This window comes from Lonchura striata, chromosome 11, assembly GCF_046129695.1.
Source record: "Lonchura striata isolate bLonStr1 chromosome 11, bLonStr1.mat, whole genome shotgun sequence".
Classification (NCBI taxonomy): domain Eukaryota; kingdom Metazoa; phylum Chordata; class Aves; order Passeriformes; family Estrildidae; genus Lonchura; species Lonchura striata.
Window position 1 is genome coordinate 14,357,599 of NC_134613.1, and position 139,870 is coordinate 14,497,468.

Below are 139,870 nucleotides of genomic sequence, written 5' to 3' on the forward strand. Positions count from 1 at the left end.
TCAACCTCTATTTCAAGTTGAATATGCTGGCTTGTTAATGAGTTTTTGAATCAATATCCCCAGGAGAAGCACTTGCACCAAAGCTGTTGGATGCCAAAGACATGGGTACCCCATTGCTGTGAAGCTGTTCAAATACAGTGCTATCTGTTCCTTTACAACAAAGCTTTGTCTGATCATTGGGGCTCCTAAATGAAAAAGACAACAAGAATTTAAAACAAAAACCCCTGTTTGCTAGCTGTTGTTACTGGTTCTTTAAAGATTGTTTGATCTTCCAGTTCTAATTACATTTTTACTGTACATACCAACTTTAAACACAACTATTACACAGAAATAGCCCAAGTGTATTTTTTAACTCCACCGACTTTGGGGCTTCCTAGCTCAGTTTTAAATTATTACATCAGGTGCCAAATTGGACTCCTGTGAGTACCTCCTAGGCTCCTTGCATTGGTTGGCTCAGAGAAGACAGTCCTAGGCATCACAAAAAGAACTCTAATTAAATGCACAGACAACTATTAATAAACAGAAAATTTTAATGAATGTTACACATAGCAAAGAATAAATCTCATTCTTTAGAGTTCAGTTTCCAGATTCACCTGATGATGGTTTAGCCCCTAGAGAAACATCACTGTTCATCTTTCACAATAAATAACCTGCTGCTCTATACAATAACTAAAAACCTGCTGTTTAAACTGCTTTTGGATTAAATGGACAGCATTGAGACTGAAATTATACTACCAGTCCTTTGAGATATCTACCTAACAAGCACTTACCTAAAACCTTTTCAGAGTGAAATATTTTCAAGAAAATAGGAGGAAATTTTTTAAAAACTTCACATTTCTAGTATTCTCCTTGTGATCAAGCTCCAAATTCTGCTGTCTTACAAAGCCAGGCTGCATTTTCAGAGCCTTTATAGTAGAACACTTCTTATTTCTCTAAACGTTTTGGCAAAAATAGATATGATCCCCTAGATAAATGCTGTACACTGCAGACTGAAAACAGGCTCAAAACAACTACAGTGCATGAAACAGCTTGTGTTTATTTAAAGAGTATTGGAATGCCAGTGATTCTTTTCAGCTGTCCCATTTTTCCCCCCTCAACTTTTGCTTAATTTTTTCCATGGTCCTAATTAGTTAACACTCAAATTTGGAAAAACCAGCAAATGTATGGTTCTGTGCAAGATATTCCAAAGACATGCCACTAACAGTAAATTGGACATCTTTTGATGCAAGACAAAAGCAAACACTTGTAGCAGCCAACTGGAATCGATTCTTTACAGTGACAGAGGTGGCTTCCTACAGCTTGTAGGAGGAACAGAGAATTGAGTGTGAAATCACTGGCCACCCACATATATAGAGGTGACATAAATTAAGTACCTCAAGCTTGGTCACTAGTTCCAAATTAACAAAATATTTGTCCTTAATTCACATAACCTAAATTTTCAGAGTGTAAGGCAATATAAATTATCCAAAGTCAACTGTACTGGTTAACACCAGTTAAGCAGTTGCTAAAGTTCATAGCTCAATTCTATGTGCAACAATTGCCTGATACACAATCTGAAGCACATTTGGTTTCACACATCCCTCAAAGTATGTGTTTAATTTTGATAGATATAAATTTTTTCATATTAAAAATCACTGGCAGGTTTTGCTTTCATTTTGCACATTTTCCAGAGTCAAAAATCCTCTATCATGAACTATGCATTTTGTGTTATAGGTACATCACTGCTTACTTATTTTCCTTACTACTACTGTCAGTGTTTTAAAGCTGATACTTAGATTAATAAACACATAATTCACATAACTGTTTAATAAATATGAGTTAAATTTTAAAATATCAATCAGATCATCCTGCTAAAAGTCCTAACTCTATGTATATCACACTTATCACACTCAAATCTGAATATAAAACACAAGCTTTAGAATTTTATTTTCAGACTCTATCCAACAACATTCAGTTTTAGACATCTGCATTATCTGGTTAAATCAGATTTTAAAGATAGGGGAGTTACAGGCTTTCTCTTCATAACCAATGTCATTCCCCTGGAGAACTACATTCAGAGATGGTGTTTAAGCTGTGTGCACTGAATAGCTTTTTGGAAAAGTCTTCATTTTTTTAACCAGAAAAATAATCTATGGAGACAAAGAGAAGTCTAGAAAACATGAATATACTGCTTTGACTATCATTTCCCTATTTGCCTCTACTAAGTAAACCTGCTAATATATGGCTATTTCTCTCACCTATTTAAATTTACACTGGCTAATTACTATACAGCCCAAAGGCTGTAAAAGTTTCACTGAGCTATTGCTGGATAAGACTGAGTAGCTGACTCCTCACAGCAAGGTTAATTTCAGTAGTTATACTAAAATTTCAGTTTGGTCCCAGTAAAAAAAGAACCTTAAGTAAATGTTTAATATAAAAAAGTCTCGGCTATTCAGTGGTTCTTTTTACACCAGCATTATGTGAAAATGAGGTTTCAATTCTAGAACACTGTACAGTATAGCAGAATAAATGTAATGGGGTCTGTTCAAAGCTACATTGGGCTGACCGCAAGCTAGAATTTCTGGATTTCATCCTTGTTCCTTTGAAGTCTTACACAACTAACTTACCGTACCTTTTTTCACTCTATATTATTCACTTACAAAATTGGGTTCTTTTAGATCTTGTGCAAAAGACATTGCACATAAGTTAAGTACTTTCACCATAGGAAAGCAAATAATTAACTATGAACTTTGCAGGTTAGGGAATGTGACGTTAACAAAGTATAACTTATCCAATCTCATCCATGTTATTTAAAAGAGCACAAAACTCCCCAGTGACTGGTGATAATAGGCAGGGATCATGACACAATAGTGGGATTTACAAGTATTATCTTGCTAAAGTCCCACTTGACTTTATGGTCCCTATGGTTTCTTTTTTAAAAATGAGGATTTGAGTCTGAAGGTTTTCATGTCAGTTCTTCATTTTGTGTTTTAAATGAAGAAAAACATAAATACGCTTCCAGCCATGTATTGTATCAGGAGAATTAAGTACTAAACCATGGATATTTCCCTAGGCAGATCACAGAATCGCAATGTGCTCAGTTGGAAGGGACCCACAAGGATCATCAAGTCCATCTCCTGGCCCTGCACAGCACCATCCTCAAGAGTCACACCAGGTGCCCAAGGGTATTGTTCAAACACTTTTTGAACTCGGTCAGCCTTGGTGCTGTTTATTTTTCTCCTTCTCCATTTCATAAATTGTCAAAATTACCACATGGTATTGGATGTTTCCTGGTAAATGACTCCTAAACCTTTTGCTAGTATAGAATTTAGTATTAACAGTCATGAAAATATGTAAACTTGCCATAAGTTACATAAAACAGATCACAACAACAGTCAAAAATCAGACTGCTAGACAAGACTGTATTAAATGCACAATGGTATATACTGTACTCTCATACAGAAATAATACCCAAGTATGTGAAGCTTCTGATATTTTTAGATTTCCCTTACTGGGTAAATTGTAATGCCTATAAAATTCTAATAAGAGACTAAAGAAATGAACTCCTGTTCAGTATAAATATTTATTCCAGTGTTAAAAGTATCTGCACAAGCTTAACAATTTTATGTTATGTCATAAAAACTACACTTTTTTTTTCTAGATCAAGTGAGAGTTATTCAAGATAGCAATCTCATATCTTCATTATTATTAAAAGGTTGTAAATATATCATTACAAAAAACCCTTTGTGCAGCATTGACTTAGATCAGTAAATCCTAAAAACAAATCTTACAGGTGTGGGGACTAATAATTTAATATTCTTCCCACAAAATGTGTTTGTGAAGTCATTCATGAGTTTTTAAATAAGTGTCATTTAATGTATAAACAGGACCTTAAGGAATCCTTTTCTATATTCCAATATAGATTTTCAGTGGAAAAAACTTTTTCCAATGAAAGTCCATATTTGCTACCATATATTCATAATAACATAAAAACTAACTCCTCTAGATTAACCAAGTCCTTATATTTATAATAAGCATATCATCCTTCAAAGGAAATTGATAACTCCCTTATGCCAAACTGTTCTGTCACTGCATTCTCCTTGACTGCTTATTAAATGACTGTACCAGCCCCCCTGTTTATTGAATACACAAGGGAGTGGAAATAAACAGATTAGTCAGAATCCGACTAATTAAATGTAAATTTAAATCTGCTAAATGCAACATTTAAAGGTATCTAGCTGCTCAAACGTGCCATAACTATAGAGACTGTTTTAAACCTAAACAGATTCCATTTATTCATTTGAATTGACTTGATAGAAATCCTCCTCCTCTCCTAAAGGAAGAAGGGTTCCAGACACATTTCTGAAGACTTACAATATCTTCTCCCCTTGGTACAACTTCTGTTGGAGAAAGATTTCACTTCTGTTCTAGATAGATCCCATCCCTTTTTTATGTGCATCAGGCATTAAGTTGCTTCTACCAACAGCACAGCCCTTCTGCCCATATGAAATGGGGGCAGAACTGGGGGGGAACCACACAGAAGTCCAAGTTTAGTCTGTGCAGGAAGATCTCCTGACCTTCCCTCCACAACTTAGTGTCTTAAAAGAGGAAAATCTATATTCTACAAGCAGCAAGGAGGAGAGAGCCTGATTAAAATGAGAAAAACTTCTAAAGAGAGCTGGGCAGAATTTTACAGTATAAGATACCAATAAATTCCTATGTCCAAGCTCTGTAGAAATTATCTGCAAGAAAATCAACCCTCTATCATATTCCCTAATGGGTGCCTTGACTTTCCCCACCCTTCAGGGCAAGAACTTTGGTTTTCTAGACAGGACCTCCACTTTGGTAACTTTCTGATACTTTCACACTCCTAGACATCAACTACCTTAATCTGTCCAGCCAATGTTCACATTGATCTTTCTACCACAACTGAGAGTCAATCCAAAAGTCAAGAACTTATTTCACTGGCATCCTTATCTACCTAGCCAAAAAATACACTTGCAACTTCCTGACCCTTTCCTTAGAAAATTCCAGGATACTTTTCATTTGCCAGCAACTAATAAGAAGCAATATTTAAGAGGGTGACAGAAAAATGACATTTCTGAGTGAATCTTACAATAAACAGTTGTACTAGGATTCCAGTCTTTGTCTCTTTAAAGTGTATATTTCACAAGTTAAATAAATTTCAGTGCAGCCAAAGTGTAAATAAACAGGAAATTCAACAAGAAAACCAGAAAGGGACTCGTAGAAAATTGCCAGCCCATAAAAACTATCACTAAAGTCTACCTTTTGCATTTCACAGTTATAAGCAGACATGTTCTTGAGAACAATTGCAGGAGGGCCTAGCACATAATTTCCATGGTAAGAGCAGTGATGAAAAGGCTGTAAACAGAACTAGGAACATATTACAGTTAAAATTGAACAACTGAGTTATTCCTTTTTCTGGCCATGGAGAGTAAAATTTCAAGCTATTGAAAGTTTAGAAGACATCAATGTCATGCAGAGCACTGCATTATAGAACATTGTAAGTCTGAATATCAAACCAGCCATTCTCTACTCAAGTATAACAACCTTGTTTTTAATTACAGCTAAGTACAGGAGGTAAAATATTATCAGCATGGCTAGATGGTATGGGCTTAATATGCCATGGGTCTAGTGAGGCTATATGTTCACAGCCTATTTGTACATATAATGTATAAACCATATCAGCATGAGTTTGTAACAAACCAGCATGAGAACACAATTCTTTCAATCAAAATACAATCTCCTGGCCAAGAGTTTTGACCTAATTTCCCTACAGGAAAAAAAACCCTCACCATATTTTTTGCAGACAAGATATATAAAATATTTATTGTGGAAGACAAAGGATATGCATTTACACTATAGAAGGGTGAGGTATAACTGTACTCCAGTATAAATTATACAAACAGCGATAACTTTAAATTTGTACTGTGGAGTCTGGAAATTACTATGCCATTTTTGTGGGAAAGAAAGCCCCACAAAACCAACAACAACATGTAAGTTTGCCCAATGACAAAACTGATGACTGCTACTCTGACCTAATAAACTAGTTCTCTTTAGAGTTAAAAACACTCAAAATTTGAGTAATAAATACAACTTGTATTAAATATTGTCATAGTAAAAGGTCACCAAGTACACCAGAAAGTTTCAAGAAGACATATAACAAATATAGGACTATCACTTAGACTTCTGAGACGTTCCAGAAGTTTAAACTTCACTAAAAATTAAATATATCTTGTTTGCATTGTTTCTCTATAAAATATTAAGAGCCAATATGAGTGAGAAAATAAGATAAAAGATTAATAAAAATATTGCTTTCACATTTGAAATTATAATTTAAAAATCCTATTTGCTGACAGAGCAGTAAGCCATATTTCAAACTGCACTTGTGCTGCTTTTTTGTGGACTCTTTAGAAGAGTGAAAGCTGAACAGTTTGCTTCCTATTTCTTGTCAGAGCCAGAGAGTTAAACTCAAGATTGTTTTGAGTCAGGGAAAGGTTGCTTTAGATCATTAATGAAAAACAAATGGGGGGATTAAGACAGAAGACAATAGAAAGGAATAAAATGCATAAAAACTCTTAATTTTTATTCTCCAGTGTTAACGTTGAAAATAATCCCTTCTTTGGGTGAACCTAGTTAAAAGTATTGCCCAAAAGGTATTGCATTTTAAAAACATTTATTTTGTAAATATTTCATGTTAAACAATCAAACTAAAATAAAACACAATACCCTAGGATGCAAGTTCTTAAGAATTATTGCTTGAGAAGACTGGTTAAGTTTCACATTAAGCAAAAAAAAAAAAAAAATGCTTTTAATACTCTAAATAATTTATCAATAATTTATCCCTTCACTCAGACCTATAAAAAAACAACACAGAAGAAAAACCAAAATGAAAGCAAAGAAAAACAAGGTGAAAGTGCTTTCAGTAAACAAATACTTGCCTAGAGTAAAGATGCAGCCAAAACCTGGCATCATTGATGGCAATTTATCAAGACACCCTGATTTTGTGACAAATATAACTGCTATGTTTGTGAGCAGACCTGCAGTCTTTCTAACCTGTTTGTAGTAGATCTGCACAAAATAGGAAGTTCTCTACACATTTCTACACATCCATGTAGCATTTTCAATACTTTAAATTATCTAGATCATATTGGTGTTTGAGCAAATTTTTTTGTGACAAGCACTACTGCATATATAGATGTTTAATGATGTCACCCTTACTTTCCTCCTTTTACATTCTGTAATATATTTAAAAGAAAGCCCTTACAATTATGAATGTCTTGTCACAGGCAGTCATTTAAAGTTACAGTAGTACAGAAATCTAGTGCCATAGTACAAAATGGGTGCTTAAGATCCTCTATGCACATCAACACTGTGCTCATTTATTAACAGCCTTCTTTTAAAAAACTTATGAAATTTCATGTTCTTTTATTGGTGACAAAAGTGTTTAACTTCTTCCACAAGATTCTTCAGTGATTCATACAGATTAAAACAGTCTTTGACAAACCACTGCATGCATGACCACAGAGCAAAAATAGTGGTTGACAGAGAAAGGAAATTAAAACAAGCACAGCGAAAGACGTAGATAAATGAAATGAAAGCAGAAATAAGACAAGTCTTTTTCACTTCCTTGAAAAATATTTCCTGTTGCCAGTATTCGCAATGATCTTGTTATTGGTATTTGTTATAATGGAGGAAAGACCTGCTCATTGCTAAATATGACTTTAAGAACTGAAATAAAGTGGAAGTCTATTGACATTTTTACCCAAAGGCACAGTGAGTGTAACAATGCAGCTTTGAGGGGCTCTTTAATGTCAAATAGAGGAGCACACCACATATCTTGTTTCCTGGAATCATTAAGTTAGTAGCATGTTTCCCTCTAACAATAATATGGCAGCTACTGGAGTCAATTTCAGAACAAAAATACTTAAGGTAGACAGTTTTCCTTTACTTTTAGCTTAAATTCTAATTTACTTGTTTTATAGACTGAAAAAAAAACCAGTTTAGGTATTTATAGAACTGTGAAATATGCTCTGCACTATCAATGCACTAGGTCATTTGGCTTAGACATGCACAATACTTCCCTTTAATACTGATCCAAGTACATGTTGTTCTGGAAACAGTTCAATAGCAGCATTTTCATCAAGAGCCAGAATGCACTCGTTTTCCATTTCTATTGTCTTCTGCACTTTATCTTAAGTGGGGAAATGTATATTAGTTGCAGCATATTTAACTTAATTTTATTTAGTTTTACAGGTGCTCTAATGCATTTGGATAATCTTTAAAGAAACAGCTGTAGGAACTGTAATTATCTTCAGAATTATTTTTTCAGATAATTTATGGAACAAAGCCTAGTCAAGATAGAAGTTTCAAGAAGGAAGTTTAAATCTTTACTAGCAATCTAAATGGGATCTCAGATCCACAGTCTTCAGTTTTATATCCCAAACAAATGCCATATATCTTAGCTCACTCAGATTTAGATGACACTGCCTTGACAATCTACTGTTCATCCATTAAGTATGAAATCAACAATTAAAGCAAGTATTTGGCTACCAAACTGTTCTCAATATAGAAATGAAGCGCAATCCTACTGCAGTCCTGTATAGAGACACTGAAATGTGGACTGCCTGCCTTTGAAGAAATGTCACCATGAAACCTGACAGACAACATTCAGAATAAGCACAATTAAAACCCCAGCACTTTGCTAGCAACAGGTATTCATGAGATCCTGTAAAACAGAGCCAGGTAACTCAAAGTCACAGATCCCTATTTGGTACTGAAATTATTTCCTTACAGATGGAAAAGGAGAGAGCTCTTAAGCAGCGAAACAGTGCCTGGCTTTACAAGAATATGACTTGTAAACAGTAACACATCACTGTGGTTTATAAAGCCTTGCATTTAGTATCTAAAGACTCTAGCTTGAGGAACACTAAAAAAAAATTAATGTACTAACAAACCAGACTCTTCTGCAAATAAACACAATCCTAAAACATCTTACTGTGACTTGCCACTTGTGAAAGAGGTTTTTCCTTCAAGGTCTTTTACCTAACAACAGTGGAAGGAATCAAGACAAAGGCTTTTACACGCACAGGTTCAGTTTAACAACTGTAAGAGGCAAATGTTCATGCTCACTCAAAAATCAAGAAAGCTCCTCTCATGATGTTGAAATTATGCCCTTTGAAGCCACAAGTTTCAAAACATAAAACTCACTTCCATAAAACAACCATCTTTATATGGGCAATACGAAAAACATTTCATAACATCTTATTTGCCCTTTTTAACATAAAATTCCACAGGAGAGTCAGGCTGGAAAGCACTACATCACTGAAACACTCACATTGACTGAGAACAGTTAGACACAACAGCTTATCCGAAGCTTATCAGTAAGCAGAAAAATCAGTATTCTGACATATGAAATACCAAATATTTTGAGTTTTTCCACACAGGAAATTATTAGGCTCCTGAATAAGGTATTCATAGCTCAACACAAGCCATCCATTCCTTTTTGTGAGAGGCAGAACAACACAGTGCGAAGTAGAGCTATCTTAATGAACTGCTTCTGTACTGATCCATATTTAGAAGCAGTAAAGTTTAATTACTGGAATAGCCTGCACAGGCTTCTTAGCCTATCCACAGTGCTGTACACAGTTACCCCTGATCACAGCACCTGAAGATTCATTTTCCTCATCTGGTATGATTTTCAAGGCTTCAAAAGCTTCTTTACAACCCCCACCCCCAGAAACACTTTCTAAGCAAGTTGGTTTTCAGTAAGCATTTTTTTAGACCTTGTCCCTTTAAACCATTAAGAAATAGTTTATATATGCTGGACATCTACAGATAACCTTTAGAAATTTACCTTAACAGTGACACCTCTAACTTTGAAAGCCTTTTATTCATAGTAAAACTACCAGTCTTCCCTAGGTTAGTTTTGCGAACTCATTGATAACCTTGTGCAACACAATATTTGGACTGTTTTGCATTTGTGATCCTGGGGCACTAACTATATCCAAAAGACTTGTTATTCTGCTCCATTCCTAAATGGAATGGATTCAAAACTGACTAAAAGAACTTCCTCATCTACAGAACTTACAGTATATGCTCAACTAAGTTCTATAAATCCTAATTCATTCCAATAGTTTTATGGCTTTTAACTAGCTGTATACCTATTAAATATATGCAGCAGACCAGTTCTTAAATCTTTGATCTGTTTATAGCCCAGATGACACTACTGTTTATTCCAGCCAAACTTCTACCAGAGAGTAACAATAAGCAAAATACAGCTTCATGAATGCTCATAAAATTATAATGTTCCAGCACATAAAAGAAAATTAAAAGTATGCAAAAACATCTTTCATTCCTTTTCTGGTAAAAATTATAAAAAGGCTTCATGCACTTTAAATCAGTCTATTTTAATTTATGTTAAAAATGCAATTTCTCCTATAGCTCTGAGCAAACCTACTTTAGTACAGCAAGAAAGGATTCAAATTTACAAGAGAAGGCATCCCTTTCATATAATAAAACAGCTTTCTCCTAAGTTTCCAAGACAGGCTATATTTTCTGTGTTTTATTATTAATTCCCCAAAGATATCTGGGGCCCATCAACCTCCTACAAACCATTGAAATAGGTCCTCCATTCCAAAAGAAACAGGAAAAGCAGTAGGAGACAGCACCAGTGATATTCTGTCCATGATAAAGATGTTATTTTCATTCCTCCTATAGCATAACCAGACAGTCTAAAGCTGTCAAGGACTTGGAGTGAAAACATAACAGTTGATGTGAAAATGAAAAATAAGTGTTGATGTCTCATGAGCTAAGAATTTGGATCAAAGAAAACCCAAAAGTACCAGCAAAGCTGTCTGTATATCATCAAGATTCCAATGAGCAAATCCTCAGCTGGAGATCTGCCCCCTACACTTCATCCTGTGTACCAAGCACATTTGGACAAGGATTCTGTCTCTCCCCAAATCAGTCTTCCCTACAGTCACAGAGGAGAAAAAAGGCAGTGAACTGACCTATGCAAACCCAACCAAACTTTGGTCAAGTTAAATGCCTCACTATGTAAATGCCAGACAAAACAGCAGTGGTGCTATCAGGCATCCCAGCCCTGCTAACACAAGAACAAGGAACTGAATGTTTTTGCAGAATGGGAATACTTAAGGGCAACTGAACAACTTGGAGCTTTTAGCGTGAAACAGGACAAGTCAGAAAGGTATTGGCATCTGGTATTATGAGAGAGGTATTGGCATCTCTATGAGAGAACCTGTTCTGGGCACACTAAGTCCCAGAGTCCAGCACTCTAGAGGTCTGCAACCAGTCATGTTTGAGACATGAAAAAATCTACAACAATTACAAAATAGCAGTGGACCAAAATACTTCCGTTTTAAACACAATTAAAGTTTTACCAGTTCAGTATCCAATTACAGACTGAATCTTCTCACCTTTGCTCATTTCTCTTCGATGTCAGGCACCCTTTAACAGGCACTGTACAAAGTTTCCAGCTTTGAGACATCAAGAGGCGAGTACTTCAGCTTTCCTTTTTTGAGCATACTTTAAGAGTTGGAAGAGTGAGCTATAAGTTGCAAATATTTGTGGTTTAATTCAAAATAACTCTAAAATAAAATTATGAATAGCCTATCAGATGAGCTATGGAAGATGATTACAGAAATATACTTCAAACAGTCACTATTACTTACCTTTGGAGAAAAACTGACAATTTGCAGTTATGTTGTGTTTGTAAAAGAATCTATCTCTTAAAGAACGAAAATTAAATTTGATGCTAGAGAAAGTATTCAAAAATTGCAACATAACCAAACCCTTTAATATTTTAGTGTTCTTATTTGAGAGAAAGCCACGACCAAAAATAGTCTTAAAGGTATTTAAATTCTTTTTTGTGTTTTAATTCATTATTTTTAAAAAGCCAAAAACAAACAAGCAAAAAACCCCACATTTGAGGAAACTAATATGAATAAACCTTCATTCAACCCTCAGTATGAGGATTTTTAGGCAAGTCCAAAGGAAGCTTTGCCCAGTTACTTGAGTGAATTCTTTCCCCATGTTGAGCATATTAGGGTGAAGTGAACCAGGCACCACCTCAGGTCACTCTCCAAAGAAAATTTTGGAAACAAAAAGATCTGAGGAAAATTCTGAAAGACTCTCAAGTGAAGCACACATATGTACAAGATCTCGTAGTGAGACTAGTGAGTTTAATTTTTAAACAAGTGAGTTTTAATTTTTGTGTTTAAGTGGTTGTACACCACTGACAGCCAAGAAATAAATCTCACATAGTCAAAATTATTTTAGGTGGTATCAAGTCCTCCATGTGAACAGAAACTGCTGAACCACTTTTCCAAGTACAAAACTCTTTCTGTGCATCTCTTACATTATGATACCTTATAAAAATGTGCATGACCTCCAACAGGCTCTTCTCCAGATGCAAAGAATACATAATATTTAGTATTGCCAGTGATGCAGTTTTATTTACTTGATTGCTTTCTGATTACAGAGGAGCTCAGTCTTATGACAAATATTGATGCAATCATTGAATGAGACAGTACTGTACATACAGTACTGCAGCAGAAGGAGTTTCATGTGAAATCTAATGCCCAAGTGAACTGAACAGAGGACCCTGGGTTCACAAAAAAAGTATTTTGTTCTGGCACTGTTTCTAGGTCATTGTAAAATTAACCTTTCTAAGATACTTTGATGAAAAACTCAAGATGACCTAAAACCAGTAACACCAAATATCAGAAATCATAATCTTAAATCCATTCCCATTCTATAAAGAAAAAAAATTGTACTTCAAACTTTAATTGTGCAAACTGAAGTACTATTTCTGTAAGCCCATGATCAGTCACCTTGTTGGCATTACACAAAATATTGTTAGACATCAGCAATTTTGATTTGGTTCTACCTTTCTGAATCCCAGAGACTCCTTCACCAGTAAAGAACTAAAAACACATTGCCACGTATAACATTGTTCAAACCCCATGGAAGAACACAGAGGGCCAGGACAATACAAAGAGAAATCTACTCATTGTAACAGCCAAGCATCAGTTCAGCTTTCACAGAGATAGCTCCTCACTAATTGAGAACCACTCACCAGAAAGGGAGCCAGTCTCAGATTATCACACATCTGTCATAATACTGAGATGGACACCAAAATGATGAGAAGAGTTAAAATAAATAAAATGAGAAACTATAATCATCTTTGTGCACTGACTAAAAGGAGAGTTAGACAGAAAAAATTCTGTCTTGACTGGGCAGATGCACTTACACCACAAATGCATGTGGACAGATGTTCAAATACATACACATACAAAACTGCTTTTGAAGATTGAGAACTACCCTCATCATTTGCTATATAAGGACAATGGATCTAAGCTCTGTATTATTCAATTTTCAAACTATTTAATAAGAGAATCTGTTGCTAATGAAAAAGTGAATGTGTTGCTATTTCTGTCAAATCCATTAGACAATATGAGGAATGCTCAAAAAGAAAGAAAAGTACAGGAATAGAAACTGTCTATAATATTCATCCCAGTAAGGATTCTCTCTATTCCAATTTCACTTGTAGGATGCAAAGAATGTAATTGCAATTATGACAGCATGCAAAACTCAAAATTGATTGGATTGTTTTTTATTACTGCTCAGTGTGTGAATTGCATGTGTCAATAACAGCAGCATGATTTTAATACAGTATGCTGGAAAAAAATGTTTTAAGAGAAGATTTGAACAAGAACCACCAACATCTGTTTATAAGCAAAAGTTTTGCAAATAAAGCAGAGCTGAAGTCAGGAATTTTGATCTCACTTATCTGGTTATGGCTAGCTGCATTGATGGATGCTTTGTCTGCTGCATGTGGTGCACAAGTGGTGAAAGACTGAGGGCAAGACATCAGAGAGACAAGAAAAATTGTTGTGCATCAAGCAGTCCATCTGCTTTGGCCATACAACAGTTACTATCAAGTGACTTAGAGGCCAAATATTAGTCTGCTGCTGAAACTGGGCCATCTAAAAAACACATTCAAATTCTACTCACTAATACACATTTAAGACTTCTGTCAATTCTCTGTGGATACATTGTTTCACATAAATCACTGCCAGACAAAAGCAGTAATTTTGGTTTATGTTTAAACTCAGGCTTCTTAAATATCACTTAAGATGGAGTATGTTGTTTCATTTTTTTATCTGACTTAAAGAATAAAAATAAAGACTTCAATGACTACAAATTTAATACCATGGACTGTAATGCTATGAGTGTTAACCTCCTCTATTTAAAAAAAAAAACTATACACAAAATCCACACAAATATGATGCACTATTACAAGCCACAAAAAATCAAGGACAGCCGAAAAAGACGGGTGAGAACTCTCTCAAGAAGTTTGCTGTACAGCTTTTAGAAGTTCCCCCTGTTTAAAGCACACTGAAATATTCAGGTTTAGTTTAAAAAATTCCCAGATGCACATATAAAATGTTTGGTAGGATGAGGACTGTCACAAGAGCAGCAAGATGTGCTCCCAAACTGCAATCTCATTTCTTTTTTACCATTGCATTGCTCTTGATAAGGTGGGCATGGTACCTCACACATCTGTCTTTGTGACTCATTTTTGTAGGAATTCATTAACTTCCTTATAAATTTATATAAATAGAGAATTAAACATGGAAAGCCAATCACTATCAGCTACATTACTGTATATATTAAAACTAAATCTGGATGGTTTTATCTTTTGGAAGAGAATAAGGTAGGGTTATACACAACACAGAAAAATACAGTAGCTCCACAGGACCACATCAATACACAATGAAAATGAGAGGTGCCTTAAGCACTCTGTTCAAGAGTGGCTGAATAAACTAAAACATCTTGGATTTTAATCACCTAAAGTTAGTTCTCAGCACAGTTGTTTTCTACTCTTGTTTAAAATTAAAACTGAGAAAACATCACTTGAAATTTCAAATTTATAACTCAACAGTATAAAATGCAAATAAACAGCTATTAGACTTGTAAAATAAACTTAAGAGTTTAAAATTAAGTCATTATTTGCAATCTTGTCACCAATGAACACTTCAGATTTTTAGCTGTTCACCTGGTTATCAATTTATGGCAAATTGCAACACTAACCATAAAGATAAGTGAGAACTAGCATAAGAAAAATATTTCAGGAAGATGTAGCACTTCCATTAAAGACAAAAAAAAACATCCTTTGAAATGAAAAGAGTTCATTCTGAATGTAAACCTAAGAACATGAAGTATTCTGTAAAATTACTTAATATTTTCTAGATCATCAAAAAGCACTTCTCATTTAATTAACCTACAGCCAGGTGTTTGGAACACAACTTGGTTTTGCTATGAAAAACATACCAAATACCACATATTTTCCAACCTAGTTTACTACTATTATTTTTAAAAAACTTGACATTTTTCACTAGAGGTTTTCCACTTAATGTGCAACCCAGTTACAAGTTAAAGGACTAAATCCTGTAACTACTTAGGCTATAAGCCTATTTTTGAATAAATATACTGTTGCTTCTAAGTTTGAAGAACCTTGTCCATTCTTTGAACTCTGGCTACAGTAGGCTTTTTCCATTTCTAACATGCATGTTGTCAATGATTTTTTTATTGAAAAATAATAATTCTCACTCCAACATCCAATAGCCATTACATTTTTATTACTTGTTTGAAGCTGGCACACACAAAATAACTTTTGTTTTAAACCCTTTTGCTAAAACAAGTTTTTGCTCCCAAAGTAACCTCTTAACATCAGTGTCTCTACATTACCATTACACATTAACAAAATGGAAAGCAACCCAGCTTTTCAAATCAGTTGTCTTCCTTTAAGAAAACTGTAAGGAAAGTGGCTTCATGTAATTTTTTGAGGTTTTTTCCAATTAAATATCTCAAAACTAATGGTTTAAATTCCCCTCAAATGCTTTAAATGTGATGTGTCAGAAAACTTGGTTTTGACCAAAGTTGATTTATACCATAACTTTACTTTACAGTTCTCAGGTGAAACATTTTACTGTGACTTTAAAAAAAAGCCTTGACCTGGAAGCTTACCAGCTGCAGTATTTCTCTCAGGACACAGCATTCAGAAGGATGCTCTGTGGTGGGATTGTCTTTTGTGGTGCTTTGCAACACTAACACAGCATCTTCATAGACAGCAGAGACAGAACCAACTTCAGTATTTCCATGTGTGTATTTTTCCTCCCTCCTGCACAAGAAACAATGCTACTGTTTCCACCTATCCAGGCATCCCAGCATGTACATTAAAAGGTCCTAAGGGAAGCCTGCATTATAAATTCAATTCAATATTTAAGTTTTGCACTGAAATCATCATGCTAGATATATTAAACTCTATGATGGTGAGCTACATAACGCAAGATAAGTACACTAATAACTGATCCCACAGCAACTGCTGCTGTAACAAAGGGAGCTTGTTTGAGTTTCCTGTCAAATTAAATGTTCTAAGCCAACAAATTTTATTTATTAGGCACTGTTAGTGTAAAGCTCTGTTAATGTAGCTGTGGGAGACAAATTCCTAAAATGAACAATAAACTTCCTAAAAGAAGTTGTGACTGTGGAGACTACGTGGCTTCTCATGAAATTCATGTGCACCTATACTGCCTCTATAACAGCACAGAGAAGCGTTTCTGGCTTTCATTTCATGCTTAGGGCTCTATCCTGCCACAGCAAACCTGATACTTTTACATATTTTGTCTACAATTAAAACTCATTTGTGTTGCTCACACTATGCCTTTGAGACCCCGACTCCTAACTACCTGTCTTGCTGCCAAAAGCAATTTCTTTGTCTCTCACCATGGACACAACAGATTTTCCCACGCTGAAGAGGAACCACAAATTCCCTATAAACAGGGAAGAATGGACAGAAGACTTTTCTTCCCTCTAGTATCATAAGTATCTGATTTTTCTTACATCTTGCTGGGTTTTGTTACATGTTTTATTGGTTTTCAGAGGCATTCAAGAGAAAACATGGGGAAAATCAATCTCAGTTGTTAAAAATCTCAAGCACTTCTAAAAATTGGAGCAAGTTAGAGCTATCTGTTTATATAAAGTCCAGAAAACTCCTTATGATCACATAATGTAGGCATGGCCAATTTGTGGTTCTTGAGCCACATGTAACCTTCAGGCAGTTCAAGTGAAGCTCTAACAGGGCTAAATCACGCAACAAACACATGTCTGTCCTGAGCTGCTGAATAATCCAGACCTGCAGTTCTGGGCTATCAGTCATGGTCATGCTCCTCATCTCTTTCATCAGACAGAAATACCTGCAAAGCTCCAAAATCAGCAGATAAAAGCAGGCACATTCAAAGTATTTTCATGTTACCTCATAGCATTCATAACCATCATCTTCTGCAGCACTTCTCCCTTTAAAGTATCCATTTCCACTATTTAAAATACCATCGTAATTTCATCAGGTTATTGAGGACAGAGACCACTCAAATTCTTGTCTCCACCACAACTGCCTGACTACCAAACATGGCATTTTTCACTTTTTCACTTCTGAAATGCCCTTAGAAAAAGAGTTCTCCTCTACATCACTTAGATTTTTCTCCTAATTCTCAAATCTTAAAGACAAAGTGTCCATTCAGTCATCTATACACTACCTTCGAAAACCCACTTATCCCTGAACACAGGAGATTTTTTGTTTAAAGCACTGTGTTAAGCTATGAAGATATAAAACATATCAAAATTTGTTAATTAAGAAATATCAAAATATTTTAGAAAAAAATGTGGTTGTATCAACTGTCAGTTTGGGGGGAAGCATTTCTTTGAGACATACATCAGTATGGCAATTAAGATATTTTAAGTCATAAGATTAGTTTTATGGGTATTTTAAAATTATTCTTTATATGTCAATAAATACATATGGCTGTATACAAGAAAAAAGCTGCCATTGTAACTGATTTGAGTTTTATTTAAAATTTAATACTGGAATTTTTCATATTACTTACATCTCTTCATTATATCAGATTCTTGCATAGGGAAATAGACACATGCTTGGAAAAATTATACTTACATTTTACTTCAGATTAATTTTCTTTCCAGACTGTTGTAATTACAATAATGGCTTCCTGCTTTTCCCAGCAGATGTCACTGCAAGGCAGATGCAGAGAAGGCACATATGTTGAAAGAATTGTGAAGTGCAGCATAAACTGCACAGGTTCACACACAAAAAGGCATTTTATGAATAATTTAAATTAATTCTAAATTTTTTGCAAGATAACTTGAACTTCTACAACAGCTATAAATGCCAATTTTAAAGTTTCATTTTCAGCTGTCTTGTCCTTTCTATTTCTTTTTAGGACATTTGATTTATTTTACCATTTTCCTATGCATTATCCTCTAAATTTAGACTACTGTAAATCAATTTTTTTCAAGTGCCCTATCAGATATTCAACAGGAATCTGAAGGTGAGAGGCTATTAATGCATTCACTTTATCAAACCTGGGGTAAACAAAAACATGGGCATATATCTGGGTAGGCAGTCTTGCAAAAGCTTTGTACCAAGAAGCTACTTACCCTCACTCCTATATTCAGTGTCATTCTAGTGAGATGTCACATGACTGAGCAGGTCCTCACATCCTCTTTACAAACAAGTACATGAAAATCTTTAATCATTTCAATCTCCCTGTTTGCACTTTTTTCAAGATTTTGTTTTGTAAAGGCAAAGGAAATATTTCAGAAAAAAATAAAGCAAAAGAACACATTTACAGAATTTGAAAAGGAAAATTGTGCTTGCTAGCAACTTCACAAGCTGGAAACATTCTAGCTTTCACATCTCAGACTAGAGCAGAGCCTTTAGCAAGGCAAATAATTAAAAATGCATTCTTAAAGTGTAAAATAATTTGATCAGCAGATATTTGACAAACAATTGCATATAATAATTTTTACACAGATTCTTCCACAGCAGAAGTCCAAAAGCTTCACACAAATATACTTTAAACAGTTACATTCTGTTCTGTGCAAAGTACAGCTTTTCCTAAATTGGCTGTCAGGGCTCCATCCAACTCCCACAGTACTTAGTGGTTTTTTTTGAAATTAATTCCCTGGGAGATAAGTGATCCCCTGTTGAGCTTCTTCTAAGAAAAAAAGTTGCCTACATACAATGGAGCAAACAATCCTACAAATTTAGACTTCAACTCTCAACCTCTTTCTAGCAGTGGTAAAAGTAATACAGCTAATGGCTGGTTCCAATCCACAAGCAAGCTATTACTGAGCCTCTTATTTTCATTAAATTTGTAAGAAACAACTATGACTTATGGCTTATGTAGTTTTGCCTTCAATTAAGTGAATTTAGAGCTTTGAAGAGATCCACCCTGGTCTCTAGCTTTCTTAAGTGAAAATGAAAATCTTAAAACTGGCACAATCTCTAACAGCTTTGAAAAAAGGCTGACAAAATAAAAAAGGCTAAGAGTCAAAGCACTGTGGGTAAAACAAACTACAAGACTTGAGGAAAAGTGTTTCTACTGAGAAGTTGAATTTCATAACAGATTGGAAAAACCAAAATAGAATCTTTAGTTTTATGAAAGCATTTTTCAAGAAGCAGATCTACACAGAACATTCAGAGGGAAAGAATTAGTCTTCAGAAAGTGCTCCTTTTTAAATATATTTAATCATTATTCACTTTCAGTCTTGTAGATCTATGGGAGAGAAGTGTCACATGTGTCTCATGAGTTTAATTTCCTAGTCACAATTCATATGACTTAATGTGCTTTAAGGATACTTCCTGGACATCTGCACTAGAAATCATGAACAGTGTACTCAGCTATAAGTGGTTATACCATCTTGCTTCATCAGATCATTCCTCTGGTCTCTAAAATGTGATTCACATAAAAGCTAAGTTTAATTCCTAATTTATTTCAAAAGTTCTGATTTCTTAGAATTCCCAAAATGGAAAAAAAGTTAAGTTTCCTTAACAAATAATTGAGCTATTGTCAATTTCTTTCTTCAAATTGCAGACCAACAAAAATTTCGTAACTAAAGAATCCAGCTTATTGAAGAAAGATAGCAAAGATGGTTTAATTGATCCATTAGCAATTTCAATAGTCCTGTTTTACAGGCTACACCATTATGAAAAATGAACTAAACTTTATCCAGCTACTTTATCCATTTTAGAAAGGAAAATATTCTTACTCTGCTAATGACCAACTACAAAGACATTCGAAGTCATAATTCAATTTGCTGTGACTGGATGCACCTTCACCAACCTCAACAGGTTAATTATTTCACTGATATCACTTCACAAACCTACATTCACCACAATAACAAACAGCTGTTTACCATTAACAAGACTCATTTTGACAAGTGGCTTTATTATTTTTTAATTATTTGCTTTAATCTTTCACAAATGTTAATCATCATTTTCAATTACAACAAAGTTATACTTGACAAGAATCTCCTTTGGGAAAAGATTCTGGAAAAACAACTTTTCCTTCAGGCTGCTGATGTTCATGGTGTTTTTCAAGCCCCATCAGTTTGGGTGATGTAACAAACTATGCCTATGGTTGTTGGCTTGAAAGGTTGAAATACAAAAATCAGTCTCTATTTCTGTTTGCACAAGCAGTGCAAATTTTCACTGTCAATGATCTATGTAACATGAATTTGGAAGATCATTCTTAAGCTTCTGACATGATACTTCAACAGGTCTACTCATTGCACAGTTGAAAAGGTTTAAACCTTTGCAGAGTAAGGTATTTCTATTGCAAATACTTCTAGCCTTCCCCTTTTTCAGGTGTGCTAAGTCTGTGCCTACCTGAACACATAGTTAGGTTGAAATTTTAAAACAGTAAGTAACTGAATGAAATTATCTTTTACACAGTTTTAGCCAGCCAGTTCCCTAAAGCACAAGGCAAGATCCCCAGTACAACACTCTCAGTACAACGTTGCTTAGTTACTTCAATTAAAAAAGCTACATGAGTTAAGATCAAAGTCTAATTACAACATCTGCATCACAGCACTAAGTTGATCTCATTATAAACAGGATGAGTTTGTAATTCTTACACCAGGAAAAACTGAAAAAAAGAATACTCTCTTATTAGGAAAAATAAGTCCTCATTGCAGTTTTTCAAAGTAATACAGTGCTACAGTTCTTACAAAAGAACGGGGTAGCCCTTGGTAACACTTGAACACTAATATAAACTCGAAGTAATTGCAAACTTCATGCCTTAAAATCATCAATGCCTTCAAGTTATTCATGCAGGCAGTAGTCTGTTTGTTCTTGAGAACATCCTCCTTCAGAGTCAGCTCTGCCCTCTTGAAGGCCAGGAAAAAAAAACCACAGAGAATTCATGTTATTCCCAATGCCTTAAATATATTTTCTATATCCGGTGACAAACTTTATTTACAAACCTAAACGTTTGTTTCCATTTCTTCAGTAGCTAAGAAATTCAATTTCCACAATAGCTACAGTAACAGGGAATTAATTTTAAGCAATATAACCCAAGCACTGAGGAACTTTGAAAGACAAGAAATGGGAAAAAAGACCTTAAAGAAGAAGTAACATGAGCAATAATTGAACCCTTTTCTATTCAGGCCCACTCTAAGGAATTTTATATCACACCTAGGAATCTAGAAATATGACTTAGTCATTTCTGCATGAATCTTCAATCTCTTCTCGTTAGAAGAAAAAAAGGAAACATCTTCCAACTTGCAAAGTTAGAAGCTAAGGAAATCAGTCACTGAAAATTCTTGCTATGGTTTTCTTCCATTTTTGTTAAAGACAACATTTGGATAACATTACTTAACCACCAGCACCTGAAAGTCAGTATATTACCAGAGAAGATAAAGTTCTTTGAAATACATTACATTGTAAAGTTTTCTGAGGTATGGAACTCTTCTGACAACATAGAAATCATTCCTATTCCCTTTAAGTTGTAACAGTCTCACATCAGTAAGATCAAAGATTGGAGTGGAAAGTACACAGAGCAACTCAGCCTAGTAGCCTTAAATATCTTAAAACCTTAGTAGGCAAGACATCTTAAAAATAGAAATGCAAAAATCCAGACAGTGAAGTGAAAGTTCATACAAGTGTAGAATAATTAATCTAATTAAGGGATGATGACAAGGGAAGACATGTCAATATTTGGGCATGACTATGTTCCAAGATATTTGTTTAGGAAAGAGGAATGCTGAAGGCATAGGACCCCTCCCAAAGGCAGAGACTAAAATTATTATACTCCTCACAGACAACTCCTCTTACCAACAATTAGATTGACTGTCTCTCCAAAGTTTCAAAAATACCTCTCCAGCTAAAGCATGAGAGATGTGCATAAATATGGATAAACCACACAGCTATTCTGGTATATAACAGCTCAAAAATATCTGTGGAATTATTTCATGTTCCCTTAAGGAATACATGCATCCCTGTAAGGACAAAGAAACTGCATGTTTCCATTCTAAGAATGCTTGCTTTTCCCTTCATACTGTCTTTCCTACTTTTTACTACCCTTATGGAGCCTAGTCCAAAGTCCCTGACGTTTGTTTTGCTGTCTTAGTCCCTTCTACCCTGTTATTTTGCTCCTCTCAAAGAGCACAGATGACTTCTGTAAATACTGTAGCATATCTGATATTTGAAAGACAATTTCTTTAGCAGAAAAAACAAATACATTGCACTTAGTTAAGAAGACAATGGTTTAGCTAACAGAATTCAAGACTTACCACTGCATGGGTTTAACTGTATGAAATTACTGGCGCTAAGGTGAAGTCAGATTTTGCCAACTTAATCAGCATTTCTCAGATAATACCAAGACCTCAGATGTCTCAGAAAATTGAAGGTACTCACGTACCTATCCACAGAAAGAGAGCTGACTAATAGGTAAAGAATAGTTCCATCCAGTTTAATCAAAATTATGATCTAGGTGCAACTGCTAATTTTGACCTTCACATAACAAAGTACCTTCCCAGTGAAGAAATATTATATTAATGCTTTCTTGTATTTTCCCTCATCCTTTGTATAAAAGCATAAATAAAAGACTAGAGAATTGCTATGACAAGTATTAACATGCTTTGTAAGGACTCTACACTAGGGAAATGACACAAGTTTCAGGGATCTCCAAAAATAGTAATAATAACATTTAATCACAAGTAATTTTTAGAATGCATTTGTTTCCTTATTTTTCTTAATGGAATAAAATATTCTACAGTCCACTTGATTATTAAACTGTGAATAAAAGTAGGCAAACAGGACTCCACAACAATAAGTTACAGGAGATGACAATATGTGGTAACTACTCAAATAGTTTCAGAAACCCACACCAACTGACAGTGGTTTACTGAGAACTTTGATAGCATGTTCCTTAAAAAAAACCTTACAAGGAAACAGTTCCCAAACAAGAAAGGCCATATACGTAAAGAAAAATTCTAATGTACACATACTATCAATATCAGCAACACTACAAAACAGACCTGGAGAATAACAAGGAGCAGCAGTTCTGGAAGAGTTCAGAAACCAGCAACCAACTTCAATAAGAAGGAGGCAAGGCACATCCAAAGAAGCCTAAGCCCAAGCAATACAGGCCTAGGAAGAATGCCCAAAAGCCCAGGCCATCAAACAAAACTGTACCAACAGGAGCCGGTCCATAAACAAATCAGACACTGCAGAGATAGCTGCGAAAATACAAATAACCCAAAATAAAGCCCAAGGTCGGAGCTTAAATAGAGTTTGGGGTTCATGGGCAGAGATGTGGGTGGGGAACCCAAGTAAATGTGGTCAGGGTAATTAAGACCCATCAGTGCACTCTGAGTCCTGGGAGGGTTTGGGAATATAAAGCAGTGAAACAGAAGGAAGCAGAAACAAGTGCATCAAAGGCTTTCTAATGTAATTAAGCACTGAGCTCCTGTTCTAAATGCTGATTGTTTCCCATGATAACACAAATGGATTAATTGCTAATGCATTTACCTAATTTTACAGTCTCCAAAGGGAAGGGAGTTCAAATTTCAAAAATTACGTTAAATAAGGGCATTGAACCTAACCATAAAAATAATTATTAGGAACCAAAGCTAAGTGGAGTGAGCAAAAGAAGTACTTGAAAAAAAATAACCTGAATGCAGGTGATGCTGGCCAGGGTAATACAGATGTTTAATATACATCTTAATTACTCTAATTAGCTGCTGATTTAGTGTTTAGTCTTTGTGCTACCTCTATATTAAAATATCTGTTTGTAGGTCAATGTATTTCATTTACTCCTGTTAATAAAAATTGTAAATTACCTGACCTTGCTGGAGTTTTTAAGTTAAGATTCAATGACATACACATTCCTGCTCTAAAAACCAGTATAAAAGATAGTCTAACATAAATGCACTGTGGCTGTGCAAGGAAGTGATAATAGCTGAAGAAAACAATATGGCCTATGACAAAACCTGAAAAAGATAAAAAAAAGAAAACCTACCTATGTGAACTGGAGGAAAGGAGATAAAAAAGTACAGCAGATAGCTGTGGAGTGGAGGAAGGGAAGTGTAAAAAAATTGTTAAACATTTTTCAACCAAAATTCTAGGTGGGAAAACAGATTTACTGAACAACCAGCTTCCAACCTAAAGCCTTTAAGTTCTGCTCCTTCTCAAAAAAGTAGACACTGCAAAGATTCATAGAGTGCCTGGGTAGAATCCTTAGAAAGTTCTGGATAGATTCCTGGAATGTAGGTATGTTCCTACAAAGTAGAGAGAATTCCTAGAATTCTTCTAGAAAGTCTTTCTAGAAAGCATAGAGGGGATTCCTGGAGGCACCTGGAAATTCCTAGAAAACATGGGGCAAACATTAGACAAGCTCCTAGGATACACCCAGAAAATACCTAGAGAGCAGAAGAGAAAATAGAACATTTCTAGAAACCATAGGCAGAAATTCCTACAAAGCAAGGAAGGAAAATTTTCAGAAAGCACCATGAAAATTTATATCAAGCCTAAGAAGAAATTGTGAAAATTACTTAATAAAACAACGGAAATTCCTAGACACTACAGTGGGAATTCCTTGAAAGCATTTGGGAAAATTCTTAGGAAGTATTGATAAAAGGCCTAGAAAGCTGCAAGGCCATTCTACATAACCAATACACTAATCTGTGTAACTGCTATGTGGGATTTTCTAAGAGGGAAAATGTGAATATAAAACACATCCTTAACATTTGTGTGCCTGAAAACAATTCTTGTATAGATTTATTTGCATAATTTAAGAAACAAGTATGTGATGCTTTAAGAATGTCCATTAAAAAGTGAAATCTTAGAGCAGTGCTAAGAAATGAACAGAAAGAGTGAGCATGTGTGACACTTCCACTCTCAAACACTCCTGGTTTCCAGTGAGTGCAGCTTGCAGAAGTTTCTGACACCAGCAGGAGTCAGGCTCTTCAGCAATCCCCCATGAGCTCTCTTCTCACAAAGACCTCCTCAATGCAGAGAACTCTCAAGAACAGCATCCTTTGATAAGTACTCTCCAGTCTCCTCTTGCACCAACAAACAATTTTGAATTCATAGCATTCTTCCACGAAGTTCTACAGATCTGCTACCTACCATGTTATGGATTACCTCCTTTTCTTTGTTTTGAACAGAGGTCTGAGTAGTATCAGTTGTTCTAGCATTGGAAGACACCTTTAAAACAGGTGTTTCCAATCCAATTTACAAGTTTGCAAACCTCTTACACATCCACCTCAAAGTTTTTCTCCTGTCTGGAGGAGACATAACCTACTTTTAGTCTTTCTTGGACCAAAAGAATTCCGTACCTTTGATAATTCTTGCTGCCTTCTCTGAAGCTTTCCCAGTTCTGATATGTATTTTTGAGGACAGGAGATCTGAAGTACACACAATATCTGAAGTACAGGAATACCGCAAACACAATGGAACTGAGACAGTTTTTGTTATATTCTTGGTCCCTTTTTAAATTAAGGCTAACAATTTATTTTCTTTTGGCACATCAAGCACTGAGCTGACATTTCCATGGAATCATTTATCCTGATGCTATAAAAATGACCCTTCCCTTTGACTGCTCTTTCCTTTGTTCCCCTTTGTTCTCATAGCTGTATACTGAATTTAACATGCCACTTTGCTGCTATGTCCCTCAGGTTTGTATGGCCCTTCTCTAATTCTCAACCAATCTACTTTCATTCCTATACTGAACACCACACAAGGATCTCACTATTACATATCCAAAAGAAGTGAACCACTGGATTATATATTTTGCTGAAACAGATAACCAAGCATCCCTAAGTAGTAATCAAAAGGTGTTATAGACAAATACTGAAAAATTGAAAAATGTATCCTGTTAAATTATCTGCAGTTGTCCATTCTCCCTTCTTTGAAAAGCTTTCACCCCAAAGTTTCAAGCGAAGGGAAGGTGCAGTTGGGACTCCAGTCACTCCCAAAGAAATGTAGAGCCTGAGCATAAAACCCTTTCCTTGGCAACTTAAGACAAGTGAGCTTCTTAAGCTGGCAGGCTCCAGGTGCAGGCACACATTTTTCCATACATCTGCCATGATGGCAATGACTTCTGGTAGAGATGCAGCATCAATGGTATCCACCTAAGGTACAGGGATTTCTCTGAAACGTCTGTCAGCAGGCAGAGATTTTCCACACTGTAAGGCCTGAGCCTAACCCATCCCCTGGACCCTGCCAATCCAAAATTCCTAACTGCAATGGAACTTTTTCCATGTAAAGATACAAGACTGGATGATCACTAGAAAATTAAGTAAACACATTGAGGGTGGCCCTCCCAGAAAGACATGCAGACATACAAAAGGTCTTTCCATTCCATTTTTAAGCATGTCTTTACTATTTATTTATGAGCTTTTGTTATAACAAAGCCTAGTGTTTGAAATGTGCAATATCTGGCCTAAGTGTAATAGAGCATTTATACTCAAAGAACCTCCACAAATACTAAAATCTTGCCCTAAAGCATACACATGCCAGCTACTCACTTTGAACTATCCTTATTTGATTAATAAACAATCAGACCACATCTTCAAATCCATCTACCTTGAAACAAGACTATGTTAAAAACAGTTAACTTGTCAATTTAAAATGAAGATTTTCATTAGAGTAATAGATAGTGTAAAACCTACTTAAAAAAATAATCAGTTTAATATTTTATTGACTTTGTATGCAGGGAATTATTGTAACAAGACGATTATTTTATTTCTTGAGTTACAATAATTGGGAATTTTGAACATTAGTCCACCAAAACCCACTACACATAAAAAAAAAAGAATAATGAAATATTGTTCTTTCTTTTTAGAACCTTTGATAATTGTATGTTCTCCTTTAAAAGAAGTTAGTCTGGCACAGTAAATATGAAAGGGGGAAAAAAAGAGTAACATGCTTCCCTAGAAATAGAGAGCAACAAGCCCAACAAAAAAAAGCAATGAAGCTGAAAATTATCTGAACATTCACAGTGCTGGTTTTTCAGCTTCATATTAGAAATGGAGTTAAGACAATGCTGGATAATATTTGATTTCTCCAAGAACTGATGACTACTCCCTCCAAATTATCAGATCTCAAAAGAGAAATACAGCCATTCTTGAAGATCAGCTGCCATCTAGTGAACAGTGAGAATACTGTTTAAAACATTACTTTCAGTTTTTTGCCAATTTAAACAAGATTCTTGGAGGAATATTGTTTGCCACTTCATCTCTGTAAATTTTGGGGTCTGTAAATTATTCAGAAGCATGGCTACTAAAAAGTATGCATTTGACATAAGAGTAATGTCACTCAGCTAAGTTTTCTACGAAAATATATCAATAACATACATGTGATTCCACAATTTGTTAAAAATAAGCCAATCCTCTGGCCTTTCAATAGGACATATTAGTTTTTTGGGGGCTTCACTATACTAAAAAGAACTGAACTATCAGTGTCTTAAAGTAAAATAATCAGTATTACAGCAATAAAATACAGAAAAACTTTAAAGAAGTTTAAGTAAAAATTTACTTAAATGCAGTCATCAAACAATAATAGCAGAGTTTTTATATTGAATACTAACTTTTGTTACTTTGTTACTTAAGGTTAGATTTGCAGGTGTTTTCCTTCTCATAAGAAATCAGATTTTCCAGATGTTACAATAAGTCTGTTAGAGGGAACCACTATATATGAAAATAAACCACAGAGCTCATTGCAAATATTCAATTTCCCATACTTTCCTTTCCTAAACACAACTTTCTAAAACCAAGCAGAGGATGTACCACTTACAGTTTGAAACTCTGAAACACAAATCTGCCATTTTACACAGAGTATGCTTTGAGTACATACTTGAGGGCACTCATGTTTATGAAAACCTTTGCTGGAAAGAAATAAAACAAGAGAATATGTTTATAAGACATTGGCTTGAAAATACACTTGCCGTCTTGGAATGAAAGTTCCTTATAATCTTTTGTCTGTACATTCTCTGGTATGTCCTCCAACAAATACCTGCTAAGTCTACATATTCCATATGAGCATATTCCATATAAACATTTGCATATGTATGCAGTAAATAACCTTGCTATGAAAAGAAAGATTAAGTAGATATTCAGAAGTAGAGGAATATAAAATAAATACTGAAATTAGAAAATTTGGTAATGAATTGAAAGGAAAGCTATTTACAGGCCCCTTTGCACATAATTAGGCTTAAGGAGAAGGCTTGCTGTTTTTCACACTATGCAGCCCTACAAAATTTTGTGAGTTACTATTCAGCATTTAGAACTATTGTGAACTGGTTCTCTTAACACTGCCTGCTTTTATTCACATGACTTACTGAAATACTTTGTGTACAGCCTTGGTTCAGTATGCAATGTGATTAAACCACAAAGGTTTTCTTACACTGTCCTTCCTGAGGCCTTCAGAATACAATGCAGGACAGATTGTAGTTATGCTGTAAACCACCTTCTCTGGGTTTTCTGTGAATTTGACTGTGTCTGACTAGCACTGAGCATTTGACATCCCAATTTTTGTATGTCTGTGGTCTCAAAGTCTGTGTGTATTCAGCACGTGTGACTTTATTTAAAATGAAGCTACTTTCAAGAATAAAACTATGCACATACTAAATTTTATCTTGTAGCCTACAACACTGGCAGACCTCCTGGAAAGTTTTTTATAAAAGCACCACACAATTCATGGCATAATCTAAGAAGGTGGTGGACCAAAACTTTCCTTAAATGCTAAGTATTTGTCAGAGCAGCACACTAGAACAGGTTTACCAAATGTTGAATGAGTGTCTTAATTACTTGTATCAGCAGCTTCTCAAGCCAATCGTGTGGCTCCCCACATCTTTTAACCAGCACCCACAGCTGAGTGACGGTGACTGGTGACCACGGAGCAGAGGGAAGCACTGGCAGGGGCACAGGAATGGGGAAGCCACACATTTGGGAAGATGTTTCAGAAGCACCAACCAAACGGGCAGTGCTGAGGGCTCAAAAAGAGGGCAAAGAAATGAGGGTGGCAAACAAGTCCTGTTGTGACCAGCTCTGTGGATAACAAGCCAGATGACAATTAGAAAAGGGGGGGTAGGGGGGGCCAATGTATTTCATCTGTGGAATGAGGGTATAAGAGATCTCCAGGACACAGCACTCACCTCACAGGCATTGCTTTGACAGCCCTTCCAAAGGAAGGCCCAGGGCAGTGGCTGAGGCAGGGCATGAGGGAGGTGGCAGACATCGAGTACTGTGGCCAGTTTTGGGCCACTCAGTTGAGGAAGGCCATTGAGGGACTGGAACAGGTCCACAGAATGGCAACAAAGATGTTGAAAGGCCTGGATCACAAATCCTATCAGGAATGGCTGAGGGAGCAGGAAAAAGAGGCTCAGGCAGGACCTCATTGCTCTCCACAACTCCCTGAAAGAAGGCTGTAGCCAGGTGGGGCTTGGCCTCTTCTCCCAGACAGGACAAAAGGCCACAGTCTCAAGCTGCACCAGCGGAGGTTTAAGTTGAACATTAGGAAAAAATCCTTCACAGGAAGGGCGACTGGATATCGAATGAACTGCCCAGGGATCACTGTCCCTGGCTGTGTTTAAGGACAGACTGGACGTGGCACTGTGAGACACGGTGATGCTGGCACACAGGCTGTACTCGATGACCTCGGAGCCCCACTCCCACCGAACTCCTCCCGCGACCCGCGCGGGCCGAGGCGGGGCGCAGTGCGCGTGCTCCGCTGTGGCGCATGCGCGGGGCCGCCTGTCAGCGCGCGAGCGGCCGGGCTGCGCTCCGGCCCGGGGGTCCCGTCCCGCCCGCCGCCGGGCGCTGGCGGAGCGGGAGCCCCGCGGGAAGGCGAGGCGCGGTGAGTAAGGGGCCGACGGGCCCGCGCAGAGCAGAGGGGTTGCTGCCCTCACTCGCGGAGGCAGCGATGGAGGCGGCAGTCTTAAAGCTGCTCCCGCCCGACCCAGGAGATGAGGGCACGCAGCGGTGCCGCTTGGGACCTGCCGCGCTCTCCTTCCTGGGAGCCAGGATCGGCGCCCCGCTGAGGATCTCCTTGCCCGGCGGCTGCTGCCTGTGCACGGCGTGGCCCCGGCACGACCTAGCGGACGGGTACCTGCAGGCCGACCTCAGCTGCAGCAGCGCGGGGCTGAGGGCGCGGCGGCTGCGCGGCCTCTCGCTGAGCGCGGGCCGGCTGCGGCTGCTGCCGCACCGACAGCTGCGGGCGGCGGCCGTGAGAGTGGTCCTCAAGAGCGCCGCGCTGAAAAAGTCGACTCCCAGAGCGGTGTTGCAGGAGACCATCAGAGAACTGCTAAGAAACGTGTACGTTGCGCCTCGTTATGTTGTTACTGTTGCCCCGAGTCCCGAAAATCCCGCGGTGTATATTGAAATACTGTCTGCGTCTCCTTTGGTGGAGGAGGAGGGAGCTGGATTGATAACTCCCCAAACAAGCATAAAAATTAAGGAGGTGATCACTTTAGAATGGTACAGACATCTGTCCGAAGACACTGCAAAAACTCCAATTGCAGGACTGGATGATGTAGCGAAGTCTTTGAAAGAAATTATTGATCTGCCTTTCCGCTTTCCAAAAACTTTCAAGAAGCTGGGTCTTTCTGTCCCTAATGGAGTGCTGTTAATTGGGCCCCCAGGTGTGGGGAAAACTCTAATGGTAAAGGCAGTAGCCAAAGAGCTGGGTGCATATCTGTTTGGTATCAGTGGCCCGGCCCTCCATGGTTCAAGACCAGGAGAAGGTGAAGAGAATTTGCGAAGAGTCTTTGAAAAGGGCAGAGAGATGTCAAACGAGGGCCCAACCATTCTCTTTTTTGATGAGATTGATTCATTATGCCCAAAGCGAGGAAATTCAAACAATGCTCCTGAAGATCGTATTGTTGCTCAGTTGCTGACGCTGCTGGATGGTGTAGGGAGTGAGGGTAAGATGGTCATTGTGGCAGCAACAAACCGGCCTGATGCCATAGACCCTGCACTGAGAAGACCTGGCAGATTTGACAGAGAGGTAAATAAACCCTGTTATTCATACATTCACATTTTTCTTTCTTCATTGAGGTGGAAGGGGGCTATTAATAGGTTTTTTTTAATGTCTTCTAGTCATTTCATAGTGGGATTCTACAGGTTTGACACAGGTGTCTTGTTTCTGTCTTTAGTTTGCTGCAACTTGGGTATGGTTGTTTTGGTGTTTTTTACTCAGATCACTGAGAGCTCCATGTACATGGAAATGGATGGGAGGAATCCTTTTACTTCTTTATCATAAAGACATTGACCTGATCTTCAGGGGCTTTGTTTGCTTACAGATGCTTAGCTTTACAGGATTGGATTTTTTCCATATAAATCCTAGATTGCAGATTTGTGCATTTCTCCTTAAACATTTATTGTTATAGAGAACTAGTAACCTGCTGTGTCAAAACTTCTATTCAGGTTTCAGTAACAGAGGTTGGGTCTACTTTGGAAAACTTCCTTTAGCCTTTTAGTCCAAAGAAGAAGAACACATGCAGTTATACAATACACAATGCTTGTGCTTGTATTGTTTCTTTTCCTGGATAAACCCACTCTAGATCACCAGTTCAATCAAGTTCTTTAATGATTATAAATTTCATTATTTTCTGGGCTTTATAATAATTAATTATTAATTATTATTTCATTATTATCTGAGATGTATTTTTATTATGATGTTTTACCAGGTTTTCAATAATGTATGAATGTTTATCTATTTTATTTTTTCCTAACATATTAGTCTAATTTAGTGCTTGTGATGTAAGGAAATTATTATTATTTCAATGTCTTATCAACAAATCTTCATGCAAACACTGTTCACTTGGAAAGTAAATGGTATTTTAAATACTTGTCATTTGTATAGAGCTGGCAATAGCTTTCCTGTAAAACTCTTTTGTTGGGATATAAGTATATATAAATTTTTAGTAGCCAATATAAAGCAGAGACAAAGTTGCTTGCTTAGGTGTGTAAAATAAATGAGAATGGCAAATTATCTACTTAAAATTTTTGTTTATTGTGTTTGGTTTAGGTTATTATCGGGACCCCAACAGTTACACAGAGAGGATGCATCCTGCAGTTGCTTACATCGGACATGCCCATTTCTGCAGAGGTTGATTTGGCTAAGCTGGCAGAAATGACCACTGGGTATGTTGGAGCTGACCTTACAGCACTCTGCAGAGAAGCTGCCATGCAGGCTGTGTCCCACAGCTCTTTGGTATGGTTGCAGATCAGTCAAGAACAATGTCAGTAATATTTGTACTACCCTTTCCTCATTAATACTTGAAAAGCTCAACATGTTGAAGACTCACACCAATCATATTATAAATATGTTATTTTTGCTCCTTTCAGTTTTCTCCTTAGTCCTGTTACTGCATCTGTGCTTTAATAGTGGCATTTTATAACCTGTTTCAGATAAAATGTGTTACATTCTTCAGTGTGTGGTGAAAATGGATTTTGCAACTTTTTTCTTTCTATTTGTAAGATTGTGGGATGTGATGTATGTTAACCCTGAAAACAACTATTTGATTTAGCAGATCACTGCCTAATGGAGCTATAGTTTAGGGACTAGTAGTTTTCTCTGAAACATTAATTTCTGTTATTTTTTTTTATTAAAACTTGTTATTTCTGATAAACTTTTTTTGTAAAAACTTGTTATTTACTTTATGTTGCGCTTTTGTTTGTGCAGTGTTTAAGCTCATTAGGTCAGGTATTGACTTCCTTATTAGTTGTATTTAGCGCTATGTGATGTGGTTTGCATATTAATGAAGCATTTAAGTATTGCATTAAAATGGTGTTAATATGCTCTATCTGGGCTTACTTTTTCAGGATTCAACTGAAACTGAAACCATGATCAACATGGGAGATTTCCAAGAAGCTTTTAAAAAAATTCAACCATCCTCTTTTCGAAGTGCAGTTGGACTAACAGAGTGCAAACCTGTAACTTGGGAGCAAATTGGTGGTCTTGATGATGTGAAATTAAAGTTAAAACAGGTAATGGATTAAACTAATTAAAATAAACAGCTAATTTCTAATATGTTCTCCAAGGTATTCTGTATGCTGCATTATGAAAATTATTTCTTTTGCAAATTACTTGATTATAAATTGTATTTTTAACACTATTACAGTGTTATCACAATGTTTGAATTAGGAATCTTGCAGTTACAATCACCGAGCATAGTAATACCATAGGAAAATAGGCATGTTTTTCGTTGCTGAAAAATGCTTAATTTGTATCCAGATAATTTTTCCATTCCTGAATGTTTATCCAGGGATGGCTTTTGGCTGTTATCTCTTCAGGAATGCTTTTAGTTCTGTTTCAAATAGAAAATTTAAGCAGGGGGCATTTTATGATGAAAGACTATATCACTATTCTCTGATTTCCAATTAATGTTTGTATCAAGGAGAGGAAATTATGTACTTGGCAGTTTTATTGTTACTAGGAATTTCATCCCTTTTTTATGTATTGCCAGAGTATTGAGTGGCCTATGAAATTTCCTGAGGCGTTTGCCAGGATGGGCCTGTCTCATCCCAAGGGTATTCTTCTCTATGGGCCACCTGGGTGTGCCAAAACCACGCTGGTGAAGGCTGTGGCCACAAGTTGTCACTGTTCCTTTCTGTCTGTAAGTGGTGCTGACCTGTTCTCACCTTACGTTGGAGATTCAGAGAAGATTTTGTCTCAGGTACAGTTTTTAATTTGTGTTAAGATTCTGTAGTCTATTTTTGCTTGATTTTTGTAAAGTATTCGTTAGACCTAAATTCTGTTGTTGAAAAGATGATAGAGCTGATTATACAATAGAAATGGCTTACAGATTGACTTGTAGATAAAGTGAGAGTCTATCCCTAAAATTATCCCAGTGTTAAACTTTAGATTTCTAGCCTTTTGTTTTCAGTTCATTTAGGAATATAAAAAAGAAGCAGAATTTGTCAATAATAAGTGTAATCCAGAACAGCTCTTAAGAATTATTATGAATGTACCTTTAAAGTTAAGCAAAATACAGAGTACATGTGGGATTCTTTTTTCACCTTAACTAATAGATTGCAGGCATTAATGCTTTATTTTATTAACATTTGTTGAAAAGGTTTTTCGCCAAGCAAGAGCAAATACTCCAGCAATAATATTCCTAGATGAGATTGATTCTATCCTGGGATCTCGGTCACTCTGCAGAACTGGCCATGGTGTCTCAGAGCGGGTTCTTTCTGTTCTTCTCAATGAACTGGACGGGGTTGGGCTGAAAGTTACAGAAAGAAGAGGAGGCAAGCTACAGCTTGAGGCTCAGTGCCAAGAACAAAGTGATGAGGAAAGAAAGGTATTTTTGCTCCCTGTTCTGTATAGGAGGAAGGAGAAGTGTTGTCTAGTTGTTTCAAAAATTTTAGTTGTTGACATTCCCATTTTAAACTTAAAATCCTCAAACTTAAAAACATACAAGGAGCTGTTTTACTCTATCATAATTACTTGTTTTTAGAAGATACTGTATATAGGCTGCTGATTGTTTTTACGTACCCTGTTTCTCAGTGAGGCTTTGTTTGAACAAAATACCCACACAGGCTAATGAGTATTACTAGTTGGGTGTTCATCTTCTGTCACAAAAATCCTTTCCTTGAAACTAAAGAAATTTTTTAGATTGATTGCATGATTTTTAGTCTTAAATAAATTCTTCCCTGAGCTTACTTTTTATAAATATTTCCCCTACTTCATTTGCAGTTCTTTCTCACACATAATGCATACAAAAGCAGCACAGTTATGATCAGTTAGTTATTTAAACAAAAACTTATACCTTCACTTGTCAATGAATTGTTCACAACATTTAATATTTAGCTTTTTTGTATATATTTTTTTCTTATGTTGATACTTTCAGAGGGAATAATAAAGAAAACAGTTCCAGAATTGTAGGATACTGATTTTTTTGCATATAAAAAGTTGTTTGTTACAATCTGGTCAAAGAAAAGTCTTCATTGCCAAGGCAGATACTAACTGTATTTCTTCTTTGTCATGTAATCTGCACTGCACCAAGGCAATTTTTAACTTCAAGAAAGATAAAATACTAATATTGAAGGGAAGATAATTACTTGTAATATTACATTATCTTTTTGCCCTTCCCCTCTTCTCATTAGTAGTTAACTAATAGCTTTTGATAATATCTATCCTAGCCATGTGCACTGATTTGTTTACATGATCTCTTATGCAGCTAGAGTTTCAGGAAACTTTGAGCAAAGATTTCATGGTAGTTGCTGCAACAAATAGACCAGATATGTTGGATGATGCCTTACTCCGTCCTGGAAGGCTGGACAAGATGATCTATATTCCACCACCAGATCTGGAGGTATTACACATCCATATGTGGCTTTAAAGAGAGAGATATTCATTGCCAGCATACTTTAAGAGCAAAGGGGGCATATTCCTGTAACATATTTGACAAATGGTGGGTGTTTCACTGGAGATCAGTCACCAAATTCAAGGTACAATGAAAAAATTTAAAAAGTAATAAAGATATTTGTATTTTAAACACCAATTACAATTTCACTGGTGTAGGTAGTTACAGTATTGCATATGGAAAATAGAGAAAATGTGTATTACAAAATCAAGCTACAATTCAGGACATACCAAAATAAATTGTCTGTCCTTGCTTCAAATAATTTTTGTGTTCCGAAGGCTAGTGTAGCTATTTGTCCTGAGCTTCACAAAAGAAAAGGTGTCCCAAAGCATGCCAAATCAGGCCTGTTCAGCCTAAAATACTGTGTTTTCTTGAAGCAAGGAGTGACTGTGCATAATAGACCTTAAATATATGAGACAACCAGAAGTGCATTATCTTCATTAATAGCATTTTATTCTTCCACCAAAACCAGGTAGTTTTGCTACTTTTCTGGAATTTCCTTGGCTCTAATTTCAAGTTTGATACTGCTTTGGAAAAAGATTAATTTTTAGTTTATTTGGTTTTGTTTTCTTGCATAATATGCACCAATTTACAGGGAAGACTTTGCATTTTGAAAATCTGCACCGAAAAAATTCCATTGGATACCAATGTGTCATTACAAGATGTGGCAGTCCTAACAGACCTCTTCTCTGGAGCTGATATTGAAAATCTGTGCAAGGAGGTAAGAAACACTTCTGGCTCACCTGTGAAATAAACTCTAAATAGCAACTTTGAATTAAAAAAGAGAGCTAACTCATAGATGTGACTAAGCCATCTGTAGTACAGGTACTTTCCCAGTTTGCATTGAAAATCCAAAGGAAATGCTTAAAACAGAAGAACTGAACAAGGGTTCATTCTTTAAATAAAATACGAAATAAGAATAAAGTCTATGATAATCTACCAGAAGTCAAGGAACTGTACTGCCCTTTATTTCATGTGGCCCTCTCTAATCCATGCTCACATCTAGGTGAATTGCATTCTTTGTACTGCAAGCTGAAATTAGCAGGTACTGTCAAGTCTAGGAAGAGAAAAATAAGATAGAATAAGAGAAGAGAGATCCAGAATTTGAGTTGAGTTTTATAAAAGACAGAAGACTAGTAAGAAAATCCAAATGCATAAGTCACAATGGATGTATTGCCTAATCCAGATAGAAATAGTGAATGAAATCATTTTGGTAACCTTACTTGGATCTTTATCAGTTGTTAAATAACCGTAAGTTATACAATGCTGTTTTCAGATGCTTTAACCAATGCTCTGTTCCTTGTAAAATATCTTAGAATACTTACAGTATTCTTTACAATTTAAAACATGATAAGGACTAAGTTGGTTTTCTTTTTTTTTTTTTTTAAAGGCTGCTTTGTTGGCATTGCAAGAGAATGGACTAGAAGCAACTGCTGTAAAACAGGAACATTTTGTGAAATCATTGCAGACTGTAAAACCATCTTTAAACATAAAAGAATTGGAATTTTATGAAAAATTTTCTAATCAATAATTAGCCTCTTGAATCTATAAAGGAGTGGCATAAGTATTTTTAAATATATTACAAAGATTTTGAAAAGGTTCGCATCTTTCCTTTTTATATGTTTTTTAATACTGTACTTACTGTAGTTTTCAGGGAGTGTGAAATACAGTAAAGTGTCACTTTCAGAAAGTTCTGTAATTTAAGTAATGAATAATAAATTAAAATCTTGTTTGCTTTGGGTAGGTTTATGTCTGATGAAACAAGTAATTGAAATGCTTAGGTAAAACACCATGGAACAGCTTAGTGTTACTGTAGGTTTCCTACTTTTAAGTACAAAAATGGCATAAGAAAATTTAGAATGTGTTGTGAAGTCTCCAAAAGACAGCAATAATGTAAGAAATAGAAAAGCTTTCAGAAAATTAAATAGGAAGAAGTCCCACTCTATATAAAATGTAAGGTGTTTTATATGTGCCTATATACAGGCTTACTTTCTTGAAAGCAGATTCCAAAATACAGTGGCAGTGAAAGGGCTGTCAGTGCTTAACTCCTTGGTGTAGGTTTGGAAGTCAGGGGTTTTGGGATTAATTTTAGATTAGTTACTGCTCACTGTACAAACATTTGGATTGAGTAAGCAGATACCAAGTATGTTATCAATTCAAACTATAATTTCTTCTTGAGAAAAGGGAGTTTGCGTAATGACAATTCTGCAGAATTGTTTTCCCCACCCAGCCATTCCTTATCAATACATTTTTGTAGGTTGCTTTATAAAATACACAGACGCTTCTAAGGAAATTGGTATTACATGTATGTAAGTGTGCATTTTAACTTACTAGAGTAGGGAGGGTTTTTTGTTGTTGTTATCTTTTCTTTTTCCCAGTGAAAATGCTTGGGAACAAAATACACCACTCTCAAAGACAGTTCCTTATTTTAGCCAAGGTTCAGAAGTTATAAGCCCATTAACAAATATTTCTCTCTCATAACAGGCACACTAGGAACTGCACTGAGTGTGGTTTATACTGAGATGGATCAGAAAAGGAAGTTCCAAGGCAGTTGGTGACTGAGGAAGGCAAAAGGCAGTAGTGGAAGCTGTTGAAACCTAGAAAAGAGTTCAGATACAAACAACTGCCCTACAGCTTTGGTGGCTTTCATCACCAACTTATAGAAAGGACAGTCCTGTAGCTTTATTGGTAGCAGTGCTCATGATCTTCCCAAATACACAAAGGTTTCTCAGCAGCAGTGCTGAGAAAACATATGAAAACTGTTTTGTTTCCTAGTGAGAGTTTGCATTGGAATTGCTGGACTTCAAAGTTGTTACAGTCACAACTTCTTGTTACAGTAACATGCTGCCAGCTCCTCTGCCCCAAAGATGCTGCTGCTGAATTTCCACACTTGCTCTCTAGAAGGAGCAGCTGAGCTGATTGTGCCTGTAGTGTCTGTTCTTTGCTGCAGGGAGCGAGCAGAACATGCGGGAAAGGCAGCCTCTCCTTCCTCTCACTGCTTTCCAGTGGGCAAGAGAGAAAGGGAGAAACAAATGTACAGGAGTCACCTGTTCTCACCTCCAGCCTGCCCTGGTAGTTTTTCTCAGAGAGGGATACTGGGACGTGATAGGAGCTGTGGAACACAAGAGAGTGATGAGAACGTGAGCCTGGGCTGAGCTTTTCCTGCAGCACAAGGGGACACGGTGACACTGGGCTCGTCTTGGTCACCTCTCCGAGCTCTGAAGAGGCAGGCTCTGTCATCACCTGGTCGTTTGCCCTGATACCCTGTTCTCTGGGCAGCTGCCTGGAGAAGGGGACAGACAAGACGAAGGAGAGGTGGAGAAGCCGGGTGTGAGTGCTGCCGTCACGGAGAGGGAAGGATTGGCGCACCCCGGGCTGCTCTGCCCGGCCGCTCCCTGCGGCGCCTGCAGGGGCCGTTCGGCGCCGCCGCTGGGGGGCGCCGTCCTGCCTCAGGGCGCGGGGCTCAAAGAGCGCGGGGCGGGCCCGGCCGGCGCCGCCGCCTCAGCCGGGAGCGCCTCAGCCGCGAGCGCCTCAGCCGGGAGCGCCTCAGCCGCCGGGAGCGCCTCAGCCGGGAGCGCCTCAGCCGGGAGCGCCTCAGCCGGGAGCGCCTCAGCCACCGGGAGCGCCTCAGCCGCCGGGAGCGCCTCAGCCGCCGGGAGCGCCTCAGCCGGGAGCGCCTCAGCCGCCGGGAGCGCCTCAGCCGGGAGCGCCTCAGCCACCGGGAGCGCCTCAGCCGCCGGGAGCGCGGAGCCGCCGGGAGCGCGGAGCCGCCGCCAGCATGAACAAGGGCATCCTGCACACGCTGAGAACGCGAAAGGAGGTGAGCTGGCCTCAGGGGTCGGGGCCGTGGTTACCCGCCCGCGGGGAGGGATGCGGGGGGCTCGGGCGGCTGCACCGGGGTTGCCACTTGATTTCCCGAGGAAATGGGAGCTCGTAAAGTTCGTGCTAAAAGTGAGGTGTGGAGGGTGTAGAAGAGGGTAATATAGAGGTAAACGTGAAATTTGCGTATTAAAAGTGAAGTGGTGTAAAGAGTAATATGGAGGTAATGTACAGGAACAGGTGATCCCTCCCTAGTTCTGTGTAACCCTTGCTCCCCCTACTCGTGGGTCTGTAGCTGGCACGGAAGATCACCTCTTTTCTCTATTTTATCTTTCAGCTCATTCCCCTGGCCGGAATATTGTCCTTGGCAGCAGTTGGGGCGTTCTCTTTTTGTGTCTATTCCCTATTCAGCAAATCTGATGTGATGTAAGCAAAAACTTACTGCTTGGAGTTTACCCTAACTTGTTTTATTCAACCGAGTATTTGACTATCATGTCTTAAACACATAAAAAAGCAAAAACAGAAAGGATGCAGGCACATGTTCCACAGTACTGGAAGTAGTAGTAATGACTAAAGTATCTGCAGGTTGTAAATAGTGAGGAAATCAATTAATGTGGAGTGTAGTTCAAGTTATTTTCTAACTTTTGATTTAATACTTATGTTTTTCTTTTCTTTAGGTATAAGAAGTATTAAATGTTCTAATTAAGAATTTCATACAATCACATAGGTAGAAGAGATGCACATAGATGAGATTGCACCCAGGCTATTGACTTTTATATAAAAGAACAGTGTTTGATAGTATTAACTTAAGATAGTATTCTAGTGGCTTGGCTGGTAATTTGAGCCAAGTCTTATACTCTTAAAGCTTTTGGGAATTTATTTATGTATTTTAAAGTGACTGGAGTAGGCATTTTAACTGTCAGGGGGAAAGTCCTCTTACTTCGTGTCTTTATTCAGTTTTGATTTTTCAGCTTGCTTCCCTCACAAAGATATGTGAGCAGTGCTGGCTTGCTTGTTGCTTTGGAAGCTGCAAATAAAGCAACCCATCATTGTCTCCTATCCAGATTTAACATACAGTGCCCAAACCTGTAAATTTGTGGTTTAGGTAGCTCTTTACTAAAGTGAATAGCTCTATGATAATAGGCTGCTCATATGAAAATGTGCTTAAGGACACACCTTGAAACATAATACCTGTTTTATCTTCTTTTAAAGCATTCACAAGATTGGCAGTTCAGAACCATGGGAAACTATTGATCCTGCCAAGCCTCAGAAGGTAATTTGTACATATAATATATGTATAAATAGTATAAGTTTCCAGCACAATGGATCACTTCTTTCAATATGTAAGAACTAGAAAAATATGAACAAGAGAACAACTGTAAAGTTGATATGTATCTAGTTAAATGTGGAAACAAATGCTTCATTCATTACTTTGTCTTCATTCTATTTCTTAATGATAGGGATCTCTTACACTGTAGGTCTGATCTTAAATTCATACTGTACTTCTGGTTGTCCTGTGTCCATTCCCACCCCAAACATCCATTTACTCAATTCCATTGATAACAATGGAAACTTGGAGTATAGAGGAAGTGCTGTTTACCTTTACCTTGTTCCTGAATTACAGAATTGAGTAAGAATATTTGAATAATGTAGCCTGGAGGAAAAACATCTTCATTTATTAGGGCACTTAGGATAAGGAAAAGTAAAATTATTTGGCATGATTACTTAACTAATATCCAAGTGATTTTGTTCAACAAATTACTATGTCATCTGTTGCATATTTCTGAAAAGAAAATGTAAAGCCACTAGAACTTCTTCGTCAATAAGATGATGTTTGATATGGGAGTGGTTTGATATGCTCACTGGATTTTACTAACTTTCATATTTTCCATTTCTTCCAGCTGGTAACAATCAATCAGCAGTGGCAGCCTATAGAAGAGCTGGAAAAGGTCAAAAAGCTTACGAAGTGAGAAGTTTCTGTTGCCTGAAAAAGGTACCCTATGAATCTAGTGGAATCATTTCTGCACAAACTTGACTACTGAAATCAGTGTGCGGAAATGCTTCTGCTACATTTTTAGGGTCTCCCTACATTTTTTTGGACTCTGGATGAGGAGTTTCATGTTGCTTTAGAAGCTGACATACAGCATCCACATAGTCCAAAAATCTGAATCAAAATATTAATTTTCAATAAGCATTTGATGTAAATTTTTGAATATTCAGATGGTAATTATGCCTTCATAGTTTTTGTAGAATTTCAGGATTTGTTTCAAAATACATTAGTTTTGCCATTTTATTCATTTTTAATAAAAAAAATCAAAATTTATACATTTACTGTAAATTCAAAAACCTTTCTAAATTGGGATTCCTGGTCTCCTTCCTTTCTGTTCTGTATTTCAATGTTATATAGACACCGAAGTCATAGCCAGAGAATGTTTTTGTATGGCAACATATGTGGTCATACAGTACACTTGCATTCCTTGTCTGTGTTAGATGTGGGGACAGATTAAGTCAAAACTAATGTTGTGCTGCAAATACTGAAACTTAGCCACTGAGGAGTCCAATAGGCTATTTAAGACAGCATATTTAGAACCTCAAAACCTAAGAGTTAAGCATGACTAGAAGGGAAATGAAAATCAGGTAATTTCTTCTGTATTTAAATATTGCTCATGATTGAATTTTTTTTAAGTTACTTGAATTAGAAATTCTGCATTATCCAAAACTACGCACTGTTAATTTCTTCTTTTTGTGCAACATAGTTCAAGTGCAAGCTGCAATTTACTGCATAATTAACAATATTTTTAAAGATTTCTACATGCTATTAGGAATATATCTCTTATCAAATAGAAACTAACAGATTAAAATTAGGAATGATTATATGAAGAGACAATTCCTCTTTAAGCTTCTGTGTGTTTGCTTATGGGTTGGCCAGGGAAAGAATTTAATGGGCAGGTTCCCAGTAAAATCATGAGACAATAAGTGCATCCAATGGCAGAACAGTCCTCTTTTAGATATTTTCTGAATGTGCCCTCTCCAAGCAGTTTCTCAATCTTTTCCACAGATTCTCTTATAATGGATGGTCAGAATTCATAATACTTTCTGTGAGGAAGAAAACAAAAGTGAAACAACTGCTAGTTGGGAAAAGTCCCCTTAAATGAGTAATAGTCAAGTGCTTTAGGTAATTCTGCTGCAACAAAGACAGACTTTATTTAGAAAAGCTGTCTCCTGAATTCCAAGTAGCTTGGCTTCAGAAGCTTTATGTTTTCTTCAGCTGAGAAAAAAATAATCTAAATGTTGCATAAATGTTTGTTTATCTAGTAAAGATGACTCAGCAGCATTTATGTTTTAGAGTGAGAGGAACTACTAATCTTCAGAATAAGTCCTTAGCTTGCGTTTAAGAAATAACAAGAAGATTGAAATACAAGTTTTAAGTATTTTAAAACAGAAAATATTCTAAAATCTTTCTCTATATTTCCATATTTCTACTGGACTGTACCAAAAACAAAGTGCCATGCTCTGAATAGATGCATTAATTGTTCTTCAGTTAGTCACTTTTATTGGCTGCAAATACTATGACCTAAGTATCTGTCAACATTGGGAAAATAAGTGTAAGTAAATTTTAGTTAATTTTTGTATTTAGCCACATTTCAATGATGTTTCCAGTAGCACATTAAGCAGTGTGACTGCTGTCAGTCACAGGTTGTTGATTCTTTTATCATGTCCTGAAGCATAACAGCTCTGGTAATAAAACTGTTTTGCTTTGTAAGCTATTCTGTTTTTCTTTCTTAATACAGATTTTTGGGGAGGGTTTTCACACAATATAAGAAATAAAAAAAAAATTTTGGCAGTTCAAAAAGATTATAAATATTGTTAAAACTCTTAGGGTTTTGTGTCTTCTCTGACTGTCCCTAAAAATCTGTTTCTTGCATAGAGGGTTTTTTCTTAAAAGTAGCATACACACAATTACTGTATATCTCCTCAGTCAGCTACTCAACATAAATGTATAAAGCAATATACAAGTTATTTCTTTGTTCTACAAAAAGTAGCAATTCAAGTGGTTGAATTTTATGGGCTGATGTTTATGAGAACTGTAAGGCTTCCCTGATCTGTGTCATGCAAACCCATGAGTAGTCAAAATCCTAAAACATTAAATCATGCCAGTCCCAAGGCAGAGCTGCCTGCATGCTACTTTGCGGTTCCAGTTCTGTAGAACTCCTTGGTTTTCAAGCCATTTTCTATAATTTTACTCATTTTACAGTATTTGGCATGAGACCAGTCAGGTCTGGTACTCCAAAGGTAGACTGTGAGCACAAGGGCTGCATCAGCCTTTTGCACAGAATTGTATTTTATCTTCAGAAAGCGCTGGTGCATGGTGTGAGTTGTAAATGAGGAACTCCCACGTCCCCACTAGATTACAACAGAGATTGTCAACAGCATAATATTAGTGAAAAGCTGGAGTTCTTTCCCTTCATGGTTCAGTATTGGACACTATGAATTTTTCATTGCAGAGTTCTGTATTATCTGAGAGGTCAGAAAGCCACACTGAAAAATTTTCACTGAGTCTGAAAAACTTATTGCATGTAAATAAATACATTTAAGCTTTCAACTTTAGCAAAACTATCACATTCTTCATTTCCTGTTGGTTGTCACTTCTTTAATTTAATGTATTTCCAATAGGCAGGTAACTAATAAACATCATGTTTTATCTAATGCTGTTGCTGCACAAACAAGGAAGTAGATGCACAAAGTCCTGATCCCTGGTAGTAACAGAAAAATCTTATCAGTTTGCCAAAGAAAAGCAGTCATCTACTGCTAATAAATCACCAATTCACTACATTAAAAGAAAAGGAAATATGTTTCTTAATTAAGCTGTTAAAACTGTTTCATTTAATAATGCATCTTTCCCTTCTGCTGTGACTTCTTTTATAATTCAGTAAAGCCTAAATATTTTTGAAGGCTGTTAGCAGTTCATTGCCCATGCTGTTAGCATTATGCTGCCATTACTGTGTTTAATTTTTCTCTTGGAAAATACTTTGAATGAAATGTCCTATGGTCAGAAAAAATTAATTCATCTTCAAGACTTCAGTATCCACTTTACTCCCTAAAGCAGAAATCCACAGCACAATCCTAGTCACAAAGACTTGCAGTTGTAGCCATTGCCTCATTGCCAAACTCTTGGCCATAATTTCCATGTTACACTAGTATGTTTTACAAAGTAGATGAAAAAACATTAGTTTGAAGTTAGGTGAATGTTTTATAGTGACTTGAGGGAGGCATGGAATTAATACAGTAAAGTTTGCAGTGGTTGTGTATATGTACATGTTTTTTGAAAATTCTCTCTCTTCTTAAGAAAAAAGGTTTAAGAACTGGGCATGTCTGTGCTCAAGTTCCTGTATTTTTATTAGTTCACAGAAGAGGTGTTTCCACTTCACAAAACAGGGTGTTACAGGGAAGTTTGTGTTTGAGGATATACTGCTGAGGGTGTCACTTCTCAATAGGTGTCAAGGGCACAGGTGTACACCCTCTACTGTAAACAGAATCACCACCAAAGTCATAGATGGATTCCCTCAATAGAGAACCAAAGTGTTTGACCTTTCTATCTGCTTTTAGAAAACTTCACAGTTGTCTGGCTGGCAGTGCCACAGGTATAACCTGCATTCCTTAAGGAATAGTACAGCACAGGGTATTGCTGTAGCTACAATTCATTTATTGAAACTAAGTGTAATCAGTTTCAAAAAGCAGAAGCTAAGTGAAGTTCTTTGTCTACTGGACTTTTTTCTTCTTCACTAAACAGATAAAAGAAAGTATGGCAACACAAGAAGGAAGGGAGATGGGGGCAACACTCCAATATTCCTTTTTTCATACAGTAATAGAAGTTTTTGGTGTGGGCTAGACAGGTAAAACATACCTTGTTTCAGAGAAAAGTGACTGTAAAACCATCAGATGTCTTAGCTGAACTGCACAACACATCAATTTATCAATTTATCCCTTGTCTGTAAAGGAAATAGATACTGATTTCATTTCTGACCACCACAATTTGCTCCAGGTACAGTAGTATGTTCCATACTTGGTTGCATGGTAGTGTAATGGAGTCTAATGTTTCCCAGTTGCTATCTGCACTACCCACATGACCGGACTTTATGTTTTCTTCCCTCTTTCCTTTTTTTTGTACACAAACGCACCTTGTCTCAGAAACAAAATATGAACTCGTAAAAAATAAAAAGATTTTTTTTAAAAGCCAAGCAAACAACCCTGCAGTATTAATACCCCTACTTAGCTATAGCAGGTGGTGGGCTGATTAATAGGGTTTAATTTTGTTATTACTCCAACTCCGTGAGCAGCCTCCTTCTAGCTCTGACAGCCAAAATTAGGAACTAGTTCTTCTCTTGATCCTCTCCTCAGAGCAATTTCAGATGTAGTAAGTCTGTGGAAGAAAAATATTCTGCTTTCAGTGCTGCTTTACAAAGACAGTTAATAGAGTTAATGTAACGATATATCCTGCATAACTATTAACAAGTGAGTGTATCTAAAATATATCTTCGTTTATAGCTAACTGCCCATGAACCTTTAACATTTGATAAGCAGAGAGTTACTGTCCTTTGAATTTTCTATTATATGACTTGAACTTTGCTCTGTGGCAAGTTGAGGAAGCTAAGTTGCATGAAAACCATCCTCATTTATTCCATCTAGGTTCTGTTTCAAGCAAATAAAAAGAAACCAGTGTGTAACTGGTTGGGCAATTTCTGTTTCCAGTTTAAGGTGTGTCTCCTCTGCAATAGTTTAGAAAATACAGAATTGCTTAATAGCGTGAAGAAATGAAAGAAGACTTTACTGGAAGGATGTTGTGGTCTGAGTTCATCAGCCTCCCTCAGCTGTATTTTCTCTCTGAAGTCTGTTCCACTAAATCCAAAACCACCTCTGTACTAGCAATTGCAGAATGTAAACACAACAATATTTGTCATTTATAATTGTACCTGCCTAGTTTGAAACAAAATTGTTTCCCCTCAGTTTATATTTTTGATTGAAAGTGTCCTCTGATTCTTCAGAAAAAAATCACAGTCAGGAATGTTTCAGATGGAAGCCTCTGTTGTCCTGGAAACATGAATTCAGCATCCCAAAAAAGGAATTCTTATTTTCATAGAAAAAAAAGGGCTTGTATGATAATTTACCTTGTTTACATTAATGAATGTAATCTAATTACATTTCAGATATCTGTAGCCTCAACTAATTTCTACTCATATGATTTTTTTTTCTTAGACGTTTGTAACTGGAGGAAAGCACTGGAGCATGCATTCCATGGTATTTACCCATATAAGCCTTCAAGAAGCGTCCAAACTCCTTCCCAGTAATTGATTGGGCAGTCTGTGCTAGGTTTGTGCTTTTCATTATTGCATCCATGAAAAAGTTAAATCCCCCGTGGGTTTTTTTTAGGAAAAAATAAGAGGATTTGGTGGGGGTTTACTTGGGGGTGTGGGGGGGTGTTTTGGAGTTGTGTTGCTGTTTCTTTACTTACTAATAAGACATTTCTGGAGTGTTTAATAGCGCGTGTTCCCTTTGCAGCGGGAAGCCTCCGCGGCTCTCAGCACACAACTCCTGCCAAGGCTGGGAGCGGTGCGCCATCGTCTGGAGCAGCTGCGAATGCCTGCAAGGCTCCAGGTGAGAAGGGTCTGTCCATACAGGTGTGTCAGACTTGTTCTCACAGGGGAAACAGGAACACGAGAAATCTGTAAAAAAATGCAGAATAATTGTATGCTACGTTGAACTATAGAGCACCATCTTAACTATGAAAAGTGCTTTTCTCAAAAATTCTGTTTTACACTTAAAAGGTCAGCTACTAGACTTAGGTAACTGCTTTTATAAGTTCACGTTTCATCAGTTTATTTAGGGATTTATTAATTAATTTCTTTGTGTGTGCTTTGGGAAAAGAAATAGAAAGATTGCAGGGACTTGGGTGCTCTTAATGCAGCTGGGATGAAAGCAAATTTTTAGTTTGCTTGCCATCTGGGTCCTTTTGTTTGTTCATCAGCTGAACTAAAAATCCCTGTGTGTATCAGTACTTAGTTTACTATGTAAAGCGATGCAAAACACACTATACAGAGAGCACTGATGATTTATGTACCCTCATGTACTGCTGATAATGGTCCTGGAGAAACAACTTATCTTTTTACCATGTATAATAATAAGGCAATCATTAAACAGTCATCTTAAGAATAAAATTATACTTTTGTCTATGAAATGGCACTTTTTTTTACCCCTACATAAATTGATGCCATAAAAGATGTAAATGCTTCATAGCTGTAATAAATGCAGTTATTTTATCCTGCATATTTAGCACCAATTGCTTTCAAACTGTCCAATACTGAGAAAAGACAATACTGAGAAAATAGAGGTAAAAGAGCAAAAATACTCAAAAGAGCAAATATAATAAGGATATAATCATTTTACAGCTTTACACACAGAAGACAGCTACACGTGTATTTTAAGAGCAGATTGCTGTGGTGGCTGCAAAACAGTAAAATGGAAAGGATCCATATTTATTCTAGTAGCTTCCATAGTCGTGTCGGGTATTTCAGAGAATGAAAGAGCATGTAGGGTCCTTCCTAGAGCATTCAGCTGTGGAAAATGGAATAAGAGTAGACCCAGTAGGAGATTTTCCAGCTCCAGAGCACAGAGACTGTCAGTGCCCAGCATGATTTGGTATAGAGGGGAGAAGGAGGTGAAACTGGAAAGGTAATTAAGGGTGGGGAATGTGGAGGATGTTTGGTTTTTTTTGTTGTTTTTTTTTTTAATGGCAGAAAGGGAAATCTAGAAACTTTCAAATTAGGTCTTTCCTCTGAATTAGCAACATGGTTAGAAGGTTTTGTTTTTCGGTGTTTTTTTTTGTAATTGATCAAAGAGGAAATGACCTTTGGGCAAAGGCAGGCCAGTATTTGAACAGCACTGTTCTTGGGGTGTGTTCCACACCTGGTGCAGTGAGAGAAGATCCTGGTGACCCTGTAAGCAACAGGTGCCCAGAGTGTGAGCTGGACATTATTCATGAAACTGTGGAGAGGACAGAATATGGCAAGAAAACGGAGAGGGAAGCTGAGAGCAGAGGCATAATCCAAAGAGCTGGTAAAACATGACATTTGAGCTATGTGTACTCACTCCTGAAAAAAACTGAATGTGTTTGAAGCAGCCAGCAAGAAAAAAAGACCTTGGCAATGTTCTTTTGGATAGAGGGAAATAAGCTGGATATTTTTCCCTTCCCTTGAAATCCCAAGGGAACTTCTCTGGGAATGGATTCATTTATTGGACGAGGAAGCTGCTGCAGTGTGTACCATGTCTTTTACCCAACTACCCATCTTTGTATACTATACTTACAGTTATTTGTAGAGAGAAATAATGCTTTAACAGCCCTGCCCTGAGCATCAGTGCAGTGTCCTCATGAGATCTCACCAAAATACCTGAACAGAATCCTTGTCACTCATTAGTTGATGAGTGACTTTCAGGGGTTTTGCTTCTATGTCAGAAAATTACTTTTAAATGCCAGCCTTCTGCTTTTCTGAGTCACTCTGCCACTTGGGAGTGATTCTACAAGAAATAGCAGATATGTACAGTAGTGAGATAATTGAAGACCAGATTCAAGTATGACATTTTAAATGGTAATTCTGCTGGTGAAGAAAGAAATGCTGCTGGTATTGAAAAGACAAAATGTCAACACAATTAAAAACAAAAACCAAACCATGTAATTAAGCAAGGAAAACATTCAGAAACAAAATATGTTTCTGATAATTTTCTTCTTAGGATAAGAACACTTGAGAAGGGAAGAGTAGGATGTGAGGGTTTGCAGTCTACTCATATGAAAATGTTTTATTGACTCATATGAGTAGGTTGTCATCAAAACTGTATCTGTGCTTCAGAAAAGGATGACTGACAATCACAGATTTAGAAAGGAAAAACCTTCTCCCAGTGTGGACTTTCAGCAGTGGCAGAATTTTCTCAGAATTTCATCTGTTCAGTCAGGAAGAGCATTCCAGCACAGCTCTGGAAGCCAGGGACACTGGTTGTGGAAACCTGCTTGAATCTTGGAAGTTTTTTGTTTAGAATTAAGTTCTGTCAAGTATATGCATTTTCATTTCAGGCAGAGGATTAGTTAGAAGGAAAAGAATAGTGTAAATGTGTAAACTATCTTAGGCACATTAAATAATCTGGCTTGGAAAAAACATGAGATCTTATTTATAATAATGCCCATTTTCTCTAAGCTGATACTGAAAACAATCTTGGAGTATCTATAAAAACTTACTGATTCTTTTATTCATTATTCTCATTTCATCTTCTGTTGCCTTTTCTCTGAACTTCCAGTCTACAGACCTTGGTAACAAGGGCCCCTGAAGGGTGAATGTAGGGTTTCAGGAATGTTTTGCCAGTTGCTTTATGATGATCCTTCACCATACTTTGTCAGCTTACACTTTCTGAAGTGAAACCACAAGTCTTAAATTGTTGACTAAAGACAGGGACTTATATATATTCCAGAAATATATTCCAGTTTCCAGATGCTATGTATAACATCTGGAAACTGAATTAAAGCTGAGTGTTCAGACATTTCAAAACACAGCTGCCCTAAGAATCAGACTGGTGTAAGAATTTGAAGATGATGAGAGAAAGAAATACAAATAAATATAAGACAACGTGAACTTTAATAATCAATTTAATAAAACCCACAATAAAACAACACACCTTTTTTCTTCAATTAAACAAATGTAGTAAATTATTAAAAAACTGCAAATACAACACATCTACTGTACTTCAACATCTAATTACATAAACTGTAAACCCCAACTTAATTAAAACCCATTTGAGCATTAGTATGTGCAAAATACCTGTTGTTTGTGGTTTTTGCCAGTAAGGATGGGATGCACATTTTTCATGAACTGTGATATGGCTTAATTAATGATAGTGTTGGTATTGCAGCATTACCTTCCCAAGCACAGTGCTGCATTTGAGCTGCACACCAGTGTTCTCGTTTCTTGCCCAAACAGACACAAACACAATCCACTTTGTCCAGATTCACAATGTGCTGTCAGCTTTCATCAATAAAAATTCACCATGTGATCCCTACCTCCAAAAAGGGAAGAAAAGAAGCCAAAATTGTTACCACCAAATGCAAATACAAATAAGCCTTATGAAAATGTGAAACCCTAGCGAGTTTCAAAACAGAAAATTGCTGAAGTATTCACAGCTGAATATCACAATAACCATAGCTGGGCTAAAGTTTTCCTTTCTGATCCTCACAGAGAACTACTTTTCATGTCAGTGAAAGTTCTGTATAAGGTGAAAGTACAGAATAAACAAAAAATATTTTAAGCCAAGTTCTTGCCATCTTCTGAACTTTGTAGGTCATGTTCTTGCTGCCCTTAGCTTCTTGAATGCCAGTGACGTCAGAAGCAGGTTAAATCTGGGCTTGTAAGTGTATGATAGCTTAGTGTGAAGATTTATTATCTTGTGTACTTAAAAAATACAGGGTTCCACAATGAGGCCAAACAGTTCCACTTTGTGGACTCTGAGCTGTCCAGATGAATACACAGTGTTTTCAGGTTGCCTCCTCTCTGTAAATACAAAAAGGCCTTTCTGCCACTGTAGGTTGTTATGATGTTGTTGTCCAACACCTTTAAGTTACGGAGCTTGCTTGGCTTTTGCTTTATCCATCAGTTAAACAGTGGGAACTGCTGTCACAGTGGCATTCCTGTCAGGATGCTGCCACACTTGCTTAAAGCAAAGATGAAAAGGTCAGATTGTGATGGATGGAATTGTGCATGTCTAAAACTTCTGCTCCCCACTTTCCTGTTAGATGCACACAACTGTAGATTGCATTTGAGAATATTTCCAAGTCAAATATCACTTCTATCATTTTACTTTTCTTTTAAAACAAAACAATCATGGAAAAAATTATCAATTATAGGACATTTATTAATTACAATTAAAACGCATGCTAATCAACTGGCCTTTTAATGTGAATCAAATTATGGTTTAGACATTCAAGATTATTAATAATAAATTCATCTTACAAGTCAAAACTTTGTAAAATAAATAACCTGTTTCTAATGTATAAATCCTATTCTAAAACACATTAAAGATAACTGGTCACTTAAAACACTTTGGGTCCAGTGTTGGGTCTCTAGATAAATACCAGAAGTCTGGGCAAGGATCTTCCTGTCTGGATCTCTGAATGCCCAGATTAAAGCTAACTTTCTTGTTTGGGTACAGTAAATTCTGTATTTTGCAGTGTTTCCAAAGAGAGAGTTTCCACAAGAATCCAACTTAATGTATGTGTTAATAGTTTGAGATACTGTCTGAAAATTACTATTAAAAATACTGAATAATGAATTTGGGGATCATGATATATTGTGCAACCCTGGTATGATGAGCTTTGACTTTTGACTGAAATACTGAATACCTGATGCTCTGTTTGAAGTGCAGGTACTTTGTGGTACGTAATGTTTAAAGGACAATATTGGACTGTAATTTGTGAGGTATCTGCAGAGCCATGTTCCAGTTTGTAAACAATAATCCAAAACCAGCTTTGTCTAAAAATCATAATAAATTGAATAAACTAGTACAACAGAGAGAGTGAAATACATGTTCTGTAGGGCAACCACTGCACTTTTTGCAGCACCAGTTCTCCCTGCTGCATGTCCCATGGTACAAATCCACATATTAATGGTAACTATTGGATAATTTTCATTTTGCATTTATTGCTCTCAGTCTTTGACTCCACAAGGAAAAGAATAAGGCAGCAGTTCCCAAAACATATGAAATTAGGCACTGGAGCTCTGACAACTCGCACAGGTTTTGCTCATTTCCTGTTTGTAACTCTGAAGCTGGACAGAGCACTTGTACATTCCAAAAGTGTTCAGCAGCAGTTGCCGGGCCTTGGACTGAACGTCCTCCCACTTAGATGAACTACCAGGAACTGCAAAATTAAGAAAATAATAAATTCACTCCTTAAGAAACTTGAGCAATGCAAATGTTCTCAAACTTATCACAGTATCACCAATGAGAATAATTTTTGTTCACACTCTTTATTAATTTAATATTATTGTTGTGGTCACTGTCTACTCTCTATCATTTTACACCTCTCTTGATAGAACTCTGTGTGTGTCTGGCACTTACCTCCCAAAAACCTCAACTTTCTTACTAAGAACTGATATTCATAGTATAGTTAGATGTCTGAATCAGCACATGTTTTGGCAAAACATTTATTTTTCATATGTAGATCAGTCCACATTAGAACATTGCCCTTTCTTTCCCTAAACATGTAAGAAAATTTCTGAGGAGAAATTTTGTGTTGGTTTTTTTTCCCTACCCAAAGAATCTGGTATGAATGTATTTTATTTGCACAGTTTTCATTTACACATGTCTTTCTTGGCCAAGGTGTTCTATCCCTTGTTGTACAAAACCTGAGTTAGTAGATTTTCCTTCCCCAGAATACTTCTTGGTTCAAATTAAATAACAATATAGAGAGGAAGTGGTGGGGTTTTTCCCAAACTTGGATTTAATTCAGAATTATGATATCCAGCAACTTACCTAGTTGCAAGTGGACAATGGCAATTGTTTTTCCTGCAGTGAGAGACCAAATATTTAAATCTTCTATACAATAAACATCCTCAATTTTCATCAAGTCTTCCTTGATGCGATCCACATTTAAGTGCCTCGGAACTCCTGTGATACCAAACATGAGATAAAATTAATTCTGTCTTCTGCAAAGTCTCAGTAGCCTTTAAAATGTCACAACAGATCTCAATGTCAAAGAAATTAGAATTTGTGCTGTTGGAAGTGATTAGTAACTTCCATGTTATCAACAGGACAATATGGAAATGGGCCTGTTAAGGTATGGATACAGAAGTTGTACAGGAACTGCAGAGCTTTTCTCAGCTGGAATCTGTCCTGTCCAGAATCCACACTCTGACAACAGCCAGCATTAGATCCTTTGCAATGATGTACTTTTGTTGACAACTTCACTGCAGCTTCTAACCCTTAGTAACTGCTTAGGGCAGACTCTAGGGTCAAAATCTGTCAAAAAACCCACTAGGGCCTGTCTCCTGAAACTGCTTTTCAGGTACCTGGGATCATGTTCACAGGCTACAGTAATCCACGTGCAGTGGCCAACACAGAGGACTGTGTTTTGCAGGGTGTCATCTCTGCAAATCAGAGATCAAGTCCTTTTGGCATTTTCAGCAGCACACCTCTAACTTACCACCACCATCCTTTTTCTGTACAAAGGGCAAAATCAAAATTTTAGATTATCAATAAACTCTTTCTGAGTAGTTTTTATGCTACAGTAGCTTTTCTTGCTTATCTTCTAGTTTTGTGGAGTTTCTTTATGTATACTATGAGGAGTTCAGCCACTTGCGTCTCAAATTTCTTCAGACTTTTTGCATGACTTCTTTGAACCTGGTACCTTACTGTCTCTTAAATTATGTTATTTTCACTACTATCTCTTTTAAAAGTTCAGCATCTGGGGCTTTCTCACATGAAACAAAATTTTCCATCTAGTGGAGACCATAAAAATTTATTTAGCTGATAAATAACTAGCTGTCTGGTATTTGTACAGCTTTCTTTTTCCTAGGAAAAATGGACTTTAAATCTCCTATCTACATCATACTTGTGATGGGCTTCCATTCTGCCTTATAAATCTATATTAAAAGCTAGAATCTCATTGCTTGTGTTGGATAGCTATTTAATTTTTTAATTTAGCATTCATAGGATAATGAAGAAACTGAAGTTAATACCAAAAGTTGATACAACTTCAAGGGCCTTGATGTTGTAGAAGCAGTTTCCAGTATAACCACGAGGCCATTCTCTGGAGAAACTGAATCTGAGTTGGAAAAGTACCCTAGTATGCATAAAGCCCACATATCATCACTTCTAATGACATCATGAATACGGAGATTTTTTTATGACAACTGGGATACCTATGCAAACAGCTACAACACAAAATATCTGCAATCTGATTAGTTTGTCTTATCTGTTTTCTTCAGCTAAATCTATTACATTGGAACTAATTGTGGAGTCGGCAAATTTCATCATTTTTGCCTTCTCAGTGAACTTCTACTTTGTTGGATTTTTTTTAATCTTGAGTGATAGCAAAAGCACTTGACTGAAGATTCTGAGGTTTCTGATTTAACTTCATAACACAATAAAAGTAAAGTCAATGGTAATTCAAATGAGACAGTTAGAAATGTGCAGTTAAAACCTAGCATTTTCCCCCAGCCCTAACATCTTCACTTAATAAAGTAATAGTACTAGATCAAGCAGTAATAGTTGGCATGTGATCTGTGATAAAGCAAAGGATGTTGCTGACCGTGTTTCAATCTATGTCACACAAGATAAGATCCTTCAGCCCACGTTCAGCTTTTTCTTCCCTTTTTTTTCCTGCATTTTACAGCACTCTTAACTTGCAGCTTCCCTTATGGGAACAGTGGATACACACAATACAAGGCACTTGTGGGAAAGGGGAAGACAGGAGTGGTGTGAACCACATGTCCAGCCATTTGACTGTGCTTGGTGCCTCCTTTTACCTGCATTCACTTTAACTGTACACTCACATTCACTTTAATTGTACAAGTAATAAAAGTGAGAGTGTAGAACTAAGTCTGGGCAAATGTTCACTTGATTCAGCTGAGTCACTGCAGACACACAAAAAAGTTCTGTACATTTCACATCTATATCTCCTGATGGTAAAGAGGGTGCAGATACAGGACTTGTGTTGTTCTGGCCACAGTCAAAGAGATGTAAAAACTGCTGCAATTTAGAGGAGCCATAAAGAACTGGCAGACTAAAGCAGCCCCAAGACAGACAGGTCTCTAGGTACAATCCACGTAGAGATAGGGATCATAATGTCGAGTAAACTGGTATTTTCCATGTAAAGTACTGCAGATTGGGCACAGATCTTACCTTCCAGAATAATAACTCCCGTGTCACAAAGAATTCGAACTGTTGTAAAAACCACCAGTATGGAAAATACATATGTACATATAGGATCAGCAATCTTGTATTCTGGCTGCAGAAGGGAAATTTCACAATGTCAAAGGATGTATGAAAACAAGATTACTTACAAAAATGTGACACAGAAAACACGTTTACTTCTAGTTCCAAGTTTCACTAATTTTTTTTTTTTTTGTTTAAATAGTTACAATATATGTAGTAGAAACAGTTTTGCTTATTTTGCATGATATATGAAGCTTATCATAAAATATCATTAAGAAGATATTTTTAATAACTTATAAAAACATGCCCCTTTTGACTTTCATCACCAGAACTGAAATGCCAAGAATTCCTTGTACCTCTGGGAGAGGCCCTTCCTTACCTTAAAGCGGATGATGTAAGCAGCTACGAGCACCCCGATGCTCTGTACCAGGTCCCCCAGGGCGTGGACAAACGCTGCTCTCACAGCCAGGCTGCTGTGCCCGTGGCTGCTGTGCCCGTGGCTGCTGTGCCCGTGGCTGCTGCCCTGGGCTGCATTTGGAGAGCTCGGCTGAGGTATGTGAGACTGAGGGTGGGAATGGGAGTGGGAGTGAAGGTGGCCAGATTGATTCAGCAAAAACCCCATTCTGAAAGTGAAAGAAGAGAAAATGCTTCAAGAAACAGGCTTTAGGGTTTGTTGGGTAGGGAAAATTTGTTAGGGTTTTTTCATTTTAAACCAAATAATTGAAAAATAATACTCAATGTAACTTCTTGTCTTATTTGGGAAAATTAAGAGGTCCAGCAAAATGAAAAGTTACAGGCTGTAAATGAATTAGCAGCTTATTGAGAAATACATTTCTGAGTGTCAATGGAGTGAGGTATCTTACATTAAGTTAACTGCAACACCAACAGCTGCTGTGATGAGCATGATATCACCATTTATTTCATAGTCCATATGGATAGTTCTCTGAACAGCCTCATACAGGAGGAATGCCATAAGGATATAGACCAGCAGTACACTAATGATGGCTGATAGTACTTCTGCAAACAGAAAGGAAAAAACATTATAAAAATGCATGTCAGATCCACTTCTATTTCCAAATTAGAATGTAGACAGGGCCTTGTTTTAACTACTTTATCCATATCATACCTAATATAAACTAACAAGTTGTGTGGCAAATAAAACTTGTAAAATAGGACTAACCAAGGGAGTTTGTTCTAATAAACTCCTTCACATGTCTCTATCATCCGTATATAACTCAAATTATGTTTTCTCTGAAAACTTCTGCACAGTTGATGATCCTGACTTCTTCAGATAACCGGAACATTTGCCTGAAAAGTCACAGGTAAAGGCCCTGTCTAGGGATGACGAGGACAGGTGATCTCAACCATTACCAGCCTACCCACAAATAAGGGAAACACTGATTTTAATTGTCCAGAATATTAAGCTGGGTTTATAAATTATTTTTATAGATCCTTTTGTATTTAGGATGGAGAAAAACATCACAAAAAGGTAAAGAAATCAAACAGTACAAACTTGTCACACATTATACTCTTAAGCTTCTTGACATATGTGTTCATAAATGTTATTTGAGGCAGATTTCAGCTACAAAGGCTTGATTAATGTAAGTTTCTGTATTGCTGTGTATTCTGTAGTGCTGTGTAATGCTGTTCTAACATTATCTAATATTTACCAAATATTATTTCACAAAAGTAAGAACATTATGACCATTATTTTGGCATAGAAATTGTATCTGATCAGCAGGGACTTTCAAAAGGAAACATATTAAATAAATATAAAAATTAGAAAACTAATAAAAACTAGTACTTCATTGTCCTATACTTTCTGCTGCCATATACATCTGTGGAAAGTGGTTACAGTTCTCTATGAAGTTCCTGCTGTTCAGATGGGAGGTAAACAGGGCTGAGTGTTTTATAGGTCAGGACTTTTGTGCTGCCTCAGTACCCAAGTCATGAAATTGTGCTGGTATAGCACACAAGCTTGAGCAGGATGAGTCCACACTACAGTTTTAAGGTCCTACTATAAAGAAAAAAGGTTATTTCCAAATGTGTTGCTGCAGGCCCCCAGCCGGGTAATAATCAGGATTGACTTTGTGATTGTAGAAGGTTGATCAATCGCTTTATTATATCATCTTATACTATATGGTACTATACTTACTAAGAAACTTAGTAACTCTTCTAGCTAGTCTGATACAGCTTTGACCTAATTGGTCAATCAATCTAAATACTATCTAGTGTCCAATTAAGAAATCACCCTTTGGTAAACAGATCTCTGTGACACATTCCACATGTGCACAACAGCAGGTGCAACAAGTGGAGATAAGAACTGTTTCTCATTCTTTCTCTGATCTTCTCACAGCCTTCCCCAGGAAATGCCTGGGAAAGTCTGTGTCTGCTCTATGTGGCCAGAGAGCTGCTGCCACACAAATAGGACACTAGATGGCTTTTATCATAAATGTACTTTTATCCTCTAGCTTCATATTCTGAAAACTATTGCCTGCAGCAGCTGAAACTTAAAAAAAAAAAAAAAAAGGCAACACAGGTGGCAGAGAAAACATTAGCCCAGTTAAAGACTGTCTCAGTTATAATCAAGTTAATACAGGGCTTTACAAAAAGCTCTGGGAAAACCTTAATGCTTGCTCCATTGTATTGCATATAAATCTGCAGCCATGCCTGAGTAATCTGTAATCATTATGCATAATGCTCATTACTGTCACTTGCCAGATGGATCACTGGGATCTCAGCCTTCCTCTGTGAACTCAAAGATCAGAGGTGGAATTAATTTACTTGGAATCGTAATGGTTGTTCTTCCCCCTAGTTCCACATGTTGCCCTGATTTATTCCCCAGTAAGGGCAAAATTCTGCCCTTGGCTATCCCATAGCTCTAATACTCATCTGAGAATTGCCTCCCTTCAATCTGTCAGCCTGCAGGTACAACTTGGGTTACTGCAGATGCCTTCTCTAACACAGAAGTGTTTTAATTTTATTTATTGAGTATTACAGAAAAAAACCCATGCAGCTATATCAGCATTTTAATGTCACCAAAATCAGTTGATCCATGCACTGAATTATTAACATTATGGGAGATGAAATTCACACAGCTGCTGAGTAGTGTGTCAATGCCTGGATGAGGAACAGCATTACCAGGCAGTAACAAGGCTCTGAAAGTCAACTGTCATAATCTGAGATGATTTCAGAGCAACTTGAAAATCCTGGAAATATCAACAGAAATGGAAATTATCTTTACAAAGCTGGCAGATTATTGAGGGCAACAGTCCTAAAAATACACAATACATTGCTTAGAAGGTTTTCCAGAATGCTTTTTATAAACTTGTGAAGCCATAGCACATTAGCATTTACCAGGGAAATAATATAGTATGCTTTTACAATCTAAACCCACGTTTTCTGCAATGGAAACCAGTGTTTTTCTTGCAGTTTCTTCCAGAGTCACTGTCATGTCAGCATTGTAGATTTGTGCTGAGATCTTTCACTTCTTGTGAAATGAACTGTGCACCGTCTCAGTGGACTGGCTGATCCTGTCATTACTAACATTGTCTCTGCAGCAATGGACAAGTGCCAGGTTGCATATCTATGCTTAAATCTGCTCAGTGTCTTGCTGAAAAGGAGGTATCTGCACTTGGTGGTGAAAATGAACTATTTTCGGTTTCAAGAATTTAATTCTTTTTTAACATGACTGCAGTTTCCATTATTTTGTCTTCACTTTTCTAACCCATTCCTGAATCTGTCAGCTTCCTTTTCACAACTCATAATGGAATAAAACTGAAGTTGGAACTTATATATTATGTATTCAAAGAGAATTCAAATAAATTAAAATTAGTGCTAACTTCCTTCTGGAATTTAACTAGACAACTAACAGGTCTGTTGCTTTTACAAAACAATGTTTATGGGAATAATTGAAAATTCATCATTCTGCAAACAAAAATGATAACAAGTACCAGAAACATTGCTCATTAGAATGTTTTCATGCCTACTGAATGTATGGATTATCTTAAAACTAAATGCAGAGCAGATCAGTGATGAGACAATTCTTGCACATATTCCCAGCTTTAAACAAATAATTCACATCTTCTGTGATAGATGCCCAATCTGTACCTTACTTCTAACATCCTGACACATTTTAACATCTCTCTTGTGAAGTTTAAGCTATTGTTGAACTGATATTATTTGCTGACAAGCTTCTTACATATAGGTTACTTGGAAAAATGTGTTACAAGAAACTAGAAATGCTTTATTCCATTGCCAGCACTCACTCATGTGTGAAACTGGGCCCTCAGGCCACAGCATTTAGACTGGGTGCCTAAAATCAGGCAAATAAATTTCACAAATGTGATTTTTAAAAAGACTTTGTATAGTAATTTTGAGCCATCCCATCTTCTGTACTTGCAAAGCCTTGACTCACTTCCTTCCTGCAGCACAGAAACTCTTCTCCCCAGCCCCAGGCTCTCCTCATCCAGAGAGCTGCACTGCTGCTACTCATGCAGGGTGGTTGAAGTAAAAAGGAGCCCCTGGAAATTGTGTAGTCCTGCTCAAAGGAGAGTCAGCTACAGTGAGTTGCTCAGGGCTGCTCCCAGGTGGGCTTCATGTATTTCCAACTGAGGACACTCCACTAGAACCTGTTCTAGTCTTTGACCACCTGCTGGCACTGGGAGCAGAAAAGGAGGAACAATTGTTTCAGAACTTAGAGGCTGCTCCCTGTAGCTGCTCCTAGAGAGAAGGGCAGTACAGACTAATGTTATGGACCACATCTGGCCCATGGACCACCACTGGATCAGTCTGGCTAGCATTTGACTAGTATTTTTCTTGGCAGTAAACTGGAAAGAAAAAAATATACAGAAAATGAGGCGGCAGTAATCTTCAGGGATTTGTTCTTTCACATTAATTGAAAAGCCAGTGAAAATTTACAGAACTGAGTAATATTTTAATGGTTAAGTAAGGTCCTTTTATTTTTAATAGCCCTGTTTTAAGCTAGCACGTTCAAGGTATGTGCTATTTGATTTTAGAAAAGTTACAAAGACATATAAACTACCCAACTTATTTTGAAATAGGGTTAAAATATGTACAAATGCTAACAAACATCCTTCTGGAGAGTATGAGCAAGTGCCAGGGGCATACCTGCAAGGTCAGGTTTCAGTATCAGAGAAGCTCCTATCACAAAATTAAAACTTCATGAAAGAAAAGTTTGTAATGGGAAATGCTGGCATTGCTAATGCTTTCTTGCTAGAGCCCTAAAGAGCTTAGCTAGTGTACAGAGTTATGCATTCATGCACTAGTGACTAACTGATGACAAATGACAAGGAATGATGGAGTTGTTGAATTCTACTGCTGTTCTAGCAGCCAAAATAAGAATTGCAAATAGTGACTACACAAGAATGAAATTCCTTGAAAAATGTATGCTGTAGAGTGTAGTAGAAAACAGGTAGAAAACTGGGACACTATAAATTACCTATTTCATGAAAAAGATACTTTGAAGATTTTGCTAAAATGTCTACGGACCTGCAGCTGTATATTATATCCAGTTAGCAACCACATGAAAATACCCTTTATCATCATTACATTTCCAAACATGAAGTTATAAATCCTGAAAATATTCTTCCAAGGGTTAGTCCATAATTCTGTTTACACTTCTTTTTAGAGACACCTTAACTGGACAGAGGTTAAGTAATTTGCTGTATTTTGCAAACCATAGGGCATTTTGACCTCAGCTTTCTGTGGTTTGGGAAATGCAAGAGGAATACTGATTTATACGAGTTCTGGCAGGGCAGAGCTCTCTAATAATATGTTCTACATAACTTCTTAGCTGTGGATTAAAATGTAATTTTTCACATTGAATAGGACCTTTTTTCCAGTATCACAATTGTGCTGAAGTCAACAAGATTTTTTAAATCCTGGGCACTGGCAATAATCTGTTGTGAACAACCACGGACTGACATGCACAACTCCTGCACCAGCAATGTCACCATGAATTCAATTCCCCAGCCTTACTCTTCAAGATGGAAGATGAATCAAGCATTCAGATTTTAATTCTGAATCTGCTAAGTGCCCCTTCCACAGAAATGGTGGGACATGCCTTGCTCCCAGTGAAATTCTGCTTTCAAACTTTAGGCCAAGTTTAGTTTTTTGTTTTTTTTAATCTATTCACTTGTGGCAATACAACCTTAGCAGTGTATCCCCAATGGCCAGTGAAAGGACACTGAGAGTCAGCTAAAGCAACTCTAAGGTTTGTTGCTACTTTCTTTCTAGCTACCTGTTCTTCTAGAATTAGGTGGTCTTTACAGTTGTTGCTTAAAATAGTCTTTAACAGCAAAATCTGATAGCTACATACCTAAGCGATGAAATCCAAAAGTGAACCTCTTTGTTGGAGATTTTGCAGACAGCCAGAGAGCGAGGAGAGTCAAAATAATACCACTAAGGTCAATTAGCATGTGAAGTGCATCTGTCATAATTGCTAGACTGTTAGCAACATAGCCACCTGAAAACATAATAGGAAAAGTCAGGACATTTTTAATTATTTTACATAATATCCTCTTGCACAGCTTACAGTTATTTATTTTCAGAATAGAACAATAAGTACATGAGAGCCTTTCTTATACACTCTAAACATGGAGGGGTGTTTGCCATTACAAGCAAAATGCCATGCAATGATTTAAAGCTACCATAGTTAAAAGTGCAGTCAAGTGTGCTTTCTATTAAGAGTAACATAGAAAGGATTCACTCCTGTTATTCTAACAGAGACCTCTTGCATCATAATGTTTGCAAGATCAGGTCCAAAACAGTTTTGTGTCTTTTCTCTGCATATTACTGCACATGTTTAATCAACTGATTCTTTTGTTAAACTACAGCTGTTAAACACTCTGACAGAACAGAACAGGAACAGAACTCCTAAGATTCAATGACCAGGAAATTTACCCTGTCCCCTTTTTATTTTTATTACTTTATTTTTCAACCTTAATTATTCCCCATTCTAGCAGAAGCGTGTACATTCTCGCAATATCTATTGAAAGACAATGACTTTCACTCATACAGCATTTTTCTTTGTTGTTTATTACCATAATTTTTTATTGCAATAATGAGCTGCATTGAGACAAATAACCTGAGATCAAAGGTTAATATCTTTGTTCCAATTCAATTGCTAGTGCTACTATTGGATGAGTGAAAGATTTAAACAATGCACCTCTCCCTTAAGTATCCCTTATACAGAGGGGACTCAAGGACAGGCCGTGTTGTCTCCCATATGCTTGAAGGTAAGCCTATTATTTCAGAAAAGATCACATCTTCAGTGTCAGCTCAGCTATTATTTGGTTTCTCTTTTTACCTTGAGATTGTCATGCAGCCTGTAAATTGTACTGAGCAAAGTGTGCAGCTGGTGTGCCATTTGGCAGGCTTCAGGCTTCAACTAACATTTCAAATAAAGAAATCTTCATATACAATTAAAATTTTCTTAGAGAAGAGGCTGACCAGAGAAAATAGCAAAGGGGAATTCACAACTGGCTGATAGCTTTTAAGACTGGTCATAAAACCTGTGTGTGTGTGGCTGTGGGTGTTCTTATGTACACACCTGCAGACAGAGTTACTCTCTCCTCCCCAGCCAAACACGGTGCACAGCTGTACTGCAGTACGGTTTGTGCTGTGGCCACCTACCAAATGCACTACATTTCAAACAGCTCCGTTCCTCCAGCCTCTTTCTTCAATTGTTCAAAACTTTCTATGTCAAATTCTTCTGAGGCTGAAATTCTCCAAAAGGCCATCACAGTTCATAAACAATGACTTTTTAAGATTTAGCAATTCAGCAGCTTTTTGAGTAAAATGAGTTATGCCATTCCTTTTTGAATTAATTTGTGTACTCCCATATTTAAAAAAAAACATTTAGAAAGTGCAACAAACAATATGTAAGGACATTTATTTCAGCACTTTACATATATAATTATTTACAGTATATATGTTGATTTGTATGTATTATTTTGAGAATCACTTCAGTCCAAGAAGAGTCAATTCTACTTCAGCTAGCCTCTCACATTTAAAGATTTTCAAAATAAAATTATAAGGAAGGAATTCAGATACTGAAGCTAAACATAATGCAGCATGTAGATTAAGAAAACGTAATTTCCATTTACTAAATCCTGAAATCAAAGGTTCTCTGTTTCTAAATGTATCAGTTCATCACGTGGTTAAAGGTACTGCCTAGGGCTGTTTAAATACAATTGGCAACTTGGAAAAAAAGACATGTATAATCTTTACAAATAAACAGCTTGATGGCTCACCACTGTTTTCAGTGACCCATGAAGGACAGCAGTTCTCCTCATGGATGATCAATTAGAAATTTCTAAACATAGCTGAGAATATAAAAACCCTGTGAGAAAAGCTAACTAGGACTTGCAATATGTTTTTCATTTCTTAATGCACAATGGTTTCCCCAAAGTGTAAATTGTTATCTAACTGGTAATCAAATTAAGCAACAAACAATGAGATAGGCTGAAGTAATGAGTTTGGAAAAAATATGCCAATCAAGACCTCACAAGAAAAGCTGCTGAAACAAGATTTCCTTCATCTTGACATTGGTAACAGACACCAGAAAGATTTTTACTGAAAAAATTAATTGTCTTGTACAGTCTTCTGCCTTTCTCTCAGAAACTGAAATCTGTCAAAGATCATAGGCAGAAGTCAGTTAAAATATCCTACATGACCAGAGTTTCCCAAATACCTGAGCTTCAGATCTGCTCATAAAGTTTGGAAATTTGAAACCAACCAAAGACAACACAGTACAGGGCTGGAGTGAAATAAATTAAATAGGTGGGGCACTGACCCAGGACTTGGGGGCTATATCTCTAACTACTCTTCTGCTGATTATTACTCACCCTGTGACAAGTCAAGATCCACAGAATTACAGAGATATCCAAACCCTCTATTTATTCTTTGTGGAAGATGGATGCCTGAATATTTGATGGGTCTGACTCTCAGTGCTCTCTGATTCTGTGTCCAAAGAAAGAAATATGGCTGGAAACAGCACACCCAGACCTGAGGAGGACGAGTCCACAGTACAGCATTAACACTCTGTACAGACAAATCCAACCTGCTCAAGTCCTGACTGTGTGGGAAGAACAGTTGATGTGACAGTGATCAGAGTACTTTTACTCTCAACATCTATTACTTCTAGAGCTGTCCCTGCACTAGCTATGGAGAGGCCTCCAACAGCATGAATCAGATCCAGAGCCCCAAAAAGAAATGCTCCCAGTGACTTGAGTATCAACCTGCCAACAGCTCAGACATTATTCAGTAAGAGGCCCTTCACTAAGAGGACCACTGAAGCCATTGAGGGTCATTATTCAGTAAGAGGCCACTGAACTAAATTCAGTATACACCAGAACTCTGATACAATCAACTAGCATCACTCTCATGTTAAAGGATGTCTAAGCCTAAAATACAACACTATTGCTCATCAAATTTACCTGAGTTCATGCTGAACTAAAATCTCAGCCAGAGAAAAAACATGGAGCCAGGGGGTAAATGGAGGCATTCAGCCAAATGCCCACAGGTTTGACACATAGAGCCTTAGCCATAATAAGCTGATGTATTGTGGCCATGTTATTAATGACCAGCCACACACTGAGACATGCTGAAAAGCAAAACCACTTTTTTCCATTAACCCACATTCCTGAAAAAAGGCCCTAAATAAAACTGGTGCAGACGCAGTCAATATTCTGGTCTCTCTCTGAAAAATTGAATATTTCTTGTAGTTTTTTTTTTCCCTACATCTGTGGGACAAACTGCATTAGTTATACTCTAGCAATTATTTTGTCCCCTATCCATCTTGCACAAGTTTGTGTTAAGAACACGATTCACAGTTGTCCTAGCAAAAGCATCCAAGAGCATGAGCTCACTTCTCACAAGTATTCAACTGACTCAATTTGCAGAAGTCAGGAGGAGGATGTAGAACATGCTACTGTTCTTCACTTCCAGAAAGTTTTTATTATTAGATTTGTGTGTGTGTGCTTGAATTATGGCAAGTAATAAATCTGATTAGCTCTGATTCAGACTTGAATGCTGAAATTTAAGAAATTTAAAAGCAATTAATTGCTATGGAGAGACCTAGCTCAACATACATATATCAATGTACTGGCACTGTGTAGTGCTCCCCACAACTCCAAATCAGGGGACAGTGGATGAGAACATTAAAGCATTTTTCAGGAGGCTGAGTCACACCCAACAGACACTTGCACTGCATGGCATGGATGCATCCAAAATACAGATATCCAAAATAGTAAGAGGACACAGTAAGTGAACAGAGATTAGAAGATAAATACTGAACTTTGTAAAAATGATAAGACAATGGCAAAGGCATAACACTTAAGAGCTAATCTATGCATCTCAAGGACACATTTTATTTCAAGTCTATGCTGCTATAGCCTATTCGATAAAGCACAGTTGTATAATGTTGGTTTATAATACACAGGTTCTCCTTATCCTGTGCAGCCCAGCCGTTAGGAGGGAGCAATAAAAGCTGAACTTGAGCAATAGGTTCATTCTTCTGACCAACAATCAGGTGCTTATATGGGAACTCATTTTCAAGTAAAACCCCACTACACTTCTGCAAGTACTAACAAAAACTACAAATAATTTAATGCAACTACTTGGTATTCTTATATATTGTAGCAGGAAGTGTTAAAATAATTGTCACTTTACATGACTGTGCTCATATGATTTATGTCTGGATGGAGCACATGCTAGTCCAGGCCACAGTATGACATCAAGAAGTTCTCAAGGGAGTGATGTCTCTACTGGATTGCCGTTGATAGTTCAGGACTTTTAGTTCTAAGTAATAGTGTGTATTGGTGTATATGGTGAATAAGGGAAAATATACCAGAGTATTACTTTCATTATTATACTAAATGTCGCATTTAAAATTATATTTTCCTCTTCTTCTCTTGTTGCAAACACAGCAAGATTTTATGGTCGTTGATTAAAAAATACTGCAATTGAAATTGTTCATGCCACTTTTCCTTTGTTAAAAACAACTTAAAAACTTACAGGAAGAAATAAAAGTCTATCAGACAAAGAAAAATTTGCATATATTTTATGCCATTTCGGAGAATTGATGAGAGATTCAGGTAAAGAAAGTTGCAAATTCTTTCAAGGAAAATACAGATGGACTTTATTCCCTCACTCTGCACGTGCAGCTCATCTCTCTGGTCTCTCTAAAGGACTGATGGATTCTCTCAGCAACTACTCAAAGCCAAGGCCACAACAGCCTAACACGCTGTCAGGCACCGTGCCGGAGGGACAGCTCAGAAAGCCCCCGACTCACCTATGAGCTCCCCCGTCATGAAGAGGAGGTAGAGGAGGGCAGCGAGCGTCAGCCGCTTCTTCACCTTCCTCTGCTTGGAGCGCTCCCGCCGGCTGCTGCAGCCGCTGCAGGGGTCCGGCCGGCCGGCCCGGGCGCTGCGCAGGGCGATGTCCCGGTCCAGCAGGGACTCGTCGTCGGACGGCAGCCCCGGGGACGCCCCGTTCACCGGCGTCTCCGGGGCCGCCTCCGAGCCGTCGTCCGCCACCACCACGCGCAGCTTGTTAAACCTGGGGAAGTCCTCATCCCCCACCTCGTCCGAGAAGTCAAAGGCACTGGAGTCGTTCAGGAGCAGAGGGTCCTCGCTCCTCCCTAGCAGGGACTTGATGCTCGTCCAGAGCCCGGCCCCAGCCATAGCGGCGGCGCTCGGGGGCCTCGCCGGGCGCGGCCGACCCGCCGCGGGCGGCTCCGCTGGCGCAGCTGTGCCCTCGCAGGCGGCGCCCCGACCGCTCGTCGTCCCGTCAGGGCATGTCCCCTACATCGCCCCCCGGGCCCCGCGCAGGTCGGACGGAAAGGGGCGCGGGGCTCCGCCGCGGAGCGCCCTGGCACCACCGGCCCACAGCGCCGCCTCCGCGCCGGGCACGGCGCCGCGAGGCGCTGTCACCGCCGGAGCCGCGGTCACCCCGCGCAGCGCTCAGCCCCGCTCACGCCGCGGCCGGGCAGGCGGCACCCGGCGCGGGGCCGCCTCCCTGCCGGCGCAGGGGGAGCGCCGCCGCCGCCATGCGCGGCACAGCCCTCCGCTCCGCGCACCGCTCCGCGGGCAGCGCGCCGCCCTCGCAATCCCTGCGCGCTCCGGGGGCTGCTCCGCGTACGGCGGCGGAAGCACTTGGTGGGAGTCGCGTCCCCTGCGCGCCCGCGGACCCCGCCAGCACTGCGCCTGCGCCGCCCGCGCGGGACGGCCGCGGGTTCGAGTCCCGCTGCCGCCGCCCCGCCGCGCCCGCGCTGCCCGCGGAGCGAGGGGCGGAGGGGCCCGCCCGGTGCGGCGGCGGCACCCGCGCCTCCCTCGGGGCGGCCTGCGGGGCTGCTCCCGTCCCTCCCTGCCTTTCTGTTCAGTGGGTAAATGCCATGCGAAGTAGAGGCTAAGAGCTGCTAAAGCCATATAATGCAGGTACGGTGGTCGTGATACACAGGAAGCTGTGTTCAGTACGCTGGAAGCCTGAACTGCATAGTTCCGTGCTCTGGCTTCAGATTTTGAACGGCAGAACTTTGCATTGTATTTTCTCTTTTCCCTTTCTCTTCTGTCACGGCACAGCTCTTTACATTGTTTCAGTAACTCTGTTAAGGTAGAGTTGTAGGAAGTCTCATACACCTTTCTGGACATTCCTTAAAGGATATAAGAAGAAACAAACCTCAGGGACCCTGCTGTTGTATAATTCCTGTCCTAGCTGTGCTCTAACATAAGAGTAAATAGATTTTTGCCTTTACTAATTTTTCGGAGAAGTTATTCCTGCTCCTCATAGTCTGATTTTCAGCCTACATGTGTTCTGCATCAGTTTGTACCTATGGCCAAATTCTGTTACTGTATTCAGTCAGTTTGCTAAGCCATAAACATTTCTGAGAAATCATGCTTGTCAGAGAGAAGGTTCATATCTTACTTTGTTACTAGGTTGAAGGAAGTTACCAAGGGAAGACTGGGGAGTTGTATAGAAGTGCAGGATTTTGAAGAAAGGCACTCCTTGTCCAAGGCTGATAGCAGATTCTGGTAGGCATCAGGGCAGTGCTGCAGGACATGGAGCGAGCCCCTTCTTGGAACTGGCCCTGTGGGAAAGGAGTCCTCTGTGGTAGACTGGCAGAGGTTGCTTATTGTTGTTCTCTTAATGATGTCCAAAAATAGATAGTATGACCCTTTATCTGAGCTCCCTTGCCACTTTAAAATGTGGCTGTTTTCCTGAGCATGTAATGTCAGGTTATTTTTCTTTAACTGCCTAAAGTGGTGCCATCTCCTGCCATTTTACCCACTTTATGATTCCCCCAGCATTGTTACCAGTACAGTTGTTCAGGGGCCAGACAATGAACTCAGTCCCTGAAATGGGTAAAAATTAAACAATGCATATTGGGAGGGGTTTGGATATATTTGTCTGTGTAACTGAGACTGTTTGCATGATATCACCTCGCAGAGACATCCATATGACAACAAGGGGGCAGCGAATAGTGTGGGAGTCAGAATGAGCAGCCAAGGATGGGAACCAGTTAAGCCAGCCTTGCTGCCTAGCAAAGTGTTCCCAGCTGTGTTCCAGTTCACCCTTTCTTGATGTTTCTGTTCTGTCTGGGTGATTTAACTCACTCTGTGCTTCAAGAGTTTCACCCCTTGTACCAGCACAAAGTGAGTGAAGGACACACAGACATGAGCAGCCAGGTTTCAGGAGACTGCATTTTAAACTGTCTCAGAATGCTAGACTTTACGCTGGAGCTTTGCCACTCCTACAGGAACAGAAACTTCCAGCACCAAGGAATGAGATTTAGCTGGGGGGACTAATACACTTTGGGACAGTGCACCAAGGTTTGCCAGCTCACCGTTTACTGAATAACTAAGACCAGACGTGTTGTCAAGTCAAGAACCAGCTCATACATTGGAAAGATGAGCTGATGTTGAGCAGAACTCTTTGTACCAGCTACACTCAATTTCTTCATTGTAGTAGCCAAGGCTGTGCTCTTTCTATAGTCTAGTTTACTTAATGAGGACTTGATGAGAGTCTCAAAGAGGTTACCTATTAATGTGAAGTATTTCCTTTTCATGTTGTCATCCCTGAAGTCATGTGGCACATCCAAAGGTGATGGTTCAAAACATCCTATTTGCTATACAATTCAAGATCGCTTAACTCCATTTTCACTCACATTTCTAGGGAGGGGCATGGTTACAATATATGTAACTGCTTAAATCAGTTGCAAACAATAAAATCCAAAATATCTAAGTGATAGTGTCCATTTAAGGTCTCTGAACACAGTTGCTACAACATAAAACTAAAATGAAACACAATTATGTGATGTCAACAGTGTTACAAACATAGGCACTTGGGAAATAGTTACTGTGAAACAGAGGATGTTTTGCAGAAGAAAAGGAATAAGAAGAGTTTTCTATCATTCTCTTTTTTGGAACATTTGGGTTGACAAACAGTTAAATTTTAATTTGTCAGAAAACCAGATACCATTTTCTATTCCAATCCTTAGTCTATTTCTGCAAGACGTGGGAAGGCCTGGAACAGGCAAAGCAGGAGCACAAATCTGAAACTCCCACATCTCAAGTGAGACTATTTCAGAATCATTATCTCACTTGTTCTTACTAGAAATTCCATCTGGAAACTGTGAAGTCTTTCCCAGTGAAACTTTTAACAAAAGCTTTGGGCTTTCCCCCCTACCAAAAGAAACAAAATTTTAAGTAAAATTGCTAACCAGTTAGAATTAAGAATTTGAGTTGAGTCTGCATTAATTAACATCTTCCTCTTGTTGCTCCTTTAAAAAAGCAGAAAAATGGGTAAGTCTTTAATCTGGTGATGGAACAGTGACAATTGTGAACAAAAATTAATTAGAATATGCATATGAAGAAAAAAGTAAATGAATTTGCAACAATTTTGATGTTAGAAATGTTCGTTTTAAAGTTGACAGATCACCTCAAAAGACCTTTTTTTTTTTGCCTCAATCTCTTTCTGATGAGCATTAGGGGGACTGCCTGAATTGAATTTAATCTTTAAGGCTGGGGGATATATTAAAATATTGCATTAAAATAAAACCTTTCTGAGTGGTCCTTCATTATTTTCTTTCTATGGTTGCACCTGCATTTCCTGAATAGACCTTTATTGGTAAAAGAGGAAAAAAAAATAAATACTACCATACAAAACTGATTTTCATTAAAGAATATTTATACTTTCAAGTTGGTTAGGGCAGGGTGCTGATAACACCAAGGTGGCAGTTTGATCCCCGTATGGGCCACTCAATTAAGAGCTGAATTTAATGATCCCTCTGGGCCCCTTCCAACTCAGAATATTCTAAGATTCTGTGTGAAGTTATTACCGCTCTTGCAGACTGTTGGGGGAGATGCATAGACAAACGAATACACAAAAGCTAGTTATTAATTTCCCAAGAAACAAAAGCTACAAATAAAGTCTGCAGAGTTTCTGGAGAAAACAAATCTGTAAATACAAGAGCCAGGATGTCCCTAAGAAAGGGCACCTGCGGTGATTTAGCTGTTTTCTGAGGGGCAGCAGAGCTCCCTGGGCAGCGCGGTGCTGCTCCCGCCGGGCAGCCGCTGTCCCCGGCGGCTGGGCCGGGGCCATCGCCCCTCTGCCCACAGCGGGGTGGAACCCGCCGGGTGGAACCCAGGCTCAGCCCCGGCCCCAGCGGCTGCTCCCGGGGCCAGGCGGCTTCAGAGCGCTCCGGGCGAGGCAGGCACCGCGGGGAGCGGCGGGAGGGAGCGCCCGGCACCGCCGCTGACACCGGCCCGGCGGCCGGCCGCCGCCCCGCTGTCAGGCTCGGCCCCGGTACCAGGCTCGGCCCCGCTGTCAGGCTCGGCCCCGGTACCAGGCTCGGCCCCGGTTCCAGGCTCGGCCCCGGTACCAGGCTCGGCCCCGCTGTCAGGCTCGGCCCCGGTACCCGGCTCGGCCCCGGTACCAGGCTCGGCCCCGCTGTCAGGCTCGGCCCCGGTTCCAGGCTCGGCCCCGCTGTCAGGCTCGGCCCCGGTTCCAGGCTCGGCCCCGGTACCAGGCTCGGCCCCGCTGTCAGGCTCGGCCCCGGTACCAGGCTCGGCCCCGGTACCAGGCTCGGCCCCGGTATCAGGCTCGGCCCCGGTACCAGGCTCGGCCCCGGTACCAGGCTCGGCCCCGGTTCCAGGCTCGGCCCCGGTACCAGGCTCGGCCCCGGTATCAGGCTCGGCCCCGGTACCAGGCTCGGCCCCGGTACCAGGCTCGGCCCCGCTGTCAGGCTCGGCCCCGGTACCAGGCTCGGCCCCGGTACCAGGCTCGGCCCCGGTTCCAGGCTCGGCCCCGCTGTCAGGCTCGGCCCCGCTGTCAGGCTCGGTCCCGGTTCCAGGCTCGGCCCCGGTACCAGCCTCGGCCCCGCTGTCAGGCTCGGCCCCGGTTCCAGGCTCGTCTCCCAAGGCCGCCACCGTCGCTCGCGCGTCACTTCCGCGCCCGCGGCCCGGCCCCGGAGCGCGAGGCGGCCGCGGCTCTATGGTGCGGCGGCGGGGCGCGGGCCGGGGGGCGCCGGGCCCGCCCGCTCGGTGAGGGCGGCCGGACCCGCCTGCCGCGGGCTCGGGCGGCCCTGCCCCGCCCTGCCCCGCCGGAGGGCGCCGGGAGCGCTGCGATGAGCGGCGCGGAGCGGCCGGAGGGGAAGGAGGCGGCGGCCGTGGGTGATCCCGGGCGCTCGCTGGGTACGTGAGGGGAGCCCGGGCCGGGCGGGCCGGGGCTGCGGGGAGGGCCGGGGAGAGGCTGGAGCCGGTCAGAGCAGGGCGCCCGGCGGGAGGCTCCGCCACGCCCGGTGCTGCGGGCCAGCGCCCTCGGAGGCCGAGGGCTGGCGCCCGCATCGCGCTCTCCCGTGCGGGGGCCTGGAGGGTACACGGTTTTATCTTCCACGAACAGACAAAAAATAATCATAGCCTGCCCATACGAAACTTACAGGCCGTGAAATTCAGTTCTTGGAGTTCAGCATGAACTCCTGGTGTTTTGAGTGACAGACGAAGGCCTTTCATAGCTTGATCTCAGACTTTGAAAGCAAAGGCTGGGGGCTGTTAATGTTTAGGTACTATTGATACATAGTCAGAACACTGATGTTACCCTTTTTTTTTTTTCGAGTAGATTGGAGTACTGAATTTTTAATTTTTTAAAGATATATATATGGAACAGTTATATTTCCCTCTTTCTATTCTGCTGCTGTTCACATAAAAGGGTTTACCAGGAAGCTTGTGATACAGCACTGAGAATAAAGGAGGAATAAAGAAGAGGAAGACGACAGCTCAGTTTAGTTGAAAAAGTGCAGAGAATTTTCCTTTTCTGAAAGTATAGTTGCTCTAGGTGAAACTTGAAGTGTGTGCTGACCTGTCACACTCAGCCTTGCTGTTCTTTGGTGTAGCTCCCAGTGATGCATCTCCAGATGAAGGAGTCGTAGAAGATCTGCCTTTAATAGATGAGAAAGCTGTGGAGCAGCTAACCAAAGGATTGATTTCCCACTATCTGCCTGATCTTCAGCGATCAAAATCAGCACTGCAGGAACTTACGTAAGCATATTTTTGAAAGCAACTTTATACACATGCATACTTGGTTTGCTGCTCTTTTCAATATAATGTGCCAGCTCTCTTTAACTGGAATATTGTTCATCAGCATTTCTGTATCCTGGCTTGAGCATCCTGAATAATTCAGTGATCTATGGGAGTACTAGGGGGTGTCTAAGCTGCAGTGTAGCCTGTGAGCACTATGGCTGAAGAATGTGTAACACTAGAAGACTAAAATCCCCTAAGCCAGGCAGAGCAGAAGACTTAGATTTCTTAAATGCTTATTCATTTCTGTAGTGGAAAAGTGTGCTAAAAGCTGGATTTATTTTGCTTGGAGACATGCAGTTTGTATTCAGGGCAGCTTGTAGTGAGATACATTGTTTGTTGTTCAGTCTCTAAACCATATTAAAAAGCACTTGAAAAATACAAGTAAGGAGCTAAATAGATAAGAGTTCTTTGTACACTGATACCTCACTGATAACCAAGAGTAGTTGATTTCAAATGCAGATCAGATCTGCCATGGATACAGAGATAGTGGAAAGAGCTTTACACAGATCCATCTCAGGTTTTGTAGGGTACCTTAGTTTGGTTTTCACTATGCATGATGTGGTTGTGCTCCTGCCATGGACAGCCTTTGTCTGGAAAGACTTGAGCTGATTTGTGTGGGATGGAGATCCTTAATAAACCAGAAATCCACACAAGTTCTGTACAGAAATAACTTAGTCCTGCAATGTGACGCAGAGGCACCCAAGTGGAAAGTCAAGAGCTAATTGTTCTTCCTTTCAGTCAACCACTGCAACCTGGAGAGTGTCTCTTCAGGGTTTTTGGGATATTTATCCTGGATGTCCATGTGCTGTATGTTGCCAGCTGAATTTGTGCAACAAATAGTAGTTTGAGTTTTTGTAAAGTCATTTACTTATGTTTTAATGGAAATTGCCTAGCATAGCATAAGAGGAATCTGGTATTGGGAAGTGCATATTGATACTGTTTTGATTAGAAGTCTATTTAAGGGACTGGTTGAAAAATGTATGTGGTGCTTTACTTTGGGTTTATGCATCTTGTTTTGTTTTAGACAGAACCAAGTGGTACTGCTAGAAACATTAGAACAAGAAATTTCAAAATTCAAAGATTGTAACTCCATTGTTCATATCAATGCTTTGGTAAGTATCAGTAATGCCTTTTAAATTCTAGATTGGCAGAAATTTTCTAGCTGAAGCATTACTAGCTTGTATCTTTTTCTTAATGAAAGTAAGCCAGTTCAGATATTAGGGCAAACTGCTGGAGAGGGTGGGAACCAGCATGTTTCCCTTTAACAGAAAGGGCAATGGGAAGAGAGTTCAGGCTCAGTCCGGCAGCATTGGTGAGACTGGCTGTTCAAAGCCAGCAGCCAAAGCAAATGTACACATTTTTTCAGTAGCATTGAGGCTCCAGCATGGGCTCTGTGTACCTCCCCAGACTAGCAAGAATGGTGCATTAAACACTCCTGTGTGGTGCATATAAAGTTGTAAAATTTTTGTTCTAGTTTTGTGAGTCATAACTCTAGATAACTGTATGTAACTGTTGAGATGTAGTAGTTTTCTATATGAATATATGTGATATGTGTATTTTGTATATAAACTTGAATATGTTACATTATCAAACTGTTCTGGTAATCACTGTTTTTGATTGCTATTTTGCTATGTAGCTTTATAAAACAACTATTCCAACTTGACAGTCAATGCTTTAACAGTTATGGTTTTTAAGTTTTCAGAAGCTAAACACTATCACAACAAGTTAGTGAATATTAGAAATGAAATGATGATGCTGCATGAGAAGACATCAAAGTTAAAAGTAAGTGGGATAAATATTTTTACTTTCCAATAGAGATATTTACTTATATATTATTGACTTTCAATTTTTATTTTGGATGATGCTGAAAATTCTGATTAAAATAGAATTTTACCTTAAAAGGATGTTTTCAGTAGCTCCAAGCCATGTATGTTTTTAACCGCTCACTTTTTCCTAATGGTGCTCAAGCAGCTTACACATCTGAACTACTCTTTCAGTGCAGTCTTCATGTTTAGGTGGTGTAAGAATCATGCCTTGTTCTGTTGCTTGGTCCACTCCATTCCAAGCAGCTCTCTTTGTTGTTTCAGTTTTATTTCAATGGAAACTAGATTGTCACAAATGTAAGAATTTATCCTTCTGTTTAATGTACCATTAACAGTGGCGTAAGTTCACTTGTTCCATGCTATATAGACAGCCTGGTTACATTCTGGCAAGATTAGTCCTTCAATGTGTTCAACAAGAGAATTTTTTCTCCAAGGCAGTAAATTGCATGGTAAGAACATTGTCAGGTACACCCAAAGGATGACTTTTAGTGAGATTGTGGGGGCTCCAGTTTGTGTTTTCCCAGTGTAGATCACAAACTTCCCATTTCTGAACAGTAAGATGAAAGTGGGAGGGATGAAGCAAAAATGAACAGTTTATGCTATATTCAGTTATAAGGTATGTTGGAGAGGCAGAATGGGAGGAATTTTGTTTGTTGAATTTAAGTTACATATATCTATAAAACTTACAATTATTTTATTTTCTGTTTAGAAAAGAGCACTTAAGCTGCAACAAAAGAGGCAGAAGGAAGAACTGGAACGAGAGCAGCAACGTGAGAAGGAACTTGAAAGAGAGAAACAGTTAACAGCAAAACCTGCAAAGAGGACCTGAAAACAGAGCATGCAACAACTTGTCTGAATTAATGATTTCTACATTCACTGGAATTAAGGCAGACTTTGCTTAAATTGGGCTATAGCTGTTGCTAGCAACAGTCTACTCTATGGTATTATAAATTCCAGAATGGTAATAATAGAGTTGGTAACATTCACATTGTTTAATTTCAGCCATTCAAGTTGCCTTCTTTTGTAATGCTATGCAGTTTGATATTACAATGTAAGTTAATTTTTATATATATATATATGTATATAGGAGAACTAGACATCATAGTTTTAAGTACCTATCCATTTTTGTTTTCTTCTGTTCTTTTGGTGTTTAGAATTCTGAGAGATTTGATGACTGGCACATGTTTTTCAGACAAAATGCAAAGAACTTCTTAAAGTTCAGTTCTCATCATCAGACTTCAGTGGCTGCATTTTCATCAAGTAACTTAAGAACAGCATTAAAGTAACTACTGAATAAGTTCCCAGCTGAAATGATTGGCAAGGGAGAAGCAGAACACTAAAGATTGCATTGTGTATACGTCAATTTTGACAAATTAATTTGTGTTTCCACAAACATTTAAGTCAAACCAGGAAACTGTTGCTTCTGTAATGGTTTATTAGGAAGACTTGTGTGGTCTAAGCATATTTTTGTGGGATTAGAAGTTGTAATTTCTTTATTTTATGTGACAAAATAAAACATAACCAAAACTAAAATTTTCCACTTAATGTGAAATTCAGCCACCTGTAGGAAAACTACTGCATTTAGTGTTTAAATTAATTATTTGCATTTTGGGGCTATCTAAGATTTTTTATAAGAGAGTCCTCACCCAGATTGATGATTATTAGAGTGTACTGATGAGAAATTTGGAATGGAGGTTGATATCCATTTCTCTGATTGTAATTCCTATCTTGCAGCACTTGGTGTGATCTCCCATTCAAATGAATGTACAAATTGTCCAGACTAGTAAAAGAGCTTTAAGTTATTCCTACAGAGTAACAGACTAGTTACTTTATAACTGTGTTTCTTTTCAAGTATATCTGTGGTTCTTTTTAAGTAATAATATAAATTATGTGTTTTGAAGTAAGATAAAGGGTAAGCTGTGTAAAGTTTTCCATAAAATATGTATAGGAGTATATCACAGGGGCACAGTCAATTTTACTTTTCCTTCTGTTTTAGATGACTCACACAGTGTACACCTGCCTGGACTTTCTCTCTTGTAATTTTCTGAACTCCTAATTTCCTGTTCTTAATATTTATCTTCTTCTGTGAAAGATGTACTCTAACAACTACCCAGGCATCATACAAGGTAAACTGGGATAATGTTTTGGGGCAAGGAGAACAAACTACTTAAAGCAGTCTGAAGAGACACTGAAATGCTTTTAGTAAAGCAGTATTAGATTAAAACTTTCCACAGGTATTTTTCCCTGAAGCTGACTCATGGCTATTAATTGCCAGTGGATTGTTGGCCTCTGCTGTGGTTTGTATGTATTTCTAAGAGAAATGTAAAGAATTTCCACAGTCCATTCTTTGGAGCAGAATGTACATAACTAAATGTTGTGTAAGTATTTTATTTTGTAATGTAATTTCACAGTCAGATTCTGGGAATTAAAACTGTTCTCGTTAAACTATAACATGAAACTGGATGCCTCAGTATCCAAATCAGGATTGAATTCCTTTGATGTTTCTTGATTTGTATGCCTCATAATCCAGTTTACTTTGTCAAGTCATATTCTCTCTCTCTGTCAAAAACTGTGGGTTTTTTCCAAAGAACTGGTTTTGTGGGATTTTGTTATGTTTTGTTTCAAAAAACCATGATTATATTAACTAAAGCTAGAGAATTCTAAGAAATTCATAGGAATTTATACTTTTGAAATTTGGTATATTTCAGCATTTGGAATAATTTCTAATCACAGGAGTAAAAGCTGACAGTGCTTACCTGAGAAATCACATGCACATACCTAAAAATGTATTTTATGAACTTGTCCTATAAATGGTAAGATCAATGTTTTCTATTAATAAGGACCTAATTTGATTAAATTACCTTTCTGTAATAAAGGGGGGAAATTAATAAAAATATATAGGATGAAGTTTATTCCATTTACATAACTTCTATTAATGCGTTCTTAAAATACTTCAGTGAAAACTATAATTCATTATCTCCAGAGGATGTTCTACCAAATACTCTTGTAAGTCTTAATGCATAAAAGTAAATGCTACATTTGGATTAATTTAACAATACTGACATCTAAAAATATGTGCTTGCATCATCATGCACAACTTGAGTGAGCAATTATGTTGCTGTGTACTCTTAGTCTTGCTTGATTTTATAAAAAGTTACTTATGGAGTAGATAAATGTGGTAGTACGGGTTAGGGTTAGTCAGCATGTGCCCAACCCTCACACATCAGCCCTCTCATCCTGCCTGGACTTTGGAAAGGTTAAGGCCGTGCTTTCTGCAGCTGCTGGAGGCCTCTGTGCTTCAGGTGGGGTTTCTTCAGGCTTGGTTTGTGAGTTTCTGAAATGGAATTCATTTGAGTAATATTTTTAATTAAAACTGCAGGTTATCTCTGTAAGTAGTCTGTGGGCAATATGTATGGGGGCTTAAAGAAAATACTGCAATGTTTAAAGGCAGTCCTAAAAATATATGTTTAAAAAACAGCCCAACAATTTTCTCATAAACAGAGCTGACAACCAACCTCTTAGAACAAAAAATATGGAAAAAAGGCTGCACTCTGATTATACAAAGGCAGCTGGAAACAGGAAGTTGAGAAACTCATAAAAATTACAGAAATTGGCAGTTTGGATGTTTTAAAGGCCTGGGGCTTTTTTCTCTTTAAAGAATTCTCTTGTATTGACAAAAAAGTTTGATCTCCATGATGCACTTCTAAAGATACTAATTTGTGTCTTCTTTCAGTTCATTTTCTGTCCAGTAAAACCCAGGAACTGTGGGTGTTCAGCAGCTTTGAAAAGAGAGCCTTTGCCTATCTCTTTGGGGATGCACTCCATCAGAGCTCATTTATTATTAATTATTGATCTAGTTAATTTTGGTGTTATTTTTATTAAGCTTAATCATTTTGCTGGTTTTCTGTCTATGGAAAAGGGCTCTTGTATTATAGTTTAGGGCTGGTGCTCACAGGTAACCGGAGAAAGTTCAGATATTGGAGTATCAGTGGTCACTCCATGGCAGGTACTGTAGTGGTCGTAATGTGGTGTTGGTAAGGGCGATGTGAGTGACTTGCGCTGTGTCCAGGTGGGACTGGGGCTGCCGCCTGGCATGGAGGCCAATGCCGGGTTTCAATCAGGGATTGGCAGGGGGCCAGGTTTGGGATTGGAGTTTCAGAACTTTGGGAAGCACGGGGTTGGAACTGTAGGTGCCATCGGCACCTGCCCGGAGCGGAGCGCCCGGCTCAGCCCCTCGCGGGGCTCCGCGACCACCTCCGGCCCGGCCCGGCCCGCCCGCGGCCTTTGCCCGCGGCGGGGCAGCGCCCGGAGCCCCGAGCTCCGCCCCGCCGCTCCCGGCGCCCATCGCACTCGGGCCCGGGCGGTGCTTGCCGCCCTGCTCGGCGCGAGGAGCGGTGAGTGCGGAGCGGCCGGGGGTCCGTGCTGCCGTGAGGGAGCGCGGCCGGCGGGTCGGGGCGCGGGGCCCCGCCGGCGGGACAGCCCGCGGGCCGCCGCGGCCTCGCCGGCGCGGACGGGGTCGTGGCCCCGCTGCCCCGCAGGGCGGGTGCCTCGGCCTCGGGGCCGGAGCAGGCTGCGGCAGCGGCCGCCGTGACAGGAGCTGGGGGCTCGCCGGCTCCGGAGCCGGCTGGGAGCTGCCCGAGCTCGCACACGTGCACGGGCGGAATGCTTGAACTGCCGGTCTGCGGGTAGCTGTTTAAAGAATAGTTGCAACGCTGCATTTCTTGCCAGTAGGACTTCTCTAACTTTATTTATTCCAACTTCCTTCAATAAACTGTTCCGATGAAGTAGGCAGGCTGAGGAGCTTAGCATACGGTAGGTGCCCTGGAGAGGAAGAAACTGCAGTTGTTCTGAGTTTCTCTGCATGAGCTGCCATGCTTCGGTTACGTGTTTGTTCTGGGCTCTAGTTGAGATTCTGAGGTACTGAGCTGTCTTGCTCGGTCTTAACTATGATTTCTTTAAAGTCCATTTTCTCTAGTATTAAACAGACTTACTCTAAAAACATGCAAACAAATAACCTTAGAGTGAAAGGGAAAAGAGATCTTTAAATGGAGGCACACATTTTTAAATATCTTAAAGAGCTTACTGCCTGCACAGATGATAAACAGCCTTCTAAAGTGCAACTGACTTATTGTGGAGTTAGGTGTTTTGCTGTGACTGGGGAGGGGATGAGAACAAAATGTTTTCATCTTTGAAACCTGCAAAACAAAATTATTAACATTTGTTTTACAGTGGATGCCTTTGAAATTTTTCCCTCTGTCCTAAATTGTAACTCTAAGGATTAATAATGGGGTATTATAAAGAATTCAGGGTACACAGACATGAGAGATGTCAAGATAGCACATAAAGGAGTAGAATAAGTTGCTCAGCTACATCTAGTGGAGAATTTTTGAAGCTGACATTTGGAGATTTTCTTGAAAATATTTGAGGTTTCAGGTGTAATTTTGAATTACACATATAAAAGTAACATAAATGAGTAAATAAATGAAAAAGCTGTAATTCTTGCCTGATGACTCATGGAACTTAGTACTATGACTTTTGCCTTGAAAACTAACCTAGGCATTTAAACAAATATAAATTCTGCCTCCTGCAATTGTTACTGGTGCCTTTCCTTATCTCCTAGCTTCCCACTTAATGAAAGATGTCAGCAATTGGAGCAGTGTCCTCCTGCTCCTGTCTCTGTTCTGGTGTGTGGTTGCTGAAACCAGGAATGCAGAAGATGAGCTCCTTTGGCTTACACACAGCAGCCAGGTGTGCTGCCAAGCATTACTATGAAGTACTTGTGTTGGGTGGAGGTGCTGGTGGAATCGCCATGAGTGCTCGGATGAAGAGGAAAGTGGGGGCAGAAAACGTGGCTGTTGTTGAGCCAAGTAAGGTGAGTGTCCCTCTGCTGGAAAGCACTGTAAAGAATAAGCATTTTACATGTGACCAGATGGGTCTGATTCTCTCTAGCCCCACATGTTTTTAACTGTGGAATGTAACCCAGCTAACCATCTTGCCAAAGGTTTTGTATGACACTTCCGTCTTCCTGAGATTTATGCATCCCTGCAGCTTTGTAATGGAAAAAACTTGGTTATTTATACAGCTTCTTTTGTTAAGAATAATACAATGTTTAGAGTACATCGCTCCTATTTGGAGTGATGTGCATTTAAGTCCCTTTAAACAGTTTTGAAATGTCCATTTGAACTTTTATTTCAGACTCATTACTATCAGCCCCTGTGGACCCTGGTTGGTGGTGGTGCAAAGCAGCTGGCAGATTCTGCACGTCCAATGGGAAGTGTAATGCCTACAGGTGTTGAGTGGATCAAATCTCAAGTTATAGCATTGGATCCAGATAAGAACTGTGTCTGGCTGGAGAATGATATCAAGGTAATTTTTATTTTATGTCATGAGTCCTGTCCTCTTCCTGCAGATCCCCTTAGAACTGCCTATTGAGCAAGGCCTCCAGCATCTAGGAGGCTGGGAAATTCCAGTTAGTCTTATGTACTTGATCCTAAGATCTTTTTCTAATAAAAATTGTGATAGATAACTAGGTTAGAATAACATCAACTTAAAATACTATTATCATAAGCCTTTGCCCTGTTTATGGTGAACTGAACAGAAAAGAGAGAATGTTTTACTCTGGATACCTTGGTCTTTGTGTAACAAAGGCTGTATGTGTAACTCATAATGCAGTTAGCATTTTAATTAGAATTCTTAGAGCTTAATTTATGCTACTGATGCTCCCTATATCTTATTCCTTGTTGCTGTCAGGTAGCTGAAATTTACTTGGAGGTATTGCTTTGGTTTCTTTGTCTAAAATACTTTTTGTTCCTTACACAACAGGTATCTTACAAGTATCTGATAATTGCTCTTGGAATTAGTCTGCATTATGAAAAGGTATTTGTTTTACAGTAATCATATATTTACTAATTTTAATAGCATCATATACATTCATAAAAGTAAATGGCTTTTCAGAACTGTTTATACTGCAAGGTATTGAACACTATGAATTAAAGAGCTGAAGACAGACTAATGACTATATTCCTTCCACAGATCCCTGTGTAAAAACCCAAATTACCCTTGGGAAATCCTTTTATGACATCTTTGTTGCATCTCTGTGGTAATATCAGCTGATGGGGTAGCAAGTTAAACCTAGAGCTTTAGGCAGCCTGTAATGAGATAATAAGGTGTGCTGACTGGAGTCTGGGGCATCTGTAATGTAAATGGAACGAGGAACACGGAGCAGTCTTAATTTGAGCTACCCTCACCTTTCTCAAAGGATGCACTTCAGAAGGAGCCAGCTGAGTTAGCAGGCTTGTGTTTAAATAGGTCCTGGGGGCCCTTCCCTTGTGAAAGGTTTCCTGTACACTTCACACTGTGGAACTTAGAGGAAAATATTGGTGCAAGAATGACCACAGTGATGTGTAGGAGGAGGAAAACACAAAGACAAGATGTCTGAGCAATTTGCCTCTTGTGGCTTTACCCTGACCTGAATATGATGTAGTATCTGACAATATATTTAAGTATCTCTTTGAAAAGCTTTCAAGATACATATCAAGGAAGTGCTGGTCTCAGTTAGCTACAGTCACAAATAAGCTCTGGTGATTAGGTCAGTGGAATGAGGAGTTTCAGCATGTTCAGTGACCCTCCTCTCAGTCTTCATAACTATTGTTTCAGTACAAGCTGATAAAAAAATTCAGTGTTCACTAGTAGAAGCCATGTCAAACAGTTAATCACACTCTGTAATTAAAGCTCATAGTAACTTTAAAACAGAAGTGGACACTTGAAAATGGGGAATGGTTTCTCTTCACCAGCAGTGTATTCTGGTGCAGACTGGAACATCCCAAACACATTGCAGTGCATGTAACATGACTCTATATTCTCACAGAATTTCTGCAATTCATTATTTTTAAATGGGTACTGCATCCTTTCTCATAAGCAGATGCTCAGGTCATAGTAGGAGTAATAGAGAAATAATTACTGGATGTAGATTAGCTAAAACAAAATGACCCTAGGCAAATACAAGGTCTGTATCTGCAACTGACTACAGAAAAGTTTAATTCACCTCTTAAATTTTCATAATGCTTCTTTTTTACATGATTTTTACTTGTGATGATGTGGCAGTGACTTTTTATATTCTTACTCTGAATTTCAGTCTACAAAAACTCAGGACCAGGTCTGCACTAAACAGTTACGCTCAGGTGTTGCAGACTAAAGTAATTTCACTAAATGTACATCGACTAAATCATATACTAAAATCTATAGAGAATAACTGTTTTATTGCTAGGCCTATTTTTAAAAATACCAAGTAGCAAGCAAGTATGGACTTTCTTACTGATAGAAACTTTTTATGTAGTTATTTCTCAGTCTGTATTTAATACTTGTCAATGATGACAAAACTTTTGCCATCAGTACTTGAAACCTTAATTTCTCTTTTCCTAGATCAAAGGCTTGCCTGAAGGTTTTAATTACCCTAAAATAGGTTCCAATTATTCAGTCCAGACAGTAGAGAAAACATGGAGAGCTTTACAAGATTTTAAGGAAGGAAATGCTATCTTCACTTTTCCAAATACTCCAGTGAAGTGTGCAGGGGCTCCTCAGAAGATTATGTATTTATCAGACGCATACTTGAGAAAAGTAAGTCTTTTTTACCCTCTCTGCTAGTGGTTTTTCTCACAGTTGGAAGGAAGGCTTGTTCTAAGGATTTAATATTATCTTTAAAACAAATATAAACCACATGAGAGTGCTGTGACTCAGGATTGATTGTTAAAATGACTGAGTTGCTTTTTCATTTTTATTGTATGTAAATATTTAGCATATATTTAATACCAGAGAAACTTGTAGAATTTAGAACTTCATACTGAAAAAATGGCTTGCCCTGCTTCTGGTGAGCTGCAGATACAACTGTTCTCAGCCTAATTTATAACTATACATGCTGGACCAAAATAATGATGGCTGGAATTAAATCATTCTTGTTACTTTAAGTACTTAATACCTGTTGCCATTTGTCTACTAGTCTGAAAAGTGGCTATGCTTACTCCTTGGGGTGCATTGTCTCAGCATCAGGAGGAGTCTTAGCCAGGCTGTTAAAGCAAGCTTAGTGGAAGCAAAAGACAACTTCAAGTGGAAGTGTCAGGCTTCATATGTGTTTCATGAGCTACCTACTGGGTGAGTACCTGAATTATGCATAGAAGTGAAAATTTCAGAAGGTTTTTTAACACCAAACTTCTTCAAGAATTTAACCTGCATAGAGCAGTTCCTGAGTGCTTTGCAGCCACCTCTTCTCACGAGTTGTTTGTGTGAGGTATCTCAGTACCTCATGCTGAAAGGTCTACCTTCTAACATGCTGTGAAATATTAATTAAACATTCATTAATAATTAAACTGCATGAATAGTTTTTATCAGCTCTTTAGTAGTGCACCACAGTTCTTTTGTCTCTTCTTGTCAGTTTCTTAATAGAAAAGGCTAATTGGATCTCCTCCTGCAGACAGGAAAACGTTCCAAAGCAAACATCATGTTCAACACCTCACTTGGTGTGATTTTTGGTGTTAAGAAGTATGCTGATGCATTGCTTGAAGTAATAAAGGACAGGAATATTGCTGTTAACTACAAGCGCAGCCTCATAGAAGTTCGAGCAGACAAGCAAGAAGCTGTGTTTGAAAACTTGGACAAACCTGGAGTGACTGAAGTTCATCAGGTCAGGAGCTTTCAGAGCCCTCATTTGGTTCTCTATATTTTCTTTGTGTACTGCAAAGTAACTTCTACTTTGTTGTTCTACTTTGCTGTAATGCAGTCTGCTTCACTGTGTATTGCTGTTCCCCCTGAGAGTATTATCTCTAACTTTAGCAGAATATTAAAAATTTTGAAGCCTAGGCAAAGAGAAGAAAAAAAATGTCTCATAAATTATGCCTGGAGTCCTGTATGCCATGGGAATGTCGCACATGTGTATGGAGGAAGGCAAATTGCTTCCACATGGAGTCGCTTGATAAGGTTCATGTTAATTAAAGGATGCACTTGAAATTTGAGAGCAGATTTTCATTCTATATATTTGTGTTTAAAGACCAAAACAGACGCAAACCCAAGAAGCACTCTCTCCACACTGTGCTGATTGCCTTATACTAACAGATAGTTTGTTCTGATGAGCTAACCACTGAGTGCCTTTTCTTTCTGTTCAGTATGAAATGCTTCATGTCACACCCCCAATGGGGCCACCTGCTGTACTCATCAACAGTCCTGTCTCAGATGAAAGTGGCTGGGTGGATGTAGATAAGGAGACTCTACAACATAAAAAGTATCCTAATGTCTTCGGTATTGGAGACTGCACCAACCTTCCAACATCAAAAACTGCTGCAGCTGTAGGTAAAGTTGCATGTGTATGTTTGTATATGTAAATGACAAGAGTGGAGTCACAGTAAGCTTTTTGTTTCGTTCACTACTTCAGTTTTGAGCTTTCAAAAAGACAAAAGTCTCCTACGCCAACTAGCTAGCTACAGACCATATTGGTGTCACTAACCCAATGGTACTGTTGTTCCAGATGCCTCAGAGATTAACTAATTCTATTTTTTGTGTTCACAGAATGTCATATAATTAATGAAGTATTCTTGTATTACATCATCATTCAGTAATGAACCTTTCTTTATCTTAGCTCCTCACACATCACCTAACTGATAAGTCACCATCAAAAAAATCACGTTCTGGCCTTGTAGCCACAGGTTCTACAATTAAAACACTTTTAAGTGTATTGTCTCACAACTGATAAAAGGCATATAAAAGGGTAGAAAAAAGCCCAGGCTGTACAGTATGTTATTGGTGTAATAAAAGGGTGGGGTACTTCAGTAAATGGGTCTACAGTTACAGCACTCAAAATGAAACACAACTTCAGTGTGCCAGAATGTCAGTGTTTGATAAGACTGAGCAAGTATAATTTATCATAGCAGAATGGGCATAGGCTAAAAATACTAGCTCAAGTTTCATTAAGCTTTCGTATGTTCGAAACAGTGAGGCTAAAGTCTTAGTCCTTTTTATAAATCTGGAACAGTAAACTTACATGTAAGTTCAACTGCAGTTGAATTGTCCAACAGAATGCCTGGCTGCTACTGTTTGCTTTAGTAGTGACAATTACTGGCTGAAACAGTCTTAGTACCTTTGTGTTTCTTTCTTATTTAGCTGCACAGTCTGGAGTCCTTGATAAAACTATTTCTCTGGTAATGAAGAACGAGTTGCCAGTTAAAAAGGTACTTAAAGTTCTTGTCTTAGAGAGGAATTTTCTTGAATGTTTTCTTCCTTCTTATGCAGAAAGTCTTGCAAGTAGGTGAGTGTGATTCAAGTGTGTGAACCAGAAGGCAGTTGTGCTAAATGGTTACTTGCTGCATGTCAGAGTAGTACTGGAAATAACTGATTCCCTGACTTCTGAGTTGAAAGGCTAGAGGCCAATTCATCAGGGTTTTCATCAGTGCAAGTGATTTACTTACACTGTTAAGGTAATATGGCTCCAGAAAAACTCTTGCAATCTTGCTTCTCCGTGTAGGACATAATTTTCTAAGGAGTTAACCTGAAACTTCTGTACTACAGCTGTTTGGCCTAAATTATGTTCAAATTTGTTCTTGCCCTTATTTTTATTTCACACATGGCTTCCTTGGGGGCACTATCCTGCAATTCTCTGGAAATTCTCATTAAAGATCCTGTTGGCTCATTGAAAAAACACCAGTTCTCATCCAGATCTGCTGGTCACTAGTTCCACTAGTTACAATAACCAGCCATTAATGACATTATGCCCTATTGTTCTAGGTTAGGTCTAATTTAAGCAATGTTAAGCAGATTACATTTGAAATAGAGTGGCTTAGTATTATGGTTAATAAACCAGAACTGGCTTAGCAGCCTTCAAACTTCACTGATACACTGGAAATGCAGAAACCTCCCAGAAAGTTACTTTGAAATGTGAATGTTAACCATGGCTTGTAAAACCTCAGCCTTTAGGTTTTGGCCAGAATAATAAGTGGGTATTTTCATTGCAGTATGATGGATACACTTCCTGCCCACTAGTAACAAGCTACAACAAGGTGATTCTGGCAGAATTTGACTACAATGCTCAGCCTTTGGAGACCTTTCCCATTGACCAGAGTAAGGAGAGAACAACCATGTATCACATGAAGGCTGATATGATGCCTCTGCTCTATTGGAATGCACTACTTAAGTAAGTATTGAAGAAAAACAGTCACGTAGACACCTGTTCTGATTTAGTTCCTTGCTAGAATAGAAGCAAAGTATAACCTTAGTTGTGATCAAAACACTACCATAATGCTCATCTCTTCACAGTACAGTCTCTTATAAGGAAAAAAAAACAACTTTCTCTGTTTCCAGGGGATACTGGGGAGGACCAGCTCCCTTCAGGAAGCTAATGCATCTGGGCTTGAAGTAACTGCTGGTTCTCAGCATTGGTTAAAACCTTCCAAAGAAGTGGACCGGTTTCACAATGGATCAGTACATATCTTCTCTCTGGGAATACCTGGCAGGCATTTAAACTTTTTTAAAATCAAGCTTTGGTCACTTTTCCTCCTACTATGGATTAAAGCCTTCATAGTGTTATTTCTGTGCTCTTTTATGTAAACTGAGGCCTTAAAGCACTTTTGTATTTACACAGGAATCTGACCTTGCCTTACCCTGCAAATTACTACAGGAATTGCTAGAACAATCAATACTTCAAAGCTTTTGTGTATGTAAAATTTTCTTCCTGAACCTAAACTGATTTATTTGCATCCAAGATCAATGCATGCACTGGATTTAACAGTGATTCAATATTAGTAAAATGGCCTGAAAGTCTCCAGTTCTCGTATTTTTTAAGAACATCAGTCCTAGTTTCTAAGCCTACCTGCTGCCTAATTCTTATAGGAATGCATGCAGTGTTTTGAAAGCAAGGAAGTCAAAGCAGTTGTGTGTGTATATAGATAAACACACTCTCCTAGGATGGTTGAGCCTCTTCACATCAGTTCCACTATAATGTTTTAACCTGTAACACTAAGAACATCATGGAAAGAGTCACCTGAGAACACATACTGAAGCACAATTTAGGATCACAGACAAGGGGGAAGTGCTTTTTAATTATGGCCATATAGAATTCAGTTTTGAAGGGGAAGGTTGAATGAAGTTGAATTTGGGAGTTGAGTCTTCACAGAAGCTGGAACTTTAGAGGCAGTCAGGTAGACAGCATGGAGCAAACAGGAATCATCTTCACTCACAAGAATTGGCAGCAGCAGGTTATTTCTAAACAGAAAGATAGTTGTGAACATACTGTGAGTTACAGGTTCATACTTTTCCAACACAGGTTTTAAAAAGTTTGCCTTTGAATTGCAACATAGCCTGGACATTATACCTGGGTGTTAAGCAGTTCTTCAATCTTATTCTGGATCTGTCCATACACATCATTAAACAGCTCCTCCTTTGATTTCGTCCCATTCAAATGCACTTAAAGAAAGTAAAATAAGAGAACCATAACAGAGTATCTCTGTAAGCTTGCCAGATCTTCATTTAAATAGCATGCACCTAGCTGGCATCAGAGAAATATACTCCCTCTACCTGCTTCATCTCCTCTCATGCATCTAACCAGTATGTATTGCACAGGTTTGAGAAGAAATCTCATTAAGTGCTTTTGTCATTAAAGACTCACCCACATCAACTCCAAGTTCTTCCATTATCTTCCTGTGCTTTATGTACATAGGCCAAACATGGCCATCAAACAATCCAGGTGGATCCGGTACAGTGTAATTCCTTGAACTGTAAATTAAGGCATTGTTACTCACAAGCAGTCTAGTAACAGTTCAGGAAAATGACAGATCCTTCATTGGGATTCTCTACACATTAGTATAAGCCCACTGATTCCAGTTTGGTTTCTGAGCTTATCAGAAGTTACTAGTTAGCAAGAGCTGCAAGCATCAAGTTACGCAAATAAATTGAAATTTGATGTGCAGGGCCAAAGTGCTTAAAATGCAAAAGGGCACTTCCCAAGACACACTGATCTAAATATGGGTGAATAAACTCTTAAAAGCTGTAGCAGAACTTTGGGTAAATTAACTGTCTGCTTATTCCTCTTGAAATGTAATTCATGTTTTCATTTGCACTAGCAACAGTATATGCGTGCAACAACACAGCCAAATGTAAAACCTCAGATAGTTCAAGACCTGGGAACTGTGTAACTGGAAAAACAGCATGGGAGAAAGCCTAGTGAAAGGTGTGTGCAGAAACTGTTACATGCATGACACAACAGCTTGGTGGGAAGTTTTAGGTCAGTTTGTTGAAGGAAGCTAAAGTCTTCTAACTCAGCAGCTACATTTGCCTTTATCCTTTCTCATCTAAAAGCTTCCGAGAAACAAAATCTTGACTCTAGTAAGGCATTATTGGGCTAGCAGAGAAGTCAGGCAAACTTACCTTCTTCTCCTTTTACACTCTTCATATGGAATGGAAAGAAAGTACCGATGGTGGAACACATCAATCAGTGGCCTGAAAGAGACACCTGTTTGGTTACACGTCGAATAATTAGTAGCAAAACCCAGAAAAGCAAAACTATATCCATTTCCTCTATTTAAACCTACCTTTAGACTTGTGATACCTAAACTTGGCAGTAGTCAATGCCAGCTGCTAACTCTTGGTTTAGAACAGGTCTTTTTATTCCCTTAGAGGTTTGCCCATTCCATAAAATAATGTAAAAATCAAATGATTACCTGTAGGTGTAAAGTAGGAAGCCTTCAACAATAAGAATGTGGATTGCTTCGTCTCCTCCCTCCTTATCTTCCAAGATCGGGGCATCCAGTGTGTTGTTGATCCCATGAGAACGTTCAAACTTGACTGGGTTTTTTATCCAAGCATTTATGGTACTCATCATAGCTTCCATATCTAATGCACTAATCACTAAGACAAAATAGACAACTATCACTAAGCAGTAATTAAATATCATCTACTAATATAGTCAGTACAAAATAGTGCTCGTAAAGAATCAACATGCTTTGAAAATACTAACAAAGGCTTACCATCATACTGTTTAAACCCATCTTCAACTTCTATTTCATCTTGGGGCTGAAACAGTAACAAGAAAACAAAACAAACTTGCTTGGTCTGGACAACTACTGAGAAGCTCAATACCCATTTCAAAGCAAGATTCAAGATCGAAACCCTGAAGCTACAAAGGGGAATCTTAACCCTCCACCAGGTTCCTTTGCGTGCAGATAAAACGAGCAGTTCGATAAAGCCGCCTGCTCCTGTATCTGGCCACGGCCACGAGCACGGCGCTCCACGGAAAGCCGCGGGGACCCGCCATGGCGCAGGCTTATCCGGCGGCCGCGCGGCCCCGCCGGCAGCGCGGCCCCGCGGGCAGGGCGGCCCCGCGGGCAGGGCGGCCCCGCGGGCAGGACGGCCCCGCGGGCAGGGCGGCCCCGCGGGCAGGGCGGCCCCGCCGGCAGCGCGGCCCCGCCGGCAGCGCGGCCCCGCGGGCAGCGCGGCCCCGCGGGCAGGGCGGCCCCGCGGGCAGGGCGGCCCCGCGGGCAGGGCGGCCCCGCGGGCAGGGCGGCCCCGCGGGCAGGGCGGCGCAGGGCGGGCGGCGCGCCAGCGGCGCGGGCGGAAGCCCGCGGGGGTCACCCCGCGCCCTCCCGCGGCCGGCAGGGCCGGCGGGCCCGCTCACCTTGAAGAAGTCATCCTGGTGCACCACGCTGCAGTTGGGCAGGGCCCGCATCAGCCGGCGGGTCAGGGTGGTCTTGCCGCCGTTGGTGACCCTGCGGCGAGAGCGCGGCCGTCGGGAAGCGCCACGTGGGGGCCGCGTCCACCCCCCACCCCCACTGCGGCACCGGGAGGGGCCGCGACCAGAGACCCGCGCGACCCGCGCCCGTCCCGCAGCCCGAGCCGCCTTCCCCGCCCGGTCCCGGCTCTCACCCGCCGATGCCGATGATGATGTTCATGGCGCGTCCGGCGGCCGCCCGGCCCGACTCCTACTGCCTGTTTCTGAGGGGCTGGGGGGGGACCCGGTGTCTCCGGTACCGGCCGTCTACGTGCCTGAGCCGGGACCCGGGCAGAGGGAAGGAAGGGGGCCGGAGAAAGAGGAGAAGGTGGAGAGGGGAGAAGCCAAACGTCAACTGCTGGGCAGCGCCATGGTCGCTCAGAGCAGCAGCAGGGCCGGTCCGCGCCGCGCCGCGCGCTCCGCAAAGGGGGGCGGTGCCCGCGCGCGCGCGCCTTCCCCTCGCGCTCGGCCGCGCCCATTGGGCGGCCGCCTCCTCCGCGTAGCCAATAGGAAGCGGCTTTACGCGAACGGCTCGCGGCGATTGGCCGGGGCGCGCTCACTCACGCCCAGCCGCGTTACAGCGCGACCGCCTGAGGGCGCGCGCCGGCATCCGCGCCGGGGAAGGGCGGAGGCGGCAACGGCGGCGGCCTGGCGCCCCCTGCTGGTCCGGGCGCGCAGCACAGGGCCGCACACTCCCCTCCCGTGAGGGCGGAGCTGCGGCAGTGCCGGGCCCTCGGGCCCGCCGGAGCCTCGGCGGGGCCCCGCTCCGGACACCGGCCCGGTTCTGCAGTGAGGAGCTGCGCTGGGGCCGAGACCGGCCGCGCTCCCCGTGAGGGAGCGGCGGGGCGGGAAGGCCGCGAGCGCGGGGTGCGCGGGGCGCCCCCTGTCGATGTGCCGGGCGCAGCGCGGCCGCCGCCGAGCATCGCTGCGGTTCAAGGTCACGGCGTGTGCCCGGGCCCGCCCGAGCGACGCCGTCCGGGACATCGACACCGAGGGAGTCTCCTCTGTAGCCCTCTCGAAATGAGGGCAATTCCTGCTTTTCCTGCTTCCCTCCTCTGTTTTTCCTTGGCCATCATGTTTGCTCCTCTGCTGTGCCTGAGGAACTCTACCTTTTCTTGTTAAGGCTTTTTTTCCCCTTCTTTAAAGAATGGAAATTTATGATCTTAGCTTTTTTTTAGTAACATTAAATTTCATAATTTACAAGCCACTTAATCCATTCAACGTGTTTACATTATTAGTGGTAGGTGTGTTGCCAACCTTGCTTTTCATGATTTTTACTGTTTTTTCTGGTAAGCCTGCAAGCAAACCTTATTTGGTTTCTTTTGCAGTTATTTTTAACTTCCAAGCAGAACACATACTTTGGTCTCTTGGCTTTTCTTCTTATTTGAAGGGGAACAGGCACTTAGTTGAAAATAAAATTTTATTTTCAAGGTTACGGTAATATAGCTAATTTTTACTTTGAAATAGAGGAGCTGCCTTTGTGATTTGGGGGGTTTTATATGTGAGGAGGGTTTTGTGGGGGTTTTTTTGTTTGTTTGTTTGTTTCGGTTTTTTGTTGGTTTGGTTTTGAAGAGTTATTTTTAAAATATATGTTTCTACTTAGCTTTGGAAAGAAGGATGTCCTCGTAGAGTACACCCCAATTTCTTATGTTAAAAATCCTACACACCTAGATTACTGAAGGGCTCAGGTAAAACCTTATTCTCAGCTTTCTGTGAAGCTCCAGGATGGTAGACCAATATATTCATTTAAGATACATAGTAGCATCATTATATAGTAATGCATTTGAGGAATGCATCCCTGTAATCTGTACATACACTGGTAAAATCAGGATGCTATTCCCAAGCAGCTAAGCTCACTCTACAGCAGATTCTAGCTGTTTGGCCCCAAGGCTTTTCCAAAGCCTTAATAATTGTTTTGTACTCTTCACCTTTTTACCAAGCAAGATGCACTCTCTAAGTGTCACGCTCAAAACTAATACAAGTTTTGCTGTCTTTTGCCACACCTTGTCATTCAAATATGTAAACACACAACTGTTAGAGGATTTGAACATGATGTTGGTGTCAAATGAGCAAAGGAGGTATAATGAACAAATTAGAGGTATGGTGCTTTTTAGAAAGGCACTTAGGCTAAAATACACTGCTCCTTGCATGGACTTGGTATTGACAGAGCTGGAATGAAAATGACAAGTGGGCCCAGCAGTAATCCCAGTTTAAGGCTGAGTTGGGACAGGGGGAGGCAGCCTGTGACAATATTCACTAACTGTACCCTCATTGTCCTGCACTAACAGCTCGAGGTAAGGATTTTGCATGATCTCACCTTGAGTCTAGAGGCCAGTTGGGAAGAATAATTTTGTTTAGTGATATTATTTACCAACATTACCATGTGTCTCCCTTGTCCATGCAAAGATTCAGGGTTTTGGCTCTCTTTGGTTTGATTCAGACCAGTATTTCCGCTGATATTTTGTAAGTAAAATACATAAAGACTTTGAATACTTAATATACAGCAGTGGTAGAAGAAATTGATTGTTACACTCAGGGAAGTTTATCTCAACATTCCCAAAGCTCTGGGGTGCTTTAAGGCCCCGGGCTCCAGCAGGGCTGTGCATCCTGCCAGCACATCCAGCATCCGTGTCTGCGCGTGCTAGCCATTCCCAGGGCCTTTGTCTCCCCGCCTGGATGATACTGCTGCCATGGTGAAAAACAGAGAGAAAGAACAACAGGATATTGTCCCGTTCTGGTCTGGGTGCCAACTGTGACAAAATGTTGTTTTCTCCTTGCTTCGGGGATTCTTGTTGGCTTTTAATTGTCTTGGGTGAGCCTGGAAACATTAAGATGTTTTTAAAATTCTTCTAGTTAGTGTGGAAACCTTGAGTCTCCGGGAGCAAGGTGGTGTCCCATGCCCTGGCACAAACATTCCCGTCCTGGGGGATGATTCTCTGAGTCATGCAGAGGAAAAGAAGCATTCTGATGTAAAAGACAACAGGAAGGCGTTCAGCACGCCGTGTGCCAGCAGGACACCTGCAGGGCTGCCGCAGGGGTGGAATTGAGCCACAGGCTGCATGGGGAGTGCTGAGAAAACTGCACGGCTGCACAAATCTGACGCCAAAGCAGGGCTCTATTTTTGGTCTCCGCTCTGCGTTCCTGACACCTGTAGGGACGCGTGAAGTGCACAGGAGACTTGTGCAGCACCTCCCGGAGCGCAGGAGCCGCCGCGGGGCATGGGAGCGCAGCGCAGCGTTCCTGCTTAGCCAACAGGACTAATTATAACCCAGGAATATGAACTGTAAATGTGCTGAAGCTGCCAAGACGGGAGCTGGGTGTGTGCCAGCGCTTGAATGAGGACGCACCATCCTGTCAGGACTCTCCGGGAGCCGAGGCACGCGCGGAGCCCACGGAGGGAGATGGGCACGGGGTGCGGCAGGAGGACGGTAGGGTCCAGCTGGTGCTCTGGGGTGGGCACGGGCTCGGGCTGCTTTGCGAATAGGTGATCTCCGTGCGGTGACACGCTTAAGAAAACCTTAGCTTTGATGTGCTCTCATTAACATGCAGCAAGCCCGAAAAATCCACGACTAATGTGAAGTGCTGGCAAAAGCTTTGACTTCTGTATGTTTTTATGGTTGTGTGGAGCGCTGTCCCTCCCTGTGGTGATAAAGACCGTTGTGAGGGCATGAGGTGAAAAATGGTAATTGAGGCAGATAACGAGTTGCATTAGAACCACCTAGGACAAACTGGAATAATATAAGACATTCTGCAGAAATGTATCATATAGACTCCTTAAAGCAAAGGGGCAGACACAACAAGAGCTTTAAAAGATAAATTGAAGAAATTTAAGAAATCTGCTTGAAGTGAGACATGATGAAATGTTAGAAAACCACAAAGGTGAAAGAAATAGAGTGCTAATTACATAATTGTGGGACTACATAAGAAATGCCTATGAAAGAGGAAATGCCTATGAAGCTTATGCTGGTTTGTTGTGAAAGCTTTAGTGGAGGCTCAGAAAGACTGAATCGATGAAACTATACTGTTTAACTTCTGTTAAGCTGTAAGCTTCAAAAAAATTTTTCTTTAAATGAACATGTTGTGATATTGTTTTAATGACTTGGGGTATGAAAAATTTGATAGCAAAGGCTACTCTATAACTCTAGGTTTACTATGAACAAAGATACATTAAAAAAAAAAAAAGAAAAAAGTCAGTAACTACTAAAAATTAGGCTGTCTCCTGGCTTCATGGTACTTAGAGTCAGTGAGTTTCCTAGTTGTGTCTCCAGTTCAGGATTGCTAGGTTAACATTTTTATACATTCTGGGAAGCTCTATACTCTGATTAATGTTTTTCTTGCTGGTATGCAAGGCTCCTCTTTCCTCTTCTAAGGGCTATTTGGAATTGTAGAAGGTTCTTTGCTTTGAGCTCTTCCCTATCTAAGTAGAGTAACCTTATCATATGTAAGGCCTCATTTTGTAAGTGTTAGTAGGTCAATCTGTTCAAAGCTGGTTTCTTCAAATCAGAAATAATTCATAAGTATTGATTAGCTTTGTTTAAAACCAGATCACAGACTGTTAAACAAGACTTCATTCTAGCATAGATTTTATCACATTTCTATAAAGAACTTCCAATACTCTCTGTGAGTAAATATGCAGAATTCTTAACCCTTATTTCTGATGTGAACATAGTAATTTTAAATTGATGCTTCTCTCCTCTATAGGCATGTTTATGAATGTAACAGTCTTGGTTCAGTCTTAGGAACTGCCTGTTGCTCAATAACTGTTACAAAACTTTTATATATTTTAATATAAACTGAAATATTAATCTCTTTGCAGGTATACTTATCAGATGCATTCTGTGATCTCTACCAGTGAACCTGCACAAGCAATTCCTTTCTAAGCTCACTCTAGGAGCTGCACTTGTCCTTGTACCACTCAAACTCCCAGAGAATTACAATTAACAAGACCTTTTTACTTACTGAGAAATATAATGACTGAGTTCCTGGTTTGCTTTAATTGGTGCAATGGTGAACAGCCCCCACCGGTAGGTAGATGCACAACTGCCACCCTTTATTGGATTTTAAATTCTGTCTTCCAGTTATGTGGGAAACACTTTTCATTACTGTTGTTTTGATTAGTTTGGGCAAAGTAGTGCAAAAGCTAAAATCAGTCCTGTCAAGCTATGTTTTAACTGTGTGTTCTTTGCCAGAAACTTAGACAGTGTGACTGTTTGTAGTTCTCAGGCTCTGACTTTCCAGCAGTAAAGAAAACTTAGCAGGAATAAAAGTGACTTTCATAGTGTCTTACTGTGAACAGTCTGAAACTTCAGCCCACTTGCCATGAGGTGTCATTTGGGGTCAGTCTGGCTATCTATTTTTATCTTGGCTACCTGCTTCTGGCTGAAAGCTGCTGATGTTTTCTGAATGGAGACCTAAGATATCTTATTTTCTCATAGAAGAGGCGCCGGAGGCTGGACCGGAATATGATAGGAGAACCAATGAACTTTGTGCACACCGCGCACATCGGGGCCAGAGAGATGAGTAGTGACTATTCCTCAGTAAGTGTGCACCTCTGGGACAAGCACAGATAACCTGTAGAGCAGGTAGCTAATAAAATACTAGACAATTATAGAAGAGAGAAAAATTTTGAGGTTTTTTTTTTTTTTTAAATCAATAGTGTAACATCAGAACAGAACTGTCTTTTGGTTTGTAAACATGAGATACTGTGGGCGATACACTGAACAGGAAATGCTCATTTCCTCAGTATCTTTATACACAATGAGAACCTTTTGGATACAGATTCTATGGACGCACTTGATACTAGAACCAAATCACCTTGAAGTCAAAGCTGTGCCAGGGTGAAGGATATAAGAATAAGTGGATTTTCTATAGCAAAATGCATCTCAAACACTGACTTAAAATAGTATTTAACAGCCCTGGATTTAGTAATTATTTCTCCCTACTACAGCTGGGACTCAGCACTGTAAACATATGGCCCACCTGCCCTTTCAAAGTGATGCCTTTAATAATTGTTCTGGCAACCAGAATTTATAAGATACATGTTCTAATAAGCTTTTTTTCCCCTAGGCTGTGTCAATTCAGGACCACATGAAGTCCAAAGGTGGCTACACAAATGGCACTTCTGCAACTGTTGAAATATAGGAAATTGAGAGAAGGCTGAAATCTGCTCTGTCTTATGAGGACCCCTTGGACTGGATGGTGCTTTCATATTCTCTAAAACCTTGTTATCATGGAGTAGGGAGAGTACCTGAATTAAAAATAGGTCAGTACAAGCTTTGGTGTTCTTTGCACAATATCTTCTGAAGGAATTATTGTAAGTTATCCTTAAAATGGTCTTTCATGGTAGTGTTGTAGTAACAACTGTAATTTGTCACTGTGGATGACTTCCTAGCTGTGTCCCAAAAGCTTCTCAAAGATGTCATATAAGATGGGATTTGAAGTCAGTATGAATTGTCTGGGATTTTGGCATCTTTTTCTCCTCTCAGGAAATGCAGAGGATATTTAATTGGAAGGCTTCGCATGACTTCACTTCTTACATGGGCTAAACTGAGTTGCTAAGTATGACCTGGTAACTGTCAGATAACTTTGGACCTGTTTTTTACAAACTAATGCATAAATCTTTGGTATTTTTAATGCCTTTCAGTAGTGAAGGAACTCTAATGTAGGATAGTTAGCTGAGTCTGCAAAACACAGTGAAACTTCTGCCTTGCCGAGATAACACTTTTGTATCTAAAAATGGAGCTTTTGCAAGCATTCTGACTCTCAAATGAGACTTAGAGCAAGAGATGTGTCCCTCAGTGACTGGGCTGCCTCCCATCAATGCACACACACTGCTGTGACTGGCAGCTATTACTGCAACACAGCTAATTGTACCTACCAGTTAACTTCCAGTGGTGCTACAATATGCTCGCACCTGTGTGTTAGTTTTTCTTGACTTCCATTGAATTTTAAACTAAATATGTTTAAGAGCCCTCTCTTTGTTACCTCTCTGTAATAGTAACCACACTGGACTTCAAGGGATATCTTGCCTGTCCTTCTGGCTCCTTAATTTCAAGACTGTCTGTTTTATATGAATTTAATTTTTTCTTGCATGTGGTGTAAGTGATATGGCCATGTGAAGGACACACGTTTAAAGAATATTGTGAAAAGTTGCAGGAGAGTGTTAAATGGAAACAGCATTTTGCAGAGTTCCAGCACTTAATAAATATTTAAATAAATATCTATAAATACTTGACATATTCAATCTACAGTTTATTACTTAGTTCTTATTCATCTTTCTATTAAGTGATATGACAAAACTGCTGAAGCAGAACTGGGTTTTTCTCCTACTCAATCACTGACAATTGTTCCCCAGCTCAAAATTCCATATGACTACCACTGTAGAAACAGGAAATATGCTTGCTCTCATGGGATTAACTAATTACAAGTGTTTAAATTGCTGCCATATCAGCACAAGTTATGCTGGAAGTCAGCAAACTCTGCCCTTGCTCTCGGCAGAAGATCAGTTATGAACTATTTTCCATTAAAAAAAATTTTTAGCTGGCAAATCTTTTAATTTGTATGATTTTGTTTGTGTATATGTTCAGAAAAACAGCTTTCCCCTCCCCCATATTTTATCTTTTAGGTCCAAAAAGGAAGAGGGAGTATCGCTTTCTGTAACAGTCAACAGCTGATCATAACATTCTGTAACCACATAAGAGGAATCTAATATCCATGTCTTGCTAGATCTTTACTCTTGAATTTGAATGCACGCCAATTTTTAATATATTTTAAAATTAGCATATTTAGGTTTTGCAAGTCTTTTATATTTCTGCCTTCCAACTTGAGATATACTCTAACAGCCTAATTAAGATACAGAACTTAAAGAAGCTAATTCCTTTATGGTGTTGAGGAAGCAGAAAGTGGCCAAGTTGTTTGAAAGAATAGATTCTAATTCATCTGCTATTATACAGAGTTAATGCATTCAGTCATCTTTACATGCCCAGAAAAAGTGGTGATAGGGCAGAAGAAAATTTTAATTAAGAAAATGGGCTATGTTTTGTTACCATTGTAAGAAAACACATTGAACAGGAGTTAGGGTTTCTTGAAGACTCATTCAGTGGATTTAAAATTAGTGGTATAACTAGAAATGAAGGAGTTGGTGAATATTTCAGTTCTTCTCTCTAAAAATAAATGAACAGGAAATTTGTTATTAAACACTTATTTAGAGAAAAATCCTAGTTTTGATCATGTAAACCAAGTACCACTATCTGGTGTGAAACTAACCTATTTTCATCAGACTATATGGTATTAATATAGTACCATAATAACGTGCAACATCATTAAAAATAAATGTTTTGCTATTACATTAAAACTGTCATTACTTTAAAAAAATCTAACAAACATAACACATCTCTTAGGGCTTAGGTATTTTTTTGTTCTGTATTTAGAAACCTTATGTACTTGTAATCTGTCATGTAACTCAGTATGAGCCTACCTTAGTTATAATAAATATGTTGAACTGGTCACTTGCACTCTTTTCATATTGTGGAAAATCTTGATACTTTCTCTGCACTAAAAACCTGTTGGTTAAATGGATGGATCAGCATGGCTTGAATTTTTATTGCACAGAATGACATTTCTCCACTAGAGAGCACACTTTTACATCAAGTCTTCTCTGTTTTATGCAAGCTCTTACTCCATTGTGGGGTTTGGTGGTTTTTTGAGCTTGACTGAAATAAAATACAGAAATAATACCAATTGATTCAGCTTTTTAATCTATATTGTAGGCTGAAGGCCTTACATCAAGACAATCAAGAAGCATTGCAACTGCCATTTTATGGCTTCTTTTTTAGTCAGAAGTAAAATAACTTGCAAGGAGAGCAGGATCAACTGTTTGTTATGTAGTCTGGCAGAGTCTTAGCACTGTTTGCTTCCTTGGGAAATAGAATTTTGGATGGGGAGGTATTTTCAATTCTTGCTGTCTTATCTCTTGATGTTCCTGCTAGGCTTTACTGACTGTTCCATAATACACCTGTGGTCAGTATATAGAAAAGGTATTTGTCTTTTTCACAGCCTAATATGTCTTTTTCATCTCCTGCAGAGCAGCTTTATACAATTATAAGGTGTCAATGCTATGCTCCAAATTGCCTGTGATATGATAACTTGCAACCCACACACATGGTACTATTCCTTTGTATGCTCTTGCTATATTGGGCTACCAGGTGCTGTTATAGATTACACTCTGTATAGACAAAAAATGTTAAGACATTAATAAATACCCTTAATCTTACTATGCCAGTTACAATAAGCACAATTCAACAGTGTTGAATTCCATGTTCATGAAATTCATTATATGTTACTGGAAAAAGAAACCCCAATCTGTCAGTGAAAGATGATTAAATGGCTGCTCCTGACCATGTTTGGATTTACTTTGCTGTCAGCACTGTGACACTGTCTTGAAAAGCCAACAGTTGAAGATAAGAACAATCTTGTCTGCCTTTCATAATCTCTGTAGAACTACAGGAAGGAAACAGTGGTGTTTTATAGTGATACTATGATATACTCTGGTGAGTGGGTTCCTGTAAGGTTTCTAGATACTTTGTGGTAAATGCTTGAAATTCAAAATTTTAGTTGCTTGCCTATAAAGGTGGAGTCCCGAGTGCCTGAAGGGATGCTGTAAGTGGCTGGTGCCTGGACTTCTACAGATAAACTGTCCTTCCTTCATATACAGTGATTTGTCTGACACAGAAGGCCCAAGGTACTTACACCAGTAATTTTCCTGTTAATATTTATATGGTTACACTGTAGATGTAAAAGGTTTCTCATCATGTACAGAATAGGTCCTCTCTAAGAACTGGCCTGTTTCCTCAAAAGATCATTAAGCTGTGGAATTAAACCTTTCATCATACACAGCTCTAAGCCAGTTTTTCTTTGCTATGTGAAAGCATAAACTCTCTTTGTTATTGCTTAAGTCTTCCTACTGCAGGAAAGGTGTTGAAGAGCTAACAGGCAGATCAGGAACTACAGAAAAAATGAGGTATGGAAGTAAGGAAGATTTAGCCATGGAGAGGCAATGTGGTGCACATTAATAAGAAAGGAGCAGGGAGCAGAACATGCTCATGTTGACATTTCTTATCTGCAATGCACAAGACAGCTTTGATATCAGTTGGAAAATACCCATAATATGTGCATAATTGGTATATGGAGGAAATTAGGCACTTAAATGCATGACTAAGCTGGGACTTTGAGACACAGATTGCCAATATAACTTTAATGAATGGTAGTATCCTCTTCCTGCAGTGGCTTACAAAGCTGTTTTCAGAATGTATAGAGCCACCCACAAAGGTAGCTCTGGTTTCAGCAGTTGCAGACTCATGTCATATTTGTGTTTGAAAGACAAGAGAAATTTTTCTCTTTCTTTCTGCTATATGTGAGATTGCAGATGCTCTAAATGCCAAGGCTTGCTGCACCCACTGGAACTGCCAAATAAAAACTAACATTAATAAAAAATAGCAGTAGTAGTAGCAGTATGTGCCTTTGGTCCACTGCACTGCCAAAACTTCAGGGAAATGAGCTAGATCCAGCTGATACTCAGATTCCAAGTATGAGGAGGATCGAGATTCCAAGTATTGGGAGGATATGGACGGGTTGGTGTGAAAGGTCATGAAGAATTCCTTGTGCCTGAGGAAGGTTGGGTGACAGTTTGATGGACTCTGCAAACTGAGATGCCAGATCACCATGACTGTACCAGATTTCCTTTAACTCTTTTTCTCCTGCTGTTGCGTAGAGAATGGAAAGATGAAACAAAAGAGTGAAAGCACTTTGAGTGGACAGGGATGTTACTGGTATGTGTCCTTGTGCCAAAAAAGCTCCCAGCTTGAGGTGCTTAATACTGAACTACAGCTCCTGTCTTCACCTGTGAGCTCAGAGATGAACAAGCCCATAACTAAAAGCTGTGCCCTTTCAGGGAGAAGAGGTCTACAGGACACCCATGGCATGGTGTGCTTTGGCCTCTGCACTGCCTAAACCCAGCTTATCAAGCATTGCAGTATGGCTACTGAACACCTTGTGGTTGTCACTTGTTCCATACATCCTGTAATGTACATGCATCCCATTAGCATGACCAATATCCTAAAATGATACCCAAAACCTTTATCTAAATGGAAGTTCTCTTAACCTAGTTTTAATGTAAGAGATTAGTAATGGCTGGACAAGACCAACAGCTCTGAGCTGTTTGTTGAGACCTCTGCAGTGAATTATTCATGAATTCAAGGCCACAGAACTGTTGAAACTATTTTATTCAGTGAACCTTTTAAATTTTTTGTTGTTATTAAAACAATGTAAATGGGAAGAATATTCAAACAAATGTTAAGTTTCCTCTAATATTTGCATATGAATCCAAACCAAACAAAACTAAGGCTATTATTACTAAGGGCCCATCCTAATTCGGAGGCAAAAAAAAAGTTGAATCATGTCTCTTACTGTTTTAATATATTTGTTTTAATATATATGTATATATTTAGACCATCTTAAGTAATGTGTAAGAAAATAAGCCATTCTTTTAAACTGAAATTAGTATGATTGCTCTGGCTTACTGAATTTTTTTAAATGGACTTAAAATCTACATTTAAATCACTGGAAGAGAATTTAATGTGCTTTTAAAGCTGACGTTGGCCTCTACAAGTGGATGACTAATTAATTTTGTGTTTCTTCATCAAAGAGCTAGAAAAAGTGGTTACAGGATTCTTTTTATTTTATGTACAATAGTTTATTTACATGCATCTGATCTTGCTGGTACTTAAGAAATAGGTGTACATTTTACATCACTTACCTGAGTCTAAAGGTGAACGAAGACTGCCCTAATAACCATTAATTAGTGAGCTGTGTGTTATTAAGAATTCATAGATCTGACAAAACAATGGTATTTATTATAGTCAGAAATCTATTTTTAAAAAATTGATCAAATATATGCAAGTTTGAAAGTCTGGACTCAACATGAGCTGAAGCTGCAGATTAATGGCGAAAGAAATAACCTTTTACATGCAGTTACCCACATTTACTTTTGCAGTCTCTACTAGCAGGGAATATTAAAACCTGACTCAATGCCTCTGAGGGTGTGACACAAGCTTAGCAATGTAATTCAAAAGTAAGGTTTACAGTGCTTCATTAATGCATGCTAATGGGGCCTTGCTGCATAATGGTGTATGAGTAAAGCTTTCACTTGTTTCTTTCAACTAGGTGAAACATTACCTTGAAAATGCATTTCAATTAGTTATTCTCTCTGCTGCATAATATTCAGTGAACTAGGGTATCTCTTCCTTGCAGAAATTCATATTTACTGGTGTTCAGATAAGGCTGTTGGTACATGGGGAATAGTTGCTAAATGTGTTTGTATGAATAAATAATTCTTAAATTCCATCCTTTGTATGTTTTGGATCAGTCTCTTGCCAGGAGATACAGGTCCCACTAGGCTGTTGCACATTTCCCTATCACTGCCATGTGTGCCTGTCTCACAGAGACAGCAGGCTTCAGCAACAATGTTTCCTGTATCCATTTAATCAAGAGGTTTCACAGTGTTATTTTGCTGTTTTGTTCCAGACTCCTGCCAAAAAGCTGTGAAAATATGAGGCACTGAAAGAATTTATAGGATGGAGTAAAATGTTTTTTGGTTAAGCTATTTCCCTTTCCTCATCACCTGCTTTATTCTGTCCTGCTATTCTACTGCCTACTAAATTTCTTAGAAATATGTGCAGCATTTGGGTCAGTGTTCTTTCTTAGTTCTTAGAAATTAATACATGTTAAAAATTCCTTCATCCCTTTGAAGCTTGTGTATTGATCAGTGAACCGCAACTCCCCTCTGTCCTGATACTTGTGTGACATAACTGTTTGACATGCAGAGTCCAGTTGCTTTTGCAATCTTAGTCCTCTAAAAATTATGCAATGTTTCTCTAAAACACCTCATGTTGATAGCCATCCTTCCACATCTGCCTACCTAGGAAGGAACTATCTTCTGTTCATGGCATTTTATGCAGAATTAACAGAATTAGACAATAATTCAAAGTTAAGCTATTGGAAGAGCGAATTTAACTGCAGAAGGAAATACAGGGAAAGTAATAGGAAAAAGCAGATTGGTTGGGATAAGCTTACTGAAAAGCCAAGAGACTGATCATTATGAAAAAAACATAAATTAGCACTTAATGCAATGTTAAGATTAGGAGAACAGCCCTGGAATCAATGGTATTTTGGATTTCTTTCCTTGTGAAATCATTAGTGTTTAGAAGTGCGTGTAAGTGATGGAAAACTGCAGGGGGAAGGAAAGGATAACTCCATTATTCCCATGAAGAAGATTTCAATAGATGCATAGTATTGTTCAAGCAGTTTATTTTCTATGCTAATTGTTATTTAGGTTCAGTTTCCACTTTCTAATACCTTCAATGCCTACATTAAGTATCTCCATTCCTTAACACTTTTAGGGATGTCTTAGTTGAGTTACAGATTTTATTCCATGCTGATGTTTTGGTTGGGAAAGTCATTATTTTCTGAGCATGCTCTTCTCTCTGATGGGAAGAATTATGGTGGTCTAGAAAGGATACAATTCTTGGTACAGAGCTTTAGTATCTTACACTACTTATGCATTGGGTTATATTGTTCATTGCAAATAAGGAACTTGAGGTTTAAAACTGGAAAAAAGAAAGAAAGATCCTTTAGGCTTGGAAGTCATTCTTCAAGCTCTGAATGTCTTCATAGCCTAGATTTCTTCTGTTGGCATTGTAAATCACATATATGAACAAAATCTAGTTTTCTTGGTGTTGAAATTTGAAAATAGATCATGTTTTTAGTTTTGGTTACATATTACAGCTATTGCTAAAGACTGAGGACTACTGAGGTTGCTAATGAAGATTACCCAAGAAGTTTTCACTGATATCCTAAATCCCCCTGAAATATCTTAAGTTGATATCCTAACCCTCCCTGCCACCCTCCACAGCTTTTCAGTGCAGGTATTTCTAACCCACATAGTCCCACTGGACTGCAGAATATGTGTTTAAGGCAAAAAATGTTTTCCCACTATCTTTAAACAACCATCAAGGCAGGGGACATCAAAACAAGAATACACTTTTGAGAAAGCAATTTCCTTTTATTCAGAGGTAATTGTATTCCTTACTCCTTGGCCCATTTTTATTTCCAGCTGCAGATAGAATAAAAACTGCTGTGTTTTCCTGGGGAACACAAGGAGAAGGATTACTATGTGGCAGGACAGGACATGCCGCCATGGAATCTGATCCTGGGACCAGCTACGCACTTGTAATTCAAATTAAACACTTCTTTTATGCCCAAGAAACAGGGTAATGTACATACCCATAGCTCATTACAGATCACAGAACTGGCTGATTTATTGAAGTAAATAAGTATTCATTTGTCATTCAGATCTTGTTAGACTCAGAAGAAGAGATAGTAGTTGGCGTAAAGTGTCATGGTTACTCTGACAACAGCACCAGAATAGAAACACACAGATGGACAATACTAGCCTGTTTTTTTAAATACCAGTTCTGCATAGAATATTAATTATTAGCTGTGTCATAGTGCGCCATTATCTGTTTAACTGTTTAAGCACATGAAATTGTCAGGCACACTTTTGCAGGTCAGCAATTCTACAAGATGCACAAGCCTGTTCTGTTGCTGATATAATGATGAATTGTAGATTGTCCCTAAGTGAAATAAAAAGCCTGTCTGTTACCATCAAAATATCAGTACTGATCATAACACTACTTATGTACAGGTATGTAAACATTACTCCGTTTTTACAGCAACAGAACAGCTTCTTGACAATTTGCCATAATGCAGTGCGGAATGTTCTCTGGCGATGTTCCATATGCCTTTGTTCATAAATGCACAGAGAGGGAAAAACAATGTGTGCGGGAATCTCCTTCCTCAGTAGTAATAACTAATAAACACTTTGTTGCAACTCAAACTAAACGAGTTACACACTTCAGGCTTTGATTTACTGGTGCTGAAGTGGAGCTTAACTCTCGTACTCCCTTTCCCTCACACCTCGGCCGTCTCAGTCGTGCCCACATTCCCTTCTTTCTACAAACATCTTCACCCCTCCCTCTTCCCTGTGCCGGCTCTTCGGCAGGCCCCGGGAAGGGGCAGGGGGCGGATCGCGGAACCAGTGCAGGAAAACCTCCAGTGAAAAAAGGGATGTTGAACAACTTCCTTTGCTGGTAAATCACGGAGCTGTTTCAGCCCATCTCTTTCCTGGAAATCCTTGCTGGTTCTTACATCTGATGCATCACACCCCTTTTAATACTTTCGAAACCTGACGAAATCTCTGAAATGCGCTTGTTGGGTTGTTGGGGTTTTTTGGTTTTTTTCTGGTTTGTTTTGGGTTTTTTTTAAGAGCAAACGACGCAACTTCCTCAACCTTGTGTTATAGGTCACACTTTGCTATTTTTTGTACTTGTTGCTCTCACGTACGACATCCTGCTATCCTCAACACACGTCCCCTCCATGGCTCTGCGAGGGCTGGACCGAGGCGAAACACTCGGGACTGCTTCATGTCGGGAGACGCGAGGCAAACGCGGCCGTTTCCTCTTACTTGTAGGGGCTCCGAGGAGTTTTAGCGAGCCCGTCAGTGCCTAAAACATCGGGAGCTGCTGCGTGGATACCCCGACACGCTGACAGCCACGGACCCCCCGCGAACGGCAGCGCCACAACACGCGGCCCGGGCACTCGGCAGCCGGGGCGGGGACGCGCCGCGCCCGCCCGGCTCCCGCAGCGCCGCCCCGCCGGCAGCGCCGCCCCGCCGGCAGCGCCGCCCCGCCGGCAGCGCCGCCCCGCCGGCAGCGCCGCCCCCGCCCCGCCGGCAGCGCCGCCCCGCCCGCCGCACCCGCGGCGCCCCGGGACCGGCCGGCGGCAGCGGCGGCCGCGACGGACGGAAGAGGAAGTGCCGGTGAAAGGCTCCGCGGGGGCGTGCGGAGCCCGAGCCCAGCGAGGCCCCTCCCCGGCAGCCGGCGGAGGACGATGGGGGCGGCCGGGCTGCTGCGGGCCGCGCTGTGGGCCCTGCTGCTCCCGCTGGTAAGGACGCGGGGCCGCGCCGGCCGGGCCCGAGCGGGGCCACTCGGGCCGGCCCTGGCGGACGGCGCTGCCTGTCCCTGCTCTTCGCTGCCGGCCCAGGGGCTCCCTCTGCCCGCTTTCTCCCCGGCCGTTCCGGGAGCTCGCCGGGCACGGCCCGTGCAGCTCCCGTCTCCCCCGGCCCGAGCCCCGGGGCCGGGCTGCCGTGCGGGCCGGGGGCTTTGGGCCTCCCGGGCGCGCCTCGAGCGGGGCCTCTCGCTTCCCCACACGGCCCGCCAGCTCCGCCGTGGGAGTTGAGATAACAAATCTCACGGGTGCCTTCGTGGGTAAACATGGTGTTTACATTTGGATGCGGGAAAGGGGAAAGCTGCTAGTGTGTGTGTGTATCCTGACTTACCTCGTTCACCTTCAGTTTTGGTTTCGGTGTGGCACACATTCGCAGCTTCTCCCTCTCCACAGGTGTACATTGCCGTGGAAATCTGGCAGGCCACCTTCTGCCAAGTGCGGTAGTGAAATGGGGAAGTCAGAAACCTCCATAATCTGCTCAGGCAGTATAAAGGGCATGTATGCATTAAATGCTGTTCCACGAAATTGTTTTGTTGTTGATTTTTTTTTTAACTTAATTTTAACAGAATTTATCTAGTTTTGGTAAAGCAGGATGTAGAATACTTCTTTCCTATGTAGGAAGTCACCATTGGATATGCTTAGCAACAGGTGCACAGTACAGTCTCTTAGTACCTTTAATGCCTTTGGGGGTAGTAACTTGTCTCCGTGGCATTTCCTGAGTCCCGCGTAGCTGTCACGGGTGTGCTGGGGTTTTCTGAAGAGTGCTTTTGCCCTTTACTCCAGTGGTTTGCTGCTGCTGACAAGGGAAGAGGCTTCTGCTCTCTTAAAAGACTCCAGCCCCTGTGTCCTGCCTCCTTCTCTGCTGTACAGATGCAGTTGTAGCAGTGATGAGTGTTGGACCAGGTCATTCTGCCTCAGGAGCATTCTCTTGACATTAACAGCACGGGGAGTTGGGTTTGGGGAGGGATCACTGCCCGCTCTGAGCGTGGGCTCCTGTTCTGGGTCACAGTGCCTGGAGGGAGGGAGAAGGGCCGATGTGTGTGTGTCACACGGCCGCTGGCAGAACAACAAAATTATGGTTGTTCTGTTCATGGCTATTTTTTCCCCTGCCTTTTTATGTTTCTGTGGGTTTTATGTTGTCACTTGCTACATGCAGACTACCTTCTCACTAGTCTGTACCTTTGAATGTCTGTATGTCTTATCTAGTTACTAATTGTGATGGATGTTGTAAACACAGGCGTGGTCTGCTCTTTCTGTCTATTGGTTCATCTGATTACCTATATTCTGTGTGGTGGAATTACTGGTATATTCCAAATCCCATCCGTCAGCCCAAGTTTATATTCCTGCAGTGGTAGGGACACCTTTGGAAAATTAGGGATTAAGACACAGAATAAGACTTCTTCTATATCAAAGATAAGGAATTATACAACAAAGATTTAAAGGTGAGGAGGGAAGGAAATATGATGAGAGAACTACCTGTCAGAAATAGGAAGGAATTTGTATGGAGGTCAGGGGCCGTTGGGAATTGTCTGAACCTGAAGGGAAAGGAGATGGTGATTCCCCTTAAGTAAGGACAGCTGTCATGCCTCTTCTCCATGGGAGTGCTTTTATGCCAGAGCAAATCAACCTAGAGAAGCAGGTTAATCTTTTCAAGAGATGTTTTTGTGATCACACATTTAGTCTTGTTCTTAAGTAACAAAATTGAAAATGTGCTCAGTGAGAAATGCGTGTATACTGAGAGTAGGATTTCTTCAGTGGCACAGCTGACTGCAAGGCCACCTACCCAAACCAGTAGCCCTGGTCTGTTGTGAAAGGATACTGAAGCCATTAGAAAGTAACAGGACTTTAGCTAGATTCAAGAGGATTTCCCTGGGGATGTACCAAATGAGGCCTATCAGGTAGTGTTTCTTTTAATTTTTAACTTTGAAGTGCTGTCTCTGGAGCTCAGCAATGAATAGGTGTGTGTGCACGTCATACTCAGGTCCTGCTTCCCTCCACCTCATGAGGATGAAATGTGTGGCCTGATTAATCCCCAGAGAAGGGAAGCTTGCCAAACAAAACGTGCATATCATATAAGCAAGTAATCACTCCTTCTACGTAGATTTATGCTTGTGTAGCGTTAACACTTGATTTCCTGGAACCCAGAAAACACTTATTATTCTATTTGGTGAAACAGAAAGAGCTTTTAATGGATGTAAACCTCTGGAGTTTGGACCTGTTAGAAGTCTACTGCTTTTAATTCACTGTTAGCTTGTACTTCTAGGTGAATGCATTTAAGAGAGAAGCTTGATCATTCTTGTACTGATCACAAATCATGGACCAATTTATTTCAGCTGACAGCTGAAGAACTGTTCTGTATTAAACAGTTAATGTGCTCAGGCCCTTTGACACACTTCTCCCAGCAGATGTTCATGCGCTGGGGCCAATATAATGGATTCCTCTGAAGAAGGTTTTTTGCTATTCAAACCAGGCAGACATAAACGTCTGAAACAATATCGTCACATGCTTTTATTTTCTCTCCAGTTCTCTCTTGCTGCAGAATACAGATCTTCTAGATTGAGGAGAAATGCCTCTCTAGCACTGTTAATGCTTAGCAGTTAGATTGTGTATCTAACTGTTAGGGCTTCTCCTCCATACCCGTGCCTATCGCTAAGTTAATATATTAGTAGTTTTTTATATAAATCTGAATTTTGTAGCAGGATTTTAATTTTTTTTTTTTTTTTTTACTCTTATTATGCTTCTTGCTATTGAGGTCAATTTCAGGACAGTTAAAATAAGAACATCTTCCAGTTTTTTATGAGGATACTTTTTGGAGATACTTTTTTATTTCTTTTCATTGCTTTCTAGCTGTAGCTGCACCTAATCTTTAGCCTGTTCATTTATCCACTTAGATACCTGACCTTTATTTATGCTTGGGGAGAAGTATACATTCCGAACATTATCAGAAGGTTGAAAATTCAGCTGTATTTGTAAATAACAGGAATCATTATGTGAGTCACTCTAATCTTAAGAAACACAAGTATTTCCTTGACTACACAAATTCTTCTTAAGGTATACTAGTTGGTCTCTTCGTGTTTACAGTTATTTGACAAAAAATATTTGGGGAATTGTCACATGATACATATATGTGTGTGTGTGTGTGTATATGTATATATTACATATGCATATATGTAATACATATAATCCCCTACTTTTATTAGTAGGGAAAATTCTAGAGTCTGTGAGGAAGGAAGACTCTAGAACTTAATCTCTTTCCCATGTACTCTTCTAATTGCTTTCCATGTAAAATGCTACACTTTTTGGAAGGCACAAGATAGAGAATCTGAATTCCTTTGGTTTCTTGCTGGTATTCTGCTTGGTGACATGGACTGTACATGTCATAAATACACTGTATTTGCAAAGAGGATAAGCAGCATTATATAGTAATTAGATTCTTGCTAGATTTCCAGCCTGCTCTCAAGCTCCCCATCTCTCATGGAATCAATTATTATGTAAAGTAATGAGTTTAGTAAATTCCTTTTCTCCTAACAGGTCTTTCTCTTCATCAGCTTTTTAGAAGAATGTTTGCATAACTGATATTCTGAACTTGGTGTAGCACAGAACTCTGTGATCTATTGCAGGTAGCTGCTGATGAGGGGATCCTGCATGCCTCTGGAAGTGGAGTGCCTCCAGTAACTAAGGATTACTGCATCATTTACAACTCTAATTGGGTATCTCTTCCAAAAACCTTGGACAATGCTGTAAGTAGCTTGTAGTCATACATTCTAAGAAAACTAGAATGCAGTATGAATTTGAGTCAATTATAACTGGTCTTCAAATTTTTGAGTTAAATATATGCTAAAGTCAATATTTAACATTTTGGTTCATGTTGTCCCCTTTGTCCCAAAACACCCCAAAAAAAATCTATAGTGAACATTTCTGTCCTTTAAAGAGCTGGCTTCTAGAGTTTACAAAGGGAATACTCATTCTGTACTTAGAACCAGCTTTGTATATGTGTTTATTTATTTATGTGTTAATATATTAATTTTATCCTATTAATTTTTTCCCTTTGAATATTATCCTTATGTCTAAGTTTTATATTTGAGAGTTAAAGTTCTGTTTATTTGTTAACAAAAATTGGTAAACTTCTGAACCTTTTTTATATTGGCTCATCAGTTTGATGTACTGTTTGTCTCGAAAACAGGTGATTTTTCTGTGTAACCAGTTTCTTATATTTAAATTACAATACCAACTACTGTGAAATTGCACTTAGAAATAGCCAGATTTTTTCAGCTCTATGCTGCTCTAAATGTCCCTCACTATTGCAGGCTGCAGAAACTGCTGCTGTGACTTTATATTCCTGAATTATTCTTTTCTGTTACACCTCTTCCTGGCAAATCTCCAGTTAAAGTGCATAGTAATGTAGTCATCTGGATTAATTTGTTTGTAATATCAAATTTCCTATTTTAATCACATTCCTTTTCTTGCTCTTTCTCTACAGACTTTCAGGGCTCTGGAAAACCTGACTTCTACAGTCCTCTGCAGTTCAGCTGAAGTTCCTTCTGGCTTAATGAAAGACAAAGCAGTTGTAGTGATGAGAGGAAACTGCACTTTCTTGGAGAAAGCAAGAATTGCACAAAGTTTGGGTGCTAAAATGCTTTTGATTGCCAGTAAATCTAGGCTGGTGAGTTACAACAAACAGTTTCCTTCTGCACTGAAATAGTGTCTTGTCTCTTTGATGCCATGCAGTGCTGTGCAGGGTAAGCTGAGAGAAGCCCCCAGAGCAGAGCACCCTGAGCACATGTGGGATTCCAGCACAAGTCTTTACCCTCCTCACAGAGCTGTGCTGCTGGGGCTGTGCAATGCTGGCCTGCATCAGCTCAGAGGAGCTACAGAGCTGAATTTTTACATGTTCCTGTATCTTCAAACACGTTTCTGAATGCAAATACTTGTCTTTATAATTCCCTAATTTTAGTGCATTCTGACCTCCATGTAAACTTAGGTGATACTATTTTAGACCTGTGTGATAAAAATAAGCTAGGGAAATGTAATCCAAAACTGGAAATAATGAGATCTCACAAGACCTTTATTTGCTTTTTTGTTCTCCATTGCAGATGCAAACTGTATGTACAAATATGTACAGTTTATGGATTTGTGTGATTATCACAAAAAGTTCATCTTGTTTTAGAAGTGTAGAAGTTAAAAATAATTTTGATTATTCCTTGTAATACTATAAAAACACAAGAGCTGTATGAATCCAGATGTGTTGGAAGTATCATCTGGTTTGATTTAAGTACGTATATCTTTATTAATCCTGAGCAAAGGGTGATGAATGAGCTTTTTTTTTATCTTTCTACAAATACACTGAAATTGAAAGGATAATCTATTTTTAGGGATCTAACCTACTTTGTAAATGGGCTCAACATGCTTACCACTTTCACTTTCTCTTTTAGTCTGCTATTTCAGACAACAAGACAGATTTTGAAGATGTGACTCTTCCAATTGCTCTTATAAGATATAATGACATAGTAGATATGCAGCTGGTAAGTAACAGAAGTTCAGCATGTTATGGTTGTATAAACTTAGGTATTTGAAAAAACAGGTTAATTTCATATCAGGTCTGAATGTCTGCCTGATTTGAATGTGCTTAGATCCTGCTTTCATTCCTAAGAGAGGATGGACATTTAGTTGTGAAAGTACTGGTCTTCCCAATCAGCTGAACAAGGTTGATTGATTGATTAGAGCACTGAGAATGGGAAACACAGTACCTGACTGGAGATGGGGAACCTTAAAAGTTTCCTGCTGAACAAGATAAGCTGTCTTTCAGTAGACTTGGATACAGCTGCAGGTGCCCGATACACGTGAAGAGCTGTAGCCTGAGAGGGCTGTTCTTTAGTGCAGAAGCTACAACAGCTGAGCTTGTAGCTGCTGGCACTAGAGCTTTCAGGCAAGCAGCACCAGAGCAGGCTGGGTCTTGAGGAAAGACTCAGTTTTTTGCCTTTACCAGATGATGAGCTCCCTCTGTACTGTGTGACAGCATCAGCTAAAGAGTGGTTAGGCAGTGTAGTCTGAGTTTCTGCTGGTGAGATGCCAAATGCATGTTATTAAAATGCAGCAGTTGTGCTATCTCCTACAATTCATAGGCAGGGGAGTTTGTTTTGGGAGTATTTGGAGTTTATTTTCCTTGACATGTAATGCTAGGATAACAAAGTATTGCACAGGGTTTTAAGGAAAACAGTATCTTTTCTTCAGTGTGGCCTTTTCTGTTGTTTTTATATTGTTTTGGTTTTTTTATTTAGTGTTGAATAGGTTTGCTAAGCAGCAGCTGTGTTGCACATGCTTTTCTGGGGCTAGCAGAGGCTAGCACTGTGTAGTTTTAGCTCTTGAGTTAAATTTGCAAGCTCACTTCACCATTTCTGCTCTTAATCTTCAGAGCTGCCATGGGAGGTTGTGTTAGGTAAGTATGCAAACTGAAACTGCGTGAATTGGTAGGACTTTGGTTGTTTACTGTCGTCATTACAGATAGGCACTTGCTGAACACTGACATGACAAGGTTTGTGCTGTCTTCAGACTGCCACAGCCTTCATAAGTGCTCTAGTTGGGTTCAGGTTGTCTTCTGTCTTCAGATTTGTTTCTTCAGTCAGATAAGTATTGTTTGCTTGCTTGAGTGATTTTAGGATGCCCTACTAACATGAACAGGAACTAGGGCAAGTTAGGTCTGGATCTTCTCTGCACTTCTTTATTGCCCAGTTATGCTTGGAGTGGTGTGATATGGAATAATTTCTGTAAAGTTGGAGTAACTCACCAAAGCACCTCTGCTGTAGGTTGGTGTGCCAGGTGATGTCTCATACTGCTGCTGAATCAAATAATTCATTTTTGTCTTGTAATGAGACTGCCTTCATAAAAGTAGTGAGGAACACAGCCTAGACTATAAGTGATCTTTCATGCTTCTGCTCTAGTTTTCTGCTAAAGCTTTCTGTCATGTCACTAGCAGCTGTTATGTGGAATTATATGCACTGTTTGGAATCCAGCAGCCGTTGTACACTTCCAACTACAGTTGCATTTCTTGTTTAACACTCTTTAAAGCTTCCAGCTTCCTCCTTTTATTTAGAAGAGAGAGACAGCACCAGTCTGAGGGCAAGTAATTTGTATAAGCATTCTTTTTACTTGACAAGTAAATAATCTCTGCTAGCCTTCACCATTAGAGCCAGGTCTGTTAAGTTCTGATAGCAATAGCAGAGTGTAACAAACCTTTTAGTCAGTGGACAGCTTTCTTGCAGATGTGTTACCTGATGCAGTCTGTTTCATTCTAGTGCTCTGTGTGGTGGAAGTTGAGACTTAGGAAGTTTTTAGTGAAGAGAGGAATGATAGGAGCAAAAGGAAACAATTGCTCTGTATTCTAATGTGAATTATACTTTGTAAGATTTATGAAACTTAAAGGAAAGACTGATTAAGATATATTGGAACCAAATACTAAAAATGTATAAGCTTCTTAGGGTTTTTGGCTTTTTTTTTGGGTCTTGGTGGTGTATGTTTGGGTTTGTTTGGTTTTTTTCACATAGAGGATGCTGTCATTTGAATAGGGTTTTTTTTTTTTTGCCCTTTAATGTTATGTTGCACTTTACATAACTGCAGTGTTTCACTAGAATTTAATTTTATTCCTTGTTTTCTGAACTTCCATAACTTCAGGCAAAAAGAATGACTGTGACTTCTTTAGCCTGCAGAAAGGTTATTATCTGTAATTAGAAAATTTTCTTCATCTGTGGCCACTGTGTTCCACTCTACCACTGGGTTTCCCATTCAGTTTTTCTAGTGCCAGTTTGATCTTTCTGAAGCCAAACCTGTCTGGCATGTTCTTCTCTCTCTTGCTTTTATCTCACATGCAGACTGTAAACAAATTTGGGGTTTTTTTCTGCATCTCTGAAGTCTGTTCTCACTGCACAATTATTTTAGATGTCTGGAGTTACTTTAACTGCAACAGCAAACTTGTCTTCCCTACTACTTTCCATTTCCTGTCAAATTTTCATCCTTTCTTTGTTTTTTAAATCTCACCTTCAGTCAAATGGCAAGCACCTTGGTTTTGCTTTCAAGATTTTTATACAGTTCAGTACCACTTACAACTCCGTGTTCTCTCCCTTTTTCTTTGCGTACTTCAGCTGATTGGCTTTTTTCCTTAGGTCTTACATTTTTTAAATAGTGTGAAATTGCTTTCTTTTAATTTGAATTCATCTCAACACATGTTTGTGTTAAGCTATTGGTAAATAACTTTCTGCCACATTGAGCTGTCCCTGTGTTCTGTCTGAAGCCTCATGTCAGTCTCTGAGCTGAGTTCTGTGGGTTTGAGAGCTAGAGGTAGATCTGCTGATACCTCAGTGGACCTGTGATTGAGTTAGATGTGCTTTCCTGCAGAGCAGATGGCTTGGTGTATTTTGGGGAGGCATTTGGGCTAGAGGCACAACTTCTCAGAGGTGTGGAAAGAATGCAGAGAGGTACCATTTTCTCTTGTGGTATCTCTGTATTTACACAGGAGTAGTAATAGATTTGTTTCCAAACCTGACCATCCTGAAAGGTAGCATAGGAAGCACTACTTGGCAAACATCTGACATGTCTTGTGCAGTGAGTTGAAAACTTCCTCTCAGTATTGTGTAGATTAAGAGTAGGAAATCATGATGCACGCATGTCTTTTTGGAAAATAAGCAATATAATTTCTTTGTTCTCCTTATGAACCAACTTGTATGTTACATTTCAGGTGCTTGGAAAAGAAGTCAATGTGACTTTGTATTCACCACCTTTGCCAGAGTTTGACTACAGTATGGTTGTCATCTTCCTAATTGCTGTGTTTACAGTGGCACTGGGAGGCTACTGGAGTGGAGTAGCAGAACTGTAAGTTGGTTAAATGGAATTGCTTAAATTACGTGGACTGCAAAGCTTGTGAAAACTGTCACTATGATCAGTGAGAAATTATTTTCTTTTAGGTTGGTAGTTAAAAAGTTAGAAGACCTAAGTGCAATTAGCTGCTTTGTCATGAAATGTTTGAGCACTGTAACGTCTGAAAAATCACCAGAGGTCTTTAAGGCACCTCAAGCTTAGATTGTAAAAGTTCCTGAGGGATAATGCAGCTCTTGGGAGGAGGCATGAGTTAACATTTTGACAAATTACCAAACACTCTATAACTAGCATTATGATTTTCCAATACCCACAATAGAAATTAGGTATTTTAGTTACACCTTTCAAGCACAGTGATTCAGGAGGTAAATACATCTTGTATGTGGTGTCTGCATTGATAGGGAGCTGTACAGCTGCTCCATCCCAGCTGGCTGTGCAGCACTCCTGTCACTAGCAGCAATGGGAAGCACAGTTTGCTTGTCTGGCTGGCTCCAGATAAAGTCCAGCCTGGCTTATCTGCTTCAGCTTTTTGTTTTAACTGGTGGAGAACAGAGCTGGGGCAGCAGCAGCTCTCAGACTGGGCAAGGACAAGGAGGAAGCAGCAGTCCCTGTGGAGGGAAGAGGGAGTGGCAGTGCACAAAGCGGCAAAGGCAGGGGAAACAAGGGGTACTGGGGGTTTGTGCACTGTCCTTGAGGGATGTGCAGCTTTAAGCAGTGCACAGAATTGTCTGTGGTTAAACTGAACAAATAGATCAATTTCTGGGGTTAAACTGCCTGTAGCTGGCCTTTGAGAGCATGGCATTATTCTGCAGTATTTCTTGGGTGGCTGTGTATGCTAAATGGGCTAAATGTGTGTTGCTACCTTCAGGGTCTCAGTGGTGTTCTGGCGCTTTGCTCCCCAGCACAACAAGGAGAGGACTATGTGATAACAACAGCTTCCTTTTTCCCACAGTTATACAAATCAGCTATTTTAAGGAGATTAAAGAAGTAGAAGGAGGGGAAGTGTGTGTTTCTTTTTTTAAAGGTTGGATCTGATAATACTTCTTTTTCACCTTGCAATGCTGCAGGGTGTGGCTGTGCTGAATGCTAAAATAACAAAATGTGGTGCTGTCTCCCATATTAAAAATACCTAGATGTAATTTATTAAACTAGTTAAAGTGCTCTTTAATAAATCTAGGGTGAGCTTATTTTTATAAAAAAGCTGCTTATTAAAAGCATGTCTTCTGAGAAGGTGATTCATCTAACAAGGTGCCTTGCTTCTGTGGGTTACTCTCTTTTGAAGGTTGCTGTTTCAGTGCTGAATTCAGCATTTGGTAGGTAGGTCCTGGAATTCCTCAGGAACAAGCTATCTGATGGGCATTTTGCACTAGGTCTGTACTAAAGAGTAGAAGGGCTCTCTGCTCAAAGAACAAACACAGCAATTTAAGTCTCCTTATTTTGCATGGTGAGGTGTAAATATGGAGTATGTATGCACAGAAATCTTACCCCCAGTGAAAATTCCCAATCATACCTCCTCTCTTTCATTTACTCTGTAATTATGAGGTGTAAGAGTAAAAGAACTAAGACTTAGCTAGTTTCATTCTGCTAACGTGAATAGGTTTTGCAGACACTTAATGTCTGGATGAGGTTTTAAGAGTGTGCAATACCTATGGCTTTGATTTATTGTAGACATATTTATCAGATTCTCCACATTAGCCCAATAAGTTTTCTAATCAGAGGTGATGCACTAACAGAGTTCAGTGTGTGCATCCTGAAAAGCAGTTTAAGAGTGTAGTACTACTTTTTTTCACATGGGTCAGGGTTTTGGTTGGGGATGCTCCCTTAAAGTTGGCAATTACCACATCATCGGAAAGGAGCACAGTTAAGAATCTCTTTTTTGTGATCTGTGCTAAGTTGGAAGTGCTTATCTTCATTTAAAAATTGAGAGAAATTAGAACAATAGCCATACAATTTTCTGTGGGTTTAAGTCTAATAATAGTATGAGGGACTAAACTGAAACCTTGTCAATCTAAATGTTCAATAATATCAATTTTGGCCACAGTAAAACATTTTTTATCTGTCATCTGAGGTGTTTGTTGTTTTCTTAAAACAGTGAGAATCTGAAAGCAGTAGCAAGTCCTGGGGAGAGAGAAACCCGATGGAAAAAGGAAGAAAATGTGACTTTCACCCCTGTAACAGTTATCTTGTTTGTTGTCATCTGTTGTGTCATGCTGGTCTTACTTTATTTCTTCTACAAATGGTTAGGTAAGAAACAATGAATGATCTCATTTGAGTTTCTTTTCTACATGATATTATGAAGTGTTTAAGTCTAAAAAGCTAGATTTCTAAACTAAAATGAATATAACATTTTAAATTAATCTGTCCATGTGTGAGTTGAGGGTTGAAAGGATGTAGTTGCTACTTAAAGGAGAGGTTTCTTCATCTGTCTTACAAAGACTGCCTTGACAGTGCTTGTTCTGAATGAAGTCATGTGGAAGAGAGGTGACAAATGATGAGCAAAAAACCCCCATTATTTATGTCAATGTTTTTGAGAGGATGGCAGTGACAACCTAGTAGTGTTTAGAGTTTGCTTGATGGGAGCATTTTTTGTTACTTGGGGTTTGGTGTTTGGTTTTAGTATTTTGGTGAGGATCTGGCTAGAAAGCAATTCTGATACCTCTGAGTCAAGTTTTTGCTTGATGAGGACTTTGTCATGGCAGAGACACTCAGAATTCAGTATTTTCTCTACTCAGCTGACTGGGGTCTCCAATGAGTGTTGAGCACTGCTCTATCTGTTAACAGTTTATCATAGAACCCTCAAGGTTGAGAGAGACATTCAAGATCATCCAGTCCAACTGTCTACACAGTACTGTCACTGTGATCCTTAAACCACATCACCCAGTACCAGTCCAGACACCTCCTGAATACAAAATATCAAATATATGTTATTGTGTTTATTTGCTGTTTTCTATTTTTTGGCACTGATTCCTGTCTTCATTGTTTTGATTTAGTTTATGTTATAATATCAGTCTTCTGCCTGGCATCTGCGATGAGTCTGTACAACTGTCTTGCAGCATTAATAGGACAAATCCCATTTGGGCAGTGCAGGTATTGTGCACATTTATTAAAAATTACAGGCTTCCTCTGGGTATATTCTGGTTGCTACTCAAGGCAGCATGAAAATATGAGAACAGTTTGACAAATTGTTTCCTGTATGGTTTTAGTATGTGGGATAGTTACAAAAGAAAATTACAAACTGCTTTAATAAACATGAAAGGTATCTGTAGCATAATCAACAGTTTAAATAGTTGTAGATTTGCTCCATTACCTTTATTTGAAAGCATTCTGTAATAAAGTTTGAAAGGCTTTGGTTGGCTTGGTTTTACAAAATTCTGGTTGTCTGTCATATGTGCTTATTTTATTCATTAAGGAACTCTGTAAGGGGAGGATCCTGCACATTTGATCCTGTTTGGAGCAAGTACTGTGCTATAGGCAGCAGAGGAGTTGGGTTGAGAACACCTGGACAGCTTAAGGATGTGTGATAGCACAGGAATGTGTCTTGGCTGTTGCAGGTTTTCTTTTTTAAGTTAATTATTTTCTTTTAGGATTACATGTTCCAACAAAACCATTGAAGTGAGGCTTATTTTTCTTGCTATATTCTGCACAGCAGCAGCTGTTGTCTGGGCAGTATTTCGAAATGAAGATAGGTAAGTGGTGCATTCTGACTTAAGAGTAAGGTGAATAATTGGTGTTAATGAACTTCCCAGCATACAACTAATCCTGGAGCACAGCATCCTTTTAAACTCCAGTGCCAATTTCAAAAAAGTCATGAAAGTATTTTGAAGCTTAACAAGCATGGGAGTAATAGAGAACAAAGCAATGTAAATGAGCTGTGTGGCAATTTGGAGTTATAAAAAACTATGAAGATGAGGAAGAACTAGCTTGATTGCTAATGACTGCCACAGAAGAAAAGAGGTGCAGATACCATAGGGAATAGCTCTGCTCAGCAGTAGCTGCAACATCCCTATGTTATCAACACTGTTTCCAGCACAAATCCAAAACATAGCCCAACCAGCTATTATGAAGAAAATGAACTCTATTGCAGCTATTACCAGCACAGTTATTTGTTTATGATCACAGGCTGGTATAAATTGACCATCTTGAAACTAGGACTTCTATGGCTTTGGTAGCAATAATTCTGAAAAATTAATTTCTTGCTTTCTGAGAAATTTTCCTTGCTATTGCCAGAAAAATCTAGATTCTAGCAGCAGTTTGAACAACCTGTAAAACTGTTTTGGGTTTTTTTTTTTCAGGTGGGCTTGGATTTTGCAAGATATTTTGGGAGTTGCTTTCTGCCTAAACTTCATTAAAACACTGAAAATGCCCAACTTTAAGGTACTGTAAGTTGCTTACCTTAAGAAAATATTCTACTGCCATGAATCTGCAAGTTTACTGTCAGGAAGTAGGTTTTCAATATGTAAGAAATACATATTAAAAAAAACATAATCTTTACCATTTTTAATAATTATTAAACCAAACTAATCCTGTTCTGAATGTTATGCCAGATTAAAACACATGGTACTGTAATGGTACCAGAATCTAGCTGTGTGATACTTGAAAACTCACAGTAATCTTTTCTTCTCTTTGTTTTTTTTTTTTTTGCCAGTCCTGTGTAATACTTCTAGGACTCCTCCTTCTATATGACGTGTTTTTTGTCTTCATAACACCATTTATCACAAAGGTATGTCTGTGAATTTACTGTAAGAACAAAAATGTCTGGTCATTGGGAGAATATTTTTATTTAACAGGTCAGTGTTTGCAGTGTTCTCAGCATGGAAAAGCTGATTTCCATTTTTTCCCATGTAAGACAACAGTGGCCTAAATTTTTATGGCAATCACATGGTTGGAAGTAAACCATCCCCATGTAGTGTGAGGGATAGTGTGATCATGAGAAATTACTGCACTCCAGATTTTTCCTTCTTTTGCTTTAAATATTCATTTATTGGAATATGATCTAGTACTTTCTGCAGTGATCACTTGCAGTGTGGTATGAACACTGTGCAAGTGTTAACCTGCTTTTATTTTGAAGCATAAAGCTCATGGCAGAAAAAGCTGACATGTTTTATCTAAAATTCCAGCTACTTCTAGTGGACTTGTTGTTTGGGTTTTTTTAACAATATTTTAGTCTGGACTACATGTTTTTATTGTCAAACAATACAGTATAATACTGTACAATACTGGAGCATTCCCTTTGATATTCAGGATTTTTCCAGCCCTGAGTTGTAAGTGGAGGTACAAACAGTTTTTGCAAATATTGTAAGAAGGTTTTGGTTCATTAAACCATTAACTTTTGAAAAATAACTTTAATTTCAGAATGGAGCAAGTATAATGGTTGAAGTTGCAGCTGGTCCCTTTGGAAACAGTGAAAAGGTATGAACAGTTGTTGTAATATGTCCAGCACTAAAGTACTGACTCTGTGTAGCTAATTCATAGTGTGCTTTTCAGCATAACTTTCTCACAAAATATAGCCAGCTTCTGCTATTTTCTTTTAAGTATTAAATGCCTGTTGACTTGGGTTTGATCCTAGAGTGATGGAAACTTGGTGGAAGTCCCTACTGAACGCTCAGCTCCCCATGAGAAAGTAAGGATTGTATTTCAGATACTGGATTTTTAAATTATTTCCTCTGAAAAGATTGTTCTTTTGGGGAAAACTTACTGTCCAAATTTCTCTTTAGGGCCTGGATATCATTGATCAGTATTCTATAGTTAGGTTAATAATCCAGATTTGTTATTCCTATTACATGGTTAAATATTGTTTTCACTTTTTTTTTGTGTGTGTGCGTATTATTTGTAAATCTGAAATTCCAGCTTACCAGTTGCCTTAAGCTTTATCTACTTTCTATGTTGGTTTCTGGTTTTTACTTCAGGTTCTACCTATTTTGAAGTCTGCATTAATGATAAATTAATTATATTTAAACTGTTTATTAATTCAAGCAACCAAAAAAATCCAGAACACCATAATGCTTTAGATGAGATTTATGTGGCTTTTGAAATAATGTTTTCCAGTTACCCGTGGTTATTAGAGTGCCTAGGCTGGAACACTCTGCATCGACACTCTGTGACTTGCCCTTTTCATTGCTGGGTTTTGGAGACATTATTGTCCCAGGTGAGCAAATGCTTTTCCTAACTGTACTTTATGAATAAATATTTTGGGTTTTATTCATAGCTGACTCACAGAGTTTATTCACAGGGTAATTACTAAATCAAATGCAGCAGTTTGCCTTGATCAGCCAGTGCAGAATACAACAAAAGCCAGAGTAGAAGAAAGCTCGCTGTTTTATAGAATACTTAAGTAGTGAAAGGTTTTTTATTTTCTATTGTAGTGGATTGAGTAAATGCAAGTCCTGTAGGTAAATACAGTTGTCAGGATTAACTAAATGTCATTAAAATCTCACAGAAAACAAATATTCTGTGACTTTGTAGGATTTTTGTATCCTAGACTATGTAATCAGAGGTGAGGTAATGTAAAATGTTTTTCCAAGTTTTTCCATCTTTCTCAGAGGACTGAATTTGGCCATAATTGGAGTCCTGAGCAAATTACTTTAATGGAGAATGTGCAGGCAAAATAGCTGAATGTTAAGAGTGAGCATTAGAATCCTATTGAAGAAATTAAAAATAGGTTGTTACACTTCTGTGTTAGAAAGCTGAAAATAGCACAGTGTAATTAGGTTGCTTGAAAACCCCAAACCTCTAAAACCAAGCTTGCTTGGCTCATATTTCCATCATGGTTTTTTCTACATTTACTGTAAGATTTCTTAGTCTGGTTCTTGCCTTTACAGAAAAAAATATTGGAAGAAGATAAAATACTATAATGGGAAGTCTTACTATAAATGCTGATTTCATTTGGAAAATTTGGGAGAAAAAAAATCATGACTAAACATTTCATTAATCCTTTTCCTTCTAACTTTTTTTTTTTCCCCTTCCAGGGCTTCTGGTTGCCTATTGTCGAAGATTTGATGTTCAGACAAGATCATCTTCTATATACTACATTTCCTGCACAATAGGTAAACTGATATTTCAGCATGGTTGTTCTTCATGTAGCTTTTTTTAAATGGCAGATCTAGATGGGCTTTTTCAGGTAAGGTTCAATGTTGTCAAGAATCTCTGCAGAAACTCTTTCTAGTGTGCCTACTTGTACTTCAGGTGACTATTCTTTATGGCTTTTAAGTTGCTTTGAGAAGTCTTCCAAATATAGAGCAGCCTATTGTGTCTCTTCTTCAGTTATATCAACAAGGAAAATATTGCTTAAAAAGAAGAAATTGTCTTACTAAATGACTGACCTAATCTAAAAATTCTCCTGTTCTTGATTGTGTATGTATGAATGTGTTTTTATAGCTTATGCCGTTGGCATGGTGCTGACCTTCGTCGTTTTGGCACTAATGAAGATGGGGCAGCCTGCCCTTCTCTATCTTGTACCATGTACACTCATCACAAGCTCTCTCGTTGCCTGGAGGCGCAAAGAGATGAAGAAGTTTTGGAAAGGAAGCAGTTACCAGGTAGGCTGGAGGACTTGAGTATTCTGTTGTTAATTCCTTTGGGTATATGCTTCTCTGAGAACTTGGTGATAGAACACCTGCAACCCAGTTTCTGCAAGGTTTCCTGTGATCTCCTGGAACTTATAAGGAAAAGTAGTATTTACTCTTAGAAAAATTTGGTCTTAGTGGTTGACATGGCAGAAAAAAGCTCAAGGGAGATAAAATAGCTGGTTCAGTACTCGGGGAGGAAAAGTAATTTGTTCTATCTGCTTTGAAATGTTTTCTTGGATTTTAACATCCCCCATCTATCATCTTGATGTGGTATAACATGAGTCATTGAACTAAGCATGCAGAATCCAAACTGCACTAGTTCTGTATTAGAGACAGTTCCAAAAAATTTGTGATCAACTAGAGCTTTAGAAGCTTTCCATGCATCACTGATGGCCTACATCATCAGGATTGTATGGAGCGTTCAGGAGCAAAATAGCTGGGTTTTGTAACTGTTTTCTATCACAGCACACACTGTGGGCACACTGCCTTGAATAGTCTGTATTTCCCCCTTGGTTATGTCTAGCACTACCCAGGAATTGCAGTTCTTAAAATCTCACCTGTTGACACGTGCACATTTTCCTTGATATGACTTGCTGTAGTAACTGGGTGTGCCAGTAACCCCTGTGAGCTGGCATTTATCATCAGACAGAGCAGTCTCAAGATTACTCTGTGTTTTGCTTGAGACCTAAGTTCAGTATTGTTTGAATTGACCATCACCTATACCTAGGGCATGTTGAGCTTGGATAGTCTGTTCTGGGAAAAGGTGGGACGTTCATGGGGGATAGAAGCAGCTCCTGCTTTTTCAGGATTGGAAAGTTCAAGTGGGTCAGTGAAGTCAAGAGTAATTCTTGTAAAACTACAGGCACCAGCTCCTATAGTATTACCAGCAAAATGCTACCTTTTGTTGATCTAATACACTATACCTGCTTCAGCTGGAGGTTGGCTTAGGTGTGAAATTACTCAGATTTTCAGCTTTAACTAAATACCCTGTCTTTTTGTTTACAAAATCAACTCCTCCTTTCATAGGTCCACTGGATAGAAATGTTCTTCTGTAGGTCAGAATGAATTTGGTTTACAGTGCATTTATATATAAATTAGTGACTGTGTGCTCTTCTAAAATAAACAAAATCGCATTTATAAAGCCCAATAACTCTGGGTTTGTTGTGGGGAAAACACAATTTATTTTCCTCGCTTGAGTTCTGAGTAAGATTGGCCTAAGTAAATTTGGCAGGTCTCCTTAGTGACAAAAATTTCTTGTACTTCTTGTAGCAAAACTCATACTTGAAAGAATTATGTTGCCATAGTAGTTATTCCGTGTCCTTTCAACTGGTTTCTTGAAGGATTAAAACTACTCTGAACTTCAGTTTGTTTTGAGTTAGATTACTTCATTTCTAGCACAATTTAAAATGTTGATTTCAACCCCCCCGCTCTGCCATCCCTGAGTTAGACTTCTGTGTAACTGAGCTCTGTGTAACTCAGCTGCAGTTGAACTCTGTGTAACTTTACTAATTTATATTTTTCTATAACTTTCTGAAGAATATTTTTATATTAATTTTTTGTTCCCAGAGACTGTTATTCAAGTAGCACTCTTGAAAAACTGCAGGGTTGATCTTTCTCATATGTTGTCCTTCTTATCTAAAACTGTATTTTGAACTGTACTTATTGAACTTACAAACAAGCAAAAAAATCCAAGCAAACAAAACCCCAAACAGCCCAAACCCACACAGCTCTAGGGTTGAAATCTCCAGCTTTCTGTGCTCACTTTGAGGAGGAAAGATATGGAAAGGTGTCAGAAGACAATTTTTTTGCTACATCAGTGGTTGAGGCTTGAGCAGAACTGCTCTGTTGGCAGGGGTGGCCAGACTTGTGCAGAGGTTTGCTTTGCCATCATGGGAACAGAAAAACCTGGCAGAGTGTCATAAGAAGAGGGGTAGACGAGCATGTACAGTGCATCAGGTGACTGAACTTCATAATAATAGTCCATTAGTTACCTTTTTGGAGTTTGGTGTTTTTCTGATTTTTTTTGTTGGTTTTGTTCTATATGTTTTTAATAATGGAATGAATTTTATTTAGGTATCGGACTCCTCCAGGACGCCTTTGCTACAAGGTGTGATTATGGCCTTCTTTTAATGCAACTTTTTTAATCGTCTTACAGTTTCTGTTTTTTTCTTTTTCCCCTTCTGCTTTGTCTTTTCAGTCTTTTTTGCATCTACCTCTTAATTTTGTATAAATTACTTGGTAAAAGAGGGTAGAACTGAAGACAAGATACAAATATGTATTCACACTTAGGTCTTCTGGGGTTTTTATTTTTTTAAAGGAGTGCAGGCAAACATAATATAAAGTAGCAATAAAGGTGTGATTCCTAAGCCTGGAGGCAGGCTTTGTATGCTTCTCTACTCTCTAGCTTCCCAAACCCTAGGACTGTCTTCAAATATTTGCCGTTGGTGTTAGTTCCTCTTCTGTTACCTATATTGCACTCCTTCACCTGGTTTTTCTGTGTCACTGCGTAGATGTGAAAAACTGCTTAGTGCTAAACAACAATTTTGTTGTCTCCTGTTACAATGCTGAGCATTAGAAATTTACCTTTAGTGATCATGTCTGCAGCCTTGTGTCATCTCCTGCTCCACAGTGTCCTTGATGCTGTCCTGTCTGCACTGCCTGCGCGGGGCTGGGAGCCGGGGCTGGGGCTGCCCTCGTGGCCTCCCTGCCGCAGCACATCTGGGCTGCAGCGAGCTTTGACCTTTCTACCACTGATGGCTTTTATTTTTGCTATCCACACAGCTTGAGAGAGCAGTGCAAGCTTTCAAATTTCAGCTTCTCGTGGAATGTAAGCATTTAAATATAATCTTGAATTATAGTTGCTGGAGTTATACATCTATTTATAATGCATAGGGTGTCTGCTCTGAAGACAGTTTGAGATGGTGAATTCTGCCTGTGTCTTAAATTCTCAAATAAAAAGGACTTTTCTCATTAGCTTCTTTCTTCTAAGAAAGAGTACTTTAACAATTTAAATGTCATTAAAAAACCTTAATAAGAAATTAGATATAAACCAAAGATGATATTAGGAAGTGGGAGGGGTTGAGTACAAATTAAAAGCAGATGGCCAGACTATTTTTATAACTTCGAATTCTTCTGTCCTGCTGTGCACACTCGAGTTCTTGAATTGGTCAGTTAAAACCACTTTTTTAGTTTCTACTTTATACGTATGACAAATACTTGACTCCCCAAGATAGCTCCGAGGTCCCATAATTCATAGCTGAGGTAATTTCTGTTTCTGCATAATGAGGCAGTCTTAAATTCTAGTTATGCTCTGTGTGGCTCTTTTATGGTGCAGTCTTGAGCTGTAAAGAGTTGCTGCACAGAAAACATTTTAACTATTCACTGAAGTGCAGAGATTTATTGGAAGAATAGTGCACTTACTTTCCTGCCACCTAACTGGCAGTATTGCTGCTGTGAAGTGTAAAATAGAGGTTTATCTAGCTTTCTGGATTGCTTATACTCCTCATGGATGCCTTCATGATAAATTAATTTAATACTTATTTTCCATTTATTGATTTAATTTTAGAATACTGTTTTTTGTATCAGTGCAATCTATGAAATAATTTTAGCAAAATCATGAAAAATCTAGTGGCCTAATGCAACTTTGAAGTCTTCTACATGGAGTAGTCTTTAAACTTGTTGGAGTTTGTCAGTTTGAAATGTTTAGCACTTCTTATCTGTCTTTGAACTAATGAATCAACAGATTTGTCACTGGCATATTATACAGCATGCACCTGCTATTTAGTAAGTTTTATAATCACATTTTTAGATAGTTGCAAATTCATCAAAACTGGGAGTTGTTAAGAATTTCATGAATGCAACATTATTGCCATGAATCTTGCAAGCAACTTTACGCATAGGTACTGAGTGCGCTCTTACAGAGAGGGACATTTGTACTGCCATTTCTAGTTTGGCTCTGGTGGAAGTGGTTTTTTGGGGGTTGAGTTTGCTGGTTTAGTTTTTAATAGTTCACCATGTTCGTAGATAGGTTAAACAAAAATCATTTTTGTTACAAAGCTGTCTTAACACCTCCCCCTTAAAAACTGTCAGAAATTCAGATGTGAGAGCAAAGCTTCTGAGTCTCTTCCACTTCGGAAATGTTTGTGAGCTTTCCACAGTGTACAGATTGCTTTGCCTCATTCTTAGCTTAAAACAACAGCTTTGTCAGGATTGTAGCAGGTGCCTTCATCTTGCAGCTGGTCATTTAAAGATTCCTGCAGCTTCTGTGGAGGCTTTGAGGGAGGGGTTGTCCTGAGAGAATCCACAGTGGAGATACGTGTGTGGACAAAGCTGCTCAAATGCCATCTTGTTCTTTTAGAGGGGCACCTCGTGTCTACAACTTGAAGTTGTGTGGACGGAAGATTAAAAATGGGGTGGGGTGATTCTTTTAGGTTTGAAGCATTTATATAAACGCCCTCCCCCCAACACCCTTAGAGTTTTACAAGGCATTTGGTTTTAAAGTTAACTTCAAAATCTGATTATTAAGTGGAGACTTAAAAATTTAAATACAGGTGCAATCTCCGGCATTTGTACAAAAAAAAGAACATTTTTCGCTGCTTAATGCTGTGGGATTACAAGAAGAATCTTTGACTTTGGAATACTGAATTATTGCAAGTAGTTTTAACTCTGATTTCTAGAAGTGTTTTGTCAATTGCATAGGAAAAGACTGTACAAAAATGCTTAGCAAAATTAATTTCTCTAGGCTGAAGGAAGATACATGGCATGACCTGATGTAATATGGTACTGTGGGGGGAGGTTGTTCTTGTTTTATCCTGGAAATGAATACTTTAATCCTCATTCAAAGGGATGGTTTGAGTTCTATAATTGTAGGGAGTCTTTTGCTTTGGGTGACTTTTGATGTGGATTTTTGGTCACAGTGTAGAGGAAAATTCTGGATATACTGAAATAAACACAAGATTGTCATTAGCACAAGAACTGGGTATTCACTGCTGGACTGAGTGTGTGTTGCTGCTCTAATTCAGTCCTTTGGCAAGACTGGTACCTGCCTTAGTTCTTACTGTCATGATTCTGGAACATGAAGGGAGGGTTGTGGAAGACCTTTTCTAGTATTAGATTGATATTGGCCACTGGGCTCTCCTAAACCTTACCCAAATCCCACTGACTTGTTTTTTGGAACTGTCATCTTGGTTTACTGCACAGTGTGCTGGTGTGGCTGGACTGTGAAACATCTTGTTTAAGCCGAAGTGCTTTTCATAAGGCATGTTCATGTACTCTCAGTGAAACAATTCCAGTGGCATAAAAGAAGGAATGGCACAGACCTGGGTCATAACTAGAGAAGAAGAGAAGAGTTAATGGAACAAGTCTTTTTACCCTGTACATAGAACTATACCACATTAAAGTGTGTACACAGCAGTCTCAGAGCCTGGATTTGTCCTGGCAAGGATTCTGAGCACATGTTAGTAAGACAAGAAAACAATTGTGTGGAAATCAGTCCAGCTTCGATCAGAATCCACACAATGAGCATGGATATGCCACTATGGAAGAAAGTAAGTAGGGTTTCCTACCCTTTGATGCTTAAAACATTATCTCTTGTCCTAATAATCCTGCCACTCCAGGCATATGAGCTCCTTGGCACAGTTTGTTTTTTCAGCATTAGTTGTACTAGTTCTGTGTCTTCTGTCTCTGGCTGTCAGCTACCCAGACTGTCCAGTTCTTGGCCTCTTGTTAATTATGTCAGTTCTGAAGCCCTCAGACTGATAGTCAGTTTGTCACACTAACAAACACCTGTATTTCCTCTAATTCATTCAATGCCTTGTCCCTGGGGAAAAACCCGAACCTTCATTGCCTCCAGCAATACAACAGTGATAGGGAAACAGGCTGCTTTTTAGTCAGGACAACTACAAATTTGTTTTGAGTTATTCAGGCAATCTAATCAGTTACATCAATGGCGAGTCAGTCTATATAATTACCTGTTTTGGATTCTCTCCTGATGCGGGACTTTACATTTCCTTTATCCTTTCTGAAATAAAAGGAAAATTTACAAAGAAATGTGACCACTGTAGTTAGCTTTGACTAACTGTAATGTAGGTAGTGTTTACAGCCATGAAAAGAGAGAGTGTTTTCTGTTCAAGCTATTGCTTGAATTAAATTCTGTAGATGTCAGGTAAGATACTAGAGTCTACTTCCAGTTTTGCAAGCCATATCTTTGAAAAATTTGCTTAACCCCAATTGTGTTCTTGTTATCTGTATTTAATAATTGAGATACTTCTGACTCACAGGTTTATTTTCTTGTAGAGGACTCGGGTCCTTGGTTGGAGAATCGTTTTTGTAGTGGAAAGCATTAGCTAATACAACTTTGATTATTTGGCTTAAATACTTTTCTGATCTATAGAGGACCTCCTAAATGTATGCTGCTAAAATGCACTCTAACACATGTTATAATTATATTTCTCTTAGCTAACAAATACTTTAGATCAATGGGATAAAGCAGTATTTCTTTATGAAGAGACATTTCTCTTTTTTTTTCCTTTTTTAGATGATGGAACACCTGGATTACACAGGAAATGAAGAAAGCACAGCATCAGCCACTGAACAGTCTGGAGGACAATAATATGTAGAATCCTGATTTAAAATAGCATTTGAATTTTTGACAGCTGAATTACAGTAAATTTGGTGAAATTTTACAATAGAGTGTTTCCCACTCTGTGTAAAAGGGTTTTTTTATCCCTGCACCTATATTTTTATGGAAAATACTGTTAATAACATAAAAGTAATCAAAAAAGAGTTGCATTTTTACAGCCAAACCATAGCTAGTAAAACTGTGCCTTATTTCAATTCAAATAAAAGAATATTTTCTATGCAATTTTCCAACTGTGTTTCTATACAGTATATTTTTATAAAAGTTGCTTCCCCATGTCATCTTCAGTGAAATGTTCCTTTAAAGTTTTGATTAAGACTAGTTAGGTTGCTTTGAAAAAGGATTAAGTACCCTTCATAGGATTTCTTACCAGATTTTGAATGCAAAGTTGGATAGTAATGTAACTATAGCGACAGAAAAATGAAACTATGGTTCCATTGCTACAAGTAATTCAATAAACAGTGTGTATGTTGATGTACATTGTGAACCATAAAATAAATAACAGGGCAAATTGAGTGTGGGATTGTGAACTCTTCCTCCCCACTCCCCTTATTGTATCACTGGCTTATGCCTTAATTGTGAAAATTGTTAAGCTTTGATGCAAGTGTTTGGATTATATACATTTCCAAACATTTAAAAATAATAAAAGGGGAAGTACTGACACATAATCCTGAATACTTCTGTACAGCTCCTGGAATAGTTGACAGACAAGATGGTGTGGAAGGCAAGAGGATTTTTGCTTAGAAAGTGCTATTTTAAGAGATGGGATAAAATGTTAACACTGGCCTAGTTCTCATCTGTTGAGAGTAGGTGTGTATTTGTGGTCTTCATTTGTCTGTGGATCAGTTCAGAGGGGTAAGGGAAAACAGGACAGGGTGTTTTGTTTGTTTATTTTTTTGGATTTTTTTTTACCTCTTGCATCTGCACCATACTTTTTTTTTTGAAGGATTTTTGAAAATTCTTTGCAATTGATAGACAAAACAGATTTGAATAGTGCTAGTATTACCTGTGTTAGCTAAGGCAAATGCATGTGTTTAACTTGTTTAATCTTAATTTGTTTTTGTTTTTAAAGACATGGAAAAAGGATAAGTAGTTTAAATCATTAGTTTGCATTTAGAAGAGTTTGAGTTTGTTTGACACCTGGTCTTTTGTCAGGAAACTGCAAATTGAGGGGGATTAGGCATAAAAAATTTGTATAGCTGTAATGCTAACACTTGACACCAAAGAAAACTGGAGAAGGCAACAAGGGGAGACCACTGAGTTCACTTAGTGCTAATGTTGGGTAGTTTTTAAAACATTTTTCCTATTCTTTAAATGAATGTCATTCCTATAGCAAGTACAAGTTCAAGAACCCTGGGGAAAACAACTGAGTAAGCACATGCTGGGCAGTGGCACTTCTTTCCTGCAGTGCCTGGTGCAAGTGCCTCCTTTGTTTGAAGGTCACCTCTAGACACTTCTAGTCAGTTTGGGGCATGTCAGCTCAGGAAAATTTACCCTGATTAAATCTAGTTTAGCTAGATTTACTTTGGAACTATGCTAATCAAGATAATTGAAAATCTGTATTGGTAGTTAACAAAGGCTTACTGCAAATTTACCTAATTTATATCAAGTTTAAACTTTTGTTTGCAAGAGTCAGGAGCAGACAAACAACAGCCTGGATATCAGTTGTTGCCATTCACAGAGGTTGAGCGTGGTGCCAGTTGATACGGGTAAGATAACTCACCTTGTTTGCAGCTTCCCTAAGAAAACAGAAATTACAAGCACTTGTTGTATGTTAGCAGTTCCCCCCCTTGACTTGAGCTTGAACTGGCAGCCTCAGAATACAGTGGTCATCTTCTGTTTTATTTAACTGGCTTTTCATAATAAATTAAAGCATACCTCAGTGTTTTAATTGCAGACTGAAAATGTGTCTTCTGATGTATTATGCTCTTTGACAAGCCCAGTATCTGCCAAAGTTCAGTGGTTTTGAAGAAGTTTCTGGAAATTCCTGGAGCAGATAAAGAAGTCATAACTCATTTAAAATCATGTACAATTGAAAGCCCTCAGAAGCTTCACAAACCTATGTAAGATGACTTCTTTGTCTCTTTGAAATTTTCCACATGGAGGATTTATTAAATTTTCAGCTATAAGTGATAATGGAATTAGTATAAATAAAAAAGACCTTTGGCAACATAAGTGTATTCAGCAGCTGTCTGTGGAAGCTCTGTCTTGTTCTGTGCCTAATAATACTCCATGCCTGATCATGCCTGAGGTTTCACACATGTGTTGCCATTTAGTGGGATGTAAACTAACTTTTTTTCTTTCAAATGCTTAGGTGCTTTGTTTACAAAAACTATGAATGGAGTTTAAAATTTTATATAAATAGTAGGTTAGTATTGACTACTGAAATGAGGTTTTTTAAGTTCAGTAGAACTGATTGCAACACTTCTAGCAATTTTGAATGTTTTTAATATTAAATTTGGTTGAGCTAAACACTGTTAAAAGCCTTGTTAGTCATACTTTAATAGAAAAATCTTACTACCTTTTCATTGTATGTTTACTGACAACAGCCCCCTTCCTTATGACTCTTAAGTTATCACCTTAAAAATGTTATTAATAAATGTTACTTGGAAAAAAATAGTTGCGTAATTGCTTTGTTCTAACTCATCCTTTTCCTACTGTGAATGTTCATGGTAAAACAACACTTCATAATATCAAGTAAATTAAAAATCCATAATGTGCCCCCATGAAGATGTAGTTGCAGTTTTTCTCAATGTATCAAAGTTATTATGCCACTTGCAAGTACCTGTGTGATGAGTTTGGTATATTACTTTCCTCTGTTTTGTTTTTCTCCTGGTATGAAGAGGGTGGAACTGAAGTGAATTGAGCACCATCATTTTTCCTGGTGTGACTCAGGAAATGCTTGTTTTACAGCTGCTAGTGCTGAGGGTCTGTGCAAGTACACCTGAGAAACAGTGAGCTGGAAACTTCACAGCTGCAAACTTCCTGCTGGGAACAAGCTTCCTGCAGTCAGCCAGGAAATGTGCTGCAGAGGCCTCGTTCAGCTGAAGGTGCTTAGCCATGAGAGCAGGAAACGGCCAAGCCCCAAACTTGAAACCCAGGCTGGGCTGAAGTGTTGGCAGGTAAAAGAAAAAATCACTGAACCTGAGTGCACTTGATAGGTGATCCTTGAGCATCCCTACAGCCCTGTGATACAGTGTTTTGGATGTAACATGTTCTTAGGTATTTTAAGTCCATTTTGCTTCTACACTGGAGGTTCCAGTAACTTTGAGTCACAGTAATGGAGTGCTTAATGGGGAGAGAACCCTCCAAAATGCTCTTTGGATTTACTTATTTTAAAGAGTAGAAGTTAAGGACACAGCTGTAATCAGCCAACTTGTTTTCACTCTCTGTTCCCCATGGCATCTATTATTAAGGCTGCTCCATTTGACACACTGGCTAAACTGTAAATCTCAAAATTGCAAGTAAAAGAGGCAGTTTCTTCTAAGGAAGGGAATGCTTGACACTTTAGATCAGTCTAATCTTTACAATACAATTCCATTTAGACACAAAAATAAGTTTTTCCCTGTGAGTTTGGTCAAGCAGTGGCACAGGTTGCACACAGAGGTGGTAGAGTCTCCATCCTTGGAGAAAGACAAAATACAAGTGGCCACAGGCCGGGCAATCTGCCCTGAGTAGGGGGGCTGGAACTAGGCAACCTACAGAGGAGCATTCTACCTTCACTGGTCTGGTTATGAAAGTGGGGTTTTTTTGCTTGTTTTCCAGCTCAAATGATCTGCATTTTTTTTTTTTTTTGTTAATGAAAAAATTCAAATTTTATCACTCCAACATGAGTTTGATTTTTATTTCATTTGGAATAATTTCAGATGAAATTTGGAATAATGACAGATTGAAATATATTTAAAAGCTGAGTTTGGATTTCTAATGCTTTCAGAAGCTGAAGCACTGTTTTGTTTTCTAGTAGCCCATACAGCACATTTTCTGGGTGAATGCTTTATCTCTACGGTTTTTGAGGAAAGAAGAAGGGCAACTCAGACTGTTATCCTTTTTGTCAGTGGTGAGAAAAGTTCAAGGTTTTGTGTTCTTGAGAGAGGTGGATGGTGGAAGCTCAGGTATCTCTGGAATTCCTGTTACTGATAAAGAATGTGCAAGATCCTGTTTCCCTGAATACTGAGGACATCAAATAGCTGAGAATAGGTTTTTGCTTGCAGCTCAAAGACTTTTTAACCAAGAAGGTGCTTAGATCAAAGAGCTTTTAGCTTTTTGTAGGGGTGTGCTCAGGAGTACTCTGCTGTCTGGTTTCTGTTCTCTCTCCTTGTCCATGAACATAGAACCTCCTTTCTTTCCTCTTTTCTATTTGGAGCAGTACCAGCTGGATTGGAAGTGACTTTGCACATTATCTTGGACAATAATATGTTCCTCTGTTCCAGTATGGAGACCATTATTGAGGAGGTTTAATCTTCTGGACTCTATGAAAACAAACACAGCCATCATGCCCACCAGCTCAAGCCACCAGCAACAGGAACTTTAAACAAGCTGATCTTCTTCATCCTTGTCTGTGTGATGGTCCCACTGACCTTCTGGGCTTGCATTAATGGTGGTGTAACTGCCAGGCTTAGATTTGGAAACAAAAAAAGTTAAGGTTTTTGCAGTTTCAGCAGAGGCTGAAATGTGCTCATGCTGGTTCTCTCCATGTTTTGCAGAAAGGCTGCCAGAATTTGTGAACTTGGGTATTGTACACACTTCGGAATACAAGGAAATTTGACAGGATTGGTACATTTAAAAGTTCAACAGTAGTTCAGTTAATTTCATTTCCACCTTTGTTGTGATGTGTCCTTGTCAAAGCTACAAGAAAAATGGTCTCCTTTTGATTAAATATTTCTTTCAAAAGGTAGTGGAAACTTATGCTGGAGAATTGATCCTCGTGGATTTAAAGCAACTCACTACAGAAAGTTACCAAATAGATACTTATCTAGTAGATTAGTATTTCTGTGGTAGCTGACTTAAAAAGTAAATTTAAGTAAATTTACATTATAATAACAATGGAACCAAGAGCAGATGCATGCCTACTGGTACCTCCTTCTCTAAGAAATGGAGGAGCAAGCTTCTGCAGGACAAAGTGACATTTTTGTCATGGTCACTATCACGTAAGAATTTTGAACTGTACAATTAAGACCTGTCCCATATATAGAGTCACCTAAAATTTTATGGTTTGATTATGAGTTACCTACCCCTGGATTTAAAAAAAAAACCCAAACCATCAAGATGCAGAGCTCTGTGAACTTTCTCTGGTTGGTAAAATTCAGGTACCTTCAGCTGCTGTTTCAAGCTGGTTCAAGCAGCACAGTCCTGGAAGGAGATGCTGCACCTCAGTTTCTTGCACCTGGATTATCTCTGTGCAAAGACCACATCACTGCCTGACCATCTGCTCAGCTGCCAACAAATGAAAACAAATGAAAAGATTTTGTGGCCTCAAAGACTGCAGCAGAAACAATTTTCACAGGGAAGCTTTTTTAAAAAGCTAGAGGGAGGAGAAAGTTCAGAAGGAACGAACCTGAGATAAAGTCATTTTAGTTATATTTTTAAAGACAGGCACTGATAAAATCTTGCAAAGGGTCACCATTATGTTGTAAATGCACCCATACAGTTCCTGGTAGCTACTGATTTTACACATCTAAATAGAGATGTGTGGAGACACACCCTTGGCAGTTTTGTGCAAGACTGTGGCCTGTGTTGGTTAAGCTCTCACTGTTTTCTGAGCAGGAAGTAACATATCATATTCCCAAATACAGGATATGCTTACATTCTTCTTTAGATGATGGGTTGGGTAATGTATCTCTTTTTGTGCACTCATGGAGCACATAAAAGAACATTCTGAATTGTATGTGCTCAATTACCTCATTAACTTGATATCCCTTGCTATTACCATGGAATATCTTTAATGCAGATTGTAAAACTGGAAAACCCACACTCTCTCTTTCCTAATTTGGATGTGATGAGTCCTAGCACAAAGTTGAACTGGAGTTACTGGTTTTGCACTCTGAGCTTGGTGTGCTTGGTCATTGAGCCCTTTGTGCTGCATCAGAAAGCCACCCTCCAGTCCCTTCCTAGCATTTGGGGATTTGCCATTCCCAGGAAAGCACTGAAAAACTGAGAAGCCTCACATGCCATTCCCTGCATCTGTGTTTTTAAGTCAATGGCTGACTTTGCTTTATACTCTGACACTTAGTTAACACTTAAATGCAGTTGTTAGAGAGGAGCTGAATTGTACTGGTGGCCTTCAGGTGATAGCAGATCAGCTCTCTTATCTCCAAAGCCATGCCCCCCTCTCTGGGGCTGTGTGGTACAGAGATGCCAAAGTTATTTCATCGATTTTAATACCTGAGCAGTTTTGTTACCTGAATTTAAAGACATCCATTGTCTGTGAGATTGGAATCTAAATCAGTCACAGGGAATAATTTGTTTCATGACTGCTAAATATGCAAAATTAACTTTCTGTACATTATTCTCCTGGCATATCTTGAATTTACCATAGGATTTTATGACCTATTTCTGTATGCTTGTTTCTTTTGAGCGAATACATCTCAGCTGTTAAGCTAATACATTGCTTAGCCTAACTACTTTTTGCCTTTAAGGAACCTTGATATAATGTAAAAAGATTATCAAAACTTTGGGACCTCTTCAGAAGATTTGTGACTCTGAGTTGTACCACAAACCAACAAAGTAACCAAAATTACTAAACCATTTAAAAATTGTGAAGTTACAAGTTACAAATTTTCTAAGTTTTATTTTCCCTAGTTTCAATGGCAAGAAGCCTCCTCCTAGCTGTTTCTACTTAATCTCATTCTGAAACAGTATATTTTGAATTGGTGCCAAGTTATGTGATTGTAATTTTATTTGGCATGTTATATGAAAGGTATTGGACAAATGTTGTCACAAAAATTCAGCAACATCAGCATTAGAAAATCTTCCACAAATAATAGAGGGGACTTAAAGATCCCATTAACCAGTGTCATTGTATATTTTTTGCCTTACCTGACAAATTTTAAACTTCCATGTGTAAAAAAAAAAGCTATCTTCAGTTTTTAGGAGTAGCAGGCTGAATGTAAACTGCTGAGGTGCCACTACAGCTGTAGCTGGAGAAATTATTTACTTGAGTAAATCAGAAAAGAACCAACCTGTGGCCAAAGAAAAAATAAGGCATTTGGGAGAATTCACCCCCGTTTCAAAAATAAGAAAAATGAACAAATAACTCTTTTTTTGCCACACATTACTTCACTGTGGGACAAAAAAAAAAATGTTTTTCTACAGATAATCTGTTTGGCTTTGAGTGGGACATTAACTAGATTTTCTTATCAGTTAGCATTTGCAACTTATTTAGCTACTTGAACTCTAGCACTTATTTTGAACTGCTGCAGAATAACAGCACATATTTGGTAAAACTTTTTATAGTGTCAAACAAAACCAAAACCAGGTCACTTTCATTTAATGGTAACTCACTCAGTTTCTCCTCAAGAGGAATGCTGTGGGTTTTTTTCCTAAGCATGAGTCAGTGCATCCTGAGCATCAGTCAGCTCATCCATGTGAGGGTGAGCAATCAAACAGCAGCATCTTGGCTACTGGATATTGCAATATTGAGAGAAGACCTTCCTAAGAAAGGTTTCTTATCCTTTAGCACTTACATTGAGATCAAGTTACAGTTGGTTTAATGGAATGTAAAACCTATTGGGGTTGACATCACTGACTTTAATAGGTCTAGTGATGATTATATAATAAATGTGTCAAAGACAGACTGATAGCTTGATTTGAAATATAAAAATGAGATATGGGAACCACATAACAAATGGAGTTTTTTTAAAAACCAGTTATATTCAATCTGAGATAGTAGGAGCTTTCTTCAGGTTAAAGGTCCTTAAATGCCATAAGGTATAAAATAATGCTTCCTTATTTCATTGTCATTCACAGCTGACAGGTGTTAATTTGGAAGGAGATAGCAGAGGAATTTTGACTTGACTTTTGGTGTGAATGAAAGGTAACAGCATGACAAGTAGCAAATATTTATCCTACAGTGCAGTAATTGATAAGATTTAACATCTGAATGTACAAGAATTTACCTTTTGGATGACTAACTGCTAGTTTAGGGTCAAATCATGCCATGTTCAGGGAGTAGGAGCTGATCAAGGTAGTAAGAGGATATAAGGTGACTTCCTTAGGCATGTGTCTCCCTGCCAGGTCCCAGGGATGTTTCACTCTGGTGCTGGGTCCGTGCCTCCACTACATGACACGGAAGGTTCATGCTCCCCCAGACAGCACGAAGCAGAGGATGTTGATGACTCATTTTCCTTTCATTTTCATCCCAAGCTGGTCCTGAAACAATATGCTCTTTTCAACTAAGCTTATCACAGCTGAACTCTGAAACAGTTTGATGTTGATCTCTACAGTTTTGCAGGATCAATAGGAAAACAAGGTATGGATATTCCTCACCTTATACACATTCTCCTAAACTAATAGCTTGTACCAGGGAAGAAGACTCATGCCCAGGTTGATACTTTTCCCTAATTTCCTTGCTTCTTATAGCTCTTGGATTTACAAATATGAAACTTCGAGGCCAACATGATAATCATGAGAATCAAGTCAGTATAGCCCAAGTATTGCTGTGAGATGAGGTGAAGGATCTAGTTGCAGAAGAACTGACTCATTAATCTAATGTGGGATATGAGCTTTAGGTCAATTAATTAGAAAGGGAAGAAGAGGGAGAGAGGAAGAAGGAATGAGATAATTTCTGAGATATGCTTTATGGTGTCACCTGAAGAATTCAAAAATTCCCCATTTTCTCTACTTTGGAAGGTTCTTGAAGCATTTCCCAAAAAATTATACTGGGCTTCTGCTGCTCCTTCTGTTCCTGCTCCCTAAGCCAAGAACCAGCACATGGGAATCTGGGCAGGAACAAGTAGGGCAGATCAGCAGGCTCGGGGCTTCTACACAGTACAGAATTAATGGAACCTCTTTGTTGTGTGATGTTGTGCTCAAAACTCATTTAAGATTTTCCTGGAAAAGCCTAATTTTCCATTTCTATGGAAATTGAGAGTCCCAAGAGCCTAATTTTCCTATCTATGTAAGCTAGCAGGAATTCTTCTGAAGTTAACTTAAAACAAGCATTAGGAGCTCCCCTGCAGCTGAGGAACTCCCTGCAACTCTCTAATTCAAGCTGGATGCCTCAGTTGCTGGGTCTTCCCAAATTTGCACCTATTGTCTGCAGCAAAGGTGTTCTGACAGCAGAATTTACAACTGGATGTGACCTGCTAAATGGCTTTTAATGAAAGAACGTTTTGTTTCTTGTTATCTACAGTTCTGTTAAAAACAAGAAAAGAAAAACGCAAAAGTGGCTGCTGCAAGTTAATGCTTGGTTTGATTTCTGATGGTGCCTGTCTGATCATTGGACTGGACTGTTACCCTGTGATGCACCAGCCCAGGATCCAGGTGTCAGCTCAGCCTAACACTAATACTGGCATTTTGCAGTAAGGCATGAGACGATAAACTCACAAAAACTGACAAGTGATCAGGCCTGACTATGAAAAATCAAAGGTTTTAAATTACTTTGAATAAATTTGGATTGAGTTTATATATAATTACTGCTCTTGTATGGCCATGGTATTTTAAAGAGATTAGAGATTTTTTCTCGATCTCTTTTTCTAATTTAAGGAACACAAATAATTTAAGCCAAACCAAATCTCTCATTCTTCCCTTACAAACGCTGTTTACTGTAGCACAGAGGTTGTTGCAAAAGCTATATAATGACATATATAATAGAAATTATTGTATGAGGCTTTCCATTTGTGGTACTGATTCTCCAAGTTTGCAGATTGCATACAGGGACAAAAGAAGACAACGTTCCTCCTCTGGGCAGCTCCTAATCTAAACTGTAAACTGAGTTGACTGAAGTGGAAGAAATACATCCTCGTTTTTTCCTCCAAAACGAAA

General features: G+C 39.2%; 8 protein-coding genes across 12 annotated transcripts; 6 read left to right on the forward strand and 2 right to left on the reverse strand.

The window, feature by feature from the left end:
- Positions 1–30,182: 30,182 nt before the first annotated feature.
- On the forward strand, positions 30,183–37,499 carry AFG2B (AAA ATPase AFG2B). Its single transcript, XM_031505798.2, has 8 exons — positions 30,183–31,390; positions 32,414–32,599; positions 33,211–33,375; positions 33,855–34,064; positions 34,464–34,691; positions 35,571–35,705; positions 36,352–36,477; positions 37,147–37,499. The coding sequence occupies exons 1-8, from the start codon at positions 30,308–30,310 to the stop codon at positions 37,285–37,287; spliced, it is 2,274 nt and encodes a 757-aa protein (XP_031361658.2). The 5' UTR covers positions 30,183–30,307; the 3' UTR covers positions 37,288–37,499.
- Positions 37,500–39,468: 1,969 nt separating this feature from the next.
- Positions 39,469–43,342, forward strand: COXFA4L3 (cytochrome c oxidase associated subunit FA4L3). Its single transcript, XM_077785907.1, has 4 exons — positions 39,469–39,576; positions 39,913–40,001; positions 40,788–40,848; positions 41,477–43,342. The coding sequence occupies exons 1-4, from the start codon at positions 39,535–39,537 to the stop codon at positions 41,543–41,545; spliced, it is 261 nt and encodes an 86-aa protein (XP_077642033.1). The 5' UTR covers positions 39,469–39,534; the 3' UTR covers positions 41,546–43,342.
- A 6,902-nt stretch (positions 43,343–50,244) lies between these two features.
- Positions 50,245–67,296, reverse strand: SLC30A4 (solute carrier family 30 member 4). Its single transcript, XM_021537518.2, has 7 exons — positions 66,859–67,296; positions 61,882–62,028; positions 56,405–56,558; positions 55,921–56,164; positions 55,509–55,614; positions 53,139–53,273; positions 50,245–52,524 (listed from the first exon to the last, which is right to left on the reverse strand). The coding sequence occupies exons 1-7, from the start codon at positions 67,247–67,249 to the stop codon at positions 52,370–52,372; spliced, it is 1,332 nt and encodes a 443-aa protein (XP_021393193.2). The 5' UTR covers positions 67,250–67,296; the 3' UTR covers positions 50,245–52,369.
- Positions 67,297–72,150: 4,854 nt separating this feature from the next.
- BLOC1S6 (biogenesis of lysosomal organelles complex 1 subunit 6) lies at positions 72,151–76,082 on the forward strand. The gene is made up of 5 exons (XM_021537522.3): positions 72,151–72,256; positions 72,955–73,099; positions 74,166–74,253; positions 74,837–74,923; positions 75,674–76,082. The coding sequence occupies exons 1-5, from the start codon at positions 72,190–72,192 to the stop codon at positions 75,791–75,793; spliced, it is 507 nt and encodes a 168-aa protein (XP_021393197.2). The 5' UTR covers positions 72,151–72,189; the 3' UTR covers positions 75,794–76,082.
- Positions 76,083–79,284: 3,202 nt separating this feature from the next.
- SQOR (sulfide quinone oxidoreductase) lies at positions 79,285–87,766 on the forward strand. Its single transcript, XM_021537519.3, has 10 exons — positions 79,285–79,358; positions 80,585–80,836; positions 81,160–81,330; positions 81,787–81,840; positions 83,386–83,580; positions 84,431–84,640; positions 85,119–85,302; positions 86,110–86,177; positions 86,958–87,136; positions 87,304–87,766. The coding sequence occupies exons 2-10, from the start codon at positions 80,603–80,605 to the stop codon at positions 87,359–87,361; spliced, it is 1,353 nt and encodes a 450-aa protein (XP_021393194.1). The 5' UTR covers positions 79,285–79,358; positions 80,585–80,602; the 3' UTR covers positions 87,362–87,766.
- Positions 87,767–88,006: 240 nt separating this feature from the next.
- LOC110474254 (nicotinamide riboside kinase 2) lies at positions 88,007–90,993 on the reverse strand. The gene is made up of 8 exons (XM_021537521.2): positions 90,859–90,993; positions 90,611–90,701; positions 89,964–90,009; positions 89,658–89,844; positions 89,365–89,436; positions 88,607–88,713; positions 88,313–88,404; positions 88,007–88,203 (listed from the first exon to the last, which is right to left on the reverse strand). The coding sequence occupies exons 1-8, from the start codon at positions 90,882–90,884 to the stop codon at positions 88,198–88,200; spliced, it is 627 nt and encodes a 208-aa protein (XP_021393196.1). The 5' UTR covers positions 90,885–90,993; the 3' UTR covers positions 88,007–88,197.
- Positions 90,994–93,500: 2,507 nt separating this feature from the next.
- LOC110474256 (CDC42 small effector protein 2-B) lies at positions 93,501–103,102 on the forward strand. 2 transcript variants are annotated; one of them, XR_013340665.1, is made up of 5 exons: positions 93,501–94,131; positions 95,520–95,727; positions 96,139–96,240; positions 96,770–96,965; positions 98,328–103,102. XR_013340665.1 is itself a non-coding variant. In XM_021537524.2 (4 exons), exons 2-4 carry the CDS (start codon positions 95,674–95,676, stop codon positions 96,842–96,844), a joined length of 231 nt encoding a protein of 76 aa, XP_021393199.1. In that variant the 5' UTR covers positions 93,501–94,131; positions 95,520–95,673; the 3' UTR covers positions 96,845–103,102. The 2 variants fall into 2 exon arrangements, 1 of the variants encoding a protein (XP_021393199.1); XM_021537524.2 differs by having other exon boundaries at positions 96,770–103,102.
- Positions 103,103–106,579: 3,477 nt separating this feature from the next.
- On the forward strand, positions 106,580–130,114 carry SPPL2A (signal peptide peptidase like 2A). Of its 4 annotated transcripts, XM_021537526.2 has the most exons (17): positions 106,580–106,759; positions 110,443–110,562; positions 111,303–111,485; positions 112,255–112,344; positions 115,551–115,684; positions 117,780–117,931; positions 118,678–118,774; positions 119,272–119,373; positions 119,980–120,061; positions 120,333–120,407; positions 121,040–121,096; positions 121,254–121,307; positions 121,733–121,832; positions 122,653–122,730; positions 123,062–123,222; positions 125,326–125,359; positions 129,788–130,114. In XM_021537526.2, the coding sequence occupies exons 1-17, from the start codon at positions 106,706–106,708 to the stop codon at positions 129,817–129,819; spliced, it is 1,605 nt and encodes a 534-aa protein (XP_021393201.1). In that variant the 5' UTR covers positions 106,580–106,705; the 3' UTR covers positions 129,820–130,114. The 4 variants fall into 4 exon arrangements, with proteins under 4 accessions (XP_021393201.1, XP_021393200.1, XP_021393203.1 ...); XM_021537525.2 differs by lacking the exon at positions 125,326–125,359; XM_021537528.2 differs by lacking the exon at positions 121,254–121,307.
- The last annotated feature ends 9,756 nt before the right edge of the window (positions 130,115–139,870 follow it).

Bases quoted from the DNA above. Each gene is read 5' to 3' on its own strand.
- AFG2B (XM_031505798.2), top strand. From the start codon at position 30,308: ATGGAGGCGGCAGTCTTAAAGCTGCTCCCGCCCGACCCAGGAGATGAG. The intron at 32,600-33,210 runs GTATGGTTGCAG...TTACTTTTTCAG, and splicing joins CTGTGTCCCACAGCTCTTTG to GATTCAACTGAAACTGAAAC. The intron at 34,065-34,463 runs GTACAGTTTTTA...TTTGTTGAAAAG, and splicing joins CAGAGAAGATTTTGTCTCAG to GTTTTTCGCCAAGCAAGAGC.
- COXFA4L3 (XM_077785907.1), top strand. From the start codon at position 39,535: ATGAACAAGGGCATCCTGCACACGCTGAGAACGCGAAAGGAG. The intron at 39,577-39,912 runs GTGAGCTGGCCT...TTTATCTTTCAG, and splicing joins CGCTGAGAACGCGAAAGGAG to CTCATTCCCCTGGCCGGAAT. The intron at 40,849-41,476 runs GTAATTTGTACA...CATTTCTTCCAG, and splicing joins ATCCTGCCAAGCCTCAGAAG to CTGGTAACAATCAATCAGCA.
- SLC30A4 (XM_021537518.2), bottom strand. From the start codon at position 67,249: ATGGCTGGGGCCGGGCTCTGGACGAGCATCAAGTCCCTGCTAGGGAGG. The intron at 62,029-66,858 runs GTGAGTCGGGGG...TTATGTTTTCAG, and splicing joins CATGACGGGGGAGCTCATAG to GTGGCTATGTTGCTAACAGT. The intron at 56,559-61,881 runs GTATGTAGCTAT...TTCTGTTTGCAG, and splicing joins TTTTGGATTTCATCGCTTAG to AAGTACTATCAGCCATCATT.
- BLOC1S6 (XM_021537522.3), top strand. From the start codon at position 72,190: ATGAGCGGCGCGGAGCGGCCGGAGGGGAAGGAGGCGGCGGCCGTGGGT. The intron at 72,257-72,954 runs GTACGTGAGGGG...TCTTTGGTGTAG, and splicing joins TGATCCCGGGCGCTCGCTGG to CTCCCAGTGATGCATCTCCA. The intron at 74,254-74,836 runs GTAAGTATCAGT...ATGGTTTTTAAG, and splicing joins TTGTTCATATCAATGCTTTG to TTTTCAGAAGCTAAACACTA.
- SQOR (XM_021537519.3), top strand. From the start codon at position 80,603: ATGTCAGCAATTGGAGCAGTGTCCTCCTGCTCCTGTCTCTGTTCTGGT. The intron at 81,331-81,786 runs GTAATTTTTATT...CTTACACAACAG, and splicing joins GGCTGGAGAATGATATCAAG to GTATCTTACAAGTATCTGAT. The intron at 85,303-86,109 runs GTAAAGTTGCAT...TTTCTTATTTAG, and splicing joins AAAAACTGCTGCAGCTGTAG to CTGCACAGTCTGGAGTCCTT.
- LOC110474254 (XM_021537521.2), bottom strand. From the start codon at position 90,884: ATGAACATCATCATCGGCATCGGCGG. The intron at 88,714-89,364 runs GTAAGTTTGCCT...CTTAATTTACAG, and splicing joins GAGTGTAAAAGGAGAAGAAG to TTCAAGGAATTACACTGTAC. The intron at 88,405-88,606 runs GTGAGTCTTTAA...ACTTTCTTTAAG, and splicing joins AGAACTTGGAGTTGATGTGG to TGCATTTGAATGGGACGAAA.
- LOC110474256 (XM_021537524.2), top strand. From the start codon at position 95,674: ATGACTGAGTTCCTGGTTTGCTTTAATTGGTGCAATGGTGAACAGCCC. The intron at 95,728-96,138 runs GTAGGTAGATGC...ATTTTCTCATAG, and splicing joins ATGGTGAACAGCCCCCACCG to AAGAGGCGCCGGAGGCTGGA. The intron at 96,241-96,769 runs GTAAGTGTGCAC...TTTTTCCCCTAG, and splicing joins TGAGTAGTGACTATTCCTCA to GCTGTGTCAATTCAGGACCA.
- SPPL2A (XM_021537525.2), top strand. From the start codon at position 106,706: ATGGGGGCGGCCGGGCTGCTGCGGGCCGCGCTGTGGGCCCTGCTGCTC. The intron at 120,408-121,039 runs GTATGTCTGTGA...CTTTAATTTCAG, and splicing joins TAACACCATTTATCACAAAG to AATGGAGCAAGTATAATGGT. The intron at 121,097-121,253 runs GTATGAACAGTT...GTTTGATCCTAG, and splicing joins CCTTTGGAAACAGTGAAAAG to AGTGATGGAAACTTGGTGGA.